Source organism: Lygodium microphyllum, chromosome 21, assembly GCF_053477565.2.
Source record: "Lygodium microphyllum isolate KBCC chromosome 21, Lygodium_microphyllum_v1.1.10, whole genome shotgun sequence".
Lineage (NCBI taxonomy): Eukaryota > Viridiplantae > Streptophyta > Polypodiopsida > Schizaeales > Lygodiaceae > Lygodium > Lygodium microphyllum.
The window spans coordinates 41,329,218-41,473,396 of record NC_141155.1 but is presented as its reverse complement, the minus strand read 5'-3'; the positions used below and the strand labels follow the sequence as shown (position 1 = coordinate 41,473,396).

Below are 144,179 nucleotides of genomic sequence, written 5' to 3'. Positions count from 1 at the left end.
TAATGAGTCATGGGATGTATTTCACACTGCATTATGTGCCTCTACTGCTACCTTGAAATTATCTGATGTTGAGAGTGCTCTTCTGCAGTAAGAGGTTAAACGTAAGAATTTGGATGCCTCTTGTGTGTCTCATGCTATGACAGTTAGAGGCAGGAATGATGGATATGGAAAGCATGGTAGTGGTAGTGGTTGTGAACGGGATTCTCAGAAATCTCGGTCCAAGTCTCGTGGGAAGTCACGTAGCAAATCCCGTGGCAGGAATGCAGATGTTACTTGTCACCATTGTGGGAAAAAGGGCCATATTAGGCCACAATGCCATGAATTGCGCAATGAAAAGCGCAAAGATAAGGGGAAAGATAAAGTACAAGATAAGTCTTCTGATCGCAGCATAGTACCTGCAAAGTCCAGTGTTAAAATTGAAGAGATCAATGTTATGCAGCTTGAGAATGTTGATGATGATGACTATATCCTAGCAGCTTCTTCTAGTGCTTCATAGATGACAGAGATACACTCTATGTATGTATAGTGTTGGCTCTTGGACTCAGGTGCATCCTTTCATGTGACACCTTGCTGAGAGTGGTTTCATTCATACCATATTATTTCGGGTTCTGTGGGCTTGGGTGATGACAGCTCTCTTGATATTGTGGGCATTGGTGATGTTAGGCCACAATTTCCTTCTAGCAGCAGTTTTGTTATGCAGGATGTATGTCATGTACCTGCTTTGACACGCAGTCTCATGTTAGCTGGACAGCTTGATGACGCAAGATATCATGTATGTTTTGGAGACTCTACATGGAAGATCACTCGTGGCAGACTTGTGATTGTGAGAGGTGCCAAGGCTGGTAGTCTCTACCCCTTGATTGTATCCGCTTCTTCCCTTGATCATGTTTTGTCTGTGGGTTCTATCCCACATGTATCTCTTTGGCATGCCCGTTTGGGCCATATGTCTTTGAAGGGAATGAAAATTCTTTCTAGTTTACAGTACTTACTTCCCCTTGATTATGCATGTTTTGATTCATGTGAGCATTGTCTTTATGGCAGGCAGACTAGGTCTACGCATAAGAAGTCTGGTAGGCCACGCATGAGTGAGCCCTTGGCATTGGTACATTCGGATGTTTGTGGGCCCATGCCTTGTCAATGTATGGGTGGTGCAAAGTATTTTGTTACGTTCATAGATTTTTCACGAAAATTTTGGGCTTATCCCATTAAGCTGAAATCCAATGTCTTGGCTGTGTTTCAGAGATGGCTTGCATTGGTTGAGAACCAATCTGGGTATAGGCTAAAATGCCTAAGGACAGATAATGGGGGTGAGTATGTCTCACGTGCTTTTGAGCAGTTATGTGATGAGAGGGGTATTAAGCATCAATTGACCGCCCCCTACACCCCCTCCCCAGAATGGTTTGGCTGAGCGGATAAATAGAACCATCCAGGAGCGTGTTCGCAATATGCTTAGTCATGCAGGCCTACCACAGAGCTTTTGGGTTGAGGTAGTTACTATAGCTATGCATGTCATAAATAGATCACCTTCTAGTGGTTTGGATTTCCAGGTTGCAGAGGAGGTATGGAATGGAAAACCCCCCTCTTATGCGCATCTCCGTGTCTTTGGATGTGAGGCATTTTGCCATGTGCCCAAGAACAAGAGAAGTAAGCTGGATCCCAAGAGTGTCAAATGCATTTTCCTTGGTTATGGGGATGCATGCGAGATGGGTTACCGTCTCTAGGATCCGCAGGTGCAGAAAGTCATCTGCAATCATGATGTAGTCTTCCATGAAGACAAGATGCATAGGCAGCCTGAGAGAGTTGTTGAGATCCGTAGGGTCATATTTAAAGAGGAGCTGAGAGCTCCCGCATAGCCACTTGGAAAGCCTACAGCTGTAGTAGATGCTCATGGTCAGGGTGTTGGGGCAACAGAGCCTGCCTGAGATAGACGTCTACCTGATAGATTTCAACCCTCGATGCATTATGTCTTCGTTACAGATGCAGGAGAGCCTTTCACCTATGATGAGGCTATGTGCAGGGGTGACAGTCACTCCTAGGAGAGGGCTATGCAATCTAAGATAGACTCCTTGCCTAAGAATGACACTTGGGATTTGGTTTCCTTGCCTACGAGCAAGAAGGATTTGCCATGCAAGTGGATGTACAAGCTAAAAAGTACCCCTGGACACCCCAAGCCAGCATACAAGGCTAGATTGGTAGCAAAGGGTTTTAAATAGGAGCATGGTGTGGACTTCGATGGGGTCTTTTCTCCTGTGGTTAAGATGTTCACCCTGCATTTAGTCTTGGCTTTTGTTGCTCAGCTTGAATTGGATTTATACCAGATGGATGTCAAGACGGCTTTCTTACATGGGGACTTGCATGATGAGATTTTTATGGAGCAGCCTAAGGGCTTTACAGAACCTGGCAGGCAGCAACTAGTATGCAAATTGAATGAGAGAATTCTTTATGGCTTGAAACAGGCACCTATGGAGTGGTATCATAAGTTTGATGCCTTTATGCAGTGACAGGGCTATAGTCGGAGTGCTATGGATCTGTGTCTTTACACGAAGAAAGCCCGTGATGGTTCTTAATTGATTTTGGTACTCTATGTGGATGATATGCTGATAGTAGGGAAAGCTCATGATGAGCTAGATGCTCTTAAGGCTCAGCTCAAGAAGAGCTTTGAGATGAAAGATCTGGGTCATGCCGCTCACATACTTGGTATGCGCATTAGATGTGACATGCATCAGGGACTCCTCTACTTGTCACAGAGGGAGTACATTCATAAAGTCCTTGAGCGCTTTCGCATGCAGGACATAAAGCTTATTGGATGTCCATTGCCTTCTTATATGAAGGTATCACAGGTTGATTGTCCGCAGATAGATGAGTAGAGGGCCGAGATGGCCAAGATTCCCTATGCATCTGCAGCATGCAGGACGTAAAGCCTATTGGCTGTCCATTGCCTTGTTATGTGAAGGTATCACAGGCTAATTGTCCGCAGATAGATAAGCAGAGGGTTGAGATGGCCAAGATTCCCTATGCATCTGCAGTGGGCAATCTTATGTATGCCATGATAGCCACTCGTCCAAGTATTGCCTTTGCAGTTGGTGTTGTGGCACGCTATATGGCTACACCTAGCAAGAAGCATTGGGATGCCATGAAGGATATCATGAGGTACCTAAAGGGCACTGCAGATATGTGCATATGCTATGGCAGCCAGGATACAGGAGTCGTGGGGTACACTGACTCTGATTATGCAGGACATGCAGATAGTAGGAAGTCCACTTCCGGCTATGTATTCACCTATGCTGGAGGTGAAGTTTCTTAGATGTCCATGGTGCAAAAATGCAGGCCCTTTCTACTACAGAGCTTGAGTATGTTGCAGCCACTGAGGCTTGCAAGGAGGCCATTTGGTTGGGTCGTTTAGTTGTTGACCTTGGTATTGATGCTATCCCTACACTGCATTCGGATTCTATGAGTGCTATTCAGTCAGCCAAGAATCGATCTTCCATGCAAAGACAAAACACATTGAGGTGAGGTATCACTTCATACGTGGGGTCATTAAGGACAAGTCTGTTGATCTTGTCAAGATCTCGATTGACTAGAATCCTGCAGATCTGCTCAGGAAAAGCCTCTCTATAGAGCGCTTTGCCTTCCTAAGGAGGTTGATGGGCGTGGGATGAGATGATGTCTTTCCTCATCCTGTTGTACATGTGTACATGTTGTACTATCTTTTTTCTTTTTCTTTTCTCTCCTCACTGGGGCAGATTTGCCTTTAAGTGGGAGTTTGTTGGGGGTAAAGGCGCCTCTACCTAGCTGCCCGTGTATTTCTACACTGACAGTCACCGCCACTGCACACTGCAGGTGGCAGGCGCCAGTCACCGTCACTTTATTCTTTATTCTTTATTCTTTATTCTTTTAGTGACTGTTTGAATAAAGGAAGGCCCAGTCACACATTGTGACTGTTGGAGTTTCCATTTCTAGTCTCTCCCTTTCTTGCTCTTGCTCTCCCACCATAGCTCTGGAGTCCAACATTCGATCCGTCGCTCCCTTTCAGAGTATTGACATAGTGGGATATCCACATTATGTATATGCTCTCTTTACGTCCTATATGTCTACAATTTATGCCTTGAGGGCTTATCAGAGTTGACACTTGTCTTGGAGTAGCACCAACCTCTATCAAGTCCTTCTCAATTATGCATACACTTGTCTTAGCTCTTTACTGAGATTTTGCTTAGTCAATCATGCCTTTGGTTGGTCTCTTTCATTACCCCAAACTTGCTACATGCATGATCGTTACACCAATTGATGTATCCCACACTGATGTGTAATTGGGTGATTCCATAGCGGGTGATTCTGCAAAACACATATTTAAATTAATGGACATTCATGAGTTTAGAGTGCACACTCGTAATAAATTAAGGTTAGGATTGAGTTCTAACAAATTTATTTATTTTGTAGCTGAAGACTGCTATGTATTCACTTTTGTTGCTTTAATTTTATTAGTTTCTAATAATTGTGAATGCTTCAGTTGATGTGTAGAGCAGGCAATGGTGGTGTTGGGAAGCACTGGGCAATAGCATGTATTTAAGTTATTTAGAAGAAATTCTCATTTTTGATGGGTGCGCATCTTAGGCGTAGCGCCAATATTTATCTTGATGCACTTATTTATTGAAGCACCTGACATTTATTTATTATTTTGTATACGCATGGGTGCATGATTTAAATATTTGTTATTAGACATTGTATTTGGGCACAACTCAACTCTCTGGGTGCCCAATCGCTTTAATTCTTTAGTGGGACAAAAGCAAACACAAAAGCTAAAGCGTGCTAATTGTAAATTGGGCTATTTTTTTAGCTTGGGCATGAATAGTATATCAAATACATGCTTTGTGGAGTGTTCACGCAAGGCATGGGGGGAGATTGTACCCAATTAGTCTTTTGCTTCATGTCGTGCAAGTCTTCTCTTGTTTTTTATGCAAAAGTAGAGTTCTTTTGTTCTTAGGGACCTTTCGGCACTCGCTACGCATGCATACAACATCCGATCTATGCACCATGTACTTTATTTACAACAAATTGTAATTGAAGATTTTCACAGTTTTTATGAGGTTAGTCACTTCCGTTTGGCAGCCGCTTGTTCATACTTTATGGGCAGCTTCTTGATTCAGTAGTTCCTATTGTCTTCAACTTGAATTGGTAGCGGTTTTGGGGTTGATTTGCGTGTTATTACATCAACCTATCTTGCCCTTTTGTGCATTTACTTGGTCTCAGTATGGCTAGTGGTTCCAATGATAGTGCTTTATTTAATATTGATAAGTTGGATGGCACCAACTACGACTATTAGAAGGCCAAATTCTGGTATGTTTTAGTGTAGAAAATGCAAGTTAAGCCTTTGAAACATGAGGGTATCAAGCTCAAACATATTGATTCAAAGGGTTGGGCTAAATTAGATGAGCTATGTAAGTCCACCATCATATTGTCCCTTTGTAAGTAGATGTTCTATAATGTTGTCTCTTATGGGCAGTCCGCATGGGACTAATGGAAAAAGATTTGCAATGTCTATGAAATGCAGAGCCCTGTTTCTCAAATGTACTGTTGGCTGAAGTAACTCATGGACCTTTGCATGAAGGAGGGCACTTCCATGTTAGCCTACTTAAACGAGTTTCATTCTATTCTTAGCCATTTGTCTTTGCAAGGGATTGAATTCAAGGGCAATCTTCCCCCTTTGTTCCTCTTGGTTACATTGCATGGATCATGGGATACATTTTATACTGCTATGTCTGTAAACATACCCACTGATGGGCTAGACTTATAGAGTGTAGAGGGTCCACCCTTGAATGAAGAGATTAACAGAAAGAATATTGATATTTCCTGCACCTCTCATGCTTTGACAGTTAGAGGCAATAATAGTAGGAGTAGTAATCTGCCATGGGAGAGACTCTCAACAATCACATTCTCAATCATGTGGATAGTCTCACAATAAGTCCCGTGGCCATAAGTCCTCCTTGACTTATCATTACTTTCGAAAAGTAAGGCATATTTGGTCACAATTCCATAAAATGCATGAGGATAAGCACAAAGAAAACGGCAAGGGTAAACTACATGATAATAATAATAATCACAACATTGTCCCTAGCAAGTCAGACACTAACATTAAAGAGATTAATGTCATGTAAAATTATTCTAATAATTATTTTTATACTTTAGCTTTTTCTATTGATACTTCATAATTGATTAATGCTTTGTCAGGGTGGTATACTCAGTGTTGGCTGATAGATTTAGGGGATTTCTTTCATGTCCCTTATAGAGAGTGATTTCACTTCTATCATAGTTCAATTAGATCTATCTGTTTGGGTCATGACCTGACACTAGAGATAGTTGGCATTGGTGATATCCAGTTGTAGTTTGGTTCAAGTTGCATGTTTACTCTTCATGATGTATGTCATGTACCGGCTCTCATGAAAAGCCTTATCTCTTTTGGCACTTTGGATGATATAGGCTATGTATTTTCTTTTGATGATTCCTTGTGAAAGATTACTTGTGGAAATCTTATCATTGCACATGGTGCTAGGTCCAAAACTCTCTATCCCTTACTTGTATCTCGGTCAGTTGACCATATTTTGATAGTGGATGTAGTTCCAGATGTATCTCTTTGGCATTGTGACCTTGGGCATATATACTTGAAAGGAATGAAAATGCTTGCCCATTTGTAGTATGATCCATCCCTTGACTATAAGCACTTTGAGTCTTGTGATCATTGTTTTTATGGCAGAGAGACATGTAATACGCATAAAAAGTCTAGTATGACATGCATGGGTGAGCCATTGGCTATTGTTCATTTAGATGTATGTGGTCCCATGTCCTGCAAGTCATTAGGTGGCACAAAGCATTGTGTTGCCTTCATTGATGACTGTACACATAAGGTCTGGGCATATATTATTAAGCAAAAATCAAAAGTCTTGGCTATATTTCAACATTGGCTTACTTTGGTTGAGAACCAATGTAGATATAAGCTGAAATACCTAAGGTCAGATAATGGGGGTGAGTATGTCTCTAAAGCCTTTGAATAGTTTTGTAATGAGAAGGGTATTAAGATTCAATTGACCGTCCCCCCGTATACCCTATCCCAGAATGGTATGGGTGAGCACATAAATAAGACAATTCAGGAGCAAGTTTGCAGTACTTAATGAGGTGGGCTTACCATAACATTTTTGGACTAAGGTAGTTATTACTGCAATAGACTTGATCTATCTGTCCCCATGTACTACTCTTGATTATCAACTTGCGCCATTTGAGCCCTCTATGGGTTATGTTATGGTAACATATTCTGGCGAGCCTCTTACTTATGATGAGGCCATATACAGAGGTGATAGTCACTCTTGGAAGAGGGCCATGTAATCAGAGTATAACTCACTATAGAAAAATCATACGTGGGATTTGGTTCCTTTTCCTAGTGGAAAGCGTGCTTTGCCAAGCAAGTGGATGCCTTGACATAACATTTGCAGTGGGAATTGTGGTATGCTATATGCCTACACTTGGCCGACTATATTGGGATTCCATCAAAGGTATGATGAGGTACCTAAAGGGGATGAAAGCTATGTGCATCTGATATGGTGGCCAAGATAGAAAAGTCATGGGATACATTAACTTTGATTATACAAGACATATAGACAGCCATCTTTGGCTATGTCTTCACCTTTGCCAAGGTGCTATTTCTTAGATGTCCAGGGTGCAGAAATGCATGGCCCTATCTACTAAAAAGGTAGAGTATATTGTAGCTACTAAGGCTTGCAAGGAGGCTCTCTAGCTTGGCCATCTAGTGGTATACCTTGGCATTACTGATGTGATCCCTATACTGTATTTAAATTCTATAAGTGCTATTCAATGGCCAAGAATCTAATCTTCCATGTGAAGACAAAACATATTGAGATGTGATACCACTTTATTCAAGTGGTCATTGAGGACAAGTCCATTGAGCTTATCAAGATCTCAACTGACCAAAATCATGCAGATCTACTCACTAAAAGTCTCTCAATAGAGCATTTTGCCTTCCTTAAGAAGTTGATGGGTGTTGGATGAGATGACGTCTTTTCTTATCATGTTATAGTTATGTACATTTGTACTTTGTCACCTTTTTTCTTATTCTCTCCTCACTAGGGGCACATTCACCTTTAAGTTAGAGGTTTAGAGGGATGAAGGCACCTATGCTTAGCTACACGTATATTAGTTACATTGACAGTACTGTGTATTAATTACTGACACACTTGTATATTGCAGGTGGAAAGTGCCCATCACTATCACTTTATTCTTTATTTTTTCAATGATATTTGAATAAAGAGAAGGCCAATCACACATTGTGACTATTGAAGTTCCCACATCTTATGTCTATATTTCTCACTCTTTCCCCTTCCACCATAGCTCTTGCTTCCGCTCCTGTGCTTCCACTTAAGGGCTCACTCCCTTCATGTTATCTTTCTCACTCATTTTCTTCTTCACTAATTCTATATTTTCCTCTATCTATTATCTTATCTTATCTTTTCTTCGATCTTTTCTCTAGCTCCATCTAGCAAGTCTTTTTTTCTTCTCTCTTACATTCATCTTTTCCTATCTCTTTTCATATTCTCATGATTCTCTCCTTCAACTTTCTTTCTAGCCTATCATCATTGGCTCATTGGGGTTGGGGTTGTTAGGATCAATGGGGTCCAAGGCTCTCCCTTCTCTTCGTCTTCTTCTAACTCTTCTCTCTTTTCTTCTTATTTGCCTAACTCCATATCTAAAGTTGAAGTGTGGGGTCCATGTAGCAAATACCTTGCCCAAGGTGCTTTCACCCTTTCCATTCTCATTTGCTAAGTCTATCTCCTCATCTACATTCTCATCGTCATCTTTTTCAAAGGCATCTTGTGCCTTAAAGGAGGACACCATCCTAGACTCACCCTCAATCTCAACGGTTGGAGGTGTTTCTTGATTGGTATTGGGTATCTCCTCCCCCTTCTCAAAGTTTATCTCTTCTAAGATTGGTTCATCCTCTAATTAGGTCGCAACATGTGGGTGCAAGGGATCATCCTTCTCATATGTCCACCTATCTTCATCTTCTTTATTGTATCCTAACTCCTTTATAATGTTTTATATCTTTGAACTTACATCTATTCTTTGTCCTTCTCCCTTCACATAATACTCTATCTCTTCTACTCCTACTTGGACTTCTTCCGGTTGGCATTGTACTAGGTAGTCTTCAAGGTAGCATTCTCCTTTGGGGGGATAGTCATTGTAGAGGTATTCTTCTTCTAGGTAATAGTCAATGTGAAAATCTTCAAGGTAGTAACATCCAACTTGTGGTTAGTATTCATTGGGCTATTCTTTAGGGTAGTCTCGTTCTAGCACTTCTACTCCTCGATAGTAGTCTTCAAGGTAGTAGCAATTGTTTGCTGGCTGCTAGTATTCTTCTTCCTCTTTGTCATCTAATAAAGACTCTTTGTCCACTATCATATGTTTCTTCTCTTCACTCTCTTTTGGATTCTCTTGGATTTTTTGCTCTTCTTTGGCAGGCTTTATTTCATTCTTCAACTCTTGGAATCTTTCAATTTTCATCTGCTTCAAGTATGGTTCAATCCACTCTTTGACCTCTTTAGATTTAGAGGTAGTCTCCTAGTCCCACATTAGCATGATTTCTCCTTGAAAATTCATGTCGAGGTCTTGTGCCATCTTAACTTGCCACAAATTGGCTCTTTCACTCAAGTGGTAGTCACCTCATCTGGATCCTCCTCTAGCTCTTCAACCTTCTCTTTCAGATTGCACAACACCTATGTTCCTTTATGAGTCTTCTCCACCTCCTTGATTGTCTTCCATGTGCGCTTGATCTATTTGAGCCATAGCTCCTCCTTCTTGTATGTGGTCTTGAGCCATTGACACAGCTTATCCTCTTGTTTAGAAAAAATATCCTTCCATAGTCTCTCCATGTCATCATTTGAATGATATGCTACACATCCCTATCATGCCACATCTCCCTCAACTTTGTTGGCACATTAGGTTCACTTTCAATTTTCCGTAGGTGTCACATCCAGGGGAGCATCGCACAATGTCATATCACATTGTGTCATGTCGTGTTGAGGTTATCACATTACATTGTGCTAGGATGTTCTCTATGTCTGTAAGTGTGCTCCCCTATTGAGCTAGTTTACTCCACGTTAGAGTTGCTCTAATACCAAGTGTTATAGACCTTCACAATACTTCTAATGACCTATTATAAGGCATATAAATGACACAGTGGAAAGGCACATGATATATCAATAGAAAATCCTTGTAATTATGATATCAAAAGATACAACATTAAGACACATTTGAGGACTAGAACCTTGTGATGCTAGACTATGAGGGTTCACCATTGAGCCTAGGGAATCACATATAGAAGCACAACCTAAGTAGAGCTTGAGCAACTATTACTCCCTAGATAGGTGTATCCATAGGGATCCTCGTGGTATACCTACAAAGCCCTTACCCTTATAGTAGGGGGTAGGGGTCGAGGGGGATTTTATTTTTTATGAGGATTTAACAATAAAAAACTCATTTTATTTTATTACATAAGGATGGATTTTTGTTTTTTATTCAAGCTTAGATGAAGGAAAAATATTAATCAATTTAATGTAAAGTTTTAAAAATTATTTTTTCCCTTTAGAAAACTGCAAAAAGGGGAAAAGGGGTTGATTAGTATTTTCTAAGGTTTATACACACACATACACACACACACACACACACACAAGGAGTGTGGGAAGGAGGGGGGTTGAGGGGGAAGGGGGGAGGGTGTTATGGACCTTCAATGATGGGACCTCAAGTCATAACCTATCATGAGACAAAGAAATGGCATAGTGGAAAGGCACACAAGATATATGAATAATAAATTCTTTATATTCATGATATAGAAAGATACAATATTGAGGCACATCTTAGGACTATACCCTTATGACGCGGCACATGTGAGGGTTCACCATTGAGTATAAGAAATCACATGTAGAGTGGAAACTGAGTAGATCTCAAAGTCACTACTACTCTCTATATAGGTTTCTAACTCCAAGGTCATGGCATAGCTACAAAGCCCATACCCTTACACTCACCCTCGCTTAATGGGTTGGTGTCCTCAGCAATCTAAGGGTGTCTTTCTTGACTCATTCTGGGGTCTTAACATATCTCATTCTATCAAGCTATTCACTGTTTTTTGGTGTAGGACTTGACTCATTAGCAGGGTCTTAATGTAGTCATTTCTATCAAGATGGTCAGTGTCTACCACACTACAACTTGGGGGTCTTAACACAACTTTTCTATCAAGCTAGCCACATTCTACCCATGTAAACTTAGGTCTTTTATTTTTTTTCATTCTAGTATACTATCGAATCAATTACATTTGAGAAGTGGAGGCTTCCTAGTCTAAGTTTATGTGGCTTGGTGCTTATGGCTTTGCATGCCAAGTTTTGTAGGTACGATCCCAAGTTGTCACACTGTTGGGGTCAAGGCATAGCGGCTCGGGTGGTACCATGTTGTACCATGCCTTGAAGGAGGTAGTCTATTGAGTTTCTCCTTGTGCAATGCCTCCCTTACTTCTTATCTTTGCCTTGGACTTTAGAGACTTGGGTCTCTTGGTGCATTTACCAAGATGCTTTGTCCTCATCTCCAAGTCAAGAACTTGGACTATTTTTCTTGGCCTCTTTACTAGATCTTTCTTGCTTTCCTTGAACTTGGACAAATTGGTTGGTTCCCTTCTCTTTGGCTCTTCTTAGTCTCATTTGGAGTTAAATTTCTTGGGGGGAATGGACTAAGTCGTTAGGTATCCTTGAAGTTCTTAGGGTACCGCCTAGAGTTGGAGTACTAGGTGTGTCATGGATCCATAGGTTTGGGATGACAACTCCTTGCATTGCTTATGACCTGAATGTCGAGATCTCAATCTTTACCAACATTGAGTATAGTACCAATGGGTTACATAGTCCAATTACATTCACCTTAAGACTGAGTTTGAGAGTTCTCCAAGGCTCAAATAGTAAGATTTCCTTCCATGGCACTAGTTTAGCTTGATCGAACCATATTGCAAGCACTCCCTCATGCTCTCCCTTCTTTGAGGCTTTTTCCTTTGACTCATTCTATCCAAGCTCATAAGGGTTTGCCTCTTTGGCCTCAAGGCGTAACCAATGACTCCTTGCTGAAGTGCACTTGGTTCCTACTTTGATCCAAGTTGCCTAGGATAGGATGTGGTGTGGGACTGAAATTCTGTTTTGCTTCATCCTCAGCATGAGTTTAGTTTGGGGGGTTTTGGAGGCATCTTCATTCTCATCTCTCATCTTAACTTTGGTGGCTTTTCTTATCCTTTACCTATCTCATCATCTAAAGTAGAAGTATTGGCTCCATGTAGGAGATGCCTTGCCCAAGGTGCTTTCACCCTTCCATTCCCATCTTCTAAGTCTATCTCCTCATCTACTTCTTCATTAACCTCTTCATCAAAGGCATCCCGTGACTTAAAGGAGGGCACCAACCAGCCTCACCCTCATCTCAATGGGTGGAGGTGTTCCAAGATCAGGATCAAGCTCATTCTCCACTTTCTAAAACTCCATTTCTTCAAGCACGGGCTCTTCTTTCAACTCGCCTAAAACCTATGGGTGCAAGGGTTCATCCTTCTAAGACAAATCCACCTATCTTCATCTTCTTTTTTGTATCTTAACTCAATCATAATTTTTTCTACCTTTGAACACATATCCATTCTCCATCCTTCTCCCTTCACATAATACTCTATCATTTCTTCCTCTTTTTGGCTTCCTTCAGGTTTGCATTCTTTGGGATAAGGGTAGTAAATGTAGAGGCAATCTCCTTTTGGGCAGTAGTTGATGGAAAAATCTTCAGGGTAGTAGTATCTATCTCCTTCAAGAGGGTATTCAATGTAGAGGTATTGGTCTTCAGGGTAGACTTCTTGGCTTCAAGATAGTAGTCAAGGTGGTAGTAGTAGTCAAATTCTTCTTATTGGGGGACAAGGTGTTTTGAGATCTAGACTAAGCTCGTCCTCTCCCTTATTTTCATTTTCATCTTCATCTAGCCATAACTCTTCTTCTTCTTTCACCTATTTATTCTTTTCTTGGCTTCTTGATTCTTCTTTGGTTGGTTTCACTCCATTCTTTAGCTCTTGGACTCTTTCTCTCTTTTATCTGTTGTAGTTTGGTTGAGCCTGCTTTTTGGCTTCTTCAAATCTAGAGGTAGTCTCCCAATTCCACCTCAAGTTGATTTCTTCTTGCAATTCTGTGTCAAGATCTTGGGCCACCTTCACTTGCCACAGCCTAGCTCTCTCTCACAACATGATCAACCGGCTGTCAACCTCCTCTAGGCCTTCATCTAACTCTTCATCCTTCTCTTTGAGATTGGGTAGCATATATGTCCCTTTGTAGGTCTTCTCCAATGCTTTGATGGTCTTCTTTCTTTACTCGATCAATTTGAGTCACATGTCCTTCTTCTTGTATGTGATTTTGAGCTAGTGACATAGCTCGTCTTCCTCTTCAAAGAAAGTGTCCTTCCATAGCTTCAGCCTTCTTCAAGTCATTTTTGAATGGTATGTCGTTCATCCTTATTACACCACAACTCCTTCTCAACTTCGTTGGCACATCATGTCTTCTCCCAATTTTCAGTAGGTAATACTCTCGGAGGGCATCGTGACATGGGGAATCATGTCGTTTTGTGTCATGTTGTATGGTAGGACCATGTTTGCATCCATGAGCCTGCTCTCCTCTCAAGCTAGTATGCTATACACTAGAGTTGCTTTGATACCAAGTGTTATGGACCTTCATGAGACTTCAAGTCATAACCTGTCATGAGGCACAAAAATGGCATAGCTAAAAGACACACAAGATATATCAATAAGGAATCATTTGTATTCATGACATAGAAAGATACAACATTGAGACACATCTCAAGTCTACACCCTCGTGACACCATACATGTGAGGTTCACCACTGAGTATAGGGATTTACATGTAGAGTGGAAACCAAGTAGAGCTCATAGTCACTACTACTCCCTATATAGGTATTTTTGGCTCTAACGCCATGGTATAGCTACAAAGCCAATATTCTTGCAGGGCAGGGGGCGGAGGAGAGGGGAGGGGGTGGGCAAGGAGCCCCAATGTTGGGCAAATTCTTGAAGGAGCCCCCGATTACCTTTAAGCACAAGGCTAAAGTTTTTTTTAATACATACATACATACATACATATATATATATATATATATATAATTTAAAAATATTAAAAATTACTTAAAATTTATCAGAAATTAAGAAAAAATTTGCAATATATTTGCAATTTATGTAAAATTTTGGAATAGCTTACAATAATTTTGAAAATCAACAATAAATTTGGTAATTTATTAATGAGTCAAAAAATTTTCTCAAGGATCCCTTGGGTTAGTAATATAACTTATGCATCATTGAATATATGCTTAGGATTAGGAACATAGGATTACAACAAGCTTATATGGAATACATTGTGGATCTTTATATGAGGAGGTAAGACTAGATTATATGCATGTATTTCAAGGCATTTTATTACTTTGTAAGGCCCACAATATTTGGGACTAAGTTTTTTCAAATTTCTAAGAGATAAGAAACTCTTCTTAGGTCAAACCCTTAGGAAGACCATACCACTTTTCTCAAAGATTCATTCAGTTCTCTTTGGGTCTATGTAGGCCTTCTATTATCATGTGCTACTTTTATATCTTGTCAGAATTGTATTGACTTGCTCTTGCATCTCATCTAGCATACTTTTAGAGGCTTCTACCTTTATGGTAGGATTAGAGAAATTCAAGGGAGATAAGCACTCCTATCTAAATAATGCTTGGAATAGAGCCACCTTGATACTTTGTTAGAATGAACCATTGTAAGCATATCCTACCAATGGGAGGTATTCAACCCACCTCCTCTACTTGCTAAAGGGTATAGAATTGCCAATGAAAAGGCAAGAAGAAGAGGAAGTAGCTGCAAGAGAAGAAGTTTGATGAAGGAACTTCCTTAACCCCCCAAGAGAAAGAGGAATTGAAAGAGGCTCACGTAGAGGGGGAAGATGTACACCCTCCCTATAAGCAAACAACAACCAAGAAGTCTCATTAAGCAATTACGATAAAAAGGATCAAAAGTACAATGCCATTTTTGTGGTCTATATGGAATTTTTCTTTTGAATATCACAAGAAGCAAAGGAAAAGCCAAGGAAAATACTCTTCTGGAAGAGATAAAAGAAGTGGCAGACAAGGCCACTATGTGAACATCAAAATTGATGACCATAAAGATGCCTTCTTAGCAAATGAAGGTTCGACTCCAAATGTGATTTTTCATGCAAAAACTTTATGTAAATATAATGTATGGGAGAGTGTAGCTACAGTCACAAAAATTCTCTCATTGATGACCAACATGGTGCATGTATCAATCCATGGTGGATTGATAGTGATGCAAGTGGCCACATGACCAACCATAAGGAGTTTTTCACAAAATTTCTCCATATACTTGCAAGAGAAATTTTCAAGTAGCATAGACTCAATATTGGAGTCAAAGATAGACCTTTACATTTAAGGGGGAATGATTGATAAATATTCGGGTCTTCACTAGCTATTAAGGTAGGATATGAAGATGTTTGAAGGGGAATATTGAAGTATCAAAGTCAATTTCAACTAGCATGTAAACTAGTCTTTTTATCAATGCAATAAACCATTCAAATGTACCTATTTCATGACCTCATAATCTTATTGTTATTGGAGATATTACCTCACACAGGTAGATTTAGGCTATTTGATAATCCAAATAGGAGTTTTGTACCTATGTTCTATTGATCTACTCTTTGTTTCGCTAACTTAACTTGAGAAATCTAATCTTGCTTATGCATGCTTGCCTAAAGGAACTTCATATAAGTTAGTTCTTTAGATTGGAAAGATTTTCTTAAGTGCATTGATAAGCACAATCTTAATCTTGTCTTTGGGTTCGGGCATTCATAGCTATGTTAGATAATTGATCATGTTATTAGTACTAAAGTTACTTTCGTATCTATAAAAGTGCTTTCGTAACTAGAAAAGCACCTTTGTATCTAGAAAAACACTTTTGTCAAAGTAAAAGGTGTTTTTTCAAACTACTTTTGTCATTGTACTAGAAATGTTATCATTATTCCATTGATTGCTATTGAGCTTGATATTTGTATCTCACTACTCACCAAGTTTTTACATTCGATGTCCCCCTTCCATCTTTTTTTACTACTAACTTCTTAAGCCTACATCTCTATGTGATTTGCTACATGCACAATTATTCATATGCAGAAATCCATGCATACATGATCAAGGACATAAATAGGCACATGCACTAGTATACATTAACACACATCTTTGAGCACACACACACACTAGTAGATATTCATAAGAATAGATGAACGCACATCTTTGAGCACACATTCCCAAAAACACGCATATTTGAATAGATGTAGAATTATAATCGTGCACATGCACATGCAAATATATATGTGCCTACACACACATGCACATGCACACACACACATGCACGTGCATGTGCACACACACACACACACACACACACACACACACACACACACACACACACACACACACACACACACACACACACACACACACACACACACACACACACACACACACACACACACACACACACACACACACACACACACACACACACACACACACACACACACATTAGGCCTTTTACAACATAGAAGCACACTTGCACGGACCTATACATATATAAAACACTCACTCCTTCAAGACATGTGAGGCCTTACATACAAGTATAAATTTTCTCTCCTCACCTCTCATTGTTGAATATGGGTCCTATTCTCACCTTGATCCCCTCTCAAAGCTCTCAATGTCATATTATTGAAAGAAGAAGGCATGGTCCTTACACTAGGACCCACTACTAGGGATAGATGTAGAAGTATAATCGTGCACATGCACATGCAAATATATTTGTGCCTGCACGCACACTCACACACGCACTCACGCATGCGCACACACACGCGCACACCCATGTGCACGGCCACGCGCATGCCCACGCACACGCACGCACGCACGCACGCGCACGCACGCACGCACGCACGCACGCACGCACACACACACACACACACACACACACACACACACACACACACACACACACACACACACACACACACACACACACACACACACATTAGGCCTTTTACAACACAGAAGCACACTTGCACGGACCTATACATATATAAAACACTCACTCCTTCAAGACATGTGAGGCCTTACATACACGTATAAATTTTCTCTCCTCACCTCTCATTGTTGAATATGGGTCCTATTCTCACCTTGATCCCCTCTCAAAGCTCTCAATGTCATATTATTGAAAGAAGAAGGCATGGTCCTTGCACTAGGACCCACTACTAGGGATCCTACACAACCCTCTATGCACTCTAGGAATGAAAATACTTATGCAATTTATGGACTTTTTGTGCTCATGCATTTGATGTTGCAATGTAGAGATGTAATATAGATTAAGGCATGTCAATAAAGCACTCAATGTTTACACAAGAATATATGAACGCATTGAATTTTTTTTTCTCTACATTGTGATTTTTGCCTAATGCATTCATCCAAACATGGGTTCCTTGATTATAATTTAGGTCACTTACTCTTCCAACCCTCATCTCTCTTTGAAAGATAAAATTCCACTCCACCCCACACTAACACCAACTCATGATTCTGGTTTAAGTCCACTTTAAAATCCTTCTCTCAATTGATGGAGACCTTACACATTCCTCAATTCATCAACCCCTATCTCACTCCATTCATAATTCATGACTAGTGGCAAATATCCCAAAGGGATGTGCCAAGGAAGTGAGTGCCTATTGATAGTGTACCCTGATGTGCATGTGCAACAAGGGTTATTAAGTATAGCCTCAGTGGGCCTCACACCATGTAGTGCATAAGAAATGCACTACTTTAGTGCATAAGAAATGCACTACTTTAGTGCATCAACCCAATGGCATGGAAATTGTTGATTGCTTAGGTTATAATAAGACCTAGTATAATGCCCAAAACAAATCTGAGCAAAGCACTCACATCCTTCTTTTCCTTGTGTTATGAAAGAGATTATGGTTCAAGAAAACATGCCTCCTCCTTGTGTTTCCTTGACCTCTAGCATCCAATAAAAGGCTACATGTATAAGAAAATTCAAAGAAAAACAAGGTTGTAACTTATTTTCCAAGCAAAAGGTCAACAACCATGCCTCTATACAAAGTTCCAAAACCTAGCCATTTACTATAAAGTTAGGGGTTTTTAGAAATTTCCAAAAAAAGAATCACATATTTAGTCCACTCCATAGCCTATAAACATTTATTTGTAGTAGTTTTCTTTGTACAAAGATAACTAATCAATCATCTAGTCTCTTTTCAGATCCTTTTGTATTCTCCTTGATCGTTCAAACATTTTGTGCCCTATCAATATGGTTTCTCATGGGGGTTATTTTTTTCCATGATCTAATTTCTCTAGGGCTCTATTTCTATCAAAATAAACAAATCTTCCATTAGTTCCACATTTTCTAACAATTCCCCCATGTATTCTTCTTTATCTTCCAAAAAAAAATTGATACCTTATTCTCCAACAATTTCTTCTTATGATAGTTGACTTCTTTCATCTTCTCTAACATCCTTATCCAAGGTATCTTCCTCAATTTGTTGAGTTTTTTGTATTGTTTCCTCTTCTTTGCCTTTTCTTCTTGAAAATCTTTAATTCTTTCTAGTGCCTTCTGTACACTATCTCTCATGGTCTCATTCATTTCTATCTTAGGTTTTTCAAAGCTCCAATTCTAGTCCTCTTCACTAAAAATAAATAATTGTAAGAAGATTCCTTCCACTTTTTCCCTAGGACTATCAATGAGATCTCAAAATCAATCAAAGCGGTTTCCACTATCTCTTTGTTGTCCAGGTTTTCATCAAAATCATCAACACTATCAATGAGATGTGGTGAAGAATTTCCACTCATTTCAACATCACAATCTTTGTCAACAACAAGCTAAGCCTCTCCAAGGCTCCCAACACTATCAAAATCGTTTTGAACATCACAATAAGTCATTGCAAGACTCACAATACCACTAAAACTACTTTCAACACCTGGAGTCTTTGAATTTAGGCTCCTTCGCAACTCAAACTATTATTCAATACTTATTTTCAACCGGACATAACTCCAACAAGACACTACTATTAACAACACTCAATGAGTAGGAAATGCTTGCCTCAATAGCTTTAGAACCTACTTCAAGGCTTAGAAGTTTATCATCCAACTTACTCTCATTGTCACTTGTAGGGCTATCCATTTAGGAGAGTGATCAAGAGTTAATGGAGGTTTGCATTTCTAGAAGATGTGAGTTGGATGCATGGCCTAACAAACACAAATTGCTAGACTCTTTGCACTTTAGGAAATTTGGAAGGCTAGGATTAGGCTAATCTTTTAGTTTGAAAAGGCTATCCATTAAATGGGAGAATGTTGTAGATAGAGTTAAATGTCTTTGATGTATAAACTAGGTAAGGTGAAAGAGAGGGATAGAAACAATGCATTAAGGGTAGTGATATAGCATTTTACATTTTGCAATATGTATGCACTTGATATTTTTTTGGATTCAATATATTACATATTTAGTCATGTCCAAAGTGGACTCATGACTATGGAATATTGAGGGTGGGTTCACAATGAGGTGGACTCATAATCTTCCAAAAACATGTATCCTTTCGTGTTTGCTCATAATAGTCAACCATTTATTCTATAACTTCTAATCAAAAGACTTAATCAATTGTTGATTATAGGCGACTTGGAAACATAGTTGCACTATGGCCACATGGCCCAAGATCAATTATTATTCATACCATAACAAGGCCACACATGCTTTCTTGAAGCATGTCTTGCTACATCTACCACATCACTTTTTAGACATCCAATAATTTCATGCCACATCTATGAGATGCACTTGCACATGATCCATGTGCAGGTGAATATGAACCTACTCTAAGGCATTTAGTAAAAACAATCCATTGAGAATTAAAGAGAATATGTTTTTTAAGTAGTCTTTTTTAAAATATAGGTTGTAAATATTGTATTAAAAATTAAGAAAAGTACGTACAAAGGAGGATTTGAGAAATAGTCATATGATGATGTTCATTATTATAGGGACTTTAGTATGGCATTTTCCAGTGCTAGAAACAAATTAACATGGAAATGTTGTGCTTAGTAGTAGGTGTGCATATGGAGGAGATAGACTAACAAAGACACATCTAGTGGAAGAGTTCATTATTTAGGTATGGTTAGAGTGATTTTTATACAAAAACTTGGGGGCTGGATGGGGTTTCTTGGTAGTGTTGAGTTTGAACAATGATCCTAAGGAATCTTTTTTCTCTTTAAGAGGCTGGTGTGTTGGGTAGAGTGGGTCACGATTCCTCTTTCAGCATGATCAACCTACCAAACAAAGTTAGATTTTGGGGCATGAAAATATGCATCTAGTTTACCTCTAATATAGCTTCATTTCTCTACAACCGAGTAGCCCATAGGAAATGGACCTAAATGTATGTCCAGATTTCCCCAACAAGATCTCTTTTCAAGTGAACTCATAGGGATGGAAGAGCTTAATAATCCAAAGAAGGAAATTGAGAACTTCCTACAATGCATAAACAAATGAGTTAGAGATTCAATATCAGACTTACAACAAGACCGTTAATTTAAGTCTTAGAGCTCTTTCTCTTTGACATAAGAATTTAAACACTAGGGAAATGCCATACAAGTGCCAAATGATGCAAATTTAAGGCAGAATTTAAAGCTCAATAGAAGCAGAAGATGTGGATCCAAGAAATTTAAGTGGCCGTGGAAGACAGAAATTCAAATAGCTTCAAAAGATCGACCTTTGTAGTGGTTGTAGATTTTTCATAATTTTTTCGAGTGCCAGATTGAAGAAATACATATTCCTAGCAATTCTTAACTTCAAGAGGGACATGAAAAATTTTCCAGAGTAGGAATTGGATACCAGACTGTAAAATTACACGGCGCAATGAACAAAATGTGAGAAAGAGATACAGAGTACACAACAGATAAGAGGAGAATTTAAAAGATTATTTAGCTTCAAACAATTAATACAAAGATGACTTTGTCCACCCGTGTGCTTCCACTGTGAATCTTAGATAATGATCTAGACAAAAGATAAGTGAAGAGCTTAAGGCTAGCTGGAACAAATTTGATAGGGTGAAAGATAAATGATAGATGGCTGTGAAGGGGTTTAGCTTCTATAGCCCGTGAAGGTGATTAGGTCGGCATGGCTGACCTACCATTGAACCTCCACTAGTCGGTTAGGGAATATTCCCTTTACCGTTGGGCTAGCGGCGCTGCCCCTGGACCCCCGCCAGGGGGGGCCGCTAGCCCCCTTGGGAGACCCCCCAGCCAAGGCTTGGACCCCAAAATAGGGGCCCGCTTTAGCTCCCTTCGCCCGCAACTCAATGCTATGTGCCTCGAGTTGCTACCAACTTAAGTACTTCATCTAACCCAAAGATTAGACCCACAATGATCCCCCTTTTGCCATCGGATCACATAGACCTCATCTGATATACAAGTTAGGACTCAACCAATATCCAAGTTCACCTATGGCTTCTCCTCATAATGGGGGCCTTACAACTTTGAGCACCATGGAGCATTGGTGGCACCTTATGAGGGTGGGGTTTTGAGCATGTCTAACACCCCCCCTTAACGTCCACCGGTAGGTGAACTATCTCCTTGGCCCAATGCCGAGTCTTTGAAGATGAACTTGAAGCAGATCATTCGTAAGTGCTTTGGTGAAGATATCCCCGCCATTCTCCTCCATTGGATAGTAGACGAGTTCCACTATCCCATCCTCCATCAAACCATGCACATAGTGATATTGGATCTCAATATGTTTGGTGTGCGCATGAAACACTAGATTTTTGGCAATGGTGATGCAACTTTGATTGTCACATCTCAGCACAGTTGGTTCTTCATTCTACACTCCCATATGACATAGGATCCTTCTCAACCATACTGCTTCACATGTAGCAAAACAAGCTGCCTTGTACTCTGCTTTGGTAGAAGACAATGCCATTGTTGGCTGCTTCTTACTAATCCAAGAGAAAATTCTTGAGCCCAAAGAGAAACAATAACTAGAAACTAGTCCTAGAATCACTATCTCCTGCCCAACCTGAGTCACAATTCCCCCCAAGAGAAGTTCCGGAACTATATGTGATACCATACTCAAGAGTTTCCTTAAAGTATCTGAGCACCCACATCCCAGCTTTCCAATGACTCTCATGAGGTCTGTTTGAGAACCTACTCAAAACACCAACAACAAAACTGACATCTGATCTAGTGTTCCACAAGTAGATCAACCTCCTATACCTCCCAATGTCTGCTAGTGTTGATATATCCTCAATAGATAACTTTGCATTCACCTCCATAGGTGTAGCTATCTCCTTGCACTCGGTCATGCCAAATGCCTTCAAGATCTCCCATGCATACTTCTTCTGAGAGATGAAGATCTTTCTTGAGACTTCAATCCCCAAACAATAGTGCAGCAAGCCCAAGTCTATCATTTCAAACTCAGAACTCAAGCCTTTCGAGTTTGGTTGATCATATCTTCATAGTCACTTGTAATAAGAAGGTCATCCACATATAGGACAATCACTATAGACTTTTCACCATCCGTGTCAACATAGAAGTTAGCATCTAGGGCACATCTTTTGGAGTTTTAGCTTAAAAATAACTTATCTATTTGCTAATACCATGCTTTGGGGGCTTGTTTCAGCCCATACAATGCCTTCTTCAGCTTACACACTTTGTTCTTAGAATGGGAGGCCTCAAACCCTGGTGGCTGAGCCACGTACATCTCCTTCTTGAGGTCACCATTTTAGAATGCTGACTTAACATCCATTTGGTAAACTGGCCACTACTTGTGGGTGGCCACTGCAATTACTGTGCGAATAGTGGTCATTCTAGCAGTTGGGGCAAATGACTCTTGAAAATCAAACCCTTTAACATGTGAAATTCCCTGGGCAACCAGTCTGGCTTTGTACTTTTCCAAGGTACTATCAACCTTGTACGTTACCTTCCAAATCCACTTGGTGCCAATAACCTTCTACTTTGCTAGCTGATCCACTAGCTCCCAAGTGTCATTCTTCATTATGCTGTCATACTCAGCTTGCATAGTTGCCTTCCATGTTGGATCAGCAAGTGCTTTTTCTAAGTTAGTTGGCTCCTTTACTTCTCTCATAATCTCAGCCATCAAGGCCATATTGACTATGTGAGCAAAAGCCCTCCTTTGCTCCTCTATTCTCTGAAACCTCCTTGGTCCGTCTTCCTTCTCCTCAACAGATGTAGACATAGGATTATTGTGGTCATAGAGCTGCTTCATCCAACATAGAAATGGCTTTTCTAGTGGAGCGATGTCCGATTTGTGAACTTTTTCCTCATCATTTGAAGATGATGCTTCCTCCTCCATAAGGATAGGGACAACTCTCGAGACAAGTTCATAGTGGACTACTTCTTTGCTTGATGATAAAGTGGAAGAACTTGCCTTCTCCTCCTTCACTGTGTGCGGCTCCTCCTTGAACACCACATCACGGCTCACGATGATCTTCTTTGCCTCTTGGTCATATAATTTATAAGCCTTCTACTCATCACTATAACCCAAGAAGATACATTTTCTACTTTTAGGTTTTAACTTGTTTCCCTTCTCATCTGGAACATGTGCATAACATTCATATCCAAAAATTCTGAAATGTGAGTTAGATGGTTTCTTACCAATGTAAGCCTCATGAGGTGTTTTTCCCTTGAGAGCCTTTGTGTAGCTCTGAATTGGAATATAGATTACAGTATTAATAGCTTCAGCCCAAAAATGGTTAGGCAATTCCTTGCCCTTTAGCGTGCATCTTGCCATCTCCACAACGATGCGATTCTTGCATTCCACAACAATGTTTTGCTAAGGTGTGTGAGGTGTTGTCAATTGACTCTTGATCCCTTTGCTTTTGCAAATGTCCTCTTGCTTTCATGTGGAAATACCTTTCTTTGTTACTTGCCTATCATACAAGCTTCACATGGTTCCTTCAATTCAGTCCTGCAGGTAGGTGAGTAACCATACCTTGCTTGTGCATCTCCTTCAACACTGCAAATCCGATGTGTCCAAACCTTTCATGCCAAAGCTTACTTGTGCTCACTCTAGCAGTGGCTGTAAGAGAACTTCGCTCATACAAGTTGTTCCTTCTTTCTCCTTTGCCAACAACTTTGCCAATATTGTTGAGAATTTCTGCACCTATCTTCTTGAACCTCACTTTATGACCAAGATTAGTTATGGCAATAATTGATAACAAATTTCTCCTGATTTCAGGAACGTATAACACATTTGAAAGATTTTTTACTTCACCATTTGCAAAAACAAAAGAAATAGTACCTGTGTCCATAGTAGGGCATTTTTCATCATTTCCAACCATCACAGTGATGGATTCTTGTAGAGGCTGCATAGGATTGTATAAACCTTTCTTGTTGGTCATGTGATGGGAGGCCCCACTATTCTTTTGTGGAGAAACCACCTTTGCCTTTTGCATTGGTAGAGAATGTTGCATCTCCATTGTTGCTTCCTTCTCGAGCTTTCAACCTCAACTCCTCCTCCAGCAATAATGCACAAAACTCCTCAAAACTCAAAGCTTGAGGTCTCGCATGAGTATTAAGGGTAGTTACCAGTCCATCAAACTTTTGTGGACAAATCCAAAGACACCTCCGCGCTAGCTCCTCGTTAGTCTTTTACATCCCAACACCAACCATCTGGTTGTGCAGATTCTTAATCCGAGTGATGAATGCTTCAGTCATCTCTCCTTCAGCAAACTTCTCCGCTGCTAGTTGATTCTCCAAGTTTTGAATCCTTATTTAGTTTCGCATTTCATACAAAATCCTTAGTACATTCCAAGCCTTTGATGCTTTGGTTGTATGTTGAATCAAAGTCAAAACACTATCAAAAGACCTTGTAACTAAGGCACACAATGCATCTGCATTCAGAGGAATCATCACACTAAAATTTGGCAGGTCAGGGGTAGGGTGTGGTTTTGCGTTAGTCCCCAGCACAATCTCCAAAAGCTCATAAGAATCAAGGATAGTTGTAATTTTGAACTTCCAAAAGTTGTAGTTTGTACCATCTAACTTGCCTTCGCTAAAGGTTGGTGAACAAATCCTCAGTGTTTGAATAGTCGGTACATCAACACCACCTCATATACCGCTTCCTGATGCACCGGAACTTCTTCCAAAAGTTGACATAGTTCCTCTTTGCTATTGAAGCCTTTGCCTCTTGCACACTCTTCGATCCCTAGGGCCCCCTAGGCTCTGATACTATATAAAAATTACACAGCCCAACGAACAGATTTTGAGAAAGAGATAGAGAGTACACAACAAATAAGAGGATAATTTAACATTTTTCTTTAGCTCCAAACAACTAATACAAAGATGGCTTTGTCCACTCGTGCACTTCCACTGTGAAGCTTAAATGGCAATCTTGCACAGAAGATAAGTGAAGAGCTTAAGGCTAGCTCTGGAACAACTCTGGACTAGGTGAAAGATAGATGATAGATGGTTGTGAAGGGGTTTAGCTTTTATAGCATGCGAAGGCAATTAGATCGGCATGACCAACCTACCATATGAGCCTCCATTAGGGAATATTCTGTCGGACCAGAGGCGTTGCTCCTGGACCCCCGCCAAGGGGGCCGCTTTTGCAGCTCCCAAACCCCAAAATAGGGGCCCCTTTTAATTCCCTTACCCCACAACTTAATGCAATGTGCCTCAAGTTGCTACAAGCTTAATTACTCTGTCAAACCTAAAGATTAGACCCACAATGGTCACCTTTTTGCCATCCGATCACATAGACCTCATCTAGCATAAAAGTTAGAACTCAACCAATATCTGGGCTCACATATGGCTTCTCCTCATAATGGGGATCTTACAACTTTGAGCACCATGGATCATTGGTAGCACCTTATGAGGATGGGGAATTGAGCATATCTAACACAGACACGGAAGGAACTGGAGGCCAGACTTTGGGGGGGTCAAAATAAGCGTAAGATTGGAATGGGCATGACCTTTGGCCCAACAAAATTAACAATTATATTGGGGGGGAGGGGTCTCAAAATCTTGATCGAGGGAGAGTTGGGACCTAAAAACAACCCAGTACTCTGATCACACAAGCCTATCCCTCTAATTTTTTACTCTCCATTCATGTGGGAAATAGAAAGAGAATAACTGGATGAAGAATGCTTGTCTTGCATGCATTAGATTGATGCAAGATTAAGAGGACACTGAGAAGTGATGTCCAATGCTATGTAGAGATCAATGGTGGGTCAGATGACTATCCACACATTCAATTTCCGTGACCCGCAATGCGCAATTCAGCGATATGTCCATTTTATGAAAAAAATTTGCTTGTTTTTTACCTTTTATGGTCCAAATGAAGTGCATATGGTATGTAAAATCTATATGAACCTTTTAATGTTAGGGTCACTGAGTCAATTCACCTTTCTATTGGTCTTTCAAGGGTGTTGCATTCTATTCAAAGTGAGTGCAATTTGAATGTTGTGAGCGAGTGTTCCTGGATGGCCTAGTTGCCTTGATAGTGAGCATGGCCTCTTTGAGTTCCATGGTCTATCCCTTTTCCTTATTTGGGTGTGGGTTTCCCTTGTTGGATCCTAGTGATTCCTTTTTGAAATCTATTGCTTGGTACAATCACTACTTATTTTCATCTCCCAAAAGCTCTCAGTTCGATTCGTCTTCCTTTGACTATTGTTAGTAACATAAATTTTCCCTTTTTTCCTATGCATTGACTTTAATGTGATTTATTATTTCATCATACCCTTTCACATATGGAATTCTTGCGTTTCTTGTTTGCTTGCGAGGTAAAGTCGCATTTTGTTTTTCTCCTCCCATGTTTCTTGTGTGCTTGCTAGGCATAACTACATTTTTTTTTCTCCTCTCATGTTTCTTTTTGAGCTCTTGCCTAAGTGTGTTTTCTTGTCAAATTAGGAGTCCATGTACTTCCCTCCCCAAGCTTTTGTGATAAGTGAGTATGTGCACTAATTGGGACCACCTTTCTTAGCCAATGTGTTTAGTATTTAGCTACAATTGAAAAGATTTATGCACTAATCATACTCAAGCAACATTTTGTCTTTTCATTCAACAATATGTCAATGGAATGAAAATTTCTTGTGTTAATTGTGTTCAAACAAGTTTGACATGTCTTTGAGGGTTACAAGTGATAATATGTAGAACTGGTTGTTGAATGCAGTCGTTATTAATCATTTAAAGCTGAAATGTGGTATTTAAGTGAAAAAATAAGGGTTTTTTTCATTTTGAGTGGGAAAATCATGTTCTTATGGGGTGAAATGAAGGATACTGGTGAATCTCAATAATATAATAAAGTTGAATTAGAAAATTGAAAAATAATAGTAATTTTTAATTAATAAATAGAAAAAAAATTTATGCACCAAAAATGTACAAAAATTGATAAATGTGTTTGTGGATATATGGTGGGTCTAAGGCATGAGGTTTAGCCTCAGCTTAGTCCCATTTCCATGTTATAGTGCATGATTTATTGCTTTTCGTACAAGAAGATAACATGAAAACATTCTCTACACCTACCACTGCAATGTAACATTAAACGATAGGGAGGGGAGGGTTCTTGAGCGTTGAATATATGCTAAAAATCTTATTTTTATCATGTATTTTACATATAGGACGTGTTTATTTTAAATGGTATCAAAAAAATTAATGAATTGTTTGTGTACTCATGGGCATTAACATTTGCATTGCATTCCATATACATGGTATCAGAAAAATAAATCATGGATGCATAGCAATTAGTTTCCTAAACAATGACCCACATTGAGAGTGTGAGAGGTCCCAACCTATAGGTCTAGTACATTTCATCTCTTTGGGCATTAATTTAGTGAAGATTATACTTCATCATCTCGTGGAATGATTTTTATAAAGAGAGGACTATGTGTCATACGTGTTATATGTTTGAATGGTGCATCTTGGGGCCAATCCTTGAGGTGTATGAGAGCTATAGTGGGGCCGTGACAGTCAGCCAATGGGTGCTTCCTATGTATATGCTATAAGGTGCTAGACACCATTATGTTTGGGTATTCCCTTTGAGGAGTCTAGAAGGGATCTGTCGGATTATAAACGGTACAAATGCATGTCTAAGTTAAATCAATCTGTGTAGCCTCCAGATGCTCCAAGCTGTGAGGTCGTGGGGTGTTTTGGTTAGGCATGTAGGCCCAACTAGAGCCTTATATCCAATGTCAAGCCCATTTTTTATCCCGACACTCTTGTCCAAAGTCCTAGAGTATAAGCAAGAGCAATGTGGATTTCTTAGTAGGGATTGTTGTTGATCAAATGTGTGAGAACCTAAATTATAATTGACTACTATTCCAATTCATGTGTCATTTTCCATTTAGTTTGTTGATTACTTTATTGTTGGTGATTGGCAAACTAGGCATTGAGGGAAATGGAATTCCATTGTCCCAAGTTATGCCCTTGACATCAAAATTCCCCTTGATTTGTATGGCTTTTACTAGATTGGGGTTGCACTTGTTGATTCTTTGTGAGAGGACATCAATTTCTTCTCTTTTTAATTTATGTTTGATTGTTAGAGTATCTAGACCTAACCATTGACTATGGTTGAAATCCCACATGCCTTTGAGGAGTTGGATCCCTTTTTTGTAAATTCTCAAGCTTCTTTCTAGTTGCTCTTCTTGTGTGTTTCCACAAAATAGCTTGAAACACATAGAGTCACAAGCAACTTGAAACAATGCAAAGTTGGTTTAGGATTGAGAGATTTTGTCTTTGCATCTGAACCATGCAATCCAAATGCTCTTGGAAAGCGAGGAGGACTTGTTTATTGTACTAGGAATATTGGAAAAAGGTGGTGGTAATGATGACAGATAGGTATTTCTACCTCAACCAATCTTTGATCGGCAAAGTAGACTATGCTCTTGTGAAGGAGTAATGCTGCCTAGTCCTCAAAGGAATGTTGAATGCTTCATATTGTCCATTTGGAGGCTAACTTGTTAGGAAACTTTTCTAAATCTAGAAGTTCTATACCTCCCTTGTTTTTGTGTAGGACACATGTACTCCATGTAACTTTAGGAAATTCCCTATTGTTATGAAAACCACCCCCCATAAGAAGTTTCTACATATTGATTCTAGATCTTTGATGGAATTTTGGAAGGTCTCCAACAAGAGGGGTAGTATATAACTAAATTAATAAGTACTCAGCATTTTCTAATGTGTCCTCATGGGACATAACTATGGCCTGCTAAATAGCCTTGCTAGGTTCTGAGGGTACAACTGCCTCTTTTTGTGGAGAGTTTAGCTCTTTAGCCAATTCTCTTTTGTTTAGTCCCTCGTCCGATTACATTGGTAGTTGCTCCTGGTTGGGGGGGCATTTGCTCTAGGATCTTATCCTTACCCATTGTTGGAACATGCCTCCATTGCTTCTTATCAGTGCAGGTGTTGTATTTAGAGCTGTTTTTCTCTTGCTTAGGAAGTTTAGGTGACTCTAGTGTAGAACCAAGAGATAGTTTAGGATTCTTGTCATGTAAGCTTGGATGAAACCAACTAAAGAAGTCATGGTTGTATTGATGGGAAGCATAGAGATCTAGGATTGTAGGGTCTCGATTGAGGCAGAAGACATATGCACTAACATCAAGTACTGTGCTCCCTACTCCTAGCCTGTTAGCCACATGTAGATATTCTTCTAGAAGTAGTTTATCATACAAGGGATGTTTTTGGACAGTGGCAGAAAGCTGGACCTCATGGACCATTGCCAACACACTTAATGAGGTCGAGGCAATGTACGTGGGATCATGTATTGATGTCTAAAGGGCTTTCCTTTGCTCAGCAAGTGTCATTAGCCAGTGGCCAATTTTTGTTGCCAAAATTTGCTTAGAGTACCATTTTTGCACAAAGTTACCTTGTCCTTTCCCTTTTTGTTTGATTGCTTTGAGCTTTTCCTTGTTTGTCTCACATTGAGTAGTATAGAGCGAGGGTACCAAGAACAATTCCCTAGCTCTAGCCTTTGGGATATCCTTTATGACTTCTTCAGGACAGCTATATAGCGGGAGAAAAACATGTTGTTGCTCGTCCCAAGTCAGGGGTTCGGCTATGAGCTTTGTGTACTCTGGTGTTGGCCTTCCAATGTCCACATGGACATATGCACGTGTGATGGCTGTCAGCTTGTGATCAAGCTTCATCATGTACTTCATCTTTGGTTAATTGGTTAGATGTGCCATCTCCTTGGCCAAATCTTTGAGAGATTTATCCTCAATCCTAAGCTTTACGTGCTTTGGAAGTGCTAGAGATGTCAAGGATGTTGACTATGACACCTCTTCCACATGTGAATTGCTAAGGACACGTTCCGCAAGGGGCATTGTCATGACCAAAGGCTATGACTACTATGATTCTTGATTGGAAGTAATAGTGGCTAGTTCATTGGACTGGCTTAGGAAGATTAGAAGTGGTCACGTATTTTGTTTCCCTTTGCACATTCACTTATGCAGGTCAGCTAGTAATGGTGGATTCCAGAGGCATATCCTTAGGCTGAGAGTTAGGGATGGTGTCATGTCTCGTGCCTTGGACATTTGGAAGCTCAAATGGAGATAGGGATTGGGATTGAGTAGCTGCACCTGATGACTATTGTTGTGCTTCATGTTTCTGTTTAGGAAAAGAGCATGTAGGAGATTTGGGACTCTTAGGTGGACTTGGCACTGGCTGGAAGATTTCCTTGTTGCTGTTAGACGATTCTTCCATTTGCTTTGTTGAGCAACATTGCACTTTTGGTGCTCATTATCCCCTTGGGAAGTCAAAGACTCCTTGGGCACTAGTGGCTTTTGTGCACACTCGCCGATTACATCTAATGTCTGCTTGTTAAGCACACTAGGCTGAGGATCTACCTTTCGAATAGTCCTGTTTGATTTCTTAATTTCAATTGTGAGGGGCTTAGTCACTCCAATGTTTTTTACTCAAGACTTGGATTTTCATTTAGATTTCCTCCTACACTATCGTATTGTTGTGCATACGAGGTGTGAAATCCACCCAAAAGTTGTGTGTGTGGGATTCGATACTTTGTACATATTTAGTTGTTGTGTTTATATTTTTGTTCTGTGTGGGCAGTATAGTGATGAGGGTTTGGAGCAAAAGGAACTTATCTGTAATGCTCTAGTTGGCATGTATGTCGAGTATAGAAACCTACTAGATGCTGATGCTTGCAGAAATATTCATTTAGACATATTTATCGAGAATACCATGATCTCTATGTATGGCAAGTGTGGAAGCATTGCGAAAGCAGAGATAGTGTTTGATGGCTTATCAAGTTCGGATGTTGTCTCGTGGACTGCAGTGCTCACCACTTATGTAGAGCTAGACCAGGGGGGAGAAGGCACTTCAGTTTTACAGACATATGTGGTCGGGCTTCAAGCATGTGGCATTCTAACACAGAAGGATAAAGCCATGGCCGAGACAGGACAGTTGAGCAGAGCAATAGCACTGATCATAGGGCAAGCATTGCATTCGGATGCACAAAGTAAAGGTTGAGCATATACGACCTCATGCCATTGCTTGGAAGGGTATGATAGAGGCAAAAGAATATCAGCTTGGTGCTAATTTAATAGATACTTCAAAGTTCAAATGGGGGAACTTGGAGGATGAGCCACAGAAAAGAACAGGTGGGGTGGAAGAATCAACACATCAGAGAATGAGTCCTGTTCATAGAGCTGAATACTCCAACCCTGCAATACATACTCTCTCCTTGGAGCACTTAAACCTTGGTGAGGGTTCTCATCCTGCAATACTTTTTGCTGTTTTTTATGAGATCCAAGAAGGGTCACCTGCAGCACTTGATGGCCTCATGTTCAGAGATCAGCTTCTCAAATTTGGAAGTGTAGATGGTGGAGATCATCTTCTACCAAGGCTTGCAAGTGAGGGCTAGATGAATGAAGGCAATGCAATACATGTTATTGTCATGAGACAAGGGATTCAAGTGCACTTAACTGTAACTCCAAGGAGATGGTCGGGTTCTGGTTTCTTCGGGTGCCACATTCAGCCACTTTGATAGTGGTCAAGCAAAAAACTCAAGAATATGACTCTATATCTAGTGAAATGTTTGTTGAGGAAAAACCAAGTCTCAAGGTTGCAGTGCAGAAATGCCTTCCAAAATTACTTCAAACTTTTACTACTGTCAAAGGCTGATCCATCCTGGATTTAGACATCACAAATATATTTTGCCAAATGTGTCCATAGTTGGTTATTTTATGCTCTCGGTGCCTTTTGGTTTAGTACTTTTTGGTATTTTAGTTTGGAGCGTAGTTTGGATGCAAAGACAATAATGGAACCTGCTTTTGTATCGGGTCGAAGGAAGCTCGACAGGGGAAAAAGGGGCTGCTTTTCTGGAAGTGATCTATGCCCAGAGGCTATTCGGATTTCTTCTTCTTGAACCTTGTATTTGCTATTGGCAGAAATAAAACATAGTCTTGGCATCATTTTCTCATCTTGCTTATTCGCCTGATTGATCTTCTATCCTGAAATTAGTCAAGGTCCTCTGAGGTTGCGACTTTGCTTTCGAAACCCTTCGACATCTTTGGTGAACCTGATGTGAAAGCGTCGCAGAAATTTCAGGATGGGAGATACTTCAGCATCCATTTGAGCCTCTTCTACAATTCTAGCTGCGTCCTCTACTTCAGCTCCATCATTGACCGCTACGTCAAGTACTTCAACAAATGATCTAAAGCAGATTTTGCAGAATATGTCCATGTATATGCAGCTCCATGTATATGCAGCTTCAAAATCAGCAGACTCCAACTGGGTGAAGATCTCTACACTCAATCATCTTTATCATCATAATGATCAGAACTGAATCATCATTATAATCACAATGGTCAAGATATTCTTCTTGCTGTTCCACCTTCAAAGAAATTTTTGTCTGGTGAAAAATAGTGAGTCTCTTCATTTTCAACTGCCAATGATCACTGCCTTCCTCTGGTTGTCCTCCACACTGTAGCAACCGAGGATGTATTATTTAAGCTGAAGCTTTGTATATCTTCAAGATTGGTTTAGTTGCTATTTTAAACCTTATATACTGGATAACAGAATTTATAACTGTTTTTGCTCAGACAGACTTTACTGAATGTATTCTGAAATTGCTTTGTGGCTATTAGAAATTATATGATTCAGAGTTGAAGGCCAGTTTGATGATGACTGATTGAGAGTTGAAGGGCCGTTTGATGATGACTCTAATATTGGATTATTCACTTGATTGATCTTCCATCTTGAAATTTATCAAGGTCTTCTGTAGACACGACTTTGCTTTCACAAATCCGTTGACATCTTTGGTGAGCCCGACGTGAAAGCGTCGCAGAAATTTCAGGATGGGAGATACTTCAGCATCCATTTCAGCCTCTTCTACAATTCCAGCTGCATTCTCTACTTCAGCTCCATCATTGACTGCTGCGTCAAGTACTTCAACAGATGATCTAAAGCAAATTTTACAGAATATGTCCATGTATATGCAGCTTCAAAATCAGCAGACACAATTGTATATGCAGCAGCAGCAGCAATTGCATCAACAGCAGTTGTCTCAGCAAAGGCAACTATATTCGGAGCAGGAGAATGCAATCAGCGCGACTAAGGCGATTGAAGCAGTTGAGAATGAGAAGAAGCTATTTGATGGCCGTAATGTTTCAGCATATTTGAAGACATATAAGATCAAGATGGGGTTTTTTGGAGTTCCAGCTGGACTTATAAGTATTTCCTTCGTCTTGTCACACCCGCCTTGAGGGCAAAAGTGACTGATCTTTTTATTCAAAATTCACATTGGCAAGATTTTAAGAAAGCCCTGAAAGAAGAGTATTTCCTTGAGGACTTTGGTATGGCTACACGGCGGTCATTCCGAGAGGGGGTCTACATGCCAAAACAAAGGTCTAGCTGCTTCAGAGTTGATACGAGAATTTGAAGAGAGGTATAGTCAGCTTGATGCCATTGAACAAAGAGCATTGGATGTTGAGAAAGTTGAGCTTTTCTTGCAAGCTACAGATCCTACTCTTCAGGAAGAATTGGGAGAGCTTCTTGAGGATTGCACAAAGCCTATGGGTCTTAAAATAGATTGGCAAGATGCCCAGGATGCAGTCTCGACTTTGACCAAGAGGAGGATATGGAAGACCTGCCTACAGAATGGTTCTATGACACTGACACCGTCTTCTGCTCCTATGCCTACTTCTATCCCTGTTATTTCTTCTCCTCCTGAGCCAGTTTCTTGGCCTATGCCAATGCCTACTGTTTCCACTCCTCCTATTCCTCATGTTCCACGACCGATGCCAGCACCTTCTGCTCCAAAACCATCCACTCCGTCGATGCCTACCTCTCTTGATGACATAATCAAAGGCATAACGGATTTGACACTGGAGTCAATTAAAGCGGAGTTGGTGGGAAAATTGAAAGAGCAGTTTGCTTCGATTGCGCCTAATATTTCTTCTAGTGCTCCTAGTGCACCTAGGAGTGCTCCTAGTGCACCTAGGAGAGATCGAAGATGTATTTGGTGTGATAGTACGGACCATCAACATTGTAGGGATTGTGAATCTTTTCAGGATGCAAGGAGGAAGAATTTGGTATTTTGGGGACAAGATGGTAAGATTTGGTTGACTAAAACAGGAGCTCCGCTTGCTACCAACTTTGGGAAAGGTGGAATGAAGAAGTTACTGGATGACATGGCTGCGCGTACTTCTTATGTGGTAGCTAGAGGAGATGCTTCTGCATATGGAGTTCAGATTGAGAAGGGATCAGAGAATCAGTCAGCACTATGGACTTATGCTATGGAGACTGCAAACAAGGGAAAAATTCAGCAAATTGTTTTGACTAGTGCAGGCTGTAGCATCAGATCTGAGACAGGTTGGGATTCGCCTGTTGACAGGTACTCTATTTATGCCTACTTGGCTAAGTCTCAGGGAGAAGATGTACTTGTTGAGGAGAAGCGTAAGAGGGATGAAGAAAATCCAAGTGCAGCTAAAAAGACTAGAGGGGGTGAGTTTGTTACTCCACCTACTGCAGGACCGTCTTTGAGACCAGGGCCAGAACGACAGATGGAAGATGCTCAAAAGAGAGAAAAGAGGCAAGAGCCTAGAGAGAGAAAGCAGCCATGGTTTAGATTGATGTCCGATATTGAGACATCTACAAACATGAAGAAAATGTTTAATGACAAGATACTTGGCAGTGATGTGACTTTCACTATTTCTGAGGTTTTGGGCATCTCAAAAAGAGAGTTTCAAGAGGTCCTGAAGAGGAAAAGACATGCATTGCCTACTACTGATACACAGGGAGTTTTGATTGGGGAGTTGGATGAGGATGAGGATGAGGATGAGGTTATGGTTGAGAATTCTTCTATTTTTCCACAGATAGAGAAGAGGGTTCAGCCTATGCATTATGCTGAAATTGATGAGCCTGTCTTGATACCGTGTAGTCACTTTTTGCAGAGTCATTGGGCTAGGGCAACTACAAAGACGATGGTAAAAATTGGAGAGAAACAGGTGCCTTATGTTGCTTTGGTGGATCATGGTTCAGAGATTAATCTCATAGTTCGTGGAGTTTATGAAAGTAACAGATTGCCTATGGATGTAGAGCATGGGTGGCGTATGAGAGCCGCCAACAACAGTGCAGGTGATTTGTATGCTGCTTGTCCCAGTGTCAGGGTTTCTATTGGAGATGTAGAGGAGGATTTCCATTTCTTTGTGCAATATTCATGCTCTTATCCCATAATTCTTGGACAGCCATTCATCACAGAGATGCGCATGGAAACAAAGGTAATGGATGATGGATCTGCTTATGCACGGATTCGCAGTAAAGATGGCATGAGAGCAGTTCAGTTTATGACTATGTGTGTGAACCATGTTAGAAACAGGGATACTCTTAGAGATGCACCTTTGCCCATTGTGAGGGATTCGGGTTTTCATTAGGTATCACTGTTTCGCGAGACGACGGTGGTACAGAGCAGAGGAGATTGGAGTTCTCGCCTCCTAGTAGCAGTGTTTTCTCCTCCGATTTTGTTGGGATTTCAGCAAACAGTTCGATGAGCTATCAGAAGACTTCTAAGTTGCCTAGAGCTGCCAGGTAGTACATATGTAGGAAGGAGAAAATTTTGAAAAATGCAAGAATTTTAGAGGATGATGAGCACATAGATGGGATTGTCATGGTAATGTATTAGTGCAATTTCATGAAACATGATTTTAGAGGAATTGTCATGGTAATGTATTAGTGCAATCCCTGGACATGTTTCATGAAATTGCAGATTTTGTGTCACAGATTGAGTCAAAGGCTGAGGTGGCTCAGCAAAAAGTGTTGAGTGCTGAAGAAATTCAGCAAACAGAGTTTTCGGCTGATTATGATCAGCTTACAGAGACACAGAGGGCTGAAAACTTTTAGCCAACAGAGTTTACTGCTGAAATATTTCAGCATCCAGAGTTTAGGGCTGTCCCTATGTAGTCCATAGAGCATAGGGTTGAGGATATTCAGCCACACCAGAGTGCAGAATTGCTGATTTACAGCAAGATTTGAGTAATGCAGAGGATCATAATGAAGCCAGGGTTGACATGAAATACAAGACAGTGGATAAGAATGTGGATTCTATAGGCAAGATTACAGAGTATTATTTTACTACTTCAGAGGTACGGAGATTCATTGGAGTATGTGTGTTTTATATGATTTGGATACCCCATTTTGCACACATAGCAGATTATTTATATCAGCTGTTTCGAAAGGGGCAGAAATTATTTTGGGTTGAGCGTCACACTAGAGCCATGCGAAAATTGAGGAAGTTACTGTAGATTCTTTGGAAGATGGTGAAAAGATAGTTTGGGCCGTACATAGTCAGACATGTCTTTGATAATGCAACATATGAGTTGACAGAATTGGATGGGACAGTGCTTAGAGTGCCTATTACTGGAAAAAGAATCAAGATTTTCAAGAAAAGAGATGATAAAGATTATGCATTGGAAGAATTTGCAAGAGAAGAGCAACGAGAAGAAACTCTAATGGAAGAGACAGATGATATGACAAATAATCATGTTGATATACCGAAAATGCACAATGAAGAGATTGATCTATTTGTGGATCTTGATGATAACGATCATGGGTAGTTGGCCCATCCGGAGGATGCGCAGGATTAGAGGGGTGAATGTCGTATTGCTGCGCATCCGAGGTGTGAAATCCACCCAAAAAGTTGTGTGTGTGGGATTTGATACTTTGTACATATTTAGTTGTTGTATTTATACTTTTGTTCTGCGTGGGTAGTATAGTGAAGAGGGTTTGGAGCAAGAGGAACTTATCTATAATGCTCTAGTTGGCATGTCTTGCCAAGTGGTCGGTCAACCTAGACGAGGAGGTTTTGATCAATAGCTCACAGGAGCTTTGGGAGATGTGGCTGAGACTAGCACAGACACTAAGATTGGTTATGTATATGGTGCTTTGATATTCGTAGGTGTGGTTGGTGGAGTTCTTTGTGAAGCTCAATATTTTCAGAATGCATACATGTTACCATCACAGTCAGCTTTTTCTGTTGCTATATCTTCTCTAGGCATCTACAATAGTAGTACCTTGGTTGTATATGATGGGGCAGGAATAGAGGAGCCGGAAAAAAAAAAAAAAACAAGAAGCACTATTTTTGAAAGGAGGGCTTTTTGGAGGGAAGAGAAAAAACGAAGATGACGAGAGAAAGAAGGAAGCGGCTTTTCTGGTCCGGAAGGAAAAAGAGGAAAGAGATAGACGTCGCAGGACTAAGGTAGTGCAGAAGCTGGATGGCAGTTACAACGACGAGAGGATGACGTGCCAGCAGAGAGCCAGAAGGTGGTGACGTCGATGACGAAGTGGCTATGAGAAGCCGACGATGAACGTCTGACCAGTAAAAGATGATGTTGAGATGGCCATAGAGAAAGAACCAAAAGAAAACGGAGGGAGGTTGCTCGATGTTGGGTGCAGACTGTTGCAATTCGACATCTTTCTTAAGAGCTAAAAGGCAAAGGGGAACCAATTTAACTGTGGAGGTCTTACGTCTTTGGCAAAGATGGAATTATTGCTTTTGGCATTGGATTGGCTGCAATGGGCAATAGAGCAATAGTGGAGATACAGTTTGATGATTATATTTACCCAGCGTTTGATCAGATTGTGAATGACAGGTGAAAGTGATGCAATCAGTGCTGTCGAAGACTGAATCACAGCAATTTCTAATGCATTGTGTGGTAAAATTAATGTAATTGCAGACCAAAGTACTGCAATTCCTATTGCAGGAGGGGGCAAAGATTGTGAAGCATGTCCTCGGGCTGAAAATGTCTTCCTCCATTTCCAATGGTTCATCGATTGCAAAGTGAAAGATAGAATCAGATGGACATGAGAAAGGCAAGCTGCCTTTTAGTACGCTCAATGCTAGAGAAAAAAAAAGGGTGGAGCTAGTAGGAGGTAGACCTATTGTGGAAAGCTATGCAGAAACACCCTAGTAAGGGCAACAACAAAAATGACTGCAGATTGATCGGTTTTCCAGAACCACTACAAAATGCACTATCTATAAGACAGTGTAGTAGAAATCAATGAGTTAACTCAGTCATGATTGCTAACAGAAGCTTATGCTTACTCATCATGAGAGAAGGCAATAGCCTGCGTGTTTTAGGTAGCGAACTGCCTGCATATGCTCAAAATTTGTTGCTGCAACCATTACTATTGTAGGCCCAGGCAATGGTTGGCATCAGTGTAAGGGAATTGGTTTACCTGTTGTGCTTGGTGCTGCTATAATTGCACTATACATACCGGTTGAAAGACAGCATATACTCAGGACAGCATGTGCTCATTTTCTTGATAGATAGCATGGATTTTTGGACAGCATCAAGATTTTTTTAGTTTTCATGATGTATTTGCAGGCCTACAGGGCAAACTCCAACTGGGTGAAGATCTCTGCAACTGAATCATCTTTATCATCATAATGATCAGAACTGAATCATCATTATAATCACAATGGTCAGGATATTCTTCTTGCCGTTCCACCTTCAAAGAAATTTTTGTTTGGTGAAAAACTGTGAGTCTCTTCATTTTCAACTGCCAATGATCACTGCCTTCCTCTGGTTGTCCTCCACACTGTAGCAACCGAGAATGTATTGTTTAAGCTAAAGCTTTGTATATCTTCAAGATTGGTTTAGTTGCTATTTTAAACCTTATATACTGGATAACAGAATTTATAACTATTTTTTCTCAGATAGACTTTACTGAATGTATTCTGAAATTGCTTTGTGGCTATTAGAAATTATATGATTCAGAGTTGAAGGCCAGTTTGATGATGACTGATTGAGAGTTGAAGGCCAGTTTGATGATGACTCTAATATTGGATTATTCAATTGATTGATCTTCCATCTTGAAATCTTATCAAGGTCTTCTGTAGACACAACTTTGCTTTCACAAATCCTTTGACATCTTTGGTGTCGTATTGCTGCACATCCGAGGTGTGAAATCCACCCAAAAGTTGTGTGTGTGGGATTTGATACTTTGTACAGATTTAGTTGTTGTGTTTATACTTTTGTTCTGCGTGGGCAGTATAGTGAAGAGTGTTTGGAGCAAGAGGAACTTATCTGTAATGCTCTAGTTGGCATGACTTGCCAAGTGGTTAGTCAACCTAGACGAGGAGGTTCTGATCAACAGCTCACAGGAGCTTTGGGAGATGTAGCTGAGACTAGCACAGACTCTGAGATTGGTTATGTATATGGTTCTTTGATATTCGTAGGTGTGGTTGGTGGAGTTCTTTGTGAAGCTCAATATTTTCAGAATGCATACATGTTACCATCACAGTCAGCTTTTTCTATTGCTATATCTTCTCTAGGCATCTACAATAGTAGTACCTTGGTTGTATATGATGGGGCAGGAATAGAGGAGCCGGAAAAAAAAAAAAACAAGAAGCACTATTTTTGAAAGGAGGGCTTTTTGGAGGGAAGAAAAAAAAATGAATATGACAAGAGAAAGAAGGAAGCGGCTTTTCTGGTCCGAAAGGAAAAAGAGGAAAGAGATAGATGTCGTAGGACTAAGGTAGTGCGGAAGCTGGATGGCAGTTACAATGACGAGAGGATGACGTGCCAGCAGAGAGCCAGAAGGTGGTGACGTCGATGACGAAGTGAATGTGAGAAGCCGACAATGAACGTCTGACCAGTAAAAGATGATGTTGAGATGGCCATAGAGAAAGAACCAAAAGAAAACGGAGGGAGGTTGCTCGATGTTGGGCGCAGACTGTTGCAATTCAACATCTTTCTTAAGAGCTAAAAGGCAAAGGGGAACCAGTTTAACTATGGAGGTCTTACGTCTTTGGCGAAGATGGAATTATTGCTTTTGGCATTGGATTGGCTGCAATGGGCAATAGAGCAATAGTGGAGATACAGTTTGTTGATTATATTTACCCAACGTTTGATCAGATTGTGAGTGACAGGTGAAAGTGATGCAATCAGTGCTGTCGAAGACTGAATCACAGCAATTTCTAATGCATTGTGTGGTAAAATTAATGTAATTGCAGACCAAAGTATTGCAATTCCTATTGCAGGAGGGGGCAAAGATTGTGAAGCATGTCCTTGGGCTGAAAACGTCTTCCTCCATTTCCAATGGTTCATCGATTGCAAAGTGAAAGATAGAATCAGATGGACATGATGAAGGCAAGCTGCCTTTCAATATGCTCAATGCTGGAGAAAAAAAAAGGGTGGAGCTAGTAGGAGGTAGACCTATTGTGGAAAGCTATGCAGAAACACCCTAGTAAGGGCAACAACAAAAATGACTGCAGATTGATCGGTTTTCCAGAACCACTACAAAATGCACTGTCTATAAGACAGTGTAGTAGAAATCAATGAGTTAACTCAGTCATGATTGCTAACAAAAGCTTATGCTTACTCATCATGAGAGAAGGCAATAGCTTGCGTGTTTTAGGTAGCGAACTGCCTACATATGCTCAGAATTTGTTGCTGCAACCATTACTATTGTAGGCCCAGGCAATGGTTGGCATCAGTGTAAGGGAATTGGTTTACCTGTTGTGCTTGGTGCTGCTATAATTGCACTATACATACCGGTTGAAAGACAGCATATACTCAGGACAGCATGTGCTCATTTTCTTGATAGATAGCATGGATTTTTGGACAGCAACAAGATTTTTTTAGTTTTCATGATGTATTTGCAGGCCTACAGGGCAAACTCCAACTGGGTGAAGATCTCTGCAACTGAATCATCTTTATCATCATAATGATCAGAACTGAATCATCATTATAATCACAATGGTCAGGATATTCTTCTTGCCGTTCCACCTTCAAAGAAATTTTTGTTTGGTGAAAAACTGTGAGTCTCTTCATTTTCAACTGCCAATGATCACTGCCTTCCTCTGGTTGTCCTCCACACTGTAGCAACCGAGAATGTATTGTTTAAGCTGAAGCTTTGTATATCTTCAAGATTGGTTTAGTTGCTATTTTAAACCTTATATACTAGATAACAGAATTTATAACTGTTTTTGCTCAGACAGACTTTACTGAATGTATTCTGAAATTGCTTTGTGGCTATTAGAAATTATATGATTCAGAGTTGAAGGCCAGTTTGATGACGACTGATTGAGAGTTGAAGGCCAGTTTGATGATGACTCTAATATTGGATTATTCACTTGATTGATCTTCCATCTTGAAATTTATCAAGGTCTTCTGTAGACACGACTTTGCTTTCACAAATCCTTTGACATCTTTGGTGAACCCGACGTGAAAGCGTCGCAGAAATTTCAGGATAACATCCATTTCAGCCTCTTCTACAATTCCAGCTGCGTCCTCTACTTCAGCTCCATCATTGACTGCTGCGTCAAGTACTTCAACAGATGATCTAAAGCAGATTTTGTAGAATATGTCCATGTATATGCAGCTTCAAAATCAGCAGACTCCAACTGGGTGAAGATCTCTGCAACTGAATCATCTTTATCATCATAATGATCAGAACTGAATCATCATTATAATCATAATGGCCAGGATACTCTTCTTGCTATTCCACCTTCAAAGAAATTTTTGTCTGGTGAAGAACTGTGAGTCTCTTCATTTTCAACAGCCAGTGATCACTGCCTTCCTCTTGTTGTCCTCCACATTGTAGCAATCGAGGATGTATTGTTTAAGCTGAAGCTTTGTATATCTTCAAGATTGGTTTAGTTGCTATTTTAAACCTTATATACTGGATAACAGAATTTATAACTGTTTTTTCTCATACAGAATTTACTGAATGTATTCTGAAATTGCTTTGTGGCTATTAGAAATTATATGATTCAGAGTTGAAGGCTAGTTTAATGGTGCGCAGATCTGTCGCTGTATGCTCACGTAGTGAATCCCAAAAGGTCCCCAAGAACAATGAACTCTACCTTTTTGCACAAATTACAATGTAAAAAGCATGAACGACAAGAGCAAGAGACCAATTGGGTTCAATCTCCCTGCATGCCTTGTGTGTGCGCTTCACAAAGCATGTATTTTATGTATATTTCCATCTTCATGCTCAATAATAGCCCAATTTACAAAAATATGACAAGCTTTTAGCTTTTGAGTTTGCTTTTACAAAAATAGGAGATAAAGCTAATGGGCGGTGCCCAAAGAGTCTGGCACACCCAACACAATGTCCAAATAGAAATACATATCCGTGCGCATAGGTGCATACAAAATAATAATAAATAATCGATGCCTCAATAGACATAACAAAATATAGGCGTGGCGCCTATCAAAATATAATCCATAGGTCGAATACTCGCCAGACTCCAATGCTTTCCTTCACCACTGCTGCTATCTCTACACATCAACTGAAGCATTCACAATCGTTAGTAAAATAATACAATTAAACCGACAAAAGTGAATACCTAGCAGTCTTCAGCTACATAAATAAATCAACTGGTTAGAAATAAATCCTAACCTTAATTTATTACGAGTGCGCACTCTAAACTCATAAACGTTTATTAATTTAATATGCATTTTGCAGAATCACCCGCTATGGAATCACCCATGTACACACTAAATTAATGAAACACCCGAAAAGGACAGGCCTTCCCCATCAACTTCTTGCACAAAGAATCCACTTTGTGTATGAGCCCTGGTCATCAAAGTTTACGGAATCCACCGTAAAACCTCAAGGAATCCACCGTGGAATATGCCTCCTGGCATCATACCCCCGGGGTGGGATAGAAATTGACCTCAAATGCTATTAGCTCAATGTGGAGCTAACAGAGTGGGGAAAGCATTTAAGTCTCTAGCGTGCATCCATTGTGCTTCCTCTACAGGATGGTTCTTAAATTTAACTAGATATCTAGAATACCTTCGGCCAGTTCTAGTGGTCATAAAGTCAGTGTCTATGATAGCTTCTAGTTCAAGTATTTCAGTCTCTTCCTCTAATAAAGGTGGGTTTTCATAAACAGGGTGGACAGGTAATTGGCCTCTAAATGGTCTCAATAGACTAATGTGAAATGTATTGTGAATTTTCCAATGAGATGGTAATTCTAACTTGAATGCATTATCATTAATTTTATGAATGATTCTAAATGGTCCATAGAATTTAGGAGCTAGTTTGACAACTAGGTGTCTATCTACACTTTGCAGTCTACGTTTTTCTATTCTCAGCCAAACATAATCATCAACTTTGAAATTCATGGCTTGTCTTTTCTTATTGGCTTGTTTGGTATATGATTGCTGGGCTTTAGCAATCATATTTTTAACCTCATCAAATATACTGTTATGCATACTAGCAATATCATCAGCACTCTGAATTCTATTAGACAAATATGCAACAGGTGTAGATAATCTATATCCATAAATGACTTCAAACGGTGCTTTCTTTGTAGATGTGTGCGGTATATTGTTATATGCAAACTGTAATAAATGCAAATGAGTGTCCCATGTCTGAGGTTTAGAGATAGTATATGCACGTAAAAGATCTAGAATAGTGATGTTTGTGGCTTCTGTTTGTCCATTAGTTTCTGGATGAAATACAAATGAGAAATTAATTTTTGTGCCTAGATTAGCAAATAGTGTAATCCAAAAATTGTTACAAAATCTAGAATCACGATCTGAAATGATAACTTTTGGCAATCCATGGTTAGTAAAAACAGTTTTCAAAAACAATTGTGCTGCTTGTGATGCTGTTAAAGTTTTCTTACATGGAATGAAATATTCTTGTTTACTAAATCTATCTACAACTGTCCAAATCATATCATGGTTAGATTTAGTATTTGGTAAACCAGTAATGAAATCCATAGAAATTTGTTCCCAAGGTTTAGATGGAATAGACAAAGGCATAAGTAATCCATACTGTTTACCATGATGTCTCTTAACTCTTTGACAAATCAAACATTCAGAAACAAAGTTAGATACATCTGCATCCATATGCGGCCAATAAAAATCTTCAGTTAACATACATAATGTAGATATGATACCTCTATGACCTTGATATGGGGGACAATGAATTTCATTCAAAACAAAAGATCGGAATGGAATAGTAACACACAATCTCTTTTCATAAAACATAAATCCATCATTATATGACAATGAATCAACAGGAATATATTTTGAATTAATTTATTCCAATCAGAATGAAAAGTAATATCATGGTGATATGTATGTTTCATAGCAATCAAAGAATCAAAAGATATGACATAAATATTATGAATGGCAGGTCTTCGACTTAATGCATCAGCCACTACATTTTCTTTTCCAGGTTGGTATTGAATGATAGGATGAAAACTTTGAATGAAGGAAGCCCATTTGATATGACGGTCAGAGATTTGGGGTTGGCTAAGTAAATGTCTAATACTTTGCTGATCGGTCTTTATCATAAATTCTGAACCCATTAAGTAGTGTTTCCACTGTCTTAATGCTTGTATAACTGCTAATAGTTCTTTGTCATATGTGGAATATTTCAGCTCAGAGGGTTTCAGCTTACAACTAGAATATGCTATAGGATGATTGTCTTGCATAAGTACGGCTCCTATTCCTGATCCGCTAGCATCGGTCACTACTAGAAAGAATGGTCTATTAAAGTCAGGCAACTGTAAAACAGGGGCATTGGTTAATGCATGTTTCAGTAAGTCAAAGGATTTCTGTTGATTTTCAGTCCATTGATAAACAATTCCTTTCTTGAGAAGTTTGGTTAATGATAAAGCAAATAATGAAAAATTACGTACAAACTTCCTATAGAAACTAGCAAGACCAAGGAATAAGCGTAACTCATGCACGTTTTTAGGAACATGCCAATTCAATATTGCATCAATTTTCTTAGGATCAACTTTAATTCCTTCAGATGATACAATATGACCTAAATACTCAATTTCTGTCGTAAAGAATTCACTCTTGTCAGGATTTGCATACAGTTGATTTTCTTTCAATAACTGAAAAACTAATGATAAATGCTCATAATGTTCTTTCTCATTTTGACTAAACACCAAAATATCATCAAAGAAAACAATTACACAATATTGATATTTCAAAAAGATACGGTTCATCATTCTACTAAAGGTAGCAGGTGCATTAGTCAATCCGAATGGCATGACTAAAAATTCGTAATGACCAAACTGTGTTCTGAATGCAGTCTTGAATATGTCAGATTTATCTAGCCTCACCTGATGATAACCAGACTTAAGGTCAATTTTACTAAATATAGAAGATCATTGCAGTTTGTCCATAAGGTCATCAACTCCAGGAATAGGATACCTATTCTTTACAGTGATCTTATTTAAAGCTCGATAGTCAATACACATACGATAGGTATTATTCTTTTTCTTGACTAACAATACAGGTGCACCGAATGGAGAACTGCTAGGTCGAATCAAACCTCTATTTAGTAATTCCTCAACTTGACTCTGGATTTCTTTTTGCTCTATCTGGTTGTGCTTATATGGTGCTTTGCAAGGTGGTTGTGTGCCAAGGATCAAATCTATCTTATGGTCTTCTAGACGTGAAGGAGGTAAACCTGGTGGTAGGTCTTTTGCAAAACAGTCCTTAAAATATGAAAGAAATTCCTTATGCCTAGGGTGCATATGATTTTCCTTAACTTGCAATTCATTCACCCAAATGAGATATGATTTACTACTCTTGCGTAATGCACGTTTAGCTTGAGTATGCAAAAGCAGTGGAAAAACATTAGATGCATGCATACCATATAATGTAATAGATTCTCCTTGAAAATTAATATTCATTGCGTGTACGGAATAATCTATATCTGGATTATGCTGGTGTCGCCAAGGCATTCCTAAAATAATGTCACTCGACTGGAATGGAACAACTAAGAAATTTCTCCTTTCAGTATATGAACCAATTTGAATCTCTATGTCTTGCACTTCCTGTGTACCATTATACCTAGTGCCTAAAAATACAGCTTTTATGCAATAATGCATAGGTACAGTCTGTAATTTCAATTCCTTTACCAATTTTGCTGAAATAAAATCATGAGTACTACCGTCATCATGCAAAATAGTCTTTTCCTTTCCATGCACTAAATATTTCATAGTCAATAATGAATGTGGAGTAGGCATACTTGGTAAAGTATCGAAAATAGTAGTAGTGTCATCCTCATCTTCAGTGAAATCAAGCATATCCTCATGTTCGTCTTCGTCCATGGCTCCAAGATAGTTGATATGAGCTGGTAGCTTCTTTGAATGACAATTTGTTGCGAGATGTCCAGGCTGGTGGCATTTATAGCATACTATTGGCTTGGCTTTGGTTACATTATTTGCAATGGCGGGAAATCTAGGTACATTTGGATTTGGCTGTGGAATAGGCTTAGGATTTGGATTGACATTGGATGGTAATGCAAGTGGTTTAGCCCAATTCTTGCGGAAAGATGATGAAGAGAAGTGACCTGGATTAAATCTTCTAAAATTGGAATTGAATTTTTTAGATCCATAATTACCATTGGCTTGGAATTGCTATGGTCGTCTGTCTCTACCTTGTAACTTATCTTCAGTGTCGTGAGCTAGTGAAATGGTGTCTTCAAGGGTAGCAGGCTTGAACATGTTAACTTCAGCGTAGTAATGTCCAAGAAGTCTAGACATATACTTCCGCTTATGTGTCGTCTCTGGTACGTCTTCAAGCATGCGTAGCTGTAGGAGTGCATTCCAAAAACGCTCTGTATACTGAGGTATAGGCTCACGATCCCATTGTTGAAGTAGATCCCATTGCTTGATAGCCTTCTCATGAAATTGCAGTGGAAGGAAATTCTGCATGAACTTCTTCTTGAAATCTTCCCAAGTAGTAAGACAATCTATGCTCTTGCGTACTACAGTCCACCAAAGTGATGCTCTATCTACCAAATGATTAGTAACACACTTGATTTTATCTTTTTCTACATAGGTTTCCTCATGGAAATAGTCATCAAACTGACTAATGAATGCTAGAACAGTCTTTCCTTCTCGTATGCCATTGAAAGTACGAAATTTGAAACTTCGTTTACTTATCTTTGATTCCTTGCGAATGGTTTGAGCTTCAAGAGTGGCGTCGATGGTACGTCGAATCAAATCTTCAACTTGAGGTTCTTCTTTGTCGGTAGACGCTCTTTGTAATTTTGCCAGTTGCGCTTGTAATGATTGCCTAGCCCTTCGTTCTTCTTCCAATTGCATCATGATTAAGTCCAACTTTTGCTCCATTGTAGGCTCATGTAGGTCGTCTTCAGTCATAAGATCATCCACATGTGGTTCCGTCATCCTGTAAAACTCAAAAGACCTTTCTCACTCAAAATCAGGTTAGCGGGATGAGTGTAGCTCAAATTTGGGGTTACAAGGCTTATGTGTTTTTGGGTATTTCTTTCTCAATCTTCAGAAAATCTGTGATTTTTCCTTCTTCGTGTGCTGAAAATGCTTCAGCAAACCTGCGTATGGGTAGAATACCTTCCAACGAACAACTTTGCAGTTCGGAGTTTCTGCGTAGGAATAGCCCTTCTAGGAGTTTTGAGCACAAGTCAGTTCTGACTCCAGTTGACTAGTCTGACTTGCAGAGTTGCAGACTTAAGTGACTTGCAGAGTTGCTGACTTACAGAAATTAGCCGACTTAGTGAACTTGAAAGACTTGATCACAGTTGACTTGCAGAACTTGATCTCTGAGGCACGGGACTTGGAGTTTGTGACCAGTGGTGATTTGTCTGACTTGGTTTAAAGCCTAATGAATTAAGCTTAATGGCTTAAGCTTGAAAGGGGGGCTCATCTTCAGAAAATGGCGCAATCGTGGGGGGGGGGGGGGGGGGGCATTTTTTTCGCCGCCCAAAAATTTCAAAAGCCCCTCAGATACCTCGCGATGATTTGTTGAAGCTATTAAGCTTCTAACCAAGCTTATTGATTATTAATCTTAAGCTTTGAAGCTTGATGAAAAGAAATTACTCTGTTTATCCACGACTTGTTGATGGAGATGAGGGAGTGGTCCTCCGCCTGTATTGCCTGGTCCTTCGCGATCTGATAACAGAAACAGGGGTTCTTAATCGCCAGAAGTCTGCCTGTATCGACGGTTCGTGACGAGATTGACCGTAGAGCCCGATCGTTCCAGGAGCTCCGCCTTCGCACGAGATGGGTAGCGATTGGAAGCTCTTAATCTCAGCTCCGCCCTGATATCACTGGTGCGCAGATCGGTCGCTGTATGCTCACGTAGTGAATCCCGGAAGGTCCCCAAGAACAATGAACTCTATCTTTTTGCACAAATTACAATGTAAAAAGCATGAACGACAAGAGCAAGAGACCAATTGGGTTCAATCTCCCCCCATGCCTTGTGTGTGCGCTTCACAAAGCATGTATTTTATGTATATTTCCATCTTCATGCTCAATAATAGCCCAATTTACAAAAATATGACAAGCTTTTAGCTTTTGAGTTTGCTTTTACAAAAATAGGAGATAAAGCTAATGGACGGCCCAAAGAGTCTGGCACGCCCAACACAATGTCCAAATATAAATACATATCCGTGCGCATAGGCACATACAAAATAATAATAAATAATCGATGCCTCAATAGACATAACAAAATATAGGCGTGGCGCCTATCAAAATATAATCCATAGGTCGAATACTCGCTAGACTCCAATGCTTTCCTCCGCCACTGCTGCTATCTCTACACATAAACTGAAGCATTCACAATTGTTAGTAAAATAATACAATTAAACCGACAAAAGTGAATACCTAACAGTCTTCAGCTACATAAATAAATCAACTGGTTAGAAATAAATCCTAACCTTAATTTATTACGAGTGCGCACTCTAAACTCATAAACGTTTATTAATTTAATATGCATTTTGCGGAATCACCCGCTATGGAATCACCCATGTACACACTAAATTAATGAAACGCCCGAAAAGGACAGGCGCCCCCATCAACTTGTCGCACAAAGAATCCACTTTGTGTATGAGCCTCGGTCATCAAAGTTTACGGAATCCACCGTAAAACCTCACAGAATCCACCGTGGAATATGCCTCCTGGCATCATTTGATGATGACTGATTCAGAGTTGAAGGCTAGTTTGATGATGACTCTAATATTGGATTATTCACTTGATTGATCTTCCATCTTGAAATTTATCAATATCTTCTGTAGACACGACTTTGCTTTCACAAATCTTTGACAACACTTTTTTGCTTTTGATATGATCTGGCCTTGAGCTAACAGAGGTGGTTTAGCAGGCGGTTTAGGCACCCAAATCCATCAGTTACCTATGTAATACCCTTGATCACATAGCAACACCTTGGATATCCATCACGGCATTGTGCTCACTCTCCATTGATACCTTCGTCATTAAGGCTTGGGCTTCTTTTGTGGTCTTCTATGATATTTGTAAGTCCAAAGCCTATCGTTGGCATTGTCTCATGACCCTCTTGTTTCAAGCATGGCCTCGCTTATTGGTTCTCTATGTTCTCAACATGCACTTGTATCAACTCTTTCAACAAGTCCTTGCTCTCATTACTAGGCTTGCCTTGTATGTCAAAATGTTTCTTGTCTTTCCCTCAAGGTTTGATAAGGTCACCCTTGCTATGTATGTCAAAATGTTTCTTGTCTTTTTCTCAAGGTTTGACAAGGTCACCCTTGCTATGTATGATTCTTGTGTGTTCCGATCTTCGTGCATCCAATTTTCCTGCGTCCGATTCTGGCACTTGGATATCTGATTTGACAGGTGTCCTATTTGAAGTGTTCAATTCTGGATGGTTCAATTTTTGTGTTCGATTTTGGGATGTCCGATTTTCAAAATGGGGCAGGGTATGTCCAATTAGACAGGATGGGTTGGTTCGAGTCTAAAAATTGGAGGTTCGATTTTGGAAATATGACTATTCAAGTCCGATTTTGGGAATCAAACTCTATTAACAATGTTCGATTCCTGCGAACAAGTTTTCAACGATGACGAAAATCACTCATTTCTATCAAGTTTGGTTATGGGGGGTAACACAAACTTCAAAAATGTAAGAATAGACCCTAATGAAGGAGTGTGTATACCTAAAATAGCAAATAAACTCCAAAACACAAATTGGAAAACAAATCATACCCTCTTGCCTTGTTATGATAGCAAAAACCCTAATGCATGTTTTCCTTTTTTTTCTTTGTTTTTTCCTACTCTAATGCATCTAAATCACAAAGCAAACACCTACACTACTCCAACCTACTTTTCCAAATCCAAAAGACTAAAACCTTACTTGATAAGGAGATCGAATACCTCTTTAAACTCCCTCGCTTCCTACCTATCTACCTCAAGCACCGGTTCGGGGAAAACCCTACTTCAATACTCGATTCGGAGCGCACAAGTACTCAAGGCTTGAATCTGTTGATCTTGGCAAACGAAACCAAAATGTAGAGGCGAGCTTGAGCTCAACCGCCAAGACCCAAAGATCGCTTATTGTTCAAGCATTTCAAGTGGGCACTAATGGCTACCTCTCACATAGCCGACGCGCCATCCTTGTCTACGAGTGTAGTGAGCTTATCTTGATGCCCGATCGAGTTACTTCCTCTCTCAAGCACTCCGATAGCTCCATGATTTTTGACGCAAGCTTAAGCATCCTCAAACCTCCACCTCCAAGCTCCTTCCTCCATAGCTGCACACGAGACGAGAGAAGAGAAGAGAAGAACAAGAGAGGAGATGGAGGAGGGCTACCTCTCCAAGATCCCTCACCCTCACACACTCACTCCCTCACTCACAAGCAAGCAAGAGAAGAGAAGAAGGAGAGAAGAGAGAGTCCACTTTGCCACACACCAAAGAATGAGCTTCTCATTCACTTTTCAACTTTATATACAAAATCCTAAATCCCTTTTAGGCGGTCATTCCCTTATCCCCTGTTTTACATGGACGGCCGTGGCCCATGCCCTTTTTCCCATTGTCCTCCTATTTTCCTAACTTCCTTCCTACCTCCCATCTACCTTATTTGTACGACCGACGCTTTAAAATAAATCATGGTGTGTCTTGCGCTCTTTTACAAAAATATTGACTTGCGCTTTTTCCTATGCACCTTCCTCCTTGATTTAGGACTTTTCTACACTTCTTGTGTTTCCATATTTTTCTTGGCGCACCTTTGTCTTTTGTTTCATTTTTGCCTTGGCCTTGTCTTTTGCTTTAGATTTTTCGGATTTTCTACCCTATTTGTCTAAGGGTTAATACTATGCCCTTGTGGACCTTAGTGTTGGAACTAATGAAGGTTGACATAAAACTTAATGAAATGTACACATGATCTAGCTTGGCATTCCTAAGGCAATCCTTGTTCTATTTGTTGAATAATGTGAACCCTTCCTCACTGTTTGCTTTAACAAGAATATATTCTTGTTTAAGATGATGCCATGAGTTTTTTTTCCCTAATTGAAATAGTTTGATCTCTTTGTTGAAATCAATCATGCAAATGCTCAACCATGTTAGAGTCCCAAATAAGGATGATAGCACATTTAATAAACTTTAAAGACTCCTAGATTTCTACCATGTTTACCATTGAACAATTAGCATATATTGAAATTAAAGCAAACTCTTCATCATCTTTAAGAATAGTTGTAACCTAATGATTTTTGGGGTCAATAACAACTTGATGAGCCATATTGTAGAGGTGCATGTGAATACCAATAGCTATGCCTCCACTTCCATTTTTGTGGTTATAGTGGTGTGCCACATATAAGCCACAGAGATGCCTTTTAGGTTCTTTTTAGAGTTGGCCCTATAGTTTTAAATTTGTGTAAGTACAAATAGTCAATGACCAAAGTATTTTGCTCAAGCCAATTCTCAATTGTTTTAGACTAGGCAAACATAGACAATCAAGGACCAATGTAATTAGCCAAAGTTAACTCTTAATTGTTTTATGTTCTCATCTAGAGTTGGCCCTATAGTTTTAATTTTATGCAAGCACAACCAATCAGGGACCAAAGTATTTTGCTGAAACCAATTCTTAGTTGTTTTAGATTAGGCAAGCACATGTAGTCAATGATGCCAGGAGGCATATTCCATGGTGGATTCCGTGAGGTTTTGCAGTGGATTCCATAAAATTATATTTATTGCCGGGGCTCATACACAAGGTGGATTCCTTGTGCGAAAAGTCGATGAGGATGCCTGTCCTTTTTGGGCGTCTTGTTAATTTAATGTGCAAGTGGGTAATTCCATAGCGGGTGATTCTGCAAAATACAAATTTAAACTAATGGATGTTTATGAGTTTAGAGTGCGCAATCATAATAAACTAAGGTTAGGATTGAGTTCTAACCAATTTATTTATTTTGTAGCTGAAGACTGTTAGGTATTTACTTTTGTCGATTTTATTTTATTATTTTCTAACAATTGTGAATGCTTCAGTTGATGTGTAGAGCAGGCAGCGGTGGCATTGGGAAGCATTAGGTGAGAGCGTGTATTCAAGTTATTTAAAAGAAATTATCATTTTTTATGGGCGCGCATCTTAGGCATGGTGCCAATATTTATTTTGACGCTCTTACTTATTGAAGCTCTTTCATTTATTTATTATTTTGTATGCACATGATCGCACGATTTAAATATTTGTTATTGGACATTGTATTTGGACACAGCCCAAATCTTTGGGCGCCCAATCGCTTTAATTCTTTAGTGGGACAAAAGCTAACACAAAAGCTAAAGCATGCTAATTGTAAATTGGGCTATTTTTTGAGCTTGGAGTTGAATAATATATGAAATACATACTCTGTAGAGCGCTCACACAAGGCATGGGGGGAGATTGCACCCAATGAGTCTTTTGCTTCATATCGTGCAAGTCTTCTCTCTTATTTTTTGTGCAAAAGTAGAGTTATTTTATTATTTTCATAGTTTAGCATTCGATCTATGCACCAGTGGAATTAGAGTGAAGCTGAGATCGAGGGCTTCCAATCGCTTCCCATCTCGTGTGGAACGATTGAGCTCTACAGTCAGTCTCGCAGCAATTCATACAATACTAGCGTGTTCTTGGCAATGAAGAATCCCTTGCTAGGTACTTGGATCGCGAAGAACCGGCCTCTATAGGCGGAGGACCTGGAAAGTTCTCTTAATAACACGTTTTTTTTTCTGAGTTCTCAGACAGAGAGAAGAATTTTTATAAGTTAAAAACTTCATTAAGCTTGAAAAGGCTTAAAGAAAGCCTTGCAATTCCAAAAGTCATCGACGCTTTTTAAATAAAGCTTAACTATTTCCTAAAGCTACTAAGGTTACCAACTATCAAGATTCAACCTCTCCCATAGTGGCTGTTCATACACAGCTAGTCTCAAATGGATTTTCAACTTCCCTGCAAGCCCTTGTTCACACCTGTGGACTGACAGAGTTCAATCTCAATAAACAAGATTGCTACACGCGGACTACATGCATGAAGTATTCACTTGGAAGAAAGTCGTGATATCAAATTCAACATCTGCAAAGAAGAAATACTGCAAAAAGCCATTTAAAAAAGAAGAAGAAGAAATAAGCCTTGTCAACCCAACTTTGAGCTACGCTCATCCCACAAACAAGTTTTCAAGTATGTGAGGTCTTTTGGAATTTTGTAGGATATCCGATCAAACCATGGAAGATTTTATGGCCGAAGGTGATCTACTGGAACCAACGACGGAGCAAAAACTAGATTTGATTATGATGCAGCTTCAAGAGGAACGAAGAGCACGTCAAACTTTACAAGCTCAATTGGCCAATCTGCCACGATCTACCGCTGATCAAGATGGACTGCAATCTGAAGATCAAATACGACGTACGATCAATGCGACACTTGAAGCGCAATCTATTCAGAAAGAAACAAAGATAAGTAAAAGAAATTTCAAATTTCATACTTTCAATGGGTCACGCAATGGAAAGACTGTACTTGCTTTTATCAGTCAATTTGATGATTATTTCCATGAAGAACAATATGCTGAGAAAGACAAAATTAAGTGTGTCACTAATCATCTAGTGGACAGAGCATCCCTATGATGGATTATTGTCCGCAAAAGCATTGATTGTCCTACTACTTGGGAGACTTTCCAAAAGAAATTTTTGCAGAATTTCCTTCCACCCTAATTCCACAAAAAATCAATCAAACAATGGGATCTTCTGCAATAGAGGGATCGTTGTTGTAGAGGGACTGTGAGCCTATTTCACAATATACCGAGCATTTTTGAAATGCTTTATTGCAACTTTGAATGCTTGAAGATGTACTTGAGGCAACCCATAAACGCAAGTTTATGTCTGGCTTACTTGGACATTTTTATGCCAAGGTGAACATGTTCAAGCCAACGACCTCTTGAAGATGCAATTTCCTTGGCCCATGACACTAAAGACAAAATTCGAGGACGAGAGAAGCGACCACAACAATTTCAAACTAATGGTAACTTTGGTTCAAAACAATTCAATTCAAATTTTTGAAGATTCAATCAAAATCATTTCCTTCCATCTTCATTCCGTAAATCATGGACACGACCCCCTACTTTACCATCAAATATAAATCCAAATCCTAAGCCATCTTTCCAGCCAAATTCCAACATTCCTAAACTTCCAGCTATTACCAATAATGTGTCTAAAGCCAAACATATAGTCTATTACAAATGTCATCAACCTGGACATCTAGCGGTGAATTGTCAATCCAAAAAGCCAACTGTTCACATCAACTATTTGGGAGCAATAGAAGATGAATAACATGAAGAAATTCTAGATTTCACAGAAGACGATGACAATATCAATACTACTTCAGATACTTTACCAGGTATGCCAAATCCTCATTCTTTATTAACGATGAAATGTCTTGTGCATAGTAAAGAAAAGACTGTTTTACATGATGATGGGAGCACACACGACTTTATTTCTGCAAAATTGATCAAAGAATTGAATTTACATACTATTTCTACTCATTATCGCATTAAGGCTACATTCTTAGGTAGTAGATACAATGGAACACAAGAAGTGTATGACTTAGAAATTAAAATTGGTCACTATGTTGAACATAGAAATTTCTTAGTTGTGCATTTACAATCTAGTGACATTATCTTAGGAATGCCTTGGCGTCATCAGTATAATCCCGATATAGATTATTCCACGTATTCAATGAAGATTCATTCTAATGGGAAACAAATCACATTACATGGTATGCACACTTTCAATAAATTTCCTTTGCTTAGTCATACACAAGCTAAAGGTGCATTACGAAAAGGTAGCAAATCCTACTTAATGTGGGTGAATGAAATTGAAGCTAAAGAAAATCAAATGCATCCTACGCACGCACGATTTCTTTCACAATTTCAAGATTATTTTGCTACTAACTTACCACTTGGCTTACCACCTATACGTCCCGAAGATCACAAAATAAACTTAATTCCTGGATCACAACCACAATGTAAAGCACCATATAGACATAACCAAATTGAACAAAAAGAAATTCAAGCCCAAGTTGAAGAATTGTTAACCTGAGGACTCATTAGACCCAGTAGTTCTCCATTTGGTGCACCTGTCCTATTAGTGAAGAAGAAAAATAATACCTATAAGATGTACAAACTACAAGGATCTGCAATATTTAGCAAGATGGATCTTAAATCTGGATACCACCAAGTACGATTGGACACATATGATATTTTCAAAACTGCATTTAGAATGCAATTTGGACACCATGAATTCCGTGTTATGCCTTTTGGTTTAACTAATGCACCAGCCACATTCAGTCGTATGATGAATCACATAATTTTGAAGCATCAGCATTGTGTCATTATTTTCTTTGATGACATATTGGTTTTCAGTAAGAATGAGAATGAGCATTATGAACATCTATCCTTGGTTTTCAAATTATTGAAAGAGAATCAATTATATACTAATCCTGAAAAGAGTGAAATTTTCCCAACAAAAATTGAATACCTAGGACATATTGTTTCATCTGAAGGTATTAAAGTTGACCCTAAAAAGATAGAAGCAATTTTGAATTGACCAATACATAAAATGTGCACGAATTACGTTCTTTCTTAGGTCTTGCTAGCTTTTATAGAAAATTTGTGAGAAATTTTTCATTGCTTGCATTACTTTTGATCAAATTATTAAAGAAATGCATTGTGTATCATTGGTCCGACAATCAACAAAAGTCCTTTGATTTACTGAAACATACTTTAACTCATGCTCTTGTATTGCAATTACCTGACTTCAATAGAGCAATTTTCCTAGTAGTCACTGATGCTAGTGGATCTCGAATAGGAGCAGTCCTTATGGAAGATTCCCATCCCATAGCCTACTCTAGCTACAAACTTAAACCCTCTGAACTTAAGTATTTAACTTATGATAAAGAATTGCTAGTTGTAGTACAAGCTTTACGTCAATGGAAACACTATTTAATGGGATCTGAATTCATGATCAAAATTGACTAATAAAGCATTAAACATCTCCTTAGTCAACCACAAACATTTGACCGACACATTCAATGGGCTGCTTTTATTCAAAGTTTTCATCCACTCATACAATATCAACCCGGAAAAGAGAATGTTGTTACCGATGCTTTAAGTAGAAGACCAACTATTCATAATATCTCTGTGATATCTTTTGACTCTCTTCTCCATATGAAAGATACCTACGACTAAGACCCTAGTTTTCAAGACGATTGGAATAAATTAGTTTCAAATAACTAGATTCCAATTGATTCATTGTCTTACGCTGATGGATTTATGTTCTATGAAAAAAGATTATGTGTAACTGTTCCATTTAGATAATTTGTTTTGCATGAAATTCATTGTCTCCCATACCAAGGCCATAGAGGAATTATTTCTACTTTGTGTACACTGATTGAAGATTTTTATTGGCCACACATGGAATCTGATGTATCTAACTTTGTATCTGAATGTTTAATTTACCAAAGAGTTAAACAACACCATGGTAAACAATATGGTTTATTTATGCCTTTACCAATTCCAGAACGACCATGGGAACATATCTCAATGGATTTTATCACTAGTTTGCTTAACACTAAAGTTAATCATGATATGATTTGGACTATTGTCAATAGGTTTAGCAAACAAGCATATTTCATTCCATGCAAGAAAACGTTAACTGCATCTCAAGCTACTCAATTGTTTTTGAAAACTATTTTCACTAATCATGATTTGCAAAAAGTTGTTATTTCTGACCGTGATTCTAGATTCTGCAATAATTTTTAGATTAGTTTGTTTGCTAATTTAGGAACAAAGATTGATTTTTCATCTGCATTTCATCCTAAAACAAATGGGCAAATAGAAGCTACTAATAGTACCATTTTAGATCTTTTGCATGCATAGACAATTTCAAAACCACAAATATGAGGGCAATCCTTTATGTAGTATCCTTGTTTGTGACATTTGAAATGAGAATCAAGGAGAACATTATATATTAATGGTTTTCCTAGATGATTAGTGATGATTAAAGTATCTATGAGATCCTTTGAAAGGCCCACCTCTACCAAAACTTGTAGGTGGTAATGTGGGTTGACAACATTAACATGGCATTGCCCTAGTACCCACTCAATATAGGTTTTGTTTTGAGGTATGGGTGAAGCCACATTAGCAAATGGGGTAGCTCTACTTGGATTGAAATCTTCGCTAGTTTTGGGCCATGGGGGAAAGGACTAGGTCTATTTGAATAGTGATAGTGGCAAGTTGCGTACCATCCACTATCCTTGACTAAGGACTTTTAGGGTAGGATCTTTTGAATTAATGAAAACATGAAGTAATTGTTTGGAAGATATTGAGCTGATGATCCTACCTCCTAAGACTTCCTAGTTTGCCCTCATTGAAGTCCTAAATAGTTCTACTAGGATGCACATGCCATGACACAAACTAATAAGTGCATGATTACCAAACATTGAATCTCAATGAAACATTCCCTCCCAATCAAGGGCTACAATGTGTTTACATTGCAGGTAAGTCTTTCATTTGGAAAATGTGTTAGTAGTGGAGTTGACCTTATTGGCAGTTATGATTGGGGGATGCCATTGAAGGGGGTGGTTCCAACTTAGGGGATGGTTCCTCCTTGTGAGGCATAATTGATTTTCCCACTAGTTTTGGCTATGTACCTCAACCTCCTTCAATATGGCTATTGTAAGCTCTAGGAGTATCCATGAGGGTGGGGACTTGAATGCCCCCTCTTTGGTAGGATAAACTTGCATTTCTTTGAGCGAGGTAGAGGTGCAAATATGAATTAATCTTTTGAGGAAGGTTGCTTCTTCCTTCTTCTTGTACTCCTCCATGGATGTCGATGTTCCACAATGCTTCAAATGTTGGGTTTTGGAAGATTGGGTTGGAAAGGATTGTGGAGTAGCTTGCACAAAGGGCATCCCCATTGATGTTATTGGGTTTGCAGGGGCGGGGGGGGGGGGGGGGGGTGGGGGGGAGAAGAGGTCCACAATTTACCATCATTGAAGCACCTAATGAATCAAAGGTGATGGGCATACCTATACATTGGAGGTTGAGATTTTGCTCATGTGGAGACATATGCTTGTTTTGCACCTTCCCAATTTGGAAACTAGGAGATGTGTGTCCATGGGCCATATTGGGCAGCAAGCTAGGAAGCTTAGGGAGATTTCACAATCGTTCGGACATGGTTCTCATATAGGGGCACGTACTTGACTTGTTACACAGAGGTTTCTCTAAAAATATGTTCGTGGATGCAAAAATTGACTAGCCTGACTTGCATGCCCAAAACTTTTCTTCACCTATTTTTGGCGCATAGGGGTTTGAACCTCTAACATGGCTGTGAAACAACATTTGCACAGAGCAACTTGCCAATCACATTTTAATAATGAAATGGATTTAGAAAAAGTTTGGACTGGGTAAATACACAGGCTCCCGCTTTTCAAGGGAGTTCCCTTGGTGTCGGCATTTAGCTTGTTGCACTATCCATAGATGCAAAAATTGACCGGTTTAACCTACACACCCAAAACTTTTCTTCACCTATTTTTAGCGCACAGGGGTTTGAACCTTTTATGTGACTCTTAAACAACAATTGCACAAAGCAACTCGCCAATCATATGTGGAAAAAGTTGTGCAGAGTGTGTGAAACACAAAGCTCCCATTTTCCAAGGGAGTTCCCTGTCGTGTTTTGAAACAGGCCTTAGTTCCATCGGAGGGAACACTATCTCATTCGTCAAGGCCAGCTCCTTCGAACCTTCAAATTAATTTTTAGTAGTTTTGGGCACGGGGTGTCAACCATGGGCGGGCATTGGGCGCATGCGTCATCGAGACATCATCATCAATGTATTGGAATTTGGGCTACGAGAACGATTCGATTCATGTTCGAGTTCGCTGTGTGCCGTCACCCTTCGTGATAAAGGTGACATAGATAGAGAGAGACACACACCCACGCCCAGAGTCAGAGAGAGAGAGAGAGAGAGAGAGAGAGAGGAATGTGTCCTTCAACCGATCAAGAGAAGTGCAACGCTTGAGACATCTGCCGAAGCATGGAAAAGGAAACCTAGGGGAAAGGGAGAGACACAGTGCAGCCTCTCTCCCTGCCGGCCAGGCTTTGCCTTGCCCCCCCCCGTAACATGAACGACCTTCTTGAGGCGGTAAGTGCCGGAACTGGTTTTTCTTTCTCTCTGCCTGAAGAATGTGCTCTTTGATTAGAATGGATAGGTCTTCATACATCTTAGATACACATTTTTGTACAGTATTTGATTGAGCAACCCTAGTACCAAATGGTAACATCCATGGGCCTTCACGCTCAGGCATTGCGTAATCTGTCTCGAGGCAAAAAATTCTTACCTAATGAAATGTGTGACTTTGTATATGCATGCACGCTGTTTTTTTGCGTCAAACTCCTAAGGCATTGCCATTTTTGGCAAGTATTTGCCTTCTGTCAACAGTAGGTGTTTGATATTCAAAATGCTCAAAACGAGTCTGTCATCTTACACAAACCAGCTCGTTCTGCGATTCTAATGAGAGGACAGTGGTCAAAGTTATCTTGCTGGCGCACAAAAAATATTTGTATTAGTTTGATTTCTGTGCATTACATTTGTTTGACTATATATATCTCTTCCGAAGGTTCTCTCTGTAGAGTGGTATGCGAACATTATTCTTCAGCCATCTAATCTAATTAACGTGAGGCTTTAATAGGGAGATCTTGAGCCTGGAGATGAAAATATCATTATAACCGAGGATGGCGAGAGAGATATTGAAGCAGGACCTCCTGTTGTTCCTAGCCCTAGCCTTACAGATGGAGGACTGCTGGATTTTTTTCAAGAGGTTAGGCACAATACAAAGCATTTAAGATATGAGTATGACTTGATGGCTTTTTGCACTTATGTAACAGTAGAGTTAAGCAGTACTTTAACTATCAGTGTATCTGGTTTATGCCTTCTGAAATAGAGAGACGTGTTTCTCAGGTGCAGCACATCAAAGATGACCTGAATAAGTTACAATCTCTTCTAGGACTGCTGCAGGTCTGGTTCTGCTCCACTCAATTGTCAGGTGCGGTTGTGTATCAAATAGCATGATTCACTTGATAGATCTCAATGCAAGCCATTTTGATAATCTTCTGTCATACGTGTGTAGATGGAAAATGAGCAGTCCAAACGTGTTACAGACACAGCCTCCATGAAAGGTTTGTATTTGTTTTCTTTTCATTTGTACCTAGACTAATCACGTGTCACCCTCAGAAATGGAGCTCACAGCAGTTTATTCTTTAGTTGATATTCCAAGTAAAATCTATACGGTAGATCCATAGACTTTGACTTAAAGAGGATATGGTTAACAGCTCAGCAGACATTACGTTTTCCAATTGGTGGAACTAAACCTTAAGATAAGAGGCCAATGCAAGAGATCGGTATATCCTAGAGGAGCAGTTTGCTTACCTCCTGCTTGTGAGCCCTGCAAAGAGTTAGAGACATTAGGAACTCTGCACTTTAATCTTATGATTGGGCATGTACAGTTACACTACATTTCATTTTCAGGTAGCCATCCTTCCGGTCTTCAGTTGTTAGCACCATTTGCATTGTACCTCATGCTGGATTATTCTTTAGGCATCTCCATTGCAGCTTGCTTATGCTGATGAGCTCATTGTCTTTACTGGCAATTACCATCCTTAAGTCATGGCATTTTATTGCATCACGCTTCCATGTATATTCTGCCATGGTATGGTTGCTAGGACTTGTGCTCGAAGTTTTCTTAATTATGCATTTTTCTCTGCCATTGCTGCATATTTGGTGCTGTCACCAGAATTTTATTCAGTTTCCACCAGTTGGATTAGTTTTCAGCCATGTAGACAGACCTGTAAATCTTTGTTTCAGCCCGGATCAAGTTGCGCCAATTTGTATTTTTTCTATGGAGTTTTGTAGGTCACTGTCAGCAAGGTGGTTGCATTCAGCATCTGGAGCTGCCAGACATCTGCATTTTTGGCTGTGGAGGAGCCACCCAAATTTGCATTTTGTGTGGACAGTCACTGCAAGAGCAGCATGATTTATATGGTTGGGTGGACAGCCACCTATTTTGGCATCATCCATCCTTGGAGATATCCATTTTCCAGCTCAGCTATGGTTTTATTCGATGAAAAATCTTCCACCTCATCCTCCCGTGACCCACTTCCCATTATTAGGGAGAGTTTCCTAGGCTTTCTGTTCAGGTGCCATCCATTCATGTTTTTGTTCTAAACATCCTAGAGGATCGGAAACTCTATTTCTTATGGGAACTGAAGGCTGAGGCCATCCTCAACTACTGTGACTTGTGGGAGTTTGCTGTCAGCAAGCCTATTCCATGCCCTACTGCCTTTAATGACCATGATAAGTCTCTCAATAGGTTATCATTGTGGGTTTGGATAAACACCTGAGCCAGGTCTTTGTTTTACTTCAATTGTGTATTTTTGGTTCATATATAATCTGAAGCAACCCTGTTCAGCCCATGAGATTCTGGCATGGTTTTTGAGCCTCCAATCAGACTTGCATTTTCACTCATCGAGTGAAACAACTTTGCTTGACCCATGAGATTTTGATATGCTTTTTGAGCCTCTATCACTCAGTCACCTTGGATATGTGGCTACAACAGTTGCATTTTTAATCCTCCAACCGTGAAAGGCCACATAAACAGGATGGAGCAGTCATGGAGTGAGACTTTTATCTTTTAGGAAGGACATTGCATTGGAATGCACGACAGTCAATCTGCACAGCCATCTTCTTTTCCCCATGCATGATGTCTTTTAGTCCTGTTTGCTAACCTCATTGCTGCATGGTCCCCTGGTATCATGCATGTAAAGATTGAAAGTAGCAGAATCAAAACATATTTGCAGTTGTAAGGGGAACCTTGTTATCCAGGTAAAATAACCTTGGAGTACCATCCTACAAAATATATTTACTTTCTAGGTGTATGTTGCTTTTCAAATTAAGTGATGTCACGTCTAAAGTGGGCTTTATAACTGCCCTTATTTATAGCAGATGATGTCACTCGTGCTGGTCTGTGCATGACCTTTTCTGTTTTATTTGTTCTTTCACATCTCTCTCTTGTTTTGTGCCTTGTCTATGCATGGGAGTCTTCATCTATGTTACACATGTGGCAATGTAGCATTCCTTACCCTTAGTTTTCACAAATGGTTGATATTCTGCAACTCCTTTGATTTTATGATGTGCTTTTTGTCGTCCATTTGTGCATACTGAGCCTGCCTAAGTAAGTGAGGTGAGGCTTTTAGTAATGAGTGTATCTGATGTACGTAATCACTATTTATAGCAACTCCTGTATATTTATACATAGCCTCAAGGAACCTCATAGTCTTGTGCAGAGTTTAACCTGGCTGAGTTGAATATAATGTCTGTATTTTCAATTGATGAAGTTTAGTTGCTGACTGGATTTTTGAATTAGCATTTAGAACTGCTGAAACTTGCAGATCACGTTTTCTAAATATGATTTCTATGCTATTGCTTTAATGATGTTCTATTGTCAGATCTTTATATGATTCACATTTAGATTCTCCTGATTCTCTCCAATTGTGGTGAAAATTTGACTAGTACTTAATTGAGACATCCTTTTGTCAGGATCACGTAAATACTAATTTCATGGATGCTTCATCTGATGCAGCACACAAAGAGAAGTTGGAGTCACGTGTAGATGAAATTGTTACAATAACGGGAATAATTAAACGGCAAATAGAGAAATTGGATCAAGATGTAAATACAGTACCTAATACTTGCCCCTTATATCTTTGCATGTATTTTATGCAAGGCTTGTGAATAGCTATTTAATAAGAAGGTTGATTCACAAAAGCATATAATTCGATCCTTTTTCTTGTTTCACTTTGCAGAATCTTTCCAATAGAAAGAAGCCAGGGTGTAAAGCAGGCACAGGTGTGGATCGTTCAAGAATGGGAATGACTGTGTAGGACATCTTTCAGTTTTTTGTTTCCCATTTTTAGGTGCATATACAGTGTTTGATACTGTCACTTCTTTTGCACGTCTGTCTGAAATATTTTTTAGGGGTGCATGATAATTTGTCTCAAAAAAGTTGCCTGGGCAATGCAGAAATTTGAAGATAAATCTGAAAGGACTGATATCACGATTCCAGGTTTGAACTATCTATTCATTGGCAGCAATATGTTTGGCAATTTGTGATAGAACTTACACATTTTCCTTGGTGTAGTAGTAAAAGCTGCACAATTTTCCAAAATGGAAATGTCTTTCTGTATGAGACTGAAATATGAAAATTCAAGGATCAATCTCACAGCAAAAGGATGGTAAAGTTGAGTATAGACTTGTTTAGGTGAAGAGACTTTTAAAAGTACTTCGTGGTTGTTTAGTGGTAGTAGTTTCTGAAAGAACTGAGGCAGCCTTGTAATTCCCAGGAGCAGACAGCACCTCAACGGCCTAGTTTTAAGACTCATGCCTTTGGATTGTTGTTAGACTTTACATATTTGTTTAGAGAACAGCATATACAATAATGTAGAACAAAAATACATAATATAAGACAATCAGAAGTGAAGATGTTACGGTGTAGCCACACAGGGGAGAAGAGAAGCACTAAAGGAGGTAGAAGGGAGAACTGTTGAATCGCTGGTGGTAGGAAGGGAATGGAAAAGATTAAAGGGGCACAGGGAATAAAATAACCACGGGCACAGGCAGCAAAACGGAGTGGAAGCTCTGTGTAAACTAAAGTACTTGAAGAGTATTCGATGATGAGCATGTTGTGATTCTTATTTTCTGCTTCTGGAAATAGACACTACCTTATGGCTTTTGTTGCATAGGTTATTCATATGTGATTTAATAGCCGTCAGCTTTTAATACTGGCTTAACATTGATGATCTGTTTACACAGCTCTTAGAGCAGCAATTCGACAACGAATATAAAGAATCAGTAAAACGAAAGCTGTTTGCAGGTCTTATTTCTAGTTCATTATTCTTAGCTCATATATGAAGGTCTCCCTTGTCTGCAGTATAAAGACATGAAAAGGCACAAATATGCACAAAATCATATCACGTTTTGTAACAATCAAATAGGTGTAAGAAATGAGTGCAAAATGGATCTATATTTATATGTTTGCGTAAGTGCACTCGCACATCTGTATCTGACATAAGTTGTAATGTACTACATAGCGTGAGTTTTGCTTTAAGGAAAACATTTATTCTTTAATGATTTGGCTTCTGCTGTCTTTGGTTGTGTCAATCCAAATACAGTCACAGGAGAAAAGCCAGATGATAAGGTTCTTTACCTTTGAACCCGAGAGTCAGAACTTTGATTTTTCATGCCGTGAATTGAACTAAGGCATTGTTTAATTATACTATAGAGGATATGTATTGGCCCAGCAAGCTTATCTGACATCCAATGTAATGCTCCAGCTGGTGGAAACTCTTATACAAACAGGAGAAAGTGACAAAATATTTCGGAAGGCTATTGAAGCTCAAGGTAGAGGGCAGGTTAGAGCTAACATTTTGAACAGCATGTTTACTGCAGGCACGCACTTATTTGGGAAGTTTGTGATGTGTAAGCACCATAACAATTTTCAACATTATTTAGATATTTTGACCTCCTTTTGATTCTCCACTCCAAAAACATTATTTAGATATTTTAACCTCCTTTTGATTCTCCACTCAAAATGAAATGTCCAGATTATGGATACATTAGCAGAAATTCAAGAGCGACATGAGGAAGTGAAGGATCTTGAGCAGAAACTACTGGAGCTACACAAGGTGTGTAATCTATAACTGTTCGACAAGGAACCATTGAATGCGATTCCTAGTGGCTGTAAGTGTATGTGTGGTCTCAGTCATATGGTGCTGATGACTTGTGTACCCATGAGAATCAAATCCTAAAGTTGAAATTCATCACGAGATTTTAGTGCTGCCAACCTGCTCCATCAAACAGAGGAGAGCTGCTTGTATCTTTTAAATGTGAAATTATGGCTTCTCTCTGCCAACCAATACCATACTCAGGCATCAAGCACTGCCTCAGGGCAACCACAATCAACAACAACAAACTTCATGAAAACCACCTTAGATTGAACAATGTATCAGAAGTGAGTGCTGCAAGACGGGCATGGGTATTCACGCTTGTGCAAGCGCAGAGAATAGGTTGAACATCATGCTTTATTTATTATAATTTGATCCTGGAGTATTAATCAAAGCGTTGGTTCTCATAGCTTTTTGGCATTTTTGTCCAGAAAGCAACTGTCAGTAAAACTTCATAAAAATTTGCTTGATTCTAACTCCTGCAGTATCACCCAGTAGAGAAAATTGGACAACGCATGGAGCCTAGATGTGGCTTCTAACGTATATAATGCATACTATATACTTCTCAGACCTGTTGGTGTACTGGGTAGAGCATCGCCTTCTTTTCTTTCTAAGAAAGTGATTTTTGTTAATCGAAACTTCGAAAAATCCTCGGGCATAATATGAAGTAGAAAATAAGCCCTACAAAGGTCTACAAAGAACATAAGAATACGAGGGCAGAGCAAACAGCCATTCTGGCGGGGAGAGAGAGAGAGAGAGAGGACATGATCAATGGAAGGTTTTGAAATGTTTTTTCACCGAAAAGGGCATTGCCTACAACCCTCTTTAGAGCAATTTTTTTTTTTTTCAAACCCCCTTATTGATCATCTCTCTCTCTCTCTCTCAATTGGTTCTCATCCGCATCAACCGTGGAAACAGATGCAGATGAGAGAGACAGTGCTGGCTCCTCATTCAACACTAGGCAGACGTTATTTATTACCAGTATCGATGAATTCAATTTGCAATGAGATACATGGTTTGGATATGTCTCTTCTTTTCTGTTAGTAACTGATACCCAGTATTATTCGTGGACACCTGAGATGAGCAACATGGTTTCTTTGCAAAAGCAATACAATGCTTGGGCCTCGTCTTACGTGGAATTATGACTCCTGTTTTTACCAGATTTTTCTAGACATGGCAGTGCTTGTGGAGTCACAAGGTGAAATGCTTAATAATATTGAAGATCAGGTACGATGGCATATACAAATCTTTGATCCGTTTTCTGTACTGTGTGGGATCAGTTCTGCTGATGAAGTCCATAGCTTCTTTTCAGGTAACAAAAGCAACTGAACACGTGGAATCAGGAGGCACATTGCTACAGAAAGCAAAGAGGTTGCAGAAAAACAAACGTTATTGGGTGATAATAGCTATCATAATTCTACTGCTTGTGGTATGTGTGATTGTTATTCCAATTCTGAAGCCTTGGAAGAGTGGACAAGCCTAAAGGATGTCTCCCCATGGCAAAAGAGGACAAGCACATCAGAGCCCTCTATGCGGACCATCTTCTCCTATTCGAGCTGCTCTTTATATTATATAAGGATTTATTTTTCTTCTTCAAAGTTGGATCATGCACTTGTTTCTTCGTTTGGGCCCTTATGTACTAGCCAATACATACCAGATGCTGAAGAGGAGAATCGAAAAATCTACAGCAGCTGGCCCTATATCCTTGGGGAATGTCTGTGCTGCATCGGGCGACTGTGAGCCTTTTGTAAACAACGCTAAAGCTAATACCATGTGGCCCTTTCAACAACCAAGTATGGATACCCTATATTCTAAGCATGGCGGATACTCGTGGCCATGAGAGAAGCAATCAGCACCTGACCTTCCCCTTTTAGTATTGGTTTAAAGATATACGTCTCTTTCTCTCTTTTTTTTTTCGTAAGAAAAAATTTTCTCTCTCTCTCTCCGCGTGCAAAATACTTGAAGGTTACAATAGCTGGATGAAACACTCCAACGATCACAGGTCAGAATAATAGAAGTCGAGTACAATAAAGAAGGTTAGAATACTAGAAGTTGGTTTTTTTTATATGTATCAAGTAGACCTAGTTATAAATGGAGAGTTTAGAAAAGAGTGACAATGAGAGGCCAACAGCTGACTTAAGGAGTCAAGGATACATTGTTTAAGGTTCACAAAATCCGAAAATAAAAGGACTTACATGGCTCAACTGTTTTGACTCACATTAAGCTTATGTTTCATATTTAGAAAACTTGTTTCATAACATGAAGTGGCTGAAATAACTCCATCTTTTATGCAAAAATGTTACTTGGGGTGGGATGCATTTTATTTTTGGAGGGCATCGCTTTATTGGCCACTTTACCGTAGAGAACTTTTGTTTGCTTGTAGGCATGCAATCTTTAGTGGGGTTTCTTTAACTTTGAATAACTCAAATTGCTCTAAACAATAGGTACAACTAAGTCATTGCAATCATAAGTCCTTACGAACAATGTTAAACAACATTTTTCAATTAGGAAGTTTGATAATTAGGTCCTATTTGCATAGCAAAACCCATGTATTCATTGGTCCTTGAGAAAATTAAGAGGCCAAAATGATCGGATTACATCTATTTACTACAAGAATTTGTTAGTGGTGGCGAGCATGTGTTCATTGGTCCTTCGGATAATTAAGAGGCCAAAATGATAGGATTGCATCCATTACTATAAGAATCTCTTGGTGGCACACATTATTTACTTCCCATGTGAATCAATTTTGGAGAGGCTTAGATGGTAGATACTTGTAAGAAACCAAACAAATTTTCTTTATAAAAAAGTGTGTTGTTTACAATAGCAATTATGTAAGGGGTTGTGTGTTAAGTATGTGACAATCCATGTTATCCTTTTAAATGTCACTTATAAGGCAAAATGTATTCAATAGATTAGCCATGTTTGTATTGGTATCTTTATTTGATCCTTGTGTCTTACTTATCCCTTGAACAAGGTGTCTAGTTTGTATTAAAAACACATACATGCTTATGCACAAAAGATATTTAGCATGGTTTTGTACTATTGTGATAAGATAACCTAAGATTTGTTAAGACTTCAAGCTCGATCTACTATCTTTGGTATGACGGTATACGGTGACTTGCATATGTCTTTCAAATGTTGTGAGCATTAAAAAGGAAGTTGAAGTAGATGTATGGAGTTGAAGCAAGATGCTTTGACATGGTTCTTGAATGTCATGAACAGTAAATAACTAGTAAATGCCTTCATTGCTACTGACTCTTGGAGACAGATCATTCTTGGATGAGGTCAAGATCATGTATTGAGTTCTATACATGGTAGCATAAGGTTATGGCATTTTGCAAAGTCTTTGGGATTAAAATACCTTGACAATGACTGTTTTTTTTAGTGGTTGAAATATACAGCAGGTATATATTGTTTTGTACTTGCAACAAATGTCATACTCTATGTTAGAGTGACTTGACTGGGAACTTATATGTAGAGATAAATCTTTGAGTTGCTGCAAGCGTTATGGGACATGTATGACATGTATACTCAATGTTTTTGGGCTTAAAATTATAGTTGGTTACTCACAGTTTACAGTTTTCAGACTGTATGTATTTACATTGGTATTGAGGTTGCAAGAGTTTAAGCTGAAGCAACTACATAGCATATGTATTGATTGTTATACCTATGGGTTAGACCACTTGTTTGTGGACTGTTTTGAGCTGTCATTGGGTTGAAATATCCTGGTTTTTTATTGCAATTAATTGCAAAAAACTATCATAAACAATTGAGGATTGAACTTGGTCAATCATACTTGTTGGCTTGTAGGAAGTCAAGCAGTGACTAAATATTGTCTGGTACAATATGGCTAATGTAGAGAGGACCGACAACATAACCCAGATAGTGGGGGAAAAGCTTAACAGTAACAAATATGCCATATGGAAGTTTCGCATGGAGGACTTCTTAATAGGGAAAGGCTACTAGGAGTTGGTGACTGGAGTGGAAGCTGAACCTAAGCTCCCAAATTGACCTACGGTTGATCAGAGACGATTACACCGAGCTTGGATAGAAAGAGCTTATAGAGTCTTGCATTGGCTCTCTTTATGTATCTCAGATGCCAGAAGATACAGTAGAAGCAGAAGTTCAAAAACATGGAGAGAAAGAGCAGATCTATACAGGATTATGTAAATCCAACCTCTTGTGCCAAATTATGTCAGCTGGCATCTGTTGGGTCACAGGTTGAAGATGAAGACATGGTTGTTGTGACTTTGAATGACTTGGGTCTTGAGTACAAGTCTTTTGACACTTTTGTGTTTGTGAGGGCTGAAATGCCTGATTTTAATGAGATGGTTGCATTGCTTATACATGAGGAGGTTAAACTTGGCTTGGCTACAAGGTCAAGCAGTTTTAAAAATAAGGATGCAGTTTTTTATTCGAATCAGTGCGGCCGTAGCAGCCGAGGTAGAGGCTATGGATCTGGCAGAGGAGGCTTGCAGAATGCATCCTATGGCAATAACAACCAACAGGTATCGAATGCAAGAGGTGGTGGAAACTTTAGAGGTAGGGGGAGATCTAGTCCTAGAGGTAGAGGCTCTTGGTAGCAGCAGCGCCCATCTGACAATCCCAATAGGAATAAGGATTGTCACTATTGCGAGAAGTATGGGCATATTGCCAAGGACTGCTGGAAGAAGCAGGGCAATCAGAAGGGCAAACAACATGGACATTTTGCTACGTCTAATCAAGGAGATGATTTCTCATGTGATAAACTATTTGCCATGCAGTATGTAAAAGGCAGGGCTGTTGAAAAATGCACTGATGATGCAGTTTGGTACATTGATTCAAAGGCATCGAACCACATGACCCCTCACAGTGATTGGTTTACTGATATGGTGGTTGAAAAACATGGCTATGTCTGTACAGGTGATGATACGCAGCATAGCATTGAGCATAAAAGCAAAGTGCCTCTTGTGGTTCATGATGGCAGAAAGAAAAATTTGCATGATGTATTGCATGTTTCTTTATGTAACATTCATTGATGACTTCAGTCGCTATACTTAGGTCTATATTTTAAAGACAAAGGATGAGGTGTTTGCTGTTTTTCAGCAGTTTAAAAAGCAGGTTGAAAAGGAATTTGACTGCTATATCTCTTGCTTGAGATTAGATAGTGGTGGGGAGTATGTGTCAAATGAGGTTGACAATTTTCTGGTTGAAAATGGCAAATGGAGGTAGCTTATCTGCAGCTACACTCCTCAGTAGAATGGGGTAGCTGAAAGAAAGAACAGGATCTTAATGGAAGCTGCTCGTGCCATGATGAATAAGAAGATGCTGCTCTATTATTGGGTTGAGGCTGTTATGACAGCCATGTATATCTTGAATCAGACTCCCACTGCAGGTATTCATAAGATGACACCGTATCTGAGAATCGGACAAAAAACTACCAAAATCGGATAGGTATCTAGAATACAAATTTTGACGCATCTAAACTTCCAGATTGACCCCAAAGGCTACGTAGAGCTAAAGGCACATCACAGATCCATCACTGGGCTAAAATTTAGAGCACATAGTTCAAAATTTGGCTATAAACGGTCCTCTAAATTGCGCAAGGTGTTTATCGTAACGGCCCTGCGGGCCGGGGGGGACTGCCCTTCCGGACCCCCGTAGAGGGGGCTCTGCCCCCTCCGCACCTCCCTCGAGTAGGTTGGAGAGAAAACACGCATTGTGACAGGTCCTCCAAATTGCACCCTAGTGTAGCAATGGCTCTACATGAGCATGGATTCTCCCTTGCAAAAGAGCAATCAAAAGCCCGTGCCCGAATAGAGGCAAACAGAGATCCTAGAACCTCAATGGGCCAATCTAGCCATCAAGGGCAAAAAGGCCACACCACGAGAACACAAAGACATTGTGTTCATACCATGTCTAGTCAGAGCGAAATGTGACATCAACAAGCTGCAAATGCCAAGATGACTAGACATGACACTCTTGACGAGAGATGTACCTTGAGCAACACTACATAGACAATGCAAGACATTGGTGGAGAATCCACGTCTGGGCATGCAAGTGGGGACTCAAGGGCATCTATCAGAAGGCTTAAATTTACAAGTCAGGACCCGGGAGATGAAGACATAGTACCACATGCTTATCTTAGGATCAAACTCACCACGAAAAGAGAGCATACTATCGATGCTCTGATTGATGAAGGAGCAGATTTTAACATCTTGACCTATGAATCGTGGACCGTACTAGGCCAACCAGAGCTCACATCGACTAGTGCAACTCTTAGCCCTTATGCGGGACACCCACAAACACTCATAGGGAAGTGCAAAATCCTTGCGACAATTGAAACAGAAAGCTTGCCTATCCTATTTTATGTTCCTCCAAATAGTGCTAGCTATGGGAAAGAAACCCTCCTAGGAAGACCCTTCAAAAGAGCGACCAAGTGTGAGGCCGACTATGTAGCACAGAGGATACACCTGACACTACCGGGTGTGAGAATAGTCACAACTTTAGTAAGGGTGATCTCATCAAACCTCGAGGGAAAGGCAAGAAAGGTGCTGACATAACAGTCAAGCTTGCTTATGAGAGCAAGGACTTGTTGGAAGAGTTAATACAAGCACAAGTCAAACAACGAGAACCAGTAAGTGAGGCCATGCCTGAAACAAGAAGGTCAAGAGACAATACCAAGGACGGACTTTGGACTTACAAATATCGTAGAAGGCCCCAAAAGAAGCCCAAGCCTTATAGATGCAGGCATCGATGGAGGGTCAACACAACGCTGCGATGGATATCCAAAGCATTGCTACGTGCTCAAGGATACTACGCAGGTAACCGATGGATTTGGGTACCAAAATCCCCTGCTAAACCGCCTCCATCAGTTGAAGGCCAGAGTGCATCAAAAGCAATGAAGCACATGAGGAAATCTAAGAAAGACTCTAGGTCTCGAGGCAACAAACTAGACATGATTATTCGAAGGAAAGAGCCTCAACCTAGCATGCTAAATAGACAGATTTCATATGTAGCCATTGAACATGCACAAAAATCATTAGTGCCCAAAGAGCCTTTGATTTTCCAAGGGGAGAACAAGTATCATAGGCACAACATTGCTCATGGCAAGGTTGCTCGCTCAACAAAGCAAATGACACGATCGTCTAATAGCCTTGAGCAAATCATTCAGTTAGTGCCACGCCCACCTATGAGTCCTAGGTCTCCTACACCCTCTTCCCCTAGATAGACACGGGAAGCACAACACTTGTCAAGTGCGGCTAGTCGATCCCAATCTCTACCTATATCAGAGCTTCCAAATGTCCAAGAGGTCGGACATGACACCCCCCTTAGCTCTCAACCTGAGGATATGCTTATGCAATCCACAATGGCTAGCTCAACTGATACTCGATCTACGCAAGTGAATGCTCTAAGAGCAATGACCACTTCCAATTGCCCTAAGGACTTGACACCACAATCCACCAATAGTAGCAAGTCCACTGAACTAGCTGCTACTACTGCAAATCAAGGATCACAACAGTCACAGCCCTTGGCCGTGATAAGGCCCCTTGCGGAACGTGTCTTTAGTGGTTTACCTATGAAGGAGGTGTCGCGATCTACCTCCTTAACAACTCCAGTACTTCAAAAGCGCCTAAAACTTGGGCTAGAGGAGTTAAGCACAGGTGAACGGATGGAAGAGCTAGAATTTCCCAAAAAGGGAGACAGTTGTACCCATGCAACTCGGCAAGGCTACTCTGCAGGCCACGACTAGGTCCCATGAGGACCCTCTAGAGAAGGGAAATGATGAGGCCCGACCAAGCACATCAACAGTCGATATAGCCCAGGGTCCTGAGACGTTAGGTAGCAGAGCCGACGGAAACATGCAGTACATGCCCCTCCGCCGGTGCACTACATGTCCACTCTTAAAATGTACGCTAAGAAACGCGGCCCTAAGTGATACCACCCTGGAGAAGGCCGAAGAATCCGCGGGCCAGGGGAGTGGACCCTCAAGGAGGCGCACACAATGTGGTAATACCAGTAGCATAAACCCCCAACGTACGCTCGGGGGCTAGATGCTCAAGGGTAGAAAAGGTAGCTCGGGATAGGGAAGAATTCAATGAACTATTTAAAGGCATTTTGGAAATGGTGGCGGCCCGAGACTACACCATTCATGTCCCGGCCGACATGTTCCCTGCCCAACCCCACGGGAGCCCCGCACCAGCAGAGCCCCAATCACCCGACCACTCAGACTCGCCCCGCCTCGTACAAATAGAGTAGCCCTATGTTGTATAAAGGCTTATTAAAAGCTACCTGGCCAAGACTCTTTGTCTTTAAATGGTTAAGTGTTGACATGTTTCCCAATTGTACGAACTTTTCATATTTGCGTTTCATGTATTTCACGTCTTTAGCAAAAGAAAAAGCTAATCAAGCGCAGGTGATAAATATCTAAGTCAACACCATAGAATTCAGATAAGTGATGTCTCCTTGCGTTGCACTGGTTTATTATCGTTGCGGCATATACCATGCATGTACTCTCATGAAGTGACAAGTGGATGTAGGATGGTACAGGTCTTTGTGCGAAAGTGTTCAATGCCCGATCACCGCAAGACCATCGACCCCACAAAGAGCCACGGCAAAGCCATGTTGCCGAAAGCAAAAATCACCCTTCCGACGCCCACATTGCATAGCCCAAAGCATACTCATGGGCTACACTCTCTTTCTGGGTCAAGCTCTATATATGGCTCACGATAGTCATTACCTCAATTATACCAACATCACGTGTGTTGCAAGGAGGGTTGCAATATCTCAAGTGTATCTCCCCATCTCAACAACTACTTCTCTAACAACGAGGCTAGGGCATAATCATCACTGTAATGTCCATTTCCTGAGCCTTCGAAGCTTGACATTTTCCAACCCATTGAAAGGCTGATGGCCTCAACATATTGTAATGGTTTTACTCAGGCAAGTCCAAAAAAAAAAAAAAAAAAAAAAAGGAGAAAAGAGAAGAGAACGAAAGAAAGAAAGAAAGAAAAAAACACAAGAAAAAAAAAACAACAAAGAAAAGAAATGAACGAAAAGACGCACCCACAATCACAGCATAGCACCTAGGGGTCCTCAAATTAGGTACCTCCAGTGACCTTGATTGACTGGCTCCATCCCTAGTCCCCTAGCCCTTTAGCATCACCCACAATTGTTCAGGGTACATCAAGGGCAGGACATACCTAGGGAGCTTGTCTCGCTTTTGGTTAGACCTGTCACCTTGACCCACTTACACAATTCCCTCTTGCACTCTGCCTTAATACCATTGCAATCAATTGTGGTAAGCACCGCACGATTGGCCATGAAATGTACACCGTCCTCATCAAGCAAGTCCAATAGCTTCTAGCTACCGAAAGTGCAGTGTCCCTATATTCAATTATGCTATGTTGTGCACTCACAATGCAAAGGATGTCTCATATACCTTCACGTGTACTTCTTCTCAACATGGACAACTTTGCTTCATCAACACATTGTTACGAGAAACTAGCCCGCGGTCTTCTAACTACGTAATATCTAAGTATGCACGAGCACTCACATAATATCTGCACCGAAGTATATACACAGTTTGGGTCCTCAAGTGCACGACAATACTCTCCGCTTGCTTAGAGTTTGACCTGTCTCCCAAACTAATCAAAATATGTCTTGTGCACGATAAAAAGACTAGCACTACCCCATAGGGAGAGACCACATGAGAGGTTTTCAATTGCAGGTATTAAAGACTCCAATGAAGGTGTCGTTTTCTCTTCATCAACACTCAATTCTGAATTCCTATCCTTATCACCCTGTAAGCCTGCCAAGAATCAGCATTAGAATCCCCAATAAACCGCCACTTGTACTCCATCAGTGCAACCCCCCCAAAGAACAGCCCTACCACCAACTCCCATTGCCCTACCACCTACCACTCAACCCACTAATGTGCCCCCAATGACCTTCCTCCCCACCACTACCAACACTCTGTCATGGCAACCACAGACGTCCTTGCCACCCACGTCTTCGGTGCATGATAAATGCTTGCTACCTACGACGGTGAGTGCTATGGGACTGGCACTCGTCTAAGAGGGGGGTAATGTTAACCCTCAAACGAACGAAGGTGGAAAATACAGAAAAGCTAAAGCAGAAGACAAAGAGAAAAGCCAAGGCAAAGAGAAACAGAAGACAAAGACGCACAAGGAGAAGAGTCCTAAATAAGGGAAAAAGGCGCACAAGGAAAAGTGCAAGTCAAAACTTTTGTAAAAGAGGGCAAGCGCATCATGGTTTAATTCAAGGAGCACTGGGCTCTCACCCGTGCAATTTGTAAATGTAGACGGGTAGTGGAAAGGAAGCGAAGCTAGGAAGATAGAAGGACAATGGGAAAAAGGGGCCTAGGCTGGCCATGTAAAAAAGGGGATAACCGCCCAAAAGGGATTTAGGGTTTTGTATATAAAGTTGAAAAGTGAATGAAAAGCTCATTCTTGTGTGTGGCAAAAAGTAGCTCTCCTCTTCTTCTTCTTCTTCTTGTTCTTGCTTGCTTGAGCTTGTGCTTGAGAGAGGGAGTGTGAGAGTGTGAGGGAGTGAGCGTGTGAGGGCAAGGGACCGAGGAGGAGAATCTCTCCATCTTCTCCTCTCTTCTTCTCTTCTCTTCTCTTGCTCGCGGCAATGGAGCTTGGAGCGTGGAGCTTGAGGATGGAGCTTTCTTGAACCTTGCACTTGGATCGTGGAGCTACCGGAGTGCGCGGGAGAGGAGGTAACTCGATCGGCATGGAGGTAAGCTCACTACACCCGTAGATATGGATGGCGTGTCGGCTATGTGAGAGATAGCCATTAGTGCTCGGCTTGGAATGCTTGAAACAATAAGCGGTCTGAGGGTCTTGGCGGTTGAGCGAAAGCTCCCACAGAGGTCAAGCGATAGGACTGAGACTAATAAGGAAGGACAGGGGAAATAAGAGCAATCAAGCAAAAATCAGGTCAAGGAAACCAATAAGAAGGTAGCATAGAAGAAAAAGAAACCACATGAAGGCCGCAGGAAGGAGAAGGAAGATTTTGAAAAAGCAAAAAGACAATCCGCCAAGGGGAGGCCGAGGAGAGAGAGAGGAAGAGGAAGCAGGAAGAAGAAGAAACAACAGAGCAAGTCAAGCGGGCTAAAAAGGCGTCAAAGCAAGAAGCTAAAAGGAGACAAAGAGAAGAGTAGGAAGAAAAAGAGAAACTAGAGGAAGAATACAAGAAGACCAAAAAAGAAAGCAAAGAAGAGCTGTGGAAGAAGAAGAGGAGTTAAGAAGAAAGGAAGAGGAGGACTTGGTCGAGGCCACACGCCAATCCATTGAGCAACAATGCCAGGCAGACAATCCAGAAGCCTGGAACCAGTTGAGGAAAGAAGGGCCTAGCTCTAGCGCGCAGGCACTAGAAGCCGTGCTACCCGCAGTCCTGGAAGGCAAAGGCAAAGCACCCCTCCATCCTGTCCCCACCCTCATGGAACCCTCCACTGAACCCACTATGCTCACTCCTAGTATCTCCACCAGCTTGGAAGTTTCCAACTTGGTGGCCTGGATACAATACTTCATCAGTAAAGAAATGGCCCAAGGGAAGAGCACGGAAACCATGACCACGGGACCAAAAAGGCCAGCCGCGGATGCAGAATTGAGACAAGACCAGAAGCGTCCGCGTGTGGAGGCCTCAACCACCCCCACCCATACAACAATGACGCCACCAGCCAGTTACGACGAATATTCGTTGAGCTACTCTCCCAATTGGAGAGGGCGAAGGAGAAAAAGAGAGTGGCGGTGGCTGAGTTGGTGGCAGAGAAAAAGTTAGTGGCCGCCTTCCAATTGGAGAAACCCGCATCATAGCTATGCAACAACAGCAAATATTTGACCTCAAGCAAGAATTGAAAGCAAAAGAAGACATGGAGGAAAGCTACAAACAATGGTTTGAGGACGAAAAGCAAGAACTTGTGCAAATGCAGCGGAAATATAAGCTCCTCCTGATGCAACATGGGGAATTGGATGCAAGAACCGCCACCATTGAGCAAATGATGGAGGAAGAGGAGAGAAGACAAGAGAGGGAGCAACAACGAAAAGAGATCGAGTCCATGACCGATCAACTACACCTCGGAAGGAAAGAACACGAGAATATGAGCAAAGAACTTAGAGCCCAGGAGCACTCATCATCTACCATTCCTTCTTTGTTTGAATCATCACTTTTCTCAAGAAGGGCCTAGTTGTAGAGTAAACTTAGATTGTTTGCTTTTGTAAATTGTTATCACTGAGCTTCCATGAGCTCCTCTTGTAGTTTTAGGTTTGCACCAGGGTTGTTTCTTAGTTGATTTTTCAAAAATTAAAAAATCCTTATCAGGTCCATTTTTTTCTATAGGCACATGATTGGTCATGCTAGGAGCTATGTGCATGCTTCTTGTCATCATACAAATTGGGATTGATGGTAGGATTTTTCTCTATATTTTTTTTTCTTCTTTTTGTCCTGCATTGTTCACTCTATCAGCTACCCTTGTGTAGTCATCCTTATTTTTCAACAAGGGCAAGTCAATGGTAGCAAGAATATTCATACAACCTTGCTCATCGTCAAGGCAAAGAATGTACTTCATGAGTGGACCATAGTTTGGTGAAATTTTAGGATTGCCATTCAATAAGGTAGATATGCCATCCATGTCAAGTGGTTAGGTCCTCCATGTGTCTATCTTGATCCTAACTATTTCCATGAAATTTTCAATGAACATTAAGAAATTATCCTAATCCTCAATTGCTTCTGCACTTCTCATTCAAGGTCAACCAAATAGGATATGAAAGTTCACTCCCTTTATGACAATGAAGTTTAATGAGAACGAGATTCCTACAATTTTAGTAGGCCGATCCCTTTATACACCAAATGTGTTCCATTGGCTAGTGTAGCATTAAAGAATGCAACCTCCATAAGTGGGTTACCTAAGGCTTGTAGAATTGCATGGCTGAATACTAACTCCTGCCCCCATGTTGAGAATCCCTTTTTGGGTAGAGTCTCCTAACACAATGATTAGGAGGACTATGTGCATCTCCATCCCTTACCAAAAGGAATTTACTTATAGAGCTCTAGACATAAGGGTTTAGGGTTAGGCTAGGTATATGCATGTCAATATTGTGGTCTTGTGGAATTGCTATTCCTTGCTTTAGTGGTTCCTCTATGCACTTATTTAATAACTCCCAGACTAGAGGGCTTTGCTTATGCAATTGTCCTAATGGTAGGGAGATCAACATTGAGGTTCAAGCAATTAACAAGCTAATACTTGCTTTCCCTTACTCACCTCTCAATATTCTATCTCTAGTGATTATGCCTTGACTTACGTTTCATTGTGGTACAAATTGGCTCCCCGGGGGATTCACCCTTCGTAAAAAGGATATATCACCTACTACTAAGCAAAGAGTTTTGAAGAACCCCTTATCTACGGTGTCGTATTGCTGTGCATTCGAGGTGTGAAAACCACCCAAAAGTTGTATGTGTGATTTGATACTTTGTACATACTTAGTCGTTATGTTTGCTCTTTTATTCTATGTGGGTAATATAGTGAAGAGAGGTTTGAAGCAAGAGGAAGAAACAAGTCGTGATGAGCAGACATACACGATTGCCCTTCAAGCCTGTGGTGCACTTACAGATGCAAAAGCTATTGTTTGGGAGGAACAATTGCCTCTACTTGGGTTTCTAGAAATTGGCCAGACATTGGATCATGATGCTTTTATGAGGGGTTATACTTCAGATGTCTTTGTTGGCAGTGGCCTTGTGAGTATGTATGGAGCACATGGGACCATACAAGAAGCAGAGAGTATGTTTATTTGTTTACCGTTTCGAAATGTCGTATCGTGGATGCTATCATTGTTTGTTGAACGAGGTCAAGGAGAGAAGGCATTGAATTTATACTGGTAGATGCTAGAAGAGGGTGTTGATCCAGACAGGCAGGCATTTGTAATAGCCCTTCAGGCATGCATAGTAGTAATAGAGAAGATGACAACACTAGAAAAGGTGACATGAAAGGGAATTCACTACCAAAGAGGATTTCCTAGAACCTTGAGAATATATGATTTGCAGGTTCAAAGCTGAGGCTTCAATGGACCATCAACCCATTGAAGGGAATAATGAAATGAATGTTCTAAAAACAGGGAATTCAGCAGCAGCAGCAGAGCTTTTGGAAGGAGCCTTTATTCTCAGATTAGTGCTTGCAAGATGGCTGCTAACCTTAAAAGTCAGCATCACATGAGCAGTTCTGAGAGGTCCTACTCATTAATCATTCAATACATCAGTTCATCTCATCCATATGGGCCCAGGCAATGGTTAAATTATGCTTATTTGTTTGCCGAGTTCTCCGAGTGTATTGGTTATGTTTTCAGCCAAGGTAGACCTGATTGTGGTATAATCGAACACTCTATTATAGTGGGGAATGTTTTCAGAATTATAAAAAAGAAGGAACCTGTGGAACAAGAGCTAAAAAAAAAGAGACAGAGATATATGTTGACTTTTTTATGTGAGATGGGAGGAGAATCACAAAGGGGGCGCAGGGAATCTCGGAATGGGAAGGCTAATTAGCTGATTCAAGAGCTAATTATGACCACGAATTGGAACGCCGTGGGAGGTTTTTTTTCGAGAGGCGTTTGACAACGAGGAGGGAACATGTTGAGGATCGACAGGTCATCACCCATGGAGGCGGCTTCCCTGGCTCTCGGGAGCTTCATCGTGGCACCTTCCATGCCTTTGGCCTTCATAAATCTTATCGCATTGTCATCTACGGCAACACTTCCACCATCCGTGGAATGATCAGTCAGGTAAAAAAACAATTGAAGGTGGAAACAGAGCAATTGTACAGGGATCGATTGCAACAAGCAGCTCAACATAAAGCCTTCAAGACATACAATTCCCTCACTTCCAACGAAGGGACTTCACTTTCTTCTTCACAATCCCTATCACAGAGCATCGGATTGATCAGGATTCACAGATCAAAGTGAAGGAGACAAGATGATGTAGAGGATTGAAGAAGGCAAAGAGGGAGAGATGATGACAGCGGCCGGCAGAGGAGGATCCGTGAAGACGCCGGCAGACTTTTTGAAGTCCATTCGAGGTTGACCTGTAATCGTAAAGCTTAATTTTGGTGTCGATTATAGTGGTATTTTGGCTTGCCTGGATGGTTATATGAACATTGCCATGGAACAAACAGAGGAATATGTTAACGGACAACTAAAGAACAAATATGGTGATGCTTTCATAAGAGGCAATAATGTTCTTTATATCAGTACCTCAAAAAGAACAATGAGTGAAGGAGCTTGAGTTCAGAAGTGTTGTACAGTGGAGAAAAACTAACCAAAAGAAATTGTGTATGGATGACATATTTGTTTGTTCCTTGTGCCCTCAATGAACAAGACTCTACTTGTATTATGCTACCTGCTGAATGTCAGTACTTGTGTCGTGTTAGATGTAACCTACAATCCGCTTTGCCACTGAATATCAGTTTGTTGGAGAACTTATAGTTTTTCTGGTGCACTGAATTAAAAAAAAAAACAAGGTTTCTATGGCATGGCCAAGTTTTGTGAAGAAAAAGATCGTAGTATGTCACTCAGAATCGTGGCGAGTGTTAGTTATTCTGCTGACACTAGCAGTGATATGTCAGATTGGTTTTTCTCTGAATTTTGTGGCAGTGAATTCATGTGAGGGCATTTCAGTCTTGAGCTAGTTTGATCTGATTAGTGAGTTTGGATCTGCTTATCTCCAAACAAGCACATCACGTATTCTTTAGCGATTTCTCTTCTTGCAATATGTTTCTGTTGGGGTTGATTCTGACACATCTCTGAATCTGGACATGGCTTGGATGGTCTTCTCCAAATGTAAGGGAATGAAACTACTGTGCTAGGAACAGATACTCTGCAGTGAACCCCAATATATATAGCTACTTACATACATGCATCTTGGTTGGCACAGGATCTGACTCAAGTGTAGCTATTTCCATCTGTGCTGCATCTTTAAAGTTAAGGTATTGTGACTTCTTGGTAGAGAACTTGAGCTGCAACTGGCACTTTTTGATATCGTCTTGAGTGGCAGCCATTGTGTCAGTCTCGTTGGAAGCTTGGCAGATCTATTATTGGTCACAAATCCACTCATCTTGTTTATTTGTATGATTGATCTTCTATCCTGAAATTAGTCAAGGTCCTCTGTGGTCTAACTTTACTTTCGACAACCCTTCGACAACGACTCGTGCAAGAGTAGTATGACCCTCTTTTTACCCTTATATGATGTATCAAAAAAATATATTTCATATCCCCTCTTTTATATATAAGATTTTATATTATTATTATAAATAATTATAAATAAATTTTTATGTATTTTTATATGAAACCATGGATTTCAATCATTTAATTCACAAATGTAAAAGCAATGCCTCTTTTCAAGGCTTAGATATACTTTGTAATGATTTCATTATAGCCAATAAAAAGTAAAATAAAAAATTTATTTAAAATTAAATTCACTATGTTTTTAAACATAGCTTTAAGTAAATTATAAGTAAATGAGTTTAGAGAAGTTAGTAAATCATTAAGAATATGAATTATTTGAGTTTTCTCAACCTTCTTAGATTTCTATGAATTGTTAGTGTGGTCCTCAACTCTCTAGAAAGTGATAACAGAAAACTCCATGTGCTTGCCTCTCCAAAAACTTTGTTTCAAGGCGATTGGATGTTATAAAGAAATTATGGTTCATTAGAAATGATGCCAAGATAATCAAAAAACAATATTTCATATCCCCTCTTTTATATATAAGATTTTATATTATTATTATAAATAATTATAAATAAAATTTTATGTATTTTTATATGAAACCATGGATTTCAATCATTTAATTCACAAATGTAAAAGCAATGCCTCTTTTCAAGGCTTAGATATACTTTGTAATGATTTCATTATAGTCAATAAAAAGTAAAATCAAAAATTTATTTAAAATTAAATTCACTATGTTTTTAAACATAGCTTTAAGTAAATTATAAGTAAATGAGTTTAGAGAAGTTAGTAAATCATTAAGAATATGAATTATTTGAGTTTTCTCAACCTTCTTAGATTTCTATGAATTGTTAGTGTGGTCCTCAACTCTCTAGAAAGTGATAACAGAAAACTCCATGTGCTTGCCTCTCCAAAAACTTTGTTTCAAGGCGATTGGATGTTATAAAGAAATTATGGTTCATTAGAAATGATGCCAAGATATAAAATTCATTGATGCATAGACACCATACTTAGTGCAAACACAACGTAATCCTTGTGTCTCTTTGTGCCAAGTGAACCCTTTAACATATACACAAAGTTGCATGTAAAGTAAGTTTGAAGTTAGGAGATGTAAATGACTTTATTTAAATGTATGACAACACTCATTATGGTGCCCCTTTAGTGCCAAGCCAGTAGAACATGGGACATGGACACCATTATCAATGTAGACATAGGACAATCCTTGTGTTCTTTGTGCCAAGCAAGGCTTTGGACATAGCCACATGTGTAAAGTAAGTTTGAAGGTAGGAATTATAAAAGACAGAAATCAAATGCATGAATGCATTGATTATTATACCCTTTAGGGCCAAGCTAGTAAGATATGGGACCTTTTGCTTTAAACACTAACTTCAAACCTATTATTTAATTATTCATAATAGTACATCTTCAAGCTTATGATGCCTAGATTGTAGCCAAAGACTTCTCTTCACATGTATAAAGAATCTATCTAGTGTATACAAGAAGATGATTCATGTTTTTAGACATGTTACGCAAGAGAACTCTTTTGAAATTTACTACAATAGTATATTCTTCTTTCAACCCTAGTGGTACACAAAGAGGCATATAGCTTCATGGATGGAATTTTAGTTATAATCAAGTGAACAATCACCCTAATGATACTACATTATCAAGCTTATGATGCCCAAAATTTAGCCAAAGACTCCTCTTCACATCTACAAAGCATCTACCCAATGTATACAAGAAGATGATTCATGTTTTGAGCCTTAAAAGCAAGAGAAGTTTGTTAAAATTTATTAGAGCAATAAACACTTGGTTTTCCATGATCAATGCATAGCTAGTAAGAATTGGGACCTAGATGCCATGATCAATGCTAGTCAAATTTATAAATACTAGGTATCTAACATTTTCAAGAGATTAACTAAATCCCAAAAGAGTATTCCTAATTCATTGTGCAGAAAACTTATTGTCACTAGACCAATAAACATCTATTGTCGACTTATGTGCTTTCATTAGCAAATAACCATGAGACCTTGTTTAAATCTCTAAAGACACCAAATGTATATATAGGATAGAACATCATGCTATCATAGTCTTAAAAAGAGAGAAATGCAAGGCCATTTGAACAAAATATACAATGCCTTTAGAAGAGAACTTAACCACTTGAGCAACCTTAACATATAAAGCCTTTAGTATATTAAAACCTAGAGAAAAAAAGTCATCAAATATAATTGTAAATGTTAGTTTTGAGACAAGAACTTGCATAATCCTTCACATAATCTAGCAACAAATAATAAACAAATGTACACTATGGGCTAGCAACAAGACGCCATCATTAAGTGATTCCAAATATATACACCTTTGTGCTTCTTCTTACATCTATCCATACTTTAATAAAATGAAAAGAAACAAACATGCCTCTACCTTAGACATATAAATCAAAGAAAGCTTACATGAGATATCATTAGTTGAAAAGAACACTAGGGCTCATGCCAAAAGTAAAATATTCTATCATAGGAGAGCTAGTTCACCTATCCAGTACTTTTGGCTTGAAATTAGTTTTCATATACTTGAGCGCAAAAGCTTTTTAAGAACTTGCATGGCCATTTCAAATGCCTTTATTTCCTATGTATATATATTTTAAAAGCATTCCTAATTAAAACAACTCAAGGCGGCACAATATTAAAAAATGAACAAAAGCTCACATAATAAGTGCTAGTAATAAAAGTGCATATTACTTTTTAAGAGCTCAGAAAGTATCCCTTAGTGTATTAACTCAATATAAACTCTTCCAAAAAATATATTGCAAATAATAAAACTAAAAATACATAGATTACCAAATTAAGGAGTGATTTCTTAGGATGTCTCAACCCCTTGTAATTCACTATATATATGCCCTCTATGTATGCGTTCAAGGCCTATTTATATATATCCATATCTATAAATTTTTGCTTAATAAAACATAACCCTTTTCTATTCAATCTACTAACCCCTTTATATGGGACCCTTCTATATGTAAAAAATGTGTAAAAAATAGTATTTTAAATCCCTTATGTTGAACCCACGTGATAATATATATATTTCTAACTGACCTCCCCAGGGTTTCAACCAAAATACACATATATTACGAACCACGTAATCTAAAATAAAAATAACTACAACATGAATAAGTAGCCAAAGTAGATTAAGATGAGTTCATGATTTACTCTTAACAATGCATTCAATGACATTAACCATAATATTCTTCTAAAATTCCTAAACAAGGAGATGCTTTTGATTCAAAATATAATGGTTCTACTATGCTATACATTCTAATGAAACATGTTTATTAGGAAAGAAACTAGAGAAAGCCAATAGAAGAGGTGCATCTAACACTTACATGCATTGCACGTGAATCTCATATTATCATGCTAACTTCTAAGCTATGGTATTTGTCCTTAAGCACATACCTATAGCATTTATCCTTAAGCAATTTGGTAGATGAATCTTATAGAGATGATCCAAGAAGACATGCGAATAGTATCTAGGCTTATCAACGATGGCCACAAATCTCTAGGCCTGCTACACTTGAGTTGACATCCTTCCTACTTTGAGAGAGAGAGAGAGAGAGAGAGAGAGAGAGAGAGAGAGAGAGAGAGAGAGAGAGAGAGAGAGAGAGAGAGAGAGAGAGAGAGAGAGAGAGAGAGAGAGAGAGAGAGAGAGAGAGAGAGAGAGAGAGAGAGAGAGAGAGAGAGAGAGAGTGTTACCCATCGCACTTGACTTTGTGCTAAAAATGGATCATTGATTGACATTTGTAATCTAATAATCTACATAAGATTGTTCAAGGCCTTCAATTTGGAGAGAGAGAGATTGGCATTGCACTTATCTACATATAATATGATGGACATGATATCCCCCAAGCTAAGGGTAGAGAGGGCATGGAGTTCTTCTTCTTCTTGCCCCACCTACACATTAGGAAGAAGAATGTGAAAAAGAAGAGCATAAGTAAGACCTTGTTAGCGAGGCCTACTTGCAAGGATAAGAAGTTTGATGGGTGTTTCTCTTTTTTATGGAGCCATCCTATGTTGTTGAGTTGAAACCACATCTATGACTCATCATCATCATTTGTGATTTACTTTGTTATCATCTTATCCAGTGCAATATCATACTAGACATGACCTACCATGCTCTTGCAAGAAGACTGGTTGCCCTTGCCAAGCTCTCAAATGAGATGAGAATCGCCTTTCTCCACACCCTAGGCACCATCACGAATTGCAAAGATTCTTGTGGAAGAAGCATGGCTGATGTTTAGCCTAAAGAGACCCGAGGTCATCTTCTTCTCATGTTGGACCTCATCATACGTTGTTCCTTGGCCTCTTGTCCAGATTCCTTCTTTTAGGAACCAACCTCCTCAAGTCCATGGATACTAATGGTCATTTCTTTGACAACATTGTCTCCCCTATAAAGGTTTTGTGGTTTGCTAAAAATGCCCCAACAATAAATAAATGGCTATTGGTTCTACATGAACTTGAGTTTACTTGTTTGAAAGAGGATATTATAAGAGCTAATTTAGCTAAGAATTTTGGCCTATAAAGATCCTATTGAAAGTATACATGTTATAAAACAAAGGTTGATCATGCATCCTTCAATTCATGAGGAAATGAAGGATAAAGATAACCACTTTGTTTTTTGATGGTAGATATAGAAGAATGTTGAAAAAGGGAATCTCATGTTTGCCATTTTGAATGCTGGTCAATAAATCTTTTCAAGAAGTCAAGAAAGCAAGGAAGTAGAAATAGGAAAGTAAGGAAATAAAAAGAAATAATAAGGCTCAATATGGAAGCTTACATTTAGGTTTAAAACATGTATTCCATTGGATATAGAAAGGTAGTGGCCAAGGAGGATGCTATGTTAGATGTCAAGCAAGTTCAAAATGTCTGGAAAGCTAAGAAAGAAGTTTTAAGAAAGTAGTTTTTCAAGATAAAGGGGTTGATTAAGTAGCTAAAACTTTTTGAATTTTGGCATATTGGCAGGGAAATCAACATTAGAGCTCATGATTGGCTAAAAATGCTATTTCAAATTATGTTGTTTCCATGAATGTGGGTAGTCCTAGATATGAAGGTGGGGAAATTCTTCATTTGATTGAAGATTTCTTAAAAACTAGTCGGTTAAAATATTTGGTTGATGAGTATAAAAGGTATGCAATTGTTAGAAAGGCCAAGTCATGCATGCTTATAGATGACCAACTATATATAAGAGGGAATGATAATGAACTGAGAAGATTATTGGACAATTTTGAAATTATTACTTGTTTATCTTCTTGTCATAAAGAAGGATGTGGAGGCCACTTTGGATTTGAGCTAATGAGAGGGAAAATCCTATTAGTGAGACTTAGTTGGCCCATGACTATTGAGTTTTCTCACTCGAGTAAAAGTTTCCCTGCTTGTCAGTTTTTCGTAAGAGAGTGTTGATTTGGGAACTGACTGAACATATGGTTGGCTATGCACCATTTGAGAAATGGGGTTTGGAATTCATTGGACTTTGCCAAGTTCTAAAATAGGAAAATCAAACATCCCTGTTATAGTTGATTATAGGATCAAATGGCTTGAAGCAAAAGCTACTTAAAAATGTAAGAAAGAGGATGTAGTCTAATTTTTGATGAGGTTATATGCTGTAGGTTTGTGATACCATTAGAAATAGTGATAGATCAAGGTCCTAGTTTCAAGAATAAACTAGTTTAGGAATTGACAAGGAAGTTAGATCTAAAGCAAAGGTTTGTTACCCCTCATTGCGCCCCTCAATCTTATGGGTTTGTAGAATCATTCAATGGGACTTTGCAAAAGATTCTCTTTAAAGAGGTAGAATACCATCCCAAGGATTGGGAGAAGTATTTGCACTGAGTTTTAAGGACTTATAGGATAATTTAGAAAATAAGTACATGCTTCACTCCTTTTCATTTAGTATATGGTCAAGGGGAAATAATTGTTGGAATATCAAAGTTGCTACATGGAAGAGTGACCATTAAGGCTGTTTACATAGCCATTGGATGAGATAGGGTAAGGGTTTCCATTGTCCTCTTGTCCATTCATACCTCACCTTCCCTCATGCAACCTTGCTTACATAGGGTTCTCATGCTATACTTCTAGCACCCCCTCAATGTTAAGGTGGCATCGGATTACATAGCATGAAAATGTTCCCCCCTCAATCAATTAGTGGGATGCCTTTATAAAGTAGGCTACATGGATGTTTATGGAAAGATGATACAAAGAATACTAAAAAAGGTAGTCATCAGATGCTTTGGAGACATAGTTAGCCTCTAATTCTTTTGGTGCTTTGGAGACATAGTTGGCTTCCATTTCTATTGGTGCTTCAGGGGAGTGGGGATTTTATTTTTGCGAGCTTTCCTTTTCATTATTTTGTAATCAATCATTTTTTTCAGGCCTTTTTGTGCAACGTACCCATTCTATATATATAAATATCTCTATGCAACATACCCCCATATGGAAATATCCTAGGTCATGCATGAATTTCATGCATAGATTCTTAGCATGATCAACCAAAATAGAAAAGATCCTAGTTCACGATTTTCATGCATACAAAAAGAGATTAACAATTCTTCACTATTACTAAAAGAGTATGACACTTTGCATTTAGATCAAATCTATAAGAAAAACACAATAACAAAACCAACATGGTATACTCTCAACATAACCAACCAATTTAGGGTAAAAGTATTTCTAGCTAGTGTCCAATACATGAACACACATCAAGAAAAAAAACCAACATGGCATATTCTCAACATAACTACATAGTCACATGGCATAGTCATAAAAAAATCTATAGTTAGATGATGAAGTACATAATAAACATATAAGAGTAGCAACAAAATGAAATGTCTAGAGTCTCTCAAGAAAAACACTCTCCCTTTCAGCATGGTACTGGTCCACATGCTATGGTGGACAAACACTCCCTATAGAGGGCATCATCTAGCTCTAGATACATGTAATGTCTCATGTCCTCTACATTAGCCTAGGCCAAACCACTGCACCCCATAAACAATAACAATCACCTGTAAAAAAATAAAAATCTATCTACATCAACCTTGGTAGGAGTCCCATGCACCTTCTAGGATAGACAAAGCCATCTAGCACATGGTTTCGATGAACTAGAAAGTGAACTACATCAATGGCTTCACCAGCCTCCCAGTTATAAAACAATACTCGCTTACCCACCTAATGCCACAAGTAAATGGTGAGGTTTAGCACCTGTTTAGCATTATGAAAAGTGCATGTGCATATATGCAGCATAAAGAAACTCACAAAACCAAATAATACAAGTAAAGAAGGTGCACATAGTTAAAATATAAATAGACTAATGTATCATTAATTGCTCCATTAATGTTTTTGTGAAGCTGTCACACATAGTCTTGCCTATTCAAAAGCACTTGATTATCCATTCAAAAAGTATATGTCAATAGAGTGATTTAGTTCAAAGTACGAATAGTTGACCCTAAGATGGCATTGAGAAACTCTCTCATTTGCAAATTGCCTAGAGCCTTCCAAGGGTAGCTATATAAGACAAGATCCTAAGCATACAAGACTAAATAAAGCCAAAGTCAAGAGAGACAATTAGAATGATCCATGTAGCATAGTGACCCTTAGATATAGTAGCCAAGAAGAAGGGAAAGACAAAAAAGAAACACTAAGAGCCTGTAGGACCATTATCAAACTCTATCACATGGCTAGAGGAAAACATGACTCATCCCAAGTTGATGCACAAGAAAATCTAGAGGACTTCAAGTATTGAAGATCCCATTGTCTTCACTTGAGGTAACATATGTCTTCTTTGAGAGAGTAAATTTCCACTTCACTCCATGTAACAAATGTCTTCCTTGAGAGAGTATAAACATGAGTAGAAGGGTGAGTGAAAATGGTTTCCATCAATGCTTTGTCAAAGTGGGGTCCTCATATTCTGGTATGTGAATAGGAAAAAAGGACTTGATTAACATCTACCCTGAGGTAGGGATGTGATGGAGGCAACAGGGGGTTGCTATATGATGAGAAAGCTTTGGATAGGATGTGGTGAGGATGGAGTGATAGGGAAATAACATCAGTAGAAGTAAGAGAAAGAGGGGGTACGTGGAGATATTGGAGATTAAGGAGTGTAGAAAAAATGCAAGATAGATATGCTAGAATGATAGAGACAAGTGATCACTACATAGAAGAATGGTGTTTTATTTTATTATAGTTTTTCTTATTACAATGACACAGTCATCACAATCAATATTTCATAATATTTTCCTTACATGAATACAATTTTACATATTTAAATATATGCTATTCATTCTTAATATCATTAACAGGGGCATGCCCTCTTAATGTAGGAAGCCAAATCTTCATTTTGCAACCATCCTAGAGCTCATAGTTTGATAGCTAAAGATTTAATGATTGGAATTCATCATGATAATAAGATTTGGAAGTTTGAAAGCCATGTTTCTTAATAAAGTAAAAACGTAATTGGAAACCAATACATTTTATTATCAACAAGAGTCTCTATCCCACATTTCATGAGCCCATGCAAGTGGGGGCATAGAAGCTTGCTTGGGCCATACCACGAAAAATATCTAGCTCTAATGTGGCAATGAAGGACTATGTAGGGGATTTGAGCTCATCAAGAATAGTTAGCACTACCACACAAGAGAAAGTGGAGCGAAGGTTTAGTAGAAGGCATTGAAGGCTTTGGCAAAGCCAACAAGGAGGAAGATGAGCCTCACTCAACACACAAGAAGATGTCAAACTATACTTGGATGCCAATGCCCAAGTAGCTTTGAAAATCCTTCCAATAATGCTTAACAAAAATAGGGATAAGAGAATGGATGGCATAACCAAGTGAGTCACCTTGAATGCAAATAGAGTGAATCACAATGTATTGCACTTTAACATAAGAGTGTTAGTGGTTTTCTTTATTGGAAAGCTTTGAAAGCTCTTGACTTAGCTAACTTGTTTAATATGATTCTCAAATTATAATGCCAAGTTGAGTATTTAGTAATAAGAGTGCAATGCAAAAAATGTTCAAAATTGGAGTCCTCTTCTAAGTCTTAGAGCTCTTATCCTACTTATGGAATCTTTTTTTCAACATTGCTAGGGACTTGAGTAGACCTCTTTACAATCCCCCTCTTGCCTACCCTTAGAGAAATTACATTTTCTTGCTTTGGAACATAATGGAGAAGAAGCCAAAATTCATCAACATTGACATTCCTATTTTGGGAGAATTCCAACATAACCTTTTCTAAAGTTGATTTGCTAGTTCATGTTGCCATTGTGATTAATGGGGCCACTATTTTTAAGAATACCCACAAATCGAGGTAGAGAATAATCACAAAAAGTAGCCAGCTAGAGCACCTTTTGTGAAAACAATTAATAATGTTGCAGATGGTAAAGATAAAAGTGTTGAAGCAACTAAAGAGGTGGATCAAGAAGGATGATAGAAAATTATGACTAAAAAGGATAAGAAAATATCTAAAAAATAATTAAAAATCCTTGATAGCACGATTAAGAACGTACCTTAGATTTATGCTACCTTGAGGGAATCAAAATGGTAATTTTGAGTACATTACATAATTAAATCAAGTAGAGACCCGGAATGTATTTATAGGTTTGAAGATGGTAGCATTTTGAATATCTCTATAAGGTGGGAAAAGAGAAAAATGAACATCATCCATGTCTAGGGAGCTAATGACAATACAATAAAGGGGAAGCAATGGGGCCAACTACTTGATGTCTCACCAAGAATAGGACTTATTGGGGTGACTTCAACATGATCATGGACTAGCGTGATGCATCTTGCTAATCTTTAGTTTGCTCAAGTACTAAGCTTGATTCCTATAAGGAAGTATTACATAGTTGGGCGATGGAGGACATAGCAAAGGTGTTGCAAATCTGTAAGCCATCCTTTACCTAGAACTCATTCATTCATAAAAATTATTGGGCTTGACTATATAGGTGGCATTGTAGTGACCATGACTGATGGCCCCCTCCTAGTAATCACCACCCTAGAGGTGGATATTGAATGTTTTTTATCCAATCACCTACCTATTGTATTGTAGCTCAAAATAGTGTAAGTTGAAGGTCACTATGGAATGCATAAACCCCTTGTGGTGATCCCAAGATGCTACTTGCAAAGGGCTTTTAATGATATACTATTGGTGGCAACATGAAAACTAAAAGAAGACATTGGGAAGCAACAAAGAGACCCATGGCAATTTTATATCACCTTGTAGCAAATGATCACCTTACATGACCTATGGCAACGTGCCAAAGAGAGGATGGGCAAACAATGATTTTTTTGAAATTTCACGGATGGCGCCAAATGCAAGTCAAAAATTGAGCAGGAAGGCCATGAAATTGATAAAGCACAATGCATTTGGGGATTTATTTTTGCAAGCTTTCCTTCTCGTTCTTTTGCAATCATCTAAGGAATTAATGTGACTTCTTAACAATCTATATCATTTGTGCATCATGCAAACATCTCCTATCAAAGCTTTAACTACGACGTAGCTTGTGAACTATAGGTCCAAATCATGGTGGACTAAAGTGTTATCCTAGGAGCTCCTCTACACACAAATGGATAAGCTACTGGAGTAAGACTTCACAAAACCCTATGCCAAAATGGGACATTAGTCAAGTCTTGCCATTATTCAATATTTATCATAAGCTCTTTTTCCACTATATCATATATAGACTTTGTGCTATATAGTGCTAACCTCTGCTATGTAGAATTGAGATCTTAGCTATAAAGCAATTATCTTTGGCATTTAGCAAAGACATTTACAAAAATGGGGCACTAATAATGGTATAGAATGTGTCCCAAGTGTCTACCTATGTCAAGTGCTATATTAAACTAATATGTGCTATAAAGCATAGGTATCTCAACTACATAGCAATGACCTCTAGAATATAGCAGGCTCTTGTGCAAACCATGGGGCACATGTAGCGATAGAATTGGCTCCTAATTGTATGCCCATTTGATAGTGGATACATTTTTCCAGTAATCTATATACTACACATCATCATTATATGCAATCTGGCATGGAGATCTCAACTATTTAGTGCACATGTTCCTCTAGCAAACATGTTAGCAATGTGAGTGGTGACATGTACACCTACATGCTAGCAAACCCTAATGGTGGCTAGTTGCAATACTTGGTAGGAAGGACAATCACATTGCTTTCTTCTTCATAGCTCCAAATTTATGTGGACTACATTCTTAAAGTATATTTTTTTGTATGCACTATGGACTATATTCTTAAAGTATATAGAAGACGGAGTGACTAATTTCTTTGTTATCTTGCATGTTATAGATAGATAACATAGCATCAAAATGAGAATCATATGATGGATAGAAAAGTGAAGTAGCTGTGTCTCTACACATTTGTATAAAAATATCCAATTTATTAATAATAAGACAGCCTAAAGTCTACATGCGTTGTTAGATCTCAACAAGAACATTGAAATATTGCAGATGCTAATAAGGGAGGAACTAAAAGTGGCATATAAACATGCAAGGTTTGATGATGATGTAAGGGTATGTGCCTTGATTCGCCCTACAACTATGGCTTAATCACCATGAAGTTTGATGATGATACAAGGGAAGATGATTCCTCTCACAAGTCCATATCTTAATCAGCCTCAGGTGATAATAAAAGGCTTAACTTGCAAAAAAAAGGAGGTGGGACCCCCCCATTGTCCGTGTGAGACCTCGTGACCTTGCAACTCTACAAACCCAAGGGGCCTCGAACCAACAAAATAAAAGGGGGGTGGGAGGACCAACAAAATAAAAGGGGGGTGGGAGTTCGCTCCCACCGCCCTTTTATTTTGTTGTTCCGAGGCCTCTTAGGTTTGTAGAGTTGCAATTTATTTCGTTGGTCCGAGGGCTCTTGGGTTTGTAGAGTTGCAAGGTCAAGGGGGGTGGGAGCCCCCCCATTGTCCGCGTGTATGTGGAGGATGGGGGGCTCCCACATCCCTGTTATTCTGTTGGTCTAAGGCTCTTGGGTTTGTAGAGTTGCAAGGTCACGGGGTATGCAAGGTAGGAATGGCACGCGGACGATGGGGGGGACTCCCACCCCCCTTTTATTTTGTTGATCCAAGGCTCTTGGGTTTGTAGAGTTGCAAGGTCATGGGGTCTTCAAGGTAGGAATGGAGTGAATTAGAAGCTCATCATAAGGAATCATTAATGAGCAACGAATGTCCAACATGAGGAACACAAGCAATGAATGTGCAAGATGAGGAATCATTAATCAGAACCATCACAAATGTGCAACAAGAGGAACCATCTAATGAACCTTGAAAAAATGGATCCCACAACTGTAGTAGCTCCCTTGTTTCTGTGCACATGCGGACAAGCAAGCTGGTCTACGATCATGAGGAGGAGGATCTGTGGCTTGACAACTTGTGCTCTATTGCATAGGAGCAGGTGTTTTTTTGCGGAGGAGTAGCCCAAATCACCAAACATTGACTTTCAACCTGCATTTATTGCAAATGCAGCCCGCTACTGATGGTCTTTTTCCTCGTCAATAGTCTAGGTAGCCAAGTGACATCCCCTGGAGGCTAGGTGACATCATCCACTGCCAAGAAATAGATTACGCACAGTAGGCAATCTCTCCTTCGTGTGTTTTGCTGAAATCAAAAATTTGTTGGTGTAGGCGAGAGCTCCTTGGTGCAAGCAATAGATTTCTACACGAAGGAGCAGAACATCTACAAACATTGAAGCTCTCTTGTATTTCCCACTCTTTTCCATTGAAAGACAACCTTTTGGGTGATTGTAGGATCGAACATAGGACATAGGAATCGAGTCATTAGTGAGCTACGACTTCTAGGAAATTTTGACAAATGTTAGCATATGGAGTTAGTGTACAAATCAAGGATGTATTCATGCTCAATATTGTAGGCCAGGATGTTGTAGGAGATTTATTAATGCAGTGGAAGTAGTCATTGGTGTGTATGGCTTGTTGGACATCAAGGTTGTAAGGGTGCAGTAGCAACCCAACGGCCTTCACCAATGCTAGTGCTTGATTGTAAACAGTCCAATTGGACATCTAGTAGGTCCCTTCCACCCCTTCTATCAACTACTATTGAGCTATGCCTCTGCCCATGTCAACACCAACACTGAGCCAACCTCCATCCATAGCTTTTAGAGTAGTAGTCAACCCTGTACTGACCATATTTGACTAAAGCTAAAGAAGTGGAAGGATCAAGATGAGAAGACACAACAGTCTATCATATAGGGCAGTGCTTTAATTTGTTGCTCCTTGTGTTATGCAAGAACCAATTGTAAGTTCCTTAGAAGGTGCAGGCATGTACTAGTAGGTAAATTTGCAGCCTCTGCTCATGTGTATGCTACAATGAACATTATGAAGGTGGCTATACACATTTGTCCTCAAGCTTGAGAATGCCAATATTCATAGGAAGGCATTTAGATTGGATCTTGCAATTGGTAACACTCTTCTGAAATTCTATGTTAAGTGCATTCACATTGGATCTTGAGATTGGTAGTAGCCATACTCTGGAGGCATGATACCTTGAATATTCTGAAGGCGGCCTACACATTTGTCCTCAAGCTTGAGAATGCAAATATTCATAGGAAGGCATTCGGATTGGATCTTGCGATTGATAATAGTATTCTGAAATTCTATGTTAAGTGCAGCAGCATTGTAGATGTAGAGAATGTATTTTTTGGGTTATTAGAGCACAATGTTGTCTCCTGGAATATTATGCTAGAACTCTACTTTAAAATCAATCAAAGAGAAAAGGCTATGATTTTCATTAGTAGAACCATGTTTCTAAACATAAATTAGATGTGTTTTGGAGTGTCCTAGCCTCTTTTTGCTCATGGTGACCCTTTCTCCTTGAGTAGTGTTTATGTTTGGCCATTGCAGAGCTTTGCACTTTTAGGATTTCCTATACATTCAATTAGTGTTTCCGACATCAAGGCATCCACTTATACAATCTCTCACTATGTTAAGTGCACATTATTTTATTTCTCACATAGCCTTCTTGGAAAAGTGTCATTCTGGTAGTGTTTGAAGTGCTCCATGTCCACTCAGTTTTCTTCATGGTCTCCGTAAAGGGAAAGCAATCAGGTAGTCTACTTGGTGGTGTACTGCAAAAAGGGTTGAGTTGAATAGAGACTGTCCAGATTTGTAGAACTACAGATTCATTGAAGAGTTTGGTATCACAATGGAAGGCTAGAATAAATGTGCCATTGCTTCTTATGCCAAGCTGTCGTTCCTCTTTTGAGACTGTACTCATGAAACTCTTAGGGTTGAGGTGAAGATAAACTAAGATAGCCACTGTTGTTGAAGCTTGATTGTTCCCTCTTTATAATTATGTGCATGCATTCAATCACTGTTGTTATGTAACAGTTTTTCAGAAGATTCAATATTTCACTATTCTGTTAGTAGCCATGTGGCCTTTTTTATTCTCTTTTTAGCTATGCTCATGACTTTTTCATGCTGCCTAGATGACCTCTTATACATATGTTTATTCTTAACTCGACAACCTTCATGGAAAAAAATTATTGATGTGGACAAACATTAAAGGAAAGACACCAAAATAAACCAGTAGTCTTGTTTTGTGGCAGCGGCGGCTGATTTTGTTATGCCTTGCAGTTATACAGGAAAATGCAAGAGGAAGGGGAAACCCCCAATAAGCAAGCAATTATAATTGCTTGCCCTTCATGCTTTTTGTTCCATCTTAGAAGGAGAATGATTTGTTGAAGAGAAATTGAGCAACATAGTGTTTGAATATGGTAAAAGTTTTACATGATGCTGATGCCTCAAACATGGAGCTCACTTTGGATGTTTTTGTTGGTAGGATGGTAATAAGCATATATGGCAAGTGTGGAAGCATTGTACAAGCTTTCCTTATTAGAACTCTAGAATGACCTCCCTTCAATGGAAAATCTTATGTCCTATCTATTGCAATGTAGGGTTGAGAAGAATCCATCATATGCTTCTTTTGTGAATATGCACATATACAAAAATTGACTTGAGCCTCACAAGGTTCTTGGGAACCATTTGGCTCCTATGCTCGTAGAAAGGAGACTTGTCTTTACTACAAAGCAAGTTTTTCACAGGCTAGTCCGACAAAGTGAACATTCTTAGACTTCTCTTATGCAAGGGCACATTGAATTTGGTGACATACAAGCTGCAAGGGCACATTGTATTCGCTAACATACAAGCTGCTCTCACTTTGTTCCAAAATATGCAAGTAGATTCTATCCATCCTAGCCCGTTTACAATTAAGGCACTTTTTCAGGCTTGCACAAAGTTGAACTTTGTTGATATGGGCCAAAAAATACATGTGGATGTGGTCAATGAGGGGTTTGAGAAGGATGTTTTGTTTGTACTTAGTTGATAGATATGTCTGCCAAATGTGATCTCTTTGGGAAAGCACATGCATTCATGGATGAGTTTCCCTACTAGGATGCTATAATGTGGACAACTCTGCTTGTAGAATATGTGGAGCATGGACTTGCTGAGGGAGTACTAAAGTGCTTGGAAGATATTTGACTTCAGGGTATATTTATTGATGGTGTGACCTATGTCTGTAGCTTGAAAGCATGTGCTAAGATAGGAGCCATGGATAATGGCCGGGAATTACATAATGAAATCATAAAACAGGGCTTTGAAAAAGATCTAAATATTTTCAATACAATGATGGATATTAATGCAAAGTGTGGGTCATTGGCTAAAGCACTTGAGGTATTTGATGAACTTCCAACTCGAGATGTGTTCTCATGGAATGGTTTGTTTGAACGATACATTGACCACGGTCTAGAGGATGAGGCATTAGAAACATTGCAATGGATGAAGATGGACGATTTTTCACCAAATTTGGTTACCTTCATTTCTTCTTTGCAATGTTGCTCTACCATGGGAACAACAGATGGGGTTCTAGGTGTACATTGTGAGATTGTGAAACATGGGTTTGGAAGGGATCAATATGTTATCAATATTGCGATTGACACATATGCCCAATGTGGATCATTTGCAGAAGCAGATGATGCGTATGATGACCTAATAGTTAAAAATGTAATTGCTTGGACTGCACTCATTGCAAGTTTTGTCAGAAATGGCTTGAGTGAGAAAACTTTGGATTATTTTAATGCCATGCAAGTGCAAGCTTATGCTTTGCTGGATGGTGCCTCATTTTTATGCATTTAAAAGCTTGTGGTAGCATGAGAGATTTAGATGAGGGGACTAAAGCCCATGCTTTGATTGTGAAGGAAGGATGTGGTTCACTTGAAGATGCACAAGATTCATTTGATGATTTGATAGTTAAATTTGTAGTTTCATGGAACATATTAGTCGTAGGCTATGCTGAGGAGGGACTTAGTGAGGAAGCACTTGATTTGTTTGGAAAGATTATAAAAAGCGGTCTCTCTTCGGATGCTATTACTTACATATCCATTTTAAAATGTTGTGGAAGCATATGTGGCAAAGGTAGGGGCCAAGGTTTCCATGCTGAAATTGATATTGAGGGGCTTGAAATAAATCTCGGTGTTGCCAGTAGCTTGATAGACATGTATGTGAAATGTGGACTGCTTGTAGAAGCACATTAGGTGTTGGATGACCTACCACTCAGAAATGTTGTTTGTTGGACTGCAATTAACTTTGGGTATGCTAAACATGGACTTGCAAAGGATGATTTAGAGTGTTTTGATAAGATGCAACTAGAGGGTGTGGGTTCAAACATAATTTCACATATTTGTTTGCTAAAATTATGTAGCATATCAAGAAACATGCAGAAGGTGCATGCCACACAGGATGCAGAGGTTGTCAAGGAAGAGCTCGAGAGTGATCCCTTTGTAGTCAATAGTCTGGTGAATGTGTATGACAAAATAGGTTCAATTCTAGAAGCACAGTATGTGTTTGACACCTCAACCATCCAAGATGTTGTCATGTGGAATGCTCTGATTGTTGGGTATATCGAACATGGCCTTAATGAGGAAGTTCTAAACTGTCTTAAGCAAATGCAGTTTGAGAGTGTGACTTTTAATGATGTCACTTATGTGTGTAGTTTGAAAGTTGGTGGGAGGTTAGGGTCTTTTTGCAAGATTAATTTGTTGCCATTGCATTGGTAGATGCTTATGCAAGAGCTGGCTTACTTGCAGAAGCTAAGAGATTGCATAATGATCTAGCAATTAAAATTGTTGTCTCGTGGAATGCATTAATCACAGGGTATTGTCAACATGGGCAGTGTGGAAGAACACTGGACTGTTTTGATCAGATTGCTGTTAAAATGAATATTTCCAAATTCTTGCATATTTATTTGCAGTTTAGGGACATGTACCACAATGGGAGCCATAGCTAAGGACCAAGATATTCACATGCAGGTCTTTAAAGAAGGATTTGATTTGGATCCTTTGGTTGTCAAGGCTTTGGTTAATTCATACCTAAACTATGGCTTCATTGAGGAAGTAGGAGACATTTTTTATGAACAACTAGTCAAAGAAACTAGCTTGCGGAGTACAATCATTTTAGGGCATGTTGAAAATAGACTTCCTGAGTTAGCTTTAGATCTTCTTTTAGAGATGGAGGTGGAGGGTACATATCCAAATGCAATCACAATAGTTTTAGGGGCTTGAAAGTGGGGTGATGTGGATCTTGGTAAGCAAATTTTTAATATTGTAATGTTGGATATAAATGAGATTGGTCCCACTAGAGCTGCATATGATTTGATGTCCAACGTTTATGCAAACTCAAACTTTTGGCAAGGTCATGTCAACATAGATTCATCAGAATAGTAATACAACACCAAAAGTGTGATGAGCAAATCTTTAAAAGATCAGTATGCTTGCTAAGCATAAGACCAATGAGGACTTTGGTGCATGCCATGTGTTTGGCTTAAAGTACAACAATTAAGTATATCATACCACTAGCAATTCTATAGTTAAAAGGTTTAAGCATACACAGATGAGTATAAATGGACACCATCATTGCTAGGAGATTGCATCATCCTGGAAGAGTACTCTATTCCCTATATATGTGATTGAGAATTGTGATTTGGTGGCTTTAGGTCTGACTATTAACAACTTTAAATTTTCAAGTTTACAAGGATCCCATGCTATGTAAAGTACACAAATAGCATGTAGTATTTTTGAGTACTCATAGAGAGTTCATATGATGTTCACATTAAAGAAGATACTAGTTGCACCAATCTTGATTTTCAGAAAAGAGAGAGTTCAAAAAATTATTTAATTGGTTGCAAACACATGTGTTGTGTGTATGTGCACTTCCTACACTTTATTCCCTCTCTTCTTTCCACTCACTTGAAAACAATTAGATAGAAATCTAGGAAATGAAATTACGATCAGCAAAATTATCAAAAAAAATTTGAATCCATTTTCATCTAAGGAGGAAAAGAAAAACGATAAGCAACAACTTATGTTGTATATAATCTATATTTGTATTCAGTAGCCAAATTTGCCAACCATCGGCTGTAATGATTTGAGTAGAGTCCTACCGATACGTACTTATATGTGAATTCACCTCGTGGAGCTGTGTTAGTAGGAATATCAGTCTATGATGCTATGCAGTTCATGGTACCAGATGTACATACAATTTGTATGGGATTAGCCGCTTCTATGGGTTCTTTTATCCTAACCGGTGGGGAAATCACCATCCACAAACATTGTCTTTGTGCTTGGACAACCACAAAAGATCCACCCAATTATGTGAGAATGTCGAATCTCCTTTTTTATGTTGGCACAATATCTATGTGTCAATTCTATGAAGTTACCATGGGAATTACTTATCTCTAGGAATAGATTTGTATTGGACCAACACTGACTTTTTTGCACCCTCTATGTTGAAAGATTTCTAACGTGTGATGGTTTTTGAGGGGTCATCCCAAATTTAGTACTAGTTTTCTTTTGTCATTTGTAGAAAAAATCCAAGGTTGTTTCAAAAATCTTGAAAAATCGGTTTCAATTGCAAAAGCACAAAATCAAAAGCTCACAAAAATAACACACTCCATGGGAGTAAGGACATTTAATGGTGATATTTTATGTTTGCTTACATTTGTTGCACTTCATTTTGTTGGGATTTTTTTCCAGTAGTTACCTAGAATATGCCCCTTTTTATTGTAAAAGGAGCATTTAGTGGAAATTGTGTGAACTAAGAGTTGATTTTTTGAGGTAGATGTGGAGCTAGTGCTACCTTCCTTTTGATTTCTTTTCTCCTTATCCAAACTAAATTGAATGACACCTTTAAGTGTAGGATTTGGTACATTCGTTAGAGTAGTTACAAGAGTTGAGAAGAATTCCCGTATAGCTTGTAAAAGTATTACAATGCAATCTTCCTCAATAAAAATGGATCTTGGACTAAAGATAATTACGCTATTAGTCCCTTAATGTGGGAAATGAACTTTCCCAAGTCTTCTCCTTGATTGTATTCTAACTTGAAGAACTCTATTTTGACAAAGATTTTGGAGTTCTTTCCTCTAGACTTGCACCATACAATTTTTGGAGCTCATTCCACTCCTCCTTTGTAGTTGCAAGTTGATCAATGTGGTGGATTAAGGATTCATCCAAGTGCAACATTATTATAGCTTGGTCACTTTCATCATCTTCTACATCTATAGGGTTTGATGGGTTAATGGTCTTGGTCCCTTTGATGAAGGGCTAGTAATCCCTCTTTATCATTTCATATTTCACTAATACATTGCCAAGAAAATATATGCATGTGCTGGGAAGACATTGAGTCTCTAGCTATGGGAGTGAATAAGAGTAGTAATGGGGATGGATAGATGTATATGATGTTAGAGATATTCTTAAGCAAGGATTAATGGTAGAAAGAGATTAGGTAGATTCTTGTATGAGAGCAGAGATGATGATAGGGATTACATAGAGTAGAGACCAATGAGAGATGAAACAATACACATGAGAGAGACAAAATGTGCAAAGTATCCCAAAACCAATCCTTGATTAAGAAAACCTATTTACAATGAGTCTCCCCTTCATCGTATTCTATTTCACCCTATTATGCCCAAAACTTGCACCAAATACTAGCTTCTACATTGCTGCTCAGATGGCAAATGTGATGGTTCAATTGGCTTTGAAAATAGGGTAAACCATAGGACATCTACTCGGAATTCTCCATGATTGCTCCTTCCCCCTCCCCACTATTCAGAGTATTGTTTGTTGCCTGAAAACTGCCATCGCGTGTGACATGAATTCAAGAGCCCTTCTTTTTGTATGAGATCTCCAAAACTAACTGAAAAGTAACTTGCTTTTTGCACGACACCCTATTCTAGAAGTTTTTTGCACCTTTTTCGGATATTTACAAAAAATAATGTCCAAAATATCAAAATAGTCTAAAATTATCCAAAAATCTTGTCATTTTGATCCATTCATACTATGGACAATAGCACTAATGACTATCTGACATTGACTCTCTAGATTATTAAAGAAAGCCAGATGATGATGTACTCAAGGATTTTTCACATTGTGTCCGCGTAGTAGCACGACATCCACCCCCTTTGAACCTGCACATCCTCCAGTATATGCCATATAGTTAATCTTCATCTAGGTCAATATATTCATCTTCCATCCCTACATCTTCATCATCCTCTTGATCATCCAAGTCAACATAAATCTATTCTTCATCCTGCACATGTTCTTCAATTGGTTCACTTACATCCAGTCGCTTAAAACTTTGGATCCTCCTTCATGCAATAGGAATCTTGAAATCTGTACCATCTAGCTGACACAAAGAATATGTCACGTCATCATATACATGATTTGCAATATAAGGACCAAACCATCTCTCAAAATCCTTTTTGAGTGTACTATGTTGAGTATCAAGGCTACTATCATAGACTAACATCCAATCTCCTTTCTCACTGGGTTTTGGATGAAGCCTGTGTTTCTTGTCAAACATATCTTTATTCTTCAATTTGGCATCCTTTAAATGCACTGTTGCAATCTCGATGTCTTTAGGAATCCTTTCTCATTGTTGAATCCACAAAGCAAGAAGGTCCTCCCTATTCATATCATTCTCCTAAGTTAGCATACTCAAGTATTAATAACATCCTCAATAGGCATAACAAGCTTTTGGCCATACATCAACTCAATAAGCATATATCCAGTCATCATATTATGTGTAGTGCGATCATCCCATAAAGCATACAAAAGTAGCTTGGGCCACTCTTAAATCTTACATCTGCATGCCTTGGCTGAAGCTTTGATCATAAGCAGATGTTCGTGTTAACTTTTGCCATTGTCTTCACGGTTATATGTTGAAGTGAGAGAAACCTTTATGCCCAACCTCAAGAAGAATTCCCTAGCCTCTTCTACATCCAACTCTTCTTGATTTGTAGTTATCTTTCCAAAAAAACCATAGCGACAAATAACATCTTCCAAAATAAATTTTAATACCGTACTTGTAGCCTTTGTTCTTAATGCTCAACCTTCCGCTTGATTTGTTAGATTTTCCTTGGCAAGTACAATGTATTACATTTTCCAAAGTCCCATAAGCATAGTCACCAAGTCAACCACCCATTTGTAATGCATGGCTAATGCATAGGTAGGATACATCATGATATTGCACATTGGAATACTTTGGCAAGTAGCACAGGTCTCTACAAACTACAACACATATTTACACATACTTTTCCACCAATATCTTTCTTTGATCTTCATAAAAGTGGTCCGCACACCTCGATGACCAGCCCCCATAGAATCTCATGAAACTCTTTGATAATTTGTTTTTGATTCTCCTTATCACATATTATCCTTTGTGGAGTCCTATTTCTTTGCTCCAAAGCTCATTAACCTATTGAGACTTCAGATTCATTTTAGCCTCTTTCTGTGATACACATTTCACTTGCAAACGATACGTAGTAGCTTCCATAATGGCTAAAGCCTATCTAGCTCTGACATATAATCCACAAGTCACTTGCAAATGAATTTTACCATCTTTAAAGAAGAAAACACCTTTACTTAGTGCATCTTTGAATGAATCACAATCCTTGGAATCTTTGAAAAGAGCTACAAGAAAGAAATCTTCCAAAGAGGAAGAAGTAAGACAAGGCATGGAAGATCACAACAATGAGCCAGAGAACAATGAGGGTGACACCTCTACAGATGAGGAAGGTGGAAATAATGATGATTAGGAAAACATAAATTGGACCTAGGACATGATAGAATGGTTAGAGGCTAGTGGAGATGCAATTGCCAAGGGGCACTCAATAGGTGGTAAGGGTCCCATGTGACAGCATAAGATTCTAAAAAAGCAAGCCATATAACTTCCTCCTCCTCCTCCTCCTCCTCCTCCTCCTCCTCCTCCTCCTCCTCCTCCTCCTCCTTTGGTATCCCTCCTCTTTGCTCCAGAACCAATACTTGCCAAGAAACTCCCTCTCCCAAGCCAAACAAGCGCAAGGACGGCAACCATGGTGAGGTCCAACAAGATGACTCCCAAGGAGGCAAAGGCAAAAGTGAAGAAAAAACTATCACCTAGTAGCTCTTAGGGAGATTCATAAGTACCAAAAGAGCATAGACGAAAAGTGCCCTTTGCACGCTTAATGGAGGAAATCTTTCACTCTTATGGATATGAATTCTACATGCAAGGGTTGCAATAGAGGCTATCCATGAAGTTGTAGAAGCAAACCTTGTCACCCTTTTTGAGGACGCATATCTTTACACTATTCATGCCAAGCAATGAGTGATTATCATGCAAGTAGCTAGATGGATAAGAGGGGAGAGATACTAGAGCTACCAAGGGCCTAGAATTTTTGTGACATACTATAATGCAATGTACTTTGAAAAATTCAACATGTAATGAAAAACCTTTACTTTATTGTACATTGAATGTCTCATATTATATCTGTGCATGATGGTGTAATGATTAAATTTGCAACATCGATTAATAAAAACTCAAAAATTAAATAGGAGGAGAAATTGATTATCAAGCTAACGGTCTAGTTAATATTTGTGCTTTGTCAAATGATAAGTTAGCATGTATCATGCAAGAGATGGAGTACAAGAATTTTTTAAAAATTTTATTGGTAAAAAAATTGTGATTTAGTAGGCTAATCAGCTTAGTTCTGGCCCAAAATGCCCAAAAATGCCATTAAAAAGATGATCTAGATAGTCCTAGAAGCCCTGGATGGTACAATAGATGAATGGACCAGACATTTATGCATTGTATTGTCCAAGGCTTCTTGGACCGCCTAGATCACCTTTTTGATAGCATCTTTGGGCATTTTGGGCCAAAACTAAGCTAACTAGTCTATCAAACTAAAAAAATTTTATCGATTTTTTTAAATTGTATTTTACATATCTTTCATACTCTCAAAATATTCACACTAGTATTACGTAACATCGCTCATAAAATCCTTCAAATTTTATCATAGTTGAATGCTAAAAATGGACAATATGGTCGAGAGATAGATTGCAATAAAAAGATATTTGTATTATAGTACAAAGTACAAATGGCTTTTCTTGTACAGGACTATGCTTAGAATCCTAGAGCTCAATACAAGTTTTAATCCATCTTCACGCACTTAATTTTCTCATGGACTTGCTTCTATCTCTTCTTGGCTCTAGTAGCAACCCTATCTTAATGCTCTCTTACATGGCAGCCTCGCTGGCTCCTATAGCTTTGCCAATCTCCATGGAAGTTTGCAATATCCTTCTGCATAGACATGTACCAAACACATGCTTCATCAACTTGTTTTTAAAAAGAATGATCTTATGCGCATTCATGGTGATGGTGGATGCGTCTAGTACTTTAGATAGGGCCTTCAAGATAGAGAGTTGGACCCATGCATCTAGGGTGAAGGTCGCATGGACAATAGCTATGTTAACAATGGGGATCCTACCAATGTAGTGCCCTACAAAGGCATCCTTCTTGAATGCTTCTCAGTCCTTTTTGTGACTTGCAAAATCATTGATGTCGAGCATGGCCTACATTGACATGAAAGCTCAAAATAGTATATATGGTAAAATAAAGTATGTAGATGGCGACTATCAATATACTTACTTCCTACTTGGCATTCATAGCAACCTCTACTTGTTTAGTCAAGTCCACACTTGACTTGAACTCATCAATCAGGGGGGACTTGTTACTCTTCCAAGGGCATCTGTCCTACCACTAAGCTAGCCTACACTACCTCAAACTTTTTAGTGACAACCATGGTATGCTTTGCCAAGTCCATGGTATCTCCAGGAGCTATGAGTGCACCATCTATGTCTGTACTCCATAGGCAAATCATCAAGCATGAGGGAAATGTTATTGGAGATTGCCAACATTAACAACACCTCATGATCCTTCACTCCAAAATATTTCTCCACATTATGGAGAAACATGAATTCTTTGTTGTCAATGAAGACTTCGCTCATGCTATCTATGTGACACTTTGCATCAACAATAGGGGGTGCAACCTCACGTAAGCCACCTCCTAAGGTGTTATCCATAGCAATTATAGCTATATCGATCATAAGGTCTAGAGATTTATCCTCTTCTTCAACCTGTGCTTCCTCTCTAGCATTGTCCATTGGTGAAGGCTTTGGATTAGGGACATCCCCTTTAGTAAGCCTCCCACATGCCCTTGAACACCCACTATGACTACAGGTGGGTCCTCACCTTCATTGAATAACAAAATTAAAGTGGCAATCCATGAGAGGTAGTTAGTGCTATGTTGATCAAAGCCATATTTCCTAGCTTGCTGAGAAGTGAGGTGCTTGAAGTAGGTGGGGATGAGATTTGTACAAAACCATTGCAAAGCCATAGTTATGTTGTCTGTTTGTTCCCTGTTTGTTGGTACTAGTTCATCCCACAATTTGTGGTGGAAAAACATGGCGGGAACCTTGGAGACCCTAGACAATTCATACCTCATTGAAACTTTGACCTTGTTGGATACAAAATTGGCTCTTTAGGTGTCTTGAAAGGGATACATGAAATATTTGACATTAGTTAACATGTGAATTGACCTTAAAATTCTTGGCAAAAACTAACAAATCAAGTATTCCAAGTTACTAATAGACATATTCCATATTGCAAAGTCTAGCCTCTTTCAATCTGTGCAATGCAATCACTATATCTTCAGGTGTTCTTTCTCGCTTGAATATTCTAAGAGCTAAGAGATCTTCCCTGCTCATTCCCTCTTCTCATGGAAAAAAACTCCATGTAGTAGGCACTACCTCTATAAGCATAATCAAAAGTTTTCCATACGTAAGCTCAATTGGCATGTAACCAATAGTAGCACTATGAGTAGTCTGATCAATGCATAATGCATAAGAAATCAAATGTGGCAACTCTTGTAGTCTTTCTTTCCATGCGTTTTCCAAAGCTCAAATAATGGGAGGACTCCCTTTTTTATTGATGGCATTTCCTTTTGGATTATATGCTGATGTCAATTCCAATTTAATCCCCAATCTAGAAAATAAGTATCTATCTTCATCAATGTCAAGCTCTCCTCTATCTACAATGACTCTCCCAGCACATCCACATCTACAAAATACGTCCTGTAGAAGAAACTTGCAAATTTTACTAGTGTCTTTTGTTCCAAAATCTGAACCTCCCATTCGATTAGTTAGGTCCTCTCGTGTAAGCACTATGTGTCCCATCTGCCACAAACCTATATAAATAGTGGCAAGATCAAGAATCCACTTATAATGCATAGAAAGAGGATATGTTGTCTGCATGCCTCATTAAAGAGTATATTTGGCACATCTTGCAAGACTCCTCAAACCAAGAGACATCCATGCATATATCCTTTCACCAATAATGCTCCTTGATCTTTACATAACTTTCCCTTACATCATTGGGACTAGCCCATAATCTTTCATGAAATTCCTTCATAACCTACAATTGCATTGTCCTGTCACAAAGTGCCCACAATTGGGAACCTCTCTTCTTCTTTGTATGCTTCCAAAAAAAACCATTCTTCAAGAAGAACCATACTCATTCCTTTTGATTCCTTTAAATAATTCAACATCTCTCCAATCATTTATTTTAGCCAAAGTACTCAAATACTTGCCAATATGTAGCCATTCTCCTTCATATAGTTCTGCTACAAATGTCTCCACAAAATATACATGACACTCATGACTAATTGAACTCACTAAAATTTTAGCATTATCATGCTAGTAAATTATATTCATCCTCATACCTAGATTGGATAACATGTTTTCCACGGAATTCTCTTTTCCTCAAATGTGTCAAACATCTAGATTCATTGATTTGATACATAGAATCCATCTTAACATAGCTATATCTAGAATTGAACAATTGGTAATCATCCCTAATAAAGGCAAGGAATCTGTCTCCAATATTATTGGTGCTGCTCCAATGAAATATTCTTTATCAGACTTTAGGCTATCACAGTTTTCGACAATTGTCTCTTTATATGTGGGTATCTTCTTTGTCTTTCATTCAATACCTTCACTCCAAATTTGATTGCATACCTATTCCCTCATCATCATTCTATCCAATAGCCCAATCAATCCCAAACAATCCAACTAGTATAATTAGTAATAATAAATATAGGTATTCCACCTATTTAATATACTTACCTTAGAGTAGGCGTAGTCCTTAATGGCTTTTTAAATTCTCTCGTAGCCTTTCTATTTTTACTCTCCCAATAGAGCTTCTAACCCATTCATAGAGCATCTTTATAGATCATCTACAATATGAGCAAAAAGTGGGGCATTCAAATCAAGTAAAACACACAAACATGAAAAAGCCTTATTACTTTAGACACATAAGAAAAAGTATCCCCAATCTTCTCTATGGCATCCACTTTTGCTGGAGATGATCTTCTTCCATAAGGCTCACATGTATGACCAACTGGAGATGGCCTTCTTCCATAAGGACCACACAAATGACCAACTAACAATACGTGATTCACTCCAAAAATAGATTTGTATCCCTAGTCATCCACTTCCTCATGCTTCTCTTCTTTTGTACACCCTTCTATGGGTACATCATCCAAGAAATGCATAATCAAATGTAGGATATAATCTCTAAGTACTTTGTTCATGGCATTCATCATGTGGGCCACAGAGTTTGTATCCCCTTAAGGCAAGGTACATGTGCAAACTAAACCTAATGGAGTCTTCATCATGGTAAGATCTCTTCTCTCAAGTGCCAACTAAAACTAGTCATAACCTAAATACATATTGCTCAATGAATATATGACTCTCCCTACAAAATCTTTAGTCACCTTGTTCACTGGCTACATATCCTAAATAAATCTTAGCATCCCATCCTTCTTTGGTATTATGAACCACTCGTTGGAATTTAGAGTTGAAGAGGGCTCTTAAATTCCTACCCTTATCTTCTCATTCAATAGAACTATTGGGTTAGGCAAGTATGCCTTTTGAAATTGAAAATGTTGTAATTTTTAGGGTATATTTGGAATCATAAAGATAATCATGGGTGAAATAAAACTTGAATCAACAAATGTATCTCATATAGTTGAAATGCAAAAGCCCTACCATGCTTGGATAGCATATGCTAAAAGCACTATATCTTTGTTAGTAACAAAAGATCTTCACTTTCCATTGTAAACTCTTTGAGAGAATCTACAATAAATCTATAATGGATCTCCTTTGGATCCCTCAAGTTTGGCTAAATCAATTCCTTACTGTCAAAAGGCCATGGCATTAGAATTGGTTTCAGCTTCTGGTCCACTGTCTTATAGTTTCTATCCACTTTAAATTCAACCATGTCTTCCAAACATATGTTTTTCTAGATCATAAAATAAATAATAACGTGAAATATATTGAATCCATGTGTATAATGATGGACTTAGAACCCTATTTAGATCCCAATATGACTGCAATTTGTAACACTAACTCTACATAAGAAACTCCACCATACAAACCTAAAATACATTCATAATCTTGCAACAATCCATGTTCTCTTATGATTTTCTCAATCTTGCATATATATTAACTTGCAACTCTATTCATGTCTGCAACTCTTTAGTAACACACAAAATCTTCTAGTGAAAATTCTAAAAACCTAAAGAAAAAGCACACATGCTTGTAGTGATAGGTGAGATCTTTTTCTTGTTAGCATTACTTTAGTCCCACATTATAATGGTACTCACTAAAAACCCCAACTCTCTAAACTATTTTGCATTAGATGACAATGGAAAATCTCTCAAAGTATCTCTAGTCCTATAATGATTTGCATAAATATTTTGAAAGTGCACAACTCTCTTTTCATATTTGCTCTTAATCCACATAGGTTGTAGCATCCACTACTACATAGGTTGTCCACATGGACAAATCATAAGGAGTTATCTACATACCTCCCTTTCTAAAATTTGTAGCAAGGGGGAATTCTGTCTCACTGGCATGAATATTTCCTTCTTTTTAACAAATTAGATTTTTGTACGAGGCCTCTCTATACAAATCACAATCTTTGCGATCATGATAAAGGTTATGACACCAAATATATCGGTAGATGAATTGTTCCATAAGGGGATCCTTTAGAGCCACTTATCTTCCTTGATCTTCAAGCTTTGCAATACTAATCCATAAATCACACATATTTTTGACAAGGTCATTAAATATATCATCCTTTCAAGGAACAACAGAAAGCAATATTTGCACTTGTCTTAGCACTAGATTTCTTTGTGATGGGACAACAATAACCCTAGGTATAGTTAACTTCTCCCTTCTTTTGTGTATTTTCACTAATTTAGAAATAGCTTTCTAGACATGATTCCACTCTTTCTTAAGACCTTGCTCTATTATATTGTCTTCTAGGAGTTTTTCAAATTCAATCTATAGTGGTAGATCTATAGCCTACAAGGATAAAATAATCTTCTCTATTTGCAAAGTAAGCTATTCAGTAGTACTCAATTGGTGACAATGCTATTCAAATTCCCTTTGTAATTTTAGAGTAGAAATCCCTTTGGTATGTTTTGTAACCCACTCAATAAATTTTTATAACCCTATCCACATCCTCAAGGTGAAACTCATCTTTTAGGGATTTCTTGAAATAACTAACCATGCTATGTGTAAATTTCATTTATTGTGGTTCATAGCTCATGGGACCCAACCCTCCTAAAATATCATGGCAATTGATCAATCAAAACATGGCCATCCCTACATAGATATGCAGAAACTTGGATAGATTCATTCCATGAAATTTCTTCAATTCTACAATTACTTCTTGCAAAGATTTAGTAATTGCATCTTCATACTTAATCATCTCATAAGTGTGCACAAAATCCTTGACATCTCTTACCCTAACAAGTTTTTTAGTTTGATCTCACATCTTTTAATCCTAGACTTACCCTTTCATGTCATATGTACCAAATGTTGTTCGGGGGGGTAAAAGTGTCACGAGCCTAAGCCACTTAGGTTTAGAGTATTTGATATCACATATGAGAGACAAAAGAAACAACACAGAAGAGAAGTATACAAGAGAGAAATCAAACTAATGCATGTATGACTTGCAAAGATTTTTTGCTTTGATCTCTATGCAACCCATTATAACTTTTAGACTTATAACTATGTCACCAAGATGCTAGCTTAATCAAATAGTACTTCCAATATTATATTATGGATCCAAATACTCTAGTCCGAAAGATTTAGTGATTGCAATACATCAATCTTTCCATAAACAATGCAAGTAGGGCCTCAAAATTGCATAATATAACTCTATGACACACTTGAATCAAAATAGCTTAAAGAGTACTTAATTCCTTAAAGAAAACCTTGAAATGCCTTCTAATTTCAAGATAAAATCCTAATTTCTTTCACCTACAAAAACATGAAAAAAGAGATCCAAATCTATCCACAATGAAAATTCATTTTCTCAACATGAAAAGCGATCTTCCTAATGCATAATACTGAGTATGGTTATTTACTAGACTTGGTTGCACTTCATGTTATGAGTATGGTAAGTGCTTTTCGAGAGCGAGAATATTTCTCTCACAACTTATAAGAGTAGAACTTGAAAGAGAAATCAAAGTAGAACTTGACTGCAAGGTAAATTGATTACAATATAATGCTCATAAGAGAGTGGCTTGATTACAAGACTAAACTAGAATAAGATAAGAACCGAAAGATGACTTACCTCACATGAGACTCACCACTGGTGTTAGCAAGTCTAAAGGGCTTGTATCCCAACTTCCCTATCTATAGTATTATTGAGGAGGTTAAGGAGAAGCTTCTAGATCATTACATCATTGATGATATAAGCATCAGTGACATAAGTTATGAGATAAGAAATATTGATATAAGCATTGAAGCAAGCCTGTTCTAGAACTTGGCCCAAAGAGTTATGTAGAACCTGTGTAGAATCATCTAGTACTTTCTCAAATATTCTAGAATGTTGTGGAATCTTCTAAATACTTCATAGAAATAGTGAGTGTACTAGCTTGCATATGAACCAATGGCTATCCTTGCCTCTGGTAACTTACTCATGAATATATGTGTGCATCACATGGGTTCAAAATAATGTATATTTAAAATATCATTTTATATATTTTTTACATATACAGAAGGGCGTAATATAAATGGGTTATTTACATATTTAATAGAAAAGGGTTATGTTTTATTCAAGAAAAATCACAAATAAGGAAATTTATAAATAGGCATTGAACGCAAGTGATGTAGAGGATATACATATAGTAATTTCTCAGAGATCCTTGCTTGATCATGTGTTACATTACCCCCCCCCCCCCCCCCCCCTCTAGCATTGAGTTACACGAGGTGACTAGAATGTGGATCACATCCAAGAAGCCAAACTTGATCTATAAATTTGTATGATGGGTGTTGCATGAAAAAATTATCTAGAATTCTCTTATATTTCTCTTAAGCTTATTTGATTAGTACTTGCAACTCTATTAATATCAAAGAGGTATTGAACCAAGCTTATAGCAATTGGATTCTTCTTCTCTAATCTTACATTATTATCTATCCTTAGGTGTTGATCATGAATAGCAAATAATGGAATGAATTGAGTGTAGGCATGGGAGGAATTATTGTATGCAAACTCAACAAAGGGTAATAGATCACCCAATTGTCTTAATGATAGTTGAGCATATTGCTCTAAGACTTGATTCACTCTTTTTGTTTTTCCATGAATTTGTGGGTGATTGGCTAAATAAAGATTCATTTTTACTCTTAGAAGTGTAAAGATGCTTCTCCAAAACTCGGATATAAACTTGGGGCAGTGATCAAAGACAATATCATTAAGTAACCCATGGTGTTGATATACCTGTTCTAGGAAGAGCCTTGGTATCCCTTTACTATTGATATTCTTGGTTGTTGGGATAAAGTGTGCCATTTTTGAGAATTAATCAATTATCACCAAGATGGAATCATACCCTCTAGAAGAAGGTAGTTTGACAATGAAGACCATGGATAAATATGACCATGGCTTACTTGGAATAGATAATGGTTGAAGAAAGCCATGAGGTTGATGACAAGGGGTTCTAGTTTGATTGCAAATGTCAAAAGAATGTAAAAATTCATTTGCTAGTTTCTCCATTTGTAGCTACCAAAAATCCCTTGAGACCATCTCAATTGTCTTGTTAACCCCAAAATACCATGGTGAGGGGAGATCATCTCTTTTTAAATATATCCACTTTGAAAAGACCAAGATGAATACAAATGAGTCCTTTATAAGAGCAAGCCATCAATGTCTGGAAATTCCTTTGAGTTTGTTCTTAGCCTTGATGTAATTGCCTCCTTATGTCCTCGGCAAATGATTCTTTTGTAATTTCATTTTTGACCTTTAATAAGAATTCAAAGTCTTTTGGGGCTTTTTTGATAACTACCCTTAACTTTGGTTGCTCACGTTTTAAGATGAGTAGATATTGTTGGTTATGGACTTCATCCCATTCTTTTGATGCTAGGTAGGATCTTTAGATAAAGCATCTCACTTCTCTTGTTGGTGGCCATGCCTATAGGTAATGATAAAGCCAAATCTAGATAAGAAACCCTCTATCTTGCTTGACGAATGATTCAAGACACGAGAAATACAATATTCCAGATTCTTGTGACAATATAGATAGTGATCTTATGAGGTGTTGAGCTAGATACACCAATAGCCATGACTATGGACAAAGACTTCTACTGTTTTAGAAGCTAAAACTCACTTCCATGGTAATCTCTCACCTTTTCTCTTAACACTCTACTCTAACTAACCAAGCATCCTTCTCTCCAAATCAAGAAAGCAAGAACACAAGAGTAGCCTGGGTTGTAGTCCAAAATCTTGAAGACTAGAAGATGATTTCATGACCCAAGAAATATGATCCAATGTTATTGCTCCTTCGCATCCACCACCAAGCAAACCAATGAGTCCAAAAGCTAGTAGAGAAGAAGAATAAGAGAAAGAAGATGACGAATTATTGCTTCACCTTCCCTCAACCCCTCACTCAACATACCTCTCACTCACACTCTCTCATTCACTCTCAATAATGGGGGCAAGATGATAGAATAGAAGAACATAAAAGAAAGCTTTAGTAGTTGCAGTGATAGAGCTTCCACATCATGGACACACCAAAAGAGTGAATACAATTGAGACCTCCCACCCTTATATAGACCTCGGGGAAGTTACTATATATATATCCTCTACATCACATGCATTCAAGACCTATTTATAAATATCCTTATTTGTGATTTTTTCCTAAATAAAGCATAACCCTTTTTTATTCAATCTGTAAATAACCTCTTTATATTACACCCTTATGTATGTAAAAAATGGTATTAAAAAAATACATTATTTTGAACCCACGTGATGCACACATATATTCATGAGTAACTTACCTGAGATATAGATGCAAACTAGGGTTAGGTTTAGGTCACTTCTCTAGAATGGAGCACCGTTTTAGGGTTAGGGTTTGTGCCACTTTTGCATTTTACGATTTCCACCACTGTGAACTAGGGTTTGTGCCCTCTTTTGAGCATCCAACCCCTTTGTGGGATCTAGGTCAATCAATCCTTATAGTATGCTTGTACCTTAATAGAAAAAGCATATGCTAATCCAATAAAAAATACATGTGCACAATCCATGCAACACTTACAGGTGTGACAAATACAATGTGGGAGATAAATACAATGTGCACATGAATGGGGCCGGCTCTCACAAAATCATACATCCATGATAATCTAATGCCCATGAAGTACAAAAAAAGTGTAAGTATCCAAAAATAATAATTGAAGTGCTCCAAAAATAATAATCCACCATAAAATAAATCCAACAGTTATGCTTTAAACTTTTTTGACTTTAGACTTCACAAAATATTGTTAACATTATCCCTCTCCAAGACAAGTGTCAGTCCCATGGTACTCACATCAAAGATAGATGTAGAATGTTGGCTAATGGAGAGAAATAAAGGATGTTAATGAAGAAATGTGGATTATGGGAGTGATATGTTTGCTGATGTGAAGAAATGGTACTAAAGAAGATGATGCTCCTACGGATACTGTAGATGATGTCCAAAAAGATGTGCAACTAATGGAAGATGATGCCTACATGAAGAATCACAAATGGCATAGTAGAAGAAGAGAAATGAAGTATGGAAAGACGAGGATATAGAGGCCCTTTATGTTGATGGGTCTTGAGTCCTTCAAATTTTCGTCTCTATGAAAGTCCTATAAGACAACTTGTGCTGTCCCTAAGAGATGTGTCTATTTACTGGTATGGTGACTTGTGCACGTGTAAGTGGAATTGGTAGATGGATTGAAACTTCAAGCCAGCTTGAAGTGTTAACCCACACTTGACCACCCAAATCCCTGAATAGGCTATGTTGCAAATATTATGTGAATGCACATGCATACATAGTCTAATACATAGTTAGAGGACTACTCCATAGATTCTTCCCTTAATGAGGAATGATAAAGGAAACTTGCACTAGTGAAGATGGGAGAAAGTGTCATTGTTGCTAAGGGAAAATAAAGTTATTGAAGAGACACTATTGGGGAGATGGACAGAAGATGTAGTCCAATCCAATAAGCTCTTGAAGCACATGGTTGTCCATGAATCAACACAAGGGGGAGTGGATGAAATTGGTCCCTTTTTGCATGACGTAACTTTTTCTTCTTATTTTGAAGTTGAGTGAGTAGCATGAGTATGAATGAAGTGGAATAGAAAAGGTGCACATGAATCAAGGAGATAGGTCTAGCCAAGGCAAGTTGAAACTCCCTAAGCATGTCTTGACCTTGATGTTCCCTAGGTAAATATAAGGGAAAATGGAAAAGGGTCTAGGGGGTTAGAGATGGAGCCAGCTAAACAAAGCCACTACACACATCCAACTTGAGGACCCCCAGGTATGATATAGTGTATGTATCATTTTTCTTTTTTTTTACTCACTTGCTTTTTTTTTCCTTTCTATATCTTTCTTATTTTTGTGTTTTTTTTCTACTCTTCTTGAATAATACAATGTTAGATAAGTTTACTAGTAGCCTTACAAAATCAAAATGAAAGTATGCGAGATCTAAAGGCTAAATGAGAATAGTAGACTTGGCTTAAAAATGGAGTTGTACACTAGAGTGTACATATGGAAATGGAAGACTGAGCCTTGAACTTTGAAAGCATATTGTCTCATTGTTGATACAGAGTTGGTAAAGAATAACTAGTACTAGGTGATGAAAAATTGTAGTATTGATGAAGTAAGTGACACTTCCCCTCAAGAAGTAGATGACCATTGTATGTTGTAGTCAAGGGATGTGATGGATGAAGAAATTAGAATGTTAGTATTGATGGCACTCAGATGTCTTTGTCTTTGTTAGGGTTTCTCTCAAATTATCTTGTTTTCATGATGTTGCCATATCTTGGAAGCTTCAAAGAAAGATTCTACTATTGATGATATTGGCTTGAAACATGAAGTACATTGCATTGTTGTGCCACCTATTATTTGCTTGCATTCACTTGATGAAACCTTATGAATATCATGCAGTGGATGCAAAGTCAAAATATATAAATAATAATAATAAATTTTTAAACATTTTACCACTGTACCATGAGCAAAAGTTGTGATCTCATAGCTTGATCTTGCCCCCCACAGAAGATGTAGTACTACTTGAAAAGTTAGAGGGTCTTTGGATCTTGTCAATGCAATAAAGGAAAAATGTATACAAGGAGAAGAGGGTTAGTTATATACAAGGGTCAGTATTTTGTAGTTTTTGGGATCCACCAGTCATAGAAAATTGGATTGTACTCCAACTCAGCAAAATATCCAAGGTAGTTGGTTTCTTAGCTAGTCCACAAAATAAGTAATCAAATTGTCAAGCAAGGATGGTCCTACAAAGTTACTAGCTATATGTAATTCTTTTTTAATCAAAATTTTGTTAAGCAATGGGTGATATTTCAGTTGTGATGGCATATTCGGATTTTGAAGTAGGATGATAGAGCACAATGAATTGGTCTTAGAGTAAGTTGGATTAGATTGAAATATATTGATGGTACGCCATTGCTCAACCATTGTCATAAGATGACTACCATCACAAGCAATCTCAAGTTAATGAGAAAATCCATTTTGAAAGAATGGACTTGAGGAATTACAGTTCTGCTTAGTCTCATCAAGTATTGACTGGTCATCAATTCTATTCATAGAAGCATAAGTGAGAATAAGTGAGTATGAGTGCAATTACTTTTGAGAAAGGGTTTTAGCATATTTGACTTTAACCAAGAGGCTTTTATTGTAGAGATGTTCAAACTCTTCCCAAGTGGGATGCCATTTGGAAGCAACTTGTATTGTCTCACAATCAAAAAGACATAAATTGATCATTGCAAATGACTCGGCATAAGTAGTGAATATGGCATCAAATTGGAGTGGCCATTCTCCTTCAAAGGAATTGAATTTCTTGGCTAAATAAATAGCCATGATTTTGAGTAGTTGACAAACAAGCAAAGGCCAAAGACCAAAAGGAGGGTTAGGTTTAGTAGGGCTGATCTGGAGAGGTGAGTTTGAGTGGTCTTGTTTGGAGCATCTAGGGATTCAGCTAGTTCAACTTGGTTGAACGGATGGTGTGGATTAGTAGTATGGATGTTAGTAGGTGTGGCCTTAGGGTTTGGAATTTCAAGCACACTACTTTTAGCCACTATGCCGATGTTATTAGAAGTTTTATGTACATCACTCTACTTCACACCATGCAATGAAAATTGACTTTGGATGGTGGTAGAAGTAGAGAAAAGATGAGATTTTTTGTCACTCAACCTTGGAATAAACCATTCATAGAAGTTAGGATTGTATTCTAATGAAGCACGGCCATTAAGAAATTATGGGTCATGTGTAAGGTAGAAAATATATCTAATGAAATCAATCATCATGTTGCTTTGTCTCAATTGACTTGCAATGTGCAGTGCTTCCTCCAAAAGGAGTTTATCAACTCAAGGATCTATTTCAAAAAGTTTAGAAATGTTCACATAGTTGCAAGCACTCTCAGAGATGTAGGTGCTACATATGTTAGATCATGCATGGAAGTCCAAAGTGCTATTATTTTATCAGTAATAGTCATCACATGACTGCCATATATTGTTGCTAAACATGGATTAGAATACCGTTTCCTTTCAAACACACTTTGACCTTCTACTTTTTAGGCCATTACCACAATGTCTTCCTTGCTTGCCATGCCATGCTCAGGGTGGAATATAGGAATCAAGTGATGATTCTCTTCCTTTGCCTTGGTCAAATTCTTCATGACTTTTAGCATGACTATTGGATAATACCAACAAATTTGTAAATACTCTAACCATGTGAGAGGCCTTTCTAAGAGCTTCTGATCCACGATGGTCTAAACTCCAATGTTAGCATGAATATGTGCATGAGTGAGTGAAGTCAATAGTATTTCATCTAGTTCCTTGGAACTCATAATCTTGGATTGAACCTTTTATTGCTCCATATTTTCTAAAGCCTCCATGAGAGATTTCTTAACTAGCTTTGAATGCCCTGAAGCTTCTAGATGAGAAGAACAAGACTTTGTGAAGCATTGGATTCATTGTTCTCTTTGGGCTAGAGTTAGTATTCCATTGCGAGACTGAAGTACTAGAGGATTTATCCTTAGCTAAAGTGATAGGTTTGGTTATAGCCAAGGGTTGATTGTGTGAGTTCCATCTTGGAATTAAAAGTAGTAACTTCTAAGGTAGTGGATTGGTCAATTATGTTAGTCAAAGATGACTACACACTGAAGTCATTGGACTCATGGGAGGTAGCCTTGGTCTTTGAATTTTCAGATTAGTTCTTGACAATACTCTTGAAGGGAGGTCATTGATCTTGTAATATTTTCTTAATTGTTCCTTGCGGATCCATTTTAGTGTAATGAGTAGCTACACTAGGCTACTATTGTTGGATATTCAGTTTTGGGTTGGGTGACAAAGGTTCTTGGTTTCTTAGAGACATTGACTATTTTGAAGGACTAGCAACTTCCATGGGATGTTGCTTGTAAACATTAGAGGAATCTATATTCACCTTCCTTGGATTTTCTATTTGAGCATGATTAGCATCACTAGGTAGTGATTGCTTTATGTCCTCTTTTTCACTTAGTGATTGCTTAGTCATTACTACTCCCTCTTGTGGATTAGAAATTGCTTCAATCTATTGCACTTCTAGAATTGTGGATACGGGAATCTCAAGAGCCAGATGCTCAACTAGTTTGTTAGTTTGTATCTCTGCAAAGTACCTTGGTCCAAGAGCTAGATTTACATTTGGATCACTTTCTCTTTCTTCTAGATTTTGATGGACCTTGGACTATAATAAGTGAATGCGGTTTTGCGAGTGGATTTGGAAACCAAATCCAACAATAATATACATAAAGCCCTTGAGCATGCAACAATGATTTGGGAACCTTCCGCAGGTTTATGCTAGCTCTCCATTGACATTTTTGATTTCCATCTAGATGCAGTTCTATTACCACTAGCTTGAGAAGTTGTGGTAGTTTTCCCAATAGTGTTTGTCTTTCCTTTGATTTCAGGAGGATTCCTACTAAGTAGTTCTCTCTGGTCCATTTGTGCCTTGAGGAGTTCCTTTAGGACTCTCGAGCCTTCTACCCTAGGTACATGGTTTGAGTGTAAGATAGTTTGCTTGCCCTTCTTAAAAAAGCTTGCATCATCCTAGGAAGGAATAAGGTAATCCTCCATAAGGTTTGATGAATGCATTTTTTGGGACTAGTTCAAGTCGACCAATTGCAATCAATACATAATAAGTCATGATGTTGTAATCAAAAGCTTTATCAATGATGATCTCTTTCTTAGCAAGTAGTTTGACCCTAAGGTATGCAAGAGGGATTAGCTCTTCATCTTCTAGGTCAATGTTGGTTGCTTTGACCTTTTGGGTGTTAGGCTCTGTAGGCTATACTGTTGGACACCTTGCATGTTGAACAATCATGACACATGAGTGATGCCACACTCAATGCATCTAAGGCCAGTATTTGTGAATGTATCTATCCCTAGCTGGTCTACTAGTTGTGGCCTAGGCTCTTGAGTTGCTAGCTCAATCATATTGTCGATGGATAGATGGATGGGAAAGTTTCTCTTTATTATTAACTTTGAAGATTTTAGGACTTAGAGACCCATGGTCTATAACTTGTCCATATAAGGCACATCAATTGAGTCTTAGGCTAAAAAAAACCACATGACAAACTTATACTCTCTTCTTGAAAATTCAAAATCTTGTGTGGTTTTTTTGAGATATGCAAGCTCAGTGTACCTACTACCTACTAACTCAATTTAGCAGTAGATTAGCTTGATGACATGTGTGTGTAATAAAGTTGATCAAACTTAGCTGGTATAGTTAGACTAAGTCCCTTTACACTACTTGACCTAGGTTGTAGTACATTGTACTTTGTGTTACTCAATTAGAGTAAGTGTGATGAATAATGAAGAAGAAGAACATTGAGAGTTGTTTGCTCTCTATTGCTTCTATCTCTCTGTCATATTTTTAACATGGAATGAGAGCCATGAAACCCCATGACTTCTTGAAGCCTGAGAAGCTTGGGAGCTTGGCATCAGCATTGGAGAAGTTGGAGCCTAAATTCATGAGCATGAATGAAGAGATATGAAGTGGTTTATAGGAGAAAAGAGAGTTGTCCTAAAATGTCTTGCTACAATGGCAGCCATAGCTTTGTTCATTGGTATATATCTTGTGCTTGAGGTGCCTAAGCTTGTTGGGGTTTTTCAATTCGGTTCTTTGCCACTTGAACTAGCTCTATTGCATAAGCATTCAAGGAAGAACAACAACAAACCCAAAAACATGGGCATATGAGATTGCATCTATTTTGGAGTGATAGTAGTGGACAACATCAAGACACAAACATAAAGACATTGCTTGTCTTGATTAAATGGTCATTGTCATGGTGGGCATCATTGAGTTTGAGGTGTAGGCCATTGTCTTAGCCATTTTTCACTTTAAAATACATGCCATAGAGCTCATTTGAATCACTAAAGTCAGTGTGATTATGCAGATCTATGCCTACTTCAGAATGGGTAAATGGACAGCTTGAAGGGTCGATATGATGAAGGTTATGTAGCTTAGTAGTAAGGAGCTAGTCAAAGTAAGCATTATCAGCAACACTAATCACAGTAGGAGGAGCCCCCATTTGGACTTGGAAACCATTGTAAAGAGGTTGAAACTATGCCTGTACACCTTTCTAGAATTGTGGAAAGTATTTAGCCTTGAAATGCTTATGTTGGGCATAGACAAGTACATAATATGTTTGGCAATGTATATGCCTTGGACTTTGTGAATTTGGCATGATTTAACGGGACTGAATTATAGATCTCAAATTGCAGGCTCAAATCTATCATTGAATATATGAGAGCTTGCACTTGAAGTTTTGGAACAGCATTAAGTGCTCTACTCTTGACTAAAATATTGCTAGTTACAATAGTGGATTGGTTATAAACAGCCTTTGGGAAGAATATTTGGCATTGCTACTTGCATATGGTGCAATCATTGATGCGTATTTGATCATGTATTGAATCCGTGATGTAATGGGATATGTCTATGATGACTTGAGGATGTTTTGGGCTGAGAATACCTAAGTTTGCACATAGAATTGACTTTTTCAATAGAGTTTTCTTTTCTATCTACTATTACATAGCTTGGTTGCATACAAGATATGCAAGGGATGAAGTCTACATGAACATGCCATAATGTCTAGATGTTTTGCCACATGTTTGGGGATGTTTTTGTCATGTCTATGAACTTAAATACATTGATTATTGCAAAGATTTATTGTCAAAACGTTTTGAGCTGAAACTGTCATACACAGTTTACTTTTACTTGGTTTGCATGGAGTCAAGACATTGTGACAAGGGCTATTGGGACTTGGTACAGAGTTTAAGCTCAAACTCCTCGATAGGAATGCAACTCCTAATGATATTAGGACACATCGAGCATGGAATGAGAGAGCTCATAGGGTACTCCATTGGCTATCCCTATGTATTTCTAATACTATGTTTATGCAAATAATGAATTGCAACTCACCAAAGGATGCATGGGATCTTTTGATGAGATACCATGGTACTACCACTAGCACAAGAAAAATACAACTAAAGTTGAAGTTTAACACAATGGAGAGGAAAGGATAGTCCATTCACAGCTATGTGATTGAAATAAAGACTATTGCGGATTAGCTAGCATCCATTGGGACCGAGGTAGATGATGAGGATTGGGTGGTTATGACCCTGAATGGTGGTCTAGGGCCGGAATATAAGTTCTTTGATATGCCAATTTCAGTCAGGGCTGAAACACTTGACTTTAATGAGCTTGTATCCTTGCTTATCCATGAAGAAGTGAAATTCGATTTGGCTATGAGTTCGAGTAACTCTAAAAGCAAAGATACAGCTTTTTACTCTAATCAAAGTGGTCATGGTTATCATGGTAGAGGCTCTAGATGTGGCAAGGGAACTCAGCAACATGCAACTTAGCATGGACAAGGTTAGTAGGGATTTTCTGGTAGAGGTGGTGGATACTCCCATGTAAGGGAGAGATCTTAGTCTGGGGGCAGAGGATCCTAGCATACTCAGTCTAGTCATGAACATGCAAACAAGGATAAAGGTTTCCATTATTGTGGCAAGCATGGCCACATTGCAAAAGAGTGTTGAAAGAAGCAAGCTAATCAGAAGGGTAGACAACAATGCCATTATGCATCTTCTAGTCATGTAGAGCCTGAGACTAGTGAGAGACTCTTTGCTATGACTCATGTACACAATAAGGGCAAGCAGCAAGGAAAGTCTAGTGCTATTTGCTATATAGATTATGGTGCCTCAAACCACATGGCACCACATAGTGAGTGGTTTGCTAAGCTAAAATTAGGTGCTAATAGCTATGTATGTACTGGAGTTGATTCTCAGCCTGATAGCACACACACGGATTGTATCTTTGGTTATGCCTGATGGCATGAAAAAGCACTTGCATGATGTATTGCATGTACCATCGATCACCAATAATCTGTTATCTGTAGGTCAGATGGTTGAACAAAACATGCATGCACAATTTAATAGAGATGGATGCTTCATAGAGGAGTATAGCAGAGAATGTAGATTGGTTGCTAAAGGCTAGAGATATGATAGGATGTTTGCTCATGATGGGGCAACTATGTGAGACATTGATATATGGCATAAATGGATAGGACATATAAATGTCCAAATGCTAAAAAATATGCAACATAAGAAGCTAGTTATAGGGCTACCAAGGTTTAGGTATGTTGATTTGGAACATGTATGCTGAGCATGTCAGTTTGGAAGACAAGCTAGATTTCCATTTGCTAGGAATACACTGAATAGTAGTAGGCATTTATAGCTTGTGGACTTAGATGTGTGGGGACCTGTGCATAATGCATCACTTGGTGGGTCTTGATACTATGTGAAATTTGTAGATGACTATAGCAGGTACACATGGATATACATCTTGAAGCATAAAGATGATGTGTTTGATAGCTTTATGGATTTTAAAGCTCATGCTAAAAAATAGCTTAACTATTATGTCTCATGCTTACAATCTGACGATGGTGGAGAGTATGCCTCAAAGGAGTTTGACAAATACTTAGCAAAGCATGGGATTAGGCGGCAATTGACTTGTAGTTATATTCCATAGTAGAACAAAGTTGCTAAAATAAAGAACAAGGTGATTATGGAGGTAGCTAGGGCCATGTTAAATGAGAAGGATATGACTTTGTCGTGTTGGGTTGAAGTAGCACTTAAAGCTATCTATGTTATGAATAGAACACCTACTAAAGGAATACATGAAAAGAAACCTTATGAGTAGCTATATGGCTATAATCCAGACATAAAACATTTGAAAAGTATTTGGTATTATTATGTATGTTCATGTTTCTGATAGAAAATGCAAGAAATTTGACCCTAAAGCAATGAAGTGTGTTTTCATTAGATACGAGTCATAGGAAAGAAATGCATATGAGTGCATTGTTTCGACTATACAATAGATATTTCTTAGCCATGATATAGTATTTGATGAGTTAGCATCTTGGTATGGTGCTAAGGAGGATGCACTATATGATGAAACTTTGCGCGCAATGTTAAAAATGGACAGCAAGGCACTTCTTCTATTAGTGGACCTATTTAGGATGCATGCAATAGTGTATGTACTTGGAAAACAAGCGGCATGCTATGTAGCCATGGGTCTCCATCCACTCACATGGATACGTTAGTGAGGTGGAGAGATACAGGAAAAGAGAAGGTTTATGCTATTTTTACAAGTCCATTGAATTCATGATATGACTCTAGTGAGAGTCTTGGAAGCAAGTTTAGCATACATGTAGTGGTTACACCTAGAATTAAGTAGAGATATGTACCACCTAATGAGAGAGTAGAATATTGTTCACCTCCATTGTGGAGATCACAAAGAGAAAGGAAGCTTGTGAATAGGCTTACCTACAATAGATACTCAGTGAGAAATTATGCATACATGACAGAAGTGGTAAAATAAAAAGAGCCAACCTCTTTTGCAAAAGAAGTTAAGGATAAGAACTAGTGCAAGGCTATGGATGATGAATATGAAGCTTTGCAAAAAAATAGAACATGGGATTTGGTTGAGTTTCCTGAGAGGGAAAAGTGCCTATTGGATGCAAGTGGGTCTATAAAGTAAAATGTGAGTCTAATGGCTCACTAGAAAGATACAAATGCAGATTGGTAGTGAAAGGATATGCCTAGTAGTATGGGATGGATTATGAGAAATCTTTAGTCGAGTGTCTAAGATGGCAACTGTATGAACTGTTATAGCATTTTTTGCATCCAAAGGTTGGAATCTTTATCAGATGGATGCTAAGAATGCCTTCTTAAATGGTGATTTGGAAGAAGAGGTTTAAATGGATCAGCCAGAGGGATATGTGCATCCTGACTATCCATCATATGTATGTAGATTGAAGAAATCATTATATGGCTTAAAGCAAGCCTTGCCATCCTAGAATGCTAGTCATACTTACTACTTGCAAACACTTGGATTTTAGCTAGAAAAAGTTGTTCACAACCTATTTACAAGGAAAACATAGACATGATATGTGATTTTGGTGCTCTATGTAGATGATCTAGTAATCACAGGTGATGACATACAAGGCATTGATGACATAAAAGCTATGCTATAGAAAGAATATTAGATTACTGACTTGGGGGAACATACAAATTTCCAAGGCATTGAAGTTATGCATACACCACATGGGATATGGATGATACAAAAAGATTATGCAATAAATATATTGGAGAAATATTGCATGATGGAATGCAAACCCATGGACACACCATAGAGAAAATCATAAAGTTGGCTATTGATACATGAAAGGTGATAGAGAATGTGACTATGTATAGATAGATGGTTGGTAGTCTTATCCATCTCATTATCACTAGATCGAGACTTGAGTTATGCAGTTGGTTTGATAAGCCAATTTATGCAGTAGCCAAGGAAATGTCACCTAGATGTTGTGAGGAGGATTTTGACATATGTGAAAGGTACATTATCTTATGGGCTATTCTATGAGCATGGTAAACTTGTTCATTTTACAAGTTATTGTAATGTAGATTGGGCTAGTTGTATGTGTGACAGAAGATCAACTAGTGGATATGCATTTGGTCTTGGAAGCAACATGGTTAGATGGAGTAGTAAAAAGAAACCTACTATGGCTCCCTCAAGTACAAAAGAAGAAGAATACATGGTTATTCAACCAATGGATACGAATTTGGTATTGGAAGAAGCATGGCCAAATGGAGTAGTAAAAAAAAACCTAATGTGGCTCTCTCAAGTATAGAAGCAGAATACATGGGTGCACCATTGGCTGCGTGTGAGGCTACTTGGTCGGTTAAGTTGATAGATGACTTGGGGATTTGTGTGGATAAATTGGTTAAGTTGTATTGTGATAACATGAGCATTGTGCTCTTGGCAAGCAATCTAGTTTATCATGCTTGGTCATAGCACATAGAGGTACATTACCATTTCATTAGGGAAATGGCGCTTGGACATAGGATAGACCTCATAAATGTGAATAATGAAGAGCAAGTGGCAGATATCTTTACCAAATCCCTTAGTAGAGATAAGTTCAATAATTTTAGATCGCTGCTTGAGACTTGGGGGAGTGTTGAGATGTGCCAAGTCCTTATGATGTGACAAAGTGTCTCCTATGCTACTTCACCCTGGTTTGGACAAGTTTCTAAGTGAATTCCTAAGGTATTTAAATTCTCATTCCAACAAATTCATTCCAAAACATATATTCTTGAAGACACTTGAGACACTTTGAACATACAAGAGTGAGATGTGGAAAATCATGCTTTCTTTTGTTCAAACGATATATGTGTGCAACAATTCCTCAAAGTATCATAGTCATGTCAAGATGATCTTAGAGGAGTGAAGATACCGATGGATTTGATATGTGGGAGTGATGGATGTATGTATGTGTGGGTTTATCTATGGGAGTGAGTATTGTATGTGTGTGTGAGAGTGGGATTATGTATGGGAGTGGTAAGTGATGTAAGTCCTAGGTAGAGAGTACAAGTATTAAGTGTAGACAGGTGGTGCAAGCGTAGGTAGTGCAAGTGCAAGTCTAGGTGGTGCAAGTGAAAACCTTAGGTGGTGTAAATCATGAGAGTAGTGCAAGTGGTATAAACCTAGTGGTGTAGGTGGATGGTGCAAGTGACAAGTGTAGATAGGTGGTGGTAGAATCATAGGTGGTGTAAGTGCAAGTGGTATAAACCTAGTGGTGCAGGTGGATGGTGCAAGTGACAAGTGTAGATAGGTGGTGGTAGAAGCATAGGTGCTGTAAGTGCATGTGCTAGATAAGGTGATGTAAGCTGTGAGATGATGCAAACCCTAAGTGAGGTGATATAAGCTGTGAGATGATGCAAACCCTAGGTGGTGCAAGTCCTAGGTGGCTGGTGCAAGTCATGAGGGTAGTATAAGTGGTGCAAATTTAGTGTTGTAAGTGATACAAGTGACAAGTGTAGGCAAGTTGTGTAAGCCTAGGTGGTGCAAGTGCAAGTCCTAGGTGGGTTCTAGTATATGAGTATCTAGTGAATGTGGTGTGGGAATGAGTGGATTAATGTGATGTATGTGTGGATCATAGATTTTGAATGTGAGTGAATTGTGGATGTAAGTGAACTTTGGGTGTGAGTGAACATTGAATGTGAGTAAACTTTTAATGTGAGTATGAGCTATGATGATAATGAACTTTTAGTAAAAAGCAACTCTAAATCTAGGTGCAAGGATCCTTACTATCAAATGGAAATAAGCAACAATCAACCAAACAATGAAACAATAGCCATGTATTTGATTCTTGCATTGTGTGTCTTGAGTTTTTTGGGTTTTGATCACTTTCCTTCCTTCAATGCACATACAACCAAAGAACTATGACAAGCATGATGCATGTTCAATCCAAAATAGTATAAAACAAACTATTCATGTAATAGAAGTCTGAGTTTTGGTTTTTTTTCCTTGCCTTCTGAGTTTTGTTCTTTTTGAGTTTTGAGTTTTTAAAGTTTTTCTCACTCTTGTTTCTTCAATGCTCACACAGTCAATAATCCATAATAATGCATCTATAACACTAATACATTGATTGGTCAAGTAAAAAGAGTTGAGTTTTGCATGTTATATATTGTATTTTGTGTTTTATTGTTGCTTTCGCTTCAATACACACACAAAAATATTATATGGTTTATCTATGTAAGAAAAGTTTGAGTTTTGAGTTTTGTACTTTTGTATTTTTTGAGTTTTGTATTTTTTCCTATCTTAAGAATTCTTATTGCTTCAATCATAATCCAATGAATTGGTTCCTTTTGATTTGGCCTTTCTAACAAAATGGGTTTTGGAATACTAGAAACAATCAATCCCATCCATGATCATGCATAAGCCTCCTATTTCTCCACACCGTAGGAGTGTGAGAACCTTGGCAGTTGCACCATCCTTGGTCTTGACAATTGAAGAAAAATGTTGAGCCAAATGTGCCACTAGTCAGGAAATTGGATAGAATTCTATTGTTTCAGTAGCTATAACTCACTTTGGTGATAGTCTCTCACCTTGTCTCTCGACACTCCACGTTAACTAACCAAGCATCCTTCTATCCAAACCAAGAAAGCAAGAACACAAGAATAGCTTTGATGTGTAGTACTCACCAATTTACCTTCCCACATTGTAGTCCAAAAGCTTGAAGAGACTCGAAGATGGTTCCATGATCCAAGAAATATGACCCAATGCTATCGTTCCTTTATATTGACCACCAAGCACACCAACGAGTGAAGAAGCTAGTAGAGAAGAAGAAGAAGATGATGAAGAGCTTCATCTTCCCTCACTCCCTAACTCAACATACCTCTTACTTTCTCTTTCTCATTTACTCTTAACAATGTGGGCTAGATTATAGAAGAGAAGAAGAGAATAGAAGACTTCAATAGTTGCATTAATAGAGCTTCCATAGCATGGATGAAGGGTGAATACAAATGAGACCTCCCACCCTTATATAGACATGAATCAAGGTTAGGGTTAGGGTTAGGGCTAGGTCACTTCTCTAGGATGGTGCACAGTCTTAGGGTTAGGGTTAGGGTTAAGGTTATGTCACTTCTTTAGGATGGTACATAGTTTTAGGTTTAGGGTTTGCATCTCACTTTTTGTTTTTTTCAGGAAGCAGAAATGGTTATAATCCACAGACAGAAATTTCAGTTTTTAGCTTCTCAAGTTCAGAAGTAGGACGATCGGGATCGAGGAATCTAACACATAAGATTTGTTTTACAACTACAAGGTTCTTCTGCTCATCAAAAATTTCGGGAGAGAATTCAACTCCTTCAACCATCTTTAAGCTGACAATCTTAAACTTATCTCTGATATGCTTTCTGTGCACTCAATTAGCATGCTGGATGAATTTTACATTCGTTGTAACGATAGATTTCCCAGGTGAAAGAACACCGCTAGGAGGTCACATAAAACAGCTCTTTGGAGCTGTTGTTTGGAATTTGAAAGTAATCAGTGAGTGGCTAACATTTTTGATCCTCACAGCACTTGTGGCCTGTTTTCCTAGTTCATATGGGAAGTAAAGCTTCTTGTCTGGTTTAAAAAAAACTGAGCTTACGCTTGTGCAGAGACAGAGCTCTGACTACAACTCTAACAAGTGCTGAATCACTAGAATTGTCATGTTGTTGTAGGTGAATGCCTGAATTGCAGACTTCAGTTCAGATAGGTGTTTGTGATCATGGCATCTCTGCACCACCTCCATGGAATTCCCAAAACAAACCACTATTTACAACATTGTGGGGAAAAATCTATGAAGATGAAGAAGAGGGAATCTCTGGACCCTGCCTCTTCAGGATGAAGGTAAGGATCAATTAAACTGTCTCGCAAGGTCTCCAGAAACTGTTCCTCGCACGTCCATGTTGACCTGCTATAAGTATCCAGAATCCCCAAAAACAAGAGTGACCCCTCAGGCTTCTTTATCTCTGCTAACGCTCAACAAACCTCCGTTGGTTGTGCTTATCGATTCAGCTCTTTTGGTTCTGGTTCTTTCTTGCTAAATCGGATCTGATGAATCAACTTTGAAGCCTGCCTTTGTCCACGCTTTTTCCTCCGTTCTTCCCCAAATTGGCTTCCCTCCCCGAACCAGAAAAGCCCCCTTTTTAGCCACTCTTCCTTTTCATAGCATACCACACGTAGAAAAGCGGCCTCCACCTTTAGCAAATGTCATCTGAATCTCCCATTTGAGCAACTCCAACAGACCTCAGACTTCCTCAATCACATCACCCGTATCTCTGATTATCGCCCACCCCTCGAGCCTCAATAGACGGTCCATCTCTCTTTTTCAGCCTGCTGAACAAGTGATCAGCATGAAGGAGATCGTAAGTTCTGGGATAGGAGCTGAAAGACTCGCACCAATCATGGTACATTCCAAATAGACCACGATCGAAAATTATCGACAGTGTATCTGCTGTGCTGAATCGAACTCTACAACATTCATCACCCACAGAGGTCACGGTTTTAGTGCCGTTGCAAATCCCCCATATACAGCCCTCATGTCCATCACATTCCTGATTTTCTTCCAATCAATTCCCAATCCTGTAATGTAAGACTTCTGGACACGCTGCCAATGCTCGTAATCAGATTGAAAATGAATTGGTGCCACTTTGCCATATACTCCCTTCTGACCTTCCAACCATGTTGGAGCTATCTTGAGCCGCTCGGCCACTCCAGGGTCATTCAAGACCGCGCACATCCTTGTCAGAGGGTAACTTGTGGATGCAGGCAATCATTGGTACATACCATGCAGCATCGGCTTTATCATCTAGATTGCAGATAGGAGGGAAATTCTTTTCCCAATTCTCATAGCAGGATTTCGTTGTTGGCTTCTGAAAGACAGCGATACCAATGCCCGTGGATGAATCTATCGCCTTCGCTACAAGCTCCCAGCATATTGCAGCTGTTAAAGTCACGATTTCTTGCCATATAGTGACGTCTTCCTCGAGTTTCTAGTAAACTGGTGTCGCGGACCAAACGAAATATCCTCCTGGCCTCAAGACCCGGTTGAGCTCCAAAAGTAGCTTACCACCTTCAATATGCCAAGGTACTCTGTACCACGTGCAATGGACGACATCATACACATTACTAGGAAACACAAGCCTTTGAGTCCCCATCACTGCAGAAATGGTAGGGATTCCATGCTCAAGGGCAAGCTGCACTTGAGCCTCATGTTCATCCTTCAGAGCAAAGGACATGGTTAGCACATCCTTCTCAAACATGAGTCCTCCAAAACTTGCAACATCGCATCCCAACAGCAAGTAATGGATCCAAAGTTGGCATTTGTAAGAAAAGCAGGCTTGAGGTTTCCAAATTAGAAACTTGACTGAAAATTCACTGGTCTTCTTGAACTCCCTTGTCGATACCATTTGTATCTTCAGCATAAGCAAACAACTTGAGAAGCTCGGGAAAACCATACTCATTGCAGATCTAGAACCCATTCTCCTTCTAAATTGTTTGTAACAAATATCAGATTCAATCCCAAACAGTGCTTGTCTCTTCTGTGAAATTGAACATGAACCAACTGAAGGCAAAATGTTCAAGCGAAGCAAAGTACAACGTCTAAGTATGTACAAAGTAACAAATGTCACACACACAACTTTTTGTTGGATTTCACACCTCAGATGCGCAATAGTACGACAACGGGTCTCCTCGATATGCCCAGGAGCGTGGATGCATATGGGAGAGGACCCATCTTAGGCATACCTTAGGGGGATATGCATATCTATTCGATGATAGGTCAGGAGCCATCATCATGAACGATGAGGGGAGGAGAGTGATGGCTCGCATGAGAGAGTTGTGCCAATAAGTTTTTCGGCACAACATCTTAGATCATTGGAAGAACATACTGGAGGGGAGCAAGGACTACATAGTAGCATCCTTGCATGATGAGTTTCCGGTTCCAACCTTAGTAGATAGATTTTCTATGGGCTAGATGATGGATTGCATGTGTGGATATATGTCACACAGACGATCTGACGCACGCAAGGCAATCAAGGGTAGGGCTGCAAAGCCCAAGTGGTTAGACGCGGACGACTGGCGCCGACTGAGGGAGGAGGCTACAAATTCTCTAGGATGTTGGAATCAGTAGCGCGAGGCGGCGAGGGCACGACTCGAGGCCGGAGTGGTCCATCATCTTGGGAGTGGCGGCCACAAGACATATTTGGAGGACTTTGTAAGTTTTTCTTTTGTTTTGCTTGTTTATTTTTTTGCAATATTCTTTGTACTAATAATCATGTTTATAACAGTTAGCATTTTGTTTTCTTTGCAGCACTCCATTACAAATCGCAATCCGACCAGCCTTGAGATTCGATATGTAGAGAGGCACGGTCTCACTTCATTGATCGATCGATTGTATAGACGCGGCGGCCCTGTAAGTCACTCATCTTTATTGTCCATAGTTGCCATATTTAATTAGAATGCATTATTGTATGGTAGACTGATGTATTGTTGTTTCTTTTTTTGCAGAGTCCATTCAATACTCCTTCGGCGGGACAAGCTTTCGGATGGTGAGGATATGTAGCTCGCCCTTGGATCCTTGGAGCTCACACACCTTTATTTTTTGGTCGCCTGATCTGTGTAGACATTTTCTATGTATTAGTGATATCTTTTCATGATTGTACCAATCACTTTCATTATGCAATCATGTATTTATTTCATGTATCAGTGTTATGATTTCAGTATACTTTGTTTTTGTTTGCACGAGTATTGTACACAATGCAGAAACTATTTTGTATGACTCAAATAAAGCACACAGTGCTATATGTGGCAGGGCAGTCACAAAAAAAATTTCCCCCTGTTCTATTAGCGTCACAAATTTACTGCTCGCGTTGTTATTCTCCTCGCAAATCGTTGATATCAGCGTCGCTATTGGCGTCGATATCAGTACCGACGCTGATACCGACTGTTCTATGGCGTCGCCAATAATAACACTTTTTGCGACGACAGGGGTAAATTTTGTTATTTACATTTTCATCACTTTTAACGTCGGTATAAGGCCTATATCTTGTAGTGTTTGTAATTTTCCACAAAGTATATATTCTTGATATGGCTATTTGGAATTCCCATGTATGAAAGGTGGGGAGCTGAATTTCCTAGTTGTGTGGCCTATAGTTCCCTACTGCACGATGTGGGAAACATGATTCCCTATCTATATGACCTACAAATTCCTAGTTTAAGATGTTGGGAATAAAATTGCCTACTTATATACATGGAATTCACACATGTATACCAAGATTCCATGCCATGAGATGTACGGAATGTGCTTCCCTAACTATACATAGGGAATCCATATATACATACCTAGGAAAAACTAGAGAATTTCCTCGAGTAAGTTACTCATGAATATATGTGTGCATCACATGGGTTCAAACTAAGGTATTTTTAAAATACCATTTTTATACATTTTTTACATATAGAAGGGTATAATATAAAGGAGTTATTTACAAATTGAATAGAAAAGGGTTATCCTTTTTTCATGAGAACTCACAGATAAGGATATTTATAAATAGGCCTTGAGTGCATGTGATGTAGAGGATATACATATAGTAGCTTCCCCAAGAGAATTTCCTATATTTCAAGAGTTTTCCTATGTAGGAACTCTTCAAAAGCTCCTTGTGCAAACCTTGCACCTTGTATCTCCAAAAGCACAACATATATTTTCTTCCAAACATGGTTTCACATATGCTTTGATGATGTTTGAGCTTAAGCATAATCTTGCATGACACTTCTCAATGAGTAGTATGAAAAAAAACAAAAACTCTAACTCCCAAAATTGATGCAATTAGAAGCTTTGCTCTACATAGTAGTGGCAAGCTTAAACAATGCTCATGGTAGCCAAATTTGTAGAACAAGCAATTGATAGGCTTCCTTTTGTTGCACTTTTTTGATACGTAGCTAGTGTGGATGACAAATCAGTTATCAAAGTTCTACACTCCTCAAGGTGACTTAAATAGAATAAGCATGCAATTTGTGATATTTGACCCTAGGGAGGTTAGTCATAAATATATGTAAATATTAGGTGGGTTCAAGAGAATGGATTTGTAAAATAGTATTTTTATACAGTTTTTACATACAAAAGGATCCCATATAAATGGGTTACTTCTAGATTGAATAGAAAAAGGTTGTGTTTTATTAATGAAAAATTCACAAATAAGGATATTTATAAATAGGCATTGAATACATGTGATATAGAGGATATACATATAGTGAATTACCCATGCATTCAACATCCTCAATATTATAAGGAAGGTGGCATTCAAGTGCATGAGTTGCAATCCTATAGACTTTGCATTGCTACTCTGGGTAATTTTATCAAATTGGCCACTTTCTCCTTTGCACAACAATGCTATAGCATGGTTGACTATTTACACTTAGACTCTTCCTTGTAAAGATAAATCACTGCAAATACTCTAGGCAATAAAGTTCATGCTTTCAAACAAAGCTTCAGCCATCCATGGAGACTAACACACCATGGCCTAGATATAAGCTCTCTTCCTTCTATGATCATACTAGCTAAACACCTTCTCTATCCACAAATATCCTCTCTTCATGCCTCTTAAGCCTTTCGAAGCTCTCTTCCTTCTCCCCCTGCACCAATGTTTTTCAACTCATTACGGTTAAAGCACGCTATGATGTATATACTATTGGAAAAAGTCCTTAGTACTAAAGGAAGCTTCCACTTAATTAGCATTGAAAAATATATGCCTTTACTACTAGCATGAACCATGGATAGAGTGAGGCTTATGAAAAAACCACTCTATACTAGATACCCTAGAATCATATGTAGATAGTATACATCCCATGATTTGAAAACTATGTGTTTTCTTTTTTGAAATCAAATTCATGGCACCCTCCCTCATTGATGAGAATGTCATCTCTTTGTCTCTGTCTCTATCTCTTTCTCTCTCTCTCTCTCTCTCTATGTGTGTGTGTAACTCTATGTGTGTAGCCTCAACCATTGATCAAGGATGATGAAGGTGGCAAGAAACCACCCTCTAACAAGAAGTTGTAGTGTGAAGAAATTACCTAGCATGAAGAGTTAGGCAAAGGCAAAGAGCAATGTAAAGGAGAAAAAGACTTCAACTACACACTATGTTTTTCCTTGAGGAGTCAAGTTGGGTGGAATTTCTTCCTACAAGACAAGTTAGAGACTCATTGGGAGTGAGAGTGGTTTGTGAGAATATGTGGATCATTGCATCCTACAACATGCAAGGGCTACCACATGAGTTGCCTAAAGAAAGGGTCATGTGTCAACTTTTAGAGGATATACAAGAAGATTTACATAATAGATATGATAATTACGAATGAAGCTAGCTCTACTTGGCGTGTGCATTTGAACATTAGAGTATGGAGGCATTGATGTTGAGTGGGATGATTTGGATCAACACATGTCTTTGTCTTTTAGAAGGGGTGTGCATTTGAACATTAGAGCATGGAGGCATGTTGAGTGGGATGATTTGGATCAACATAGGTCTGTCTTTTAGAAGGGATGTGCATTTGAACACTAGAGCATGGAGGCATGTTGAGTGGGATGATTTGGATGTGTCTTGTAGAAGAGATGTGAGCATGGAGGCATCGATGTTGAGTGGGATGATTTGGATCAACATAGGTCAGGCTGTGTTTTAGAAGGGATGTGCATTTGAACATTCGAGTATGGAGGCATTGATGTTGAGTGGGATGATTTGGATCTTTTAGAAGGGATCCACTTCTAATATCATAGGTGTTAGAATAGAGAAGACGCAACATCTAGATTCTCTAACATCAAGTGATATACTTAAAAATAAGTTTTCCAAAAATGTGGAAGAATTGAAAGGCAGGAACATGCATTGGAAACATGTAGGCGTCTTCTAGAATATGTAAACTACGTTTTTGTTAAAGAGTTAGAAGAACCCTCGAAGTTGGAGACAAAGGCTGAGAAAACGTGTGCCAAAATCACAACCACTTTTGATTGGATTCTTAGCCAAATTCAAAATTCTGAAAGCTAAGTGCTTATTAAAGAGCTACAAAAAGAGGCCTCCGACATACAACAAAAGTTAAATGCTACTAGAGAATAGCTACATGTAGCGAAGTGCACCCCATGAAAGTATTGAAAAGCGAATCAAATGGAGTGATGGGTCTCTATAGAAAACTATGTGCATGGTGGAGTCTTTGTGTATCAGTCAATCAAGGGTAGTTCACCCAGCTCCAATTGAGCATCTTAGAGTCCTTAGCAGTCCACTGCTTGACATTTCACAATAATATGCATTAGGTATAGGTATTAGTATTCTTTGTGCTTGTGTACCAAGTATAATTTGCTAATCTTCTTGTGTATTTTGTATGCAACATTGTCTTTTGTGGCATGACCTTAAACTTGGATGCTTTCGATGTTGTGTTTACACCTTGCATGTACACATATCACATGTGTGCATCACATCACTTCTCCGACTCCAAATTATGCATGGCCCATTCATGCAATAAAAGTATAAGTTGTGACGAGATGGTTGCAATGGGTTTAAAACCAGATACAAGTGTGTTTTTTATTTTGTAACTCTTTCACTAGAGTCTCATATACTTTTCACAATTTGCATTTAGTCCTCTTCTCATGAAATTTAGTACTCTATAGTTAAAATATTAAATGGGTAATGCTCACTACAACTCTTTTGGTACAGTTTCTTGCACTTTGCATTCAATTATGTTTTTAGTATGAGCTTTCTAGTTTGCATATGTGACTACTCTCATGCAGTTGTGTTAATCGCTCTTTCAATATTTCTAAGTTCTAGATTGGAAGTTGTTTTACTATTACCAATGTCTTAGGAGACATTAGTACTAGTATGCTAGTAGGATTTTTTCTAGCTAATGAAGGTTAGTACTACAAAAATTTTTCCTCCCCCCCCCCCTTCACTCCAAATATTAGCCTCTTTAGTACTACAACTACTATGATCTAAGTAATAAATAGTTGTGTGTTTGTGGTATCTAGTTTAGCACTAAAATAGTCTTATGAAAGAAGCTACTTATGTAATAAGAAATACTTAATACTAGTTAATACTATCTAGTATGGAGGTTTGAACTCTTTAGATTATACCCTTATTTAGTAACATCTTGTATGGTACTATAGTAATATGGCATTGTTACATCACTAGTTGACAATATTAGTACTATTTTATTGGTACTATTACCTTTCAAAATAGAAGAAATATATTTGGTTCTGTTCTAAAATAAGTACTTTTCCTAAAAAAACTTGTTATTACTACAACACCATTGTGTCTTCTATGGCTAGTACTTTGTAAGCTCAATGGTGTTGATATAGCTATTTTAGTAATAACACATTGTTGTGATTCTAGCTGCTTGTAGCTACTATCATAGGCACTTTTGGTCTTGCTAAATATGTAACCCATGGAAGTACTCACATCTTAGAGTATAGGGGAGAAGCAAGTAGAGGTGTGTATGGGTTTGCAAAAGGCTCTTCTAGAAAGCTTAAGCAATTGTTGATGATGATGCAAATGACTCCTATGACAAAGAGGAGTGTAAGGAGAAAGCCCTTAGTAGAAAAATTGAGCTTTTAAGCTTTGAGCATAACAATCAAAGGTGTGCAGTGGAGGTGCTAGGTGGACCTCTTCCACAAGTGGTGAATGACTAGTCACCTTCCAAGCCATAGTGCTTCTCAGCTTCTAAATGTGTGTAAAACTAGATCCTAGAGCTCTAAATGAGAATGTCCAATATGTTGCCCTTTGCCTATGAACACTATATTGCTCTTTGGTTATGAACATTATATTACCAATTACTTATGAACGTGCTACATTTTATGTAATGCACCTTCTCTTTTCATATTGAGCAATGAGTAGAGTTCTTTTGTCATTTCACAATCCCTTTGCGAATCTATCGAGGAGAGTTCATTTGTATGAACATGTAGTTTAAAGTAGGTCTTTCAACTCTTTCATTTATTTATTACTTTTTTTATATAGAACTAATAAAAATAAAATAAATGTTTAGGAAAATGCTCAACACTAGTCTCTATAAGATGTTTACTTGTTATTAATGTTAATTGAGTCATGGCAAAAAGCTAGTACCAATAGGCTCCACTCCACATGCATTAGGATGGTGGAGTGCTCCATAAAGTCAACAACCATGTTGCGTAGCTCAGAACCAAAATAGTCCAGTTCCTTGCAGAGCTGGAGACCAATTATGATGTGGGGATCTGGAGCAACATGACCCCAAAGAACTTGCTACTCATTCTTGATTTAATAGAGAAGTAATTGGCATCACTTGGTTTAGGTCTTTCCTTCAAATTCGAATTATCGTAAGATGATTGTGTGCATAGCTGTAACGTACCCGCCTTGATCACATGACAAGTAATGTTTTAGTAGTTAAGTAGAGTTTACCTTCCAAGTGTCACCATCCATACTCAAACCAGAATGATTAGATTTTGTGATTTTTTCTAGCTAGTTAACCCTAGATCTACCCCATAGGGGAAGCGTTCTGCTGTTATCCATGGAGGACTGACTTGAATGTTCCTAATTGATCTAATAGTCACCTATCAACAATAAGTTTACATCTGAAGGTGTGCTTTAAGAGGCTTCTTGTCCGGAAGGAGTGACTACCATTATCCTTGGTTCATGAGTCTAACGCTTTTTTCCAGGAGAGCAGACTAAGGATTTATGAAATCCCTCGCAGTACTCTAGCACATCTGCCGTACCTTTCCCCTAATATAATTTATAGTTTAGGTTCTAAGACCAAACCTTAGGTAAGTCAAGGAATTGGCCCTTCCTAGTGTTTGTTTTTGGGGAAACCTCTCAGCTAACTGAGACCACCCTGCCATAGGAATGGATTCGTCTAGAATCCATCCACCCACTTCCGTCTATGGAAGTTCTTAGTTATCTAATTACCTACCACATTATGTGAAACATATAAAAAAAACCTCATTAATTAAAATCCATTTATGCACATTTGTTCGTTTACGTAATTTACTCGCGGACATACAATCACAATAAAACAAAATCATTAATTATATTCCATAATGTGTGTTCTCCCACCCATATAGGAGGAAAAGTACAATTTCACGTGTTGCCTCATTCGGCGCATCTACACATCACCAATATCAAATCCACCTATAGCTAGACTTTATAGGTGTCCCAAGTAGAACTCAGACCATACAGGGACCAAGTAGTTCCTAGGTGCAAAAAGGATTTACTAGCTAGAGCCCCCTGGCACCCTAACCACCTCCTACTTAATACAATCCTTGCTAGGAGACCTCTCACCATTGGAGCCAGTCCATGCTTCCGTGGTGGTAAAAACATCCCCTCTTGGTATGGGGATTTAGTACCTATTGGGGGAGGTATAGGGCTTCTCAATTTTTATATGTGCAAATACTTACTTCAATCATGATCTAATTTAGAAAATCACAAACAAGATTGATGTCTTCAAACATTTATGACTTCAATCAATAATGCAATTTTCAAGTGATGATTAATCTAGTAGCAATCGACACTCGAGTTTCACATAATGAACTCTTCCCCTTGGAATTTAACTAAGGGTATCTAGATTTTGGGGTCTCTAACTAATTCCCAGTTGTTGTAACCAAGTTTCTTGGTCTTAAGTTCATTTCTTCAACTAAGAGATATTTTCGGTCTTTAAAATTGTTTATCACAGCTTCTAGATGAAACTATATCATTGGCTAGTTTCTTTAGGGTTTTGTTCTTAGTAAATTCTTCTTGAATTCACTAGTCTTCTTTTTGATGGGGTTAACCTTAAAATTCCTCATGATTTCTCTTGAGTTCTAGGTTTTCATATTTTCCCTAACAATTTCTAGCCTATAAGATATTCTTATCTTATTCCTATTGAATTTGAATATATATATATATATATATATATATATATATATATATATATATTTGAAAAAACCTGTGGTATCGTGATTGGTAAAGGGCTATTATCCACACCCGTGACTCCGTTTAGTGACTCCCATGCTCGCAACTCCAACTCTTGCTTCCATGTTAGTAGGGTCATGTGCGATTTCTAGTTTTGAATTCTTTTTCTTCGAGGCCATGATGGAAATATGATTCGTAGAAGAAGAAGAATATGACAGTATACCAGGCTAGCTAAGGTGTAAGACTCATGATGATGATGATGGTTATTGTGGGACTCGATGATATAGACCTCGATGATGGTTCTTTTTGCTTTGTGGAGAGCACTACCTCTCTCTCTCTCTCACCTTGGCAAGCAAGGGTAAGAACAAGAGTAGCACTTTCTCTAGTATAGAGCAAGAGTGAGAGAATAGGTATGATCTCTCTCTCTCTAGTAGATGGAATAGGAACGAGAGTAGAGATATGACTTCTAACCGGATTGATAGAATAGGATAGAGTTCTTCAGTGTCTACTCTCCTTGGATTAGAGTAGAAGAGGATGAGAGACCTTTAGTGTATTCCCTTCCTTGGGTTGAATGGAATGATGTATCTTCATCTCACGGAATAGAGTCTCCACCTTCTCGATCATCATCTCGTCCTTGTCAAGATTGATCTTATCCCCCTTTCTTGGTATGGAGCCAGATGTTGCATGCAAGGGGTTTGTGAAGTTGCTTGCTATAGGGATGGGAATTTGTTGTCGATCTTCAAAAATAAGCAAGAATATTTAAGCTCAACTCAATTCAATCTCCATAATGACTCACGATGTTGGAACTTCGATATAGGCGAGGGGCTTTCAGAATGTCCTCAAATCTTAGTGCACAAATCGGATGCCGTATGTGTACGTAGCGAGTGCCGGAAGGTCCCCGACAACAAAGAAATCTACTTTTTGCTCAAAATCCAAGAGAATGACTTGCATGCCATGAATCAAGAAGACCAATTGGGTGCAATCTCCCCCCATGCCTTGTGAGCACTCTACAAAGCATGTATTTAATATATTATTCATCTCCAAGCTAAAAAATAGCCCAAATTTACAATTAGCATGCTTTAGCTTTTGTGTTTGCTTTTGTACCAATAAAGAATAAAGCAGTTGGGTGCTCCAAGAGTCGGGCTATGCCCAAATACAATGACCAATAATGAATATTTAAATCGTGTGCCCATACGCATACAAAATAATAAATATATGTCAAGCTCTTCAAATAAGCTCGTCAAAATAAATATTGGTGCCACGTCTAAGACACACGCCCATTAAAAATGATAATTTCTTCTAAATAACTTGAATACACGCTATCGCCTAGTGCTTCCTAGAGCCATCGTCGCTGCTCTACACATCAATTGAAGCATTCACAATTGTTAGAAAATAATAAAATTAAACCGACAACAGTGAATACCTAGCAGTCTTCAGCTACAAAATAAATAAATAGGTTAGAACTATGTCCTAACCTTAATTTAATACGAGTGCGTACTCTAAACTCATAAACGTCCATTAATTTAAATATGTATTTTGCGAAATCACCTGCTATAGAATCACCCACTTGCACATTAAATTAACGTGACACCCGAAAAGGACATGCGTCCCCATGGACTTTTCGCACAAGGAATCCACCTTGTGTATGAGCCTACCCCTGCAAATAAATATAATTTTACAGAATCCATTGCAAAACCTCATGGAATCCACCATGGAATATGCCTCCTAGCATCATACCCCCGGGGTGGGATAGCAATTGTCCTCAATTGCTATTAGCTCAATGTGGAGCAAGCAGTGAAGGGTAAGCACTTAGGTTATGAGCGTACATCCATTGGGCCTCTTCAATAGGATGATTTTTAAATTTCACCAAATATCTAGAATATCTATGGCCAGTTCTAGTGGTCATAAAGTCGGTATCTAAAATAGTCTTAGGTTCAAGGATTTCAGTTTCTTCTTCTAATAAAGGAGGATTTTCATAAACAGGGTGGACAAGTAATTGGCCTTTGAAAGGTCGTAACAAACTGATATGAAAAGTGTAGTGTATTTTTCAGTGTTGGGGTAGTTCTAATTTAAAGGCATTGTCATTGATTTTGTGAATGATTTTGAAAGGTCCATAAAATCTAGGAGCTAACTTTACAACAGGGTGTTTCTCAACACTTTGTAGTCTTCACTTTTCAATTCGTAACCAAACATAATCATCAACTATGAAATTCATAGCTTTTCTTTTCTTGTTTGCTTGTTTAGTATATGATTGCTGGGCTTTCGCAATCATATCTTTAACTTCATAAAAAATAGTAGCATGCATGTTCGCAATATCATCAGCAGCTTTAACTTTGTTTGACAATGAAATAGTAGGTGTAGGTAATCTATATCCATAAATGATTTCAAAATGTGCTTTTCGTGTAGCTATATGTGGAGTGTTATTGTATGCAAACTGAAGTAAATGCAAGTGTGTATCCCAAGTTTGTGGTTTTGAAATTGTGTATGCACATAAAAGATATAAGATTGTACTGTTTGTAGCTCCTATTTGCTCAATTGTTTTAGGATGAAATGCAGATGGAAAAATCAATCTTTGTGCCTAAATTAGCAAACAAAGTAGTCCAACAATTATTGCAGAATCTAGAATCACGATTAGAAATAATAACTTTTGGTAAACCATGGTTAGTGAAAATAAATTTTAGAAACAATTGAGCAGCTTGAGATGCAATTAATGTTTTCTTGCATGGAATAAAATATAAAAGTTTGCTAAACTGGTCTACAATAGTCCAAATCATATCGTGATTAGCTTGAGTGCTAGGCAAGCCAGTAATAAAATCCATTGAAATATGTTCCCATGGTCTTTCAGGGATTGGTAAAGGAATTAACAAACCATACTACTTACCATGGTGTCACTTAACTCTTTGAAAAATTAAACACTCAGATACAAAATTCGAAACATCAGATTCTATCTATGGCTAATAAAAATCTTCAATCAAAGTACATAAAGTGGAAATAATACCTCTATGGCCTTGAAAGGGGGGACGATGAATTTCGTGCAACACAAATGATCTAAATGGAATAGTTACACATAACCTTTTCTCATCAAACATAAATCCAACAGCATAAGACAATGAATCAATTGGAATCTAGTTATTGTCATTTAATTTATTCCAATCAGTTTGAAAACTGGGGTCTTGATCATAGGCATCTTTCATAGGGATAAGAGAATCAAAAGATATCACATAGATATTATGGATAGTTGGTTTTCTACTCAAGGCATTGACAGCAACATTTTCTTTTCCGGGTTGATATTGGATAAGTCGATGAAAATTTTGAATAAAACCAGCCCATTTAATGTGTCGATAAGATATTTGTGGCTAACTAAGGAGATGTTTGATAATTTGTTGGTCAGTTTCAATCATGAATTTAGATCCCATTAATTAGTGTTTCCATTGACGTAAAGCTTGCACTACAACTAGCAATTCTTTACCGTAGATAGAATACTTGAGTTCAGAGGGTTTAAGTTTGCAGCTATAGTGTTGAGATATCGAGCTCCACTCGTGATATGCCAGGGTGACCGTTGTGTATTTATGTCACCGACTTGTCAGTTGGAGACGCGGTTGGTACACCGCCCATGAATAATAGCTACATGATAGCTATCCTTATCTACTCTAGTTCGTGGCTCAGTTAGTATGCCACCTTAGTTAGTTGAGTTTGGTTTGAGACCCATATATAGGGTTCTTCTATTTCTTTGTACTAGAGTTCTTTTTTGGCTTCCACAACGAAGAAGAGGAAAACTATTTTCAGCCTCCACCCTTGTGTGTCTTCCCCCATTGTGCAAGCAAGAAAGCTTCAAGCGAGACTCCTTCCTTCTCTCCCACAATCTTGACATGGTATCAGAGCCTTGTTCGTGGTAAGGAGCTCAAGAAAGCAAGCCAAGCTCGCGGTGTTCTGGTAAGAGGAGCAGTGTTGCTTTCATTTTTTGTTTTGGGAGCAGATCTCTGCAGGTAGCACAGCCGAAAAGTGCAGGAGTGCATTGTCTCAGGTTGAGACGCCCTTCGCGATGAAGCAAGAGGGCAGTATATGGTATGGGTGAGGGCTTTGGCCCTTGGCGACCTTGTTTTTTTGATTTGAGGCCATTTCGGGGCCTGTTTTGGAGGCGGAAGTTTTCTGCACGCACTCAGGAAAAGGCCCAGTTTTATGCTGTGCAGCCACTGTTCTACAGGTCGGTGAATAGTTACTGTAAAAATTGCATTGTATGCTTGTGCGCAGAGACATTGGGAGTTACAGAATCATCCCTGTTGCCTGTTGATGCAAAATCGTCACTAGGAAGTGACTATGTGGTCAAATACCACTTTCACCAGTTTTGCAGATTTTCCCTTGTGAGGGTGAAGCTGTGGTTTTTGCAGTGACAGAATTTTTTGTAGTCTTCTGTAATGGCATCTGATTCTCTTTCACAGATTGTCACTGAAAAGCTTGACAAGAACAACTTCCAAGCATGGAAGTTTAGAATGACGAATTTC

At 38.8% G+C, this 144,179-nt stretch overlaps 3 protein-coding genes and 1 pseudogene across 4 annotated transcripts; 3 read left to right on the top strand and 1 right to left on the bottom strand.

Annotated features, from left to right (window-relative positions):
* Positions 1 to 59,865: 59,865 nt before the first annotated feature.
* Positions 59,866 to 67,831, top strand: LOC148017927 (syntaxin-132-like). 2 transcript variants are annotated; one of them, XM_087661718.1, is made up of 14 exons: positions 59,866 to 60,043; positions 60,591 to 60,719; positions 60,860 to 60,916; positions 61,029 to 61,077; positions 63,537 to 63,625; positions 63,760 to 63,833; positions 63,977 to 64,019; positions 64,766 to 64,826; positions 65,125 to 65,150; positions 65,287 to 65,364; positions 65,557 to 65,637; positions 66,595 to 66,691; positions 66,838 to 66,903; positions 66,989 to 67,126. In XM_087661718.1, exons 1-13 carry the CDS (start codon positions 60,023 to 60,025, stop codon positions 66,876 to 66,878), a joined length of 846 nt encoding a protein of 281 aa, XP_087517844.1. In that variant the 5' UTR covers positions 59,866 to 60,022; the 3' UTR covers positions 66,879 to 66,903; positions 66,989 to 67,126. The 2 variants fall into 2 exon arrangements, with proteins under 2 accessions (XP_087517844.1, XP_087517843.1); XM_087661717.1 differs by lacking the exon at positions 66,595 to 66,691 and having other exon boundaries at positions 66,989 to 67,831.
* A 29,672-nt stretch (positions 67,832 to 97,503) lies between these two features.
* On the top strand, positions 97,504 to 98,088 carry LOC148017926 (pentatricopeptide repeat-containing protein At4g21065-like). The gene has a single exon (XM_087661523.1). It carries the CDS (start codon positions 97,504 to 97,506, stop codon positions 98,086 to 98,088), a length of 585 nt encoding a protein of 194 aa, XP_087517649.1.
* Positions 98,089 to 98,102: 14 nt separating this feature from the next.
* Positions 98,103 to 99,512, top strand: LOC148017925 (pentatricopeptide repeat-containing protein At1g15510, chloroplastic-like). The gene is made up of 4 exons (XM_087661522.1): positions 98,103 to 98,449; positions 98,654 to 98,910; positions 99,009 to 99,105; positions 99,203 to 99,512. Exons 1-4 carry the CDS (start codon positions 98,103 to 98,105, stop codon positions 99,510 to 99,512), a joined length of 1,011 nt encoding a protein of 336 aa, XP_087517648.1.
* Positions 99,513 to 130,040: 30,528 nt separating this feature from the next.
* On the bottom strand, positions 130,041 to 131,202 carry LOC148017924 (putative methyltransferase PMT26 pseudogene; annotated as a pseudogene).
* Between the last annotated feature and the right edge of the window lie 12,977 nt (positions 131,203 to 144,179).

Bases quoted from the DNA above. Each gene is read 5' to 3' on its own strand.
- LOC148017927 (XM_087661717.1), top strand. From the start codon at position 60,023: ATGAACGACCTTCTTGAGGCG. The intron at 63,626-63,759 runs GTAAATACAGTA...TTCACTTTGCAG, and splicing joins TAGAGAAATTGGATCAAGAT to AATCTTTCCAATAGAAAGAA. The intron at 64,827-65,124 runs GTCTTATTTCTA...ATCCAAATACAG, and splicing joins AAAACGAAAGCTGTTTGCAG to TCACAGGAGAAAAGCCAGAT.
- LOC148017926 (XM_087661523.1), top strand. From the start codon at position 97,504: ATGGATAATGGCCGGGAATTACATAATGAAATCATAAAACAGGGCTTT.
- LOC148017925 (XM_087661522.1), top strand. From the start codon at position 98,103: ATGAGAGATTTAGATGAGGGGACTAAAGCCCATGCTTTGATTGTGAAG. The intron at 98,450-98,653 runs GTATGTGAAATG...AAAATTATGTAG, and splicing joins GCCAGTAGCTTGATAGACAT to CATATCAAGAAACATGCAGA. The intron at 98,911-99,008 runs GTGTGACTTTTA...TTGCATTGGTAG, and splicing joins TAAGCAAATGCAGTTTGAGA to ATGCTTATGCAAGAGCTGGC.